Source organism: Enhydra lutris, unplaced genomic scaffold (assembly GCF_002288905.1).
Source record: "Enhydra lutris kenyoni isolate GAN:26980312 unplaced genomic scaffold, ASM228890v2 scaffoldscaffold34, whole genome shotgun sequence".
Taxonomy (NCBI): Eukaryota; Metazoa; Chordata; class Mammalia; order Carnivora; family Mustelidae; genus Enhydra; species Enhydra lutris.
In genome coordinates this window covers 5155873-5297851 of record NW_019154118.1, presented here as the reverse complement: position 1 = coordinate 5297851, position 141979 = coordinate 5155873, and the positions used below count along the sequence as shown (strand labels likewise).

Sequence of the window (141979 nt, the reverse complement as noted above, 5' to 3'; positions counted from 1 at the left end):
TGACCTGAGTTGAAGGCAGGGGCTTAACCCACTGAGCCACCCAGGTGTCCCTCAAATAAAATCTTTAAAAAATTCACTTTAGGGAGTGCCTGGGTGGCTCAGTGGGTTAAGCCCCTGCCTTCATCTCAGGTCATGATCTCAGGGTCCTGGGATCGAGCCCTGCATCGGGCTCTCTGCTCAGCAGGGAGCCTGCTTCCCTCTTTCACTCTGCCTACCTCTCTGCCTACTTGTGATCTCTGTCTGTCAAATAAGTAAATAAAGTCTTTAAAAAAAAAATTCACTTCGATGAACATATAGTGTATTATTAGTTTCAGAGGTAGAATTTAGTGATTCATCAATTCATATAACCCCCAGGGCTCATTACATCAAGTGCCCTCCTTAATGCCCACCCCTCCCCTGTGACCCCATCCCCCGACCCGAGTGAAATTTATATTGTGTTGGATAGTCTCCTCCAAAGTTCATATCTGGAACCTGTGACAGAGATCTTATTTTGGAAATAGGGTCTTTGCAGATATAATTAGTTAAGATAATGTCACACTCTATAGGTCAGGCCCTAACATAATGATGGGTGTTCTTATAAGAAGAGAAAATAGAGGCACATTGCACAGGGAAAGATACATACAGAGGCAGAGGAGCACCTGGCTGATTCAGTCAGTAGAGCATGTGGCTCTTGATCATTGGGTTGTAAGTTTAAGCCCCACCTTGTGTACAGGGATTACTTAAAAATAAAAAATTAAAAAAAAAAAAAGGCAAAGATGGACTATGATGTATCTTTAGGCCAAAGAAAATCGAAGACTTCCAGCAACCGCCAACAGTTTAAAGAAGGATTATTCCCTAAAGTCTTCAGAGAGAGAGCATTGCCCTGCCCACACCTTTATTTTGGACATCAAGGCTTCAGAACTGTGAGATAATAAACTTCTATTGTTTTAAGCACCTATCTAGTTGGTGGTACTCTGTTATGTCAGCCATGGGAAACTGAGTATAAAGCGAGTGGGAAGCTGGGTGGGTACAAGACTGTGTGTTGGGGTGAGGTACATATTGGAATGTGGATGGCAGGGATTATAAGCATTTATGAAATAGCAGCAGTATTGGGTTTACTTTTGTTTGTTTATTTGTCAGATTTGAAAGGGAAAGTCTAAAACCATAAGTGACTCTTAATCTCACAAAACAAACTGAGGGTTGCTGGGGGGAGGGGGGTTGGGAGAAGGGGAGTGGGGTTGTGGACATTGGGGAGGGTATGTGCTATGGTGAGTGCTGTGAAGTGTGTAAACCTGGCGATTCACAGACCTGTACCCCTGGGGATAAAAATATATTATATGTTTATATGGGGGCACCTGGTGGCTCAGTGGGTTGAGCCTTTGCCTTCGGCTCAGGTCATGATCTCAGGGTCCTGGGATCGAGCCCCGTATCAGGCTCTCTGCTCAGTAGGCAGCCTGCTTCCCCCTCTCTCTCTGCCTGCCTCTCTGTCTACTTGTGATTTCTCTCTCTGTTAAATAAATAAATAAAAATCTTTAAAATATATATATATATATTATATGTTTATAAAAAAAGAAAAAGAAAGGAAAAGTCTAAGGAATTGAACAAGAAAATATTTTTTAATGTTATTTTATATAAAATTAAATATACTTATTATGGAGTAGAAAATAAAAGAAAAAAAAAATAGGGGCTGGGGCACCTAGGTGGTTCAGTGGGTTAAGCATCCAACTCCTGATTTTGGTTCAAGTCATGATCCCAGGGTCTTGGGATCAAGCTCCTGTGGTGGAGAGTCTGCTTGAGGATTTCTCTCCCTCTTCCCTTGCTCCTCCCTACCCCAAATAAATAAATAAATGTTGAAAAAAAAAAAAAAAGGCACCCCTGGCTAGCTTAGTTGGTGGAGCATGCAAATCTTGATCTCAGGGTCATGAGTTCAAGCCCCATATATGGTTTAGAGATTATTTAAATTAAAAAAAAATAATGACTCTAAAAGAAGTTGCTATTATGGAGTATCTGCTTTTGTTTGTGGCCCAGACTCCTAGAGACTTTTTTTTTTAAGTTTTATTAATTTAAGTAATCTCTACACCCAATGTGGGGCTCAAACTTACAACCCCAAGATTAAGAGTTGTATGCCTTTCTGATGGAGCCAGTCAGGTGCCCAGACACCAGAGATCTTGTCACGAAACTGGATTTTGTCTTCAGTTCAAACAGCCAGAGTCATGGATGTTGAGAGAGAACTGGAAGGGAGGTGATGTACAGAAGAAGCTTCTGGGAAGTTTAATAAGCAGGGAGAGAAGCATTATGAAGACTTTAAGTCGAGTAGCATCTTTTCCCCTGACACATAGTCACAGTAAAAAGCAGGAAATGTATGAAAATGGAAACGTACTTTCCATCAAACATTGTTATTTCAAGAAAACACCTTTATGAATGTGACTTAGCCTGAAAATTTGGGGCCATAACTTAAATTTTGATATGAGGGAAGCTGTGTAAGCAAGAATTATTATAAATATGATGAGGATGCTATGGTTCAACTTAGTCGTAATAATCTCATTTAAGATCACTCAATAGTAATCTCATGTATGTAATCATTGTACGAAAAGTCTTCTCTCAGGAATATAATGTCAACAGATACCTGAGAATAATCCAAAAGAGAAACTACAGCATGTAAGGGATATCGGAAAGCCTCCAGCCAACGCAAATCTCCTTACACATTAAAAAAAAAAAAAAAAAATCATATTGGAGAAAAAATTCCCGAATATAATGAATATGGAAACCCTTTAGCCCGAAGCAATGACTCAGAGATCGTGAGAAGATACACACTGGAGATGGTGCGTATGCTGAATGTAGTCAAGTATTCTCCCTTTTTTTTCCCAAGTGTTTTCTCGAATCGCATCCCTCACTTTACATTTAAGAATCTATAGAGGGAGGAAATCCCATAAAAGCGATAAATGCGGAAAATCCTTCAGCTGTAATAGAAAAACTTCATACCCATCATTCTAAGGAGAAAGCTTATGAATGTAGAAACGCTTTTCTTCAAAGGCTAAGTAAGACTCGTTAGAGACCAAAGAAGGCGTACTGGAGAGAAACCCTATGGCTATAAAGAAAGTGGGAAAGCCTCCAGTAGTGAAAAAAATCTCACAGAGCCCGAGAAGATTTGTACTGGAAAGAAATCCCTGAATGTAATCAATGTGGAAGTGTCTTTAGCTAGAAGCAATACTGCAATAAGATCAAAACATTCATACTGGAAACAAACTCTACAATTGTAATAAATGTGGAAAATCTTCATCCAAAAGGAGAGACATCATTATTTATCAAATAATCTGTACAAAAGAAATCTTATGTATGTAGTAGGTATGAGAATGCTTTTATTCAGAAGTCAAGCCTCATTAGACAATAGAGAAGTCATACTTGCAGATAAACCCTATTCACGTAAGGAAGGTGAGAAAACATTCAATAGCAAATGAGAATTCATTTTTGAGAGACACCTAAATACAGTGCACATGCAAAAATCTTCAGTAGAAGCTGTCCCTCATGAAATGTTACAACATTCATATAGGAGAGAGACCCTAGGAACGTGCTATGGGTCGAAAACCCTTCTCTCAAATCACACTGTTTACTGTATTTGCAAGAACAGATATAGATAATAAATACAAATGTAAAATGTGTAGAAAAGCCTACTCTCAACTTTCAAACAATGCTCTGCATATGAGAAACAACACTGAATAGAATTTCTGTTAACAGGGGTGCCTGGGTGGCTCAGTCATTAAGTGTCTGCCTTTGATCCCAGTGTCATGATCCCAGTGTCCTCGGATCGAGCCCTGCATCAAGTTCCACATCGGGGTCCTTGCTCAGTGGGGAGCCTGCTTCTCCCTCTCCCACTCCCTCTGCTTGTGTTCTCTCTCTCACTGTATCTCTCTCTGTCAAATAAATAAATAAAAATCTTTAAAAAAAAAATGACTTTCGGTTAAAAGATGAATGGGTAAAAATATTGTGGTATGTCCATACAATGGAGTGCTATTCAGCAAGAAAAAGAAATAAACTATTGATACATGCAAAAGCATAAATTAAGGGACACCTGGGTGCCTCAGTTAGTTAAGTGTCTGCCTTTGGCTCAGGTTATGGTCTCATAGTCCTGGAATCGAGTCCTGCATCAGGCTCCCTGCTCAGCAGGGAGTCTGCTTCTCCCTCTAGCCTTCGCCCCTGTTCATAATCTCTCTCTCTCTCACTCCCTCTCTCTCAAATAAATCAATAAAATCTTTTTTAAAAGCATAAATTAATATCAAAGTAATTGTGCTGAGTAAAATAAGCCAAACCTAGAAAGAGAGAGAGAGAGTACATATTTCATGATTCCACTTGTATAAAATTGTAGAAAACACAAATTAATTAGTAGTGATAGGAAGCAGATCAGTGATTGCCTGGCGGGGGGTAGTGGTGGGAGGCAGGAAGGCTGGGAGGCTTGGGGAGCGATTGCAAAGGTTCAAAAGGAAACTTTGGAAAATGATGAGTGTGTTCACTTTGATTGCAGTGATGGATTCATGAATGTGTACATGTTGCAAAGCTTATTAAGTTGCCCACTTTAAACATGTGCACTTTATTTTATTTTTATTTGTGTGTGTGTGCATTTTATTTTAATTTAATTTTATTTTTTAAGTTTTATCTATTTAAGTAATCTCCACACCCACCATGGGGCTTGAACTCAAAACCAGAGACTAAAAGCTGCACACACTTCTGACAGAGACAGCCAGGTATATCTTATTTTACTTTTTTTTTTTTTTTAAGATTTTATTTATCTGACAGACAGAGATCTCAAGTAGGCAAAGAGGCAGGCAGAGAGAGAGGGGAAGGCAGGCTCCCTGCTGAGCAGAGAGACCGATGCAGGACTCGATCCCAGGGCTCGATCCCAGGACTCTGGGATCATGACCTGAGCCAAAGGCAGAGGCTTAACCCTTTGAGCCACCCAGGTGCCCCTTATTGCTCTATGTGGAGTTCAAATTCGCAACCCCAGGATCAAGAATCACATGCTCTGCTGCCTAAGCCAGCCAGGTGTCCCTAAACATATGCATTTTAATGTATGTCATTTACACCTCAATAAAGTTTTTAAGATTGTTTTTGGAGTTTCTAATAATTATAATCAAGAAAAATTTTTAATTGGGTAAGAATTTGCTAAGAACAAATTAGTCTTCATTTGTTTATGATTAGGATTTGCCAGTCTCTTGGGTTTTTTATGTAAACACGATATAAAAAAATATTAAGAGACCTAAATATAAAAATAAAAATCTTGGGGCACCTGGGTGGCTCAGTCGTTAAGCCTCTGCCTTCGGCTCAGGTCATGATCCCAGAGTCCTGAGATCCAGCCCCACATCGGGCTCCCTCCTCGGCAGGAAGACTGCCTCTTCCTCTCCCACTTCTCCTGCTTGTATTCCCTCTCTTGCTGTGTTTCTCTCTGTCAAATAAATAAAATCTTTTTTTAAAAAAATCTAAGATAATCTAGGATACTATCTACCATCTCTTCTAGGAACACTGGTGATTTTTTTTTTTTTAAGATTTTATTTATTTATTTGACAGAGAGATCACAAGTAGGCAGAGAGGCAGGCAGAGAGAGAGGGGGGAAACAGGCTCCCTGCTGAGCAGAGAGCCCAATGCAGGGCTCGATCCCAGGACCCTGAGATCAAAGGCAGAGGCTTAACCCACTGAGACACCCAGGCACCCCAAACATTGGTGAATTTCTTTTTTTTTTTTTTTTTTAATTTATTTGTCAGAGAGAGAGGGAGAGAGAGCAAGCACAGGCAGACAGAATGGCAGGCAGAGGCAGAGGGAGAAGCAGGCTCCTGCTGAGCAAGGAGCCCGATGTGGGACTCGATCCCAGGACGCTGGGATCATGACCTGAGCCGAAGGCAGCTGCTTAACCAACTGAGCCACCCAGGAGTCCCAGATTGGTGAATTTCTTAATGAAGATTTGAAACCAAGAAGCTGCAATGGGGCGGGGGGGGGGGAGAAAAGCTAAAATGAAGACAACAGCTATATTTTAATTACTTGTAAATAAAAACTTTGGCGCTATATATACCATAACAAGTCAATAAACAATACATCACATTTTTGCTATACAGAAAACAAAGAGGTAAACAACTAATGGTAAAATAGACAAAGGCTAATAAGAAAATATCAGAGGCACATGGATGGCTCAGTGGGTTAAAGCCTCTGCCTTCGGCTCAGGTCATGATCCCAAGGTCCTGAGATCGAGCCCGCATCAGGCTCTCTGCTCAGCAGCGAGCCTGCTTCCCTTCCTCTCTCTCTGCCTGCCTCTGCCTGCTTGTGATCTCTGTCTGTCAAACAAAATAAATAAAATCTTTAAAAAAAAAATAAAGAAAATATCAGGGAAGAGCAAATCCAAATGCCCCGAATCATATTAACCTATTAAAAGATGCTCAAACTTTGATGCGCCTGGGTATCTTAGTGGGTTGAGCATCCTGCTGCATTCCCACTCAGGTCATGATCTCAGGGTTGTGGGTTCAAGTGCTGCATCGAGCTCAGCGCAGACTCGGCTTGAGAGATTCTCCTCCCCCGCACATCCCCCTTCATGTTTGTGCTCTTTCTCTCTCAAATCAATAAAATCTTTAAAGAAAACAATGAAAAAAATTGTAAAAAGATACTCAAACTCGAAGCATCAGGGAAATGAAAATTAAAGTAATGATTAGGCATTATTTTTTGTAAAACAATTTCCTATGCCCCACATGGGGCTTGAATTCATGCCTCCAAGATCAAGAGTTGCATGTTCTAGTGAGCTAGCCAGCACGGGAGCATCGATTGTAAGAGTGCTTTTATATCATGTCAGCAGCATGAGGAATTGTTCCAGTCTTTTTGGAAGGGAAAGTAGTAACATTAATTAAAATTAAGTTTGTCTATATGTGTATACATATTATAGGAGATCTTACATAATTGTATTACTCAGAAGTCCCCATTCTGGAATTCTATCTAGAACAAAGAGAGTCACCCATATAAGGTGTTTAATGCAGCATTTTTCAGAATCACATAAAACTGGAAACGGTCAAAGCGTAGTGGTACATCCACCTCATAGGACAGGATGCGGGCATTAAACAGAAGAAAGTGGAGCCATATCAGTGGGCCTGGAGTGATTGCCCGTCCTGCTGAATTATAAAGGCAAAATGAAAAAGGTATGTTGCATCAGTCAGCTCTCAACTAGAGAAACAAAACCAGTAGGGACATATGTGAAGGGATTTATTGGAGGGCTTGTTGGGTCTCGCTAGCCCAGTCCAAACTCTGTGGTGCAGGCCATTAGGAAGGGGAGGCTGGAACTCTCTGGTTCGGGTTGAAGCCTTCATCCACAGGTGGAATTTCTTCTCTTTCCTGGAAGTCCCAGTTTGCTCTTCAGGCCTTTCAGGCAATGAAATGAGGCACTCCCAGAGTACCTAGGATATTGCTTAATGTGACGGACTCTGGATTTTAATCACACCTACAAAATACTTTTATAGCAACACTTAGGTTAGCATTTATTGAAGTAACCAAATAGACATATATAACTGACCATCACATATAACTCACCACCACATGTGTAATATTTCCTTTTTTTAAGGTTTTATTTATTTATTTGTCACAGAGAGAGGGAGTGAGTTCAAGCAAGGGGAGCAGCAGGCAGAGGGAGAAGCAGGTTCCCCACTGAGCAAGGAGCCCAATGGGGGACTTGATCCCAGGACCCTGGGATCATGACCTGAGCCGAATGCAGATGCTTAACCCACTGAGCCACCTAGGCGTCCCAGTATTTCATTGTTTAAAAGCAAATAATGAGGATCGTAGTCCAGTCCCAAATGTCAGAGGGGTAGGAGACCTTAATTTCATCTGGTCCCAGGAATTCAGCTAGACAGCAATGGAATGATTCTGAACACCTGCGAACTCAACCAGGGATCTAAGAAAAGAGTAGCTGCAACTCTACAAATAGGAAAGCAATCAGGGCACCTGGGTGGCCTCAGTGGGTGAGCTTGCTTCTCTCACTCCCTCTCCCTCTGGGGCCTGCCACTCCCCCCCCCCCCCCTGCCCCCCCCCCCCCCCCCCCCCCCCCCGTCAAATAAATAAATAAAATCTTGGGGAGGAAAAAAGACTTTCTGAAAGAAAGAAAGAGAGAAAGAGAAAGATAGAAAGAAAGAAAGAGAGGGAAAGAAAGAAGAAAGAAGGAAAAGAAAAGAAAGAAAGGCAACCGCTTTCTGCAAGAATGTTGAGACAGAAAAACTCACGTCAAAAAAGAGAACAAGAGGCAGTACTGACTACCAGGGACGTAATCAGTATGGATATAAGTAAGGTGTCAGAACTAGAGTTCAGAATAATGATTAGAAAGATACCTGCTGGGCTTCACGGCCTGCCCAAGATTCTCTTTCTCACTCTCCCTCTGCCCCCTCCTCTTGCCCTTCCTGTTGCCACAGAGCACCCCACACACACCGAAAAAAAAATTAAATACAAATTAGTAGTTTTCCTAAACAGTAGCAATAGTCATAGTAGACACCATAGAAAAATGTGTAGGGATGGAGAGCATTCTACACAGAAATGAGATGCCATGAAATGTGTCAATTATTAAGAAGGACTTTCTGGAGTCCCAGGGGTTGAGGTTTCTGCTCCAGGCACACTTGACCTGCTTTACCATGTTGCCTGTGGTCTGCTCACTTGCCAAGGTTACTTATGATCCTCACTGCACAGCTCACTGACCGCAGGAAACACAACTAGAGATCTGTGTTGCTCTTTTCTCTGAGCACACCTTTGGTTCCAAAGTGGTGTGTAAGTAACAGCCCAGGGGCCCTGGGGTATGCTTTCACTTGTGGCTAAACTACCTATTACAGTAGCTGGGGGTGTCTGGATGGCTCAGTGGGTTAAGCCTCTGCCTTTAGCTCAGGTCATGATCTCAGGGTCCTGGGATCCAGCCCCGCATCAGGCTCTCTGCTCAGCAGGAAGCATGCTTCCCCCCTCCTCTCTCTCTGCCTACTTCTCTGCTTACTTGTGATCTCTGTCAAATAAATAAATAAAATCTTAAAAAAAAAAAAAAAGAAAATACTTTCTAAAAATTTTCAGTGATGAAACATTCAAAGCACCTTTTTTTGTTCACTTAACATAATTTAAAAAAATCAATACAGGCCAATTTCTATTTTCTTTTTTTTAAGATTTTATTTATTTGACAGAGGGAGGGAGAGATCACAAGTAGGCAGAGAAGCAGGCAGAGAGAGAGGGGGAAGCAGGCTCCCCGCCAAGCAGAGAGCCTGATGTGGAGCTCAGTCCCGGGACCCCGAGATCATGACCTGAGCCAAAGGCAAAGGCTTAACCCACTGAGCCACGCAGGTGCCCCCAGGGCAATTTCTATTTTGAGTTAAACCCCTGTTTTTGTATAAGTGCTCTTACAGCTTGCCAAAACTTTCATGTGTCCCCATTGGATCTGAGTGAGATTGCAAATACATTGGCTGGCCAAATAGTAAACTGGGGTAAGTCTTATGCTGAACTGGAGAAAGAAAATGGAAATTTTTTTTAGAAAACAAAACCCTATGCCAAATATAGCACAGATTAAGAGCCACAGAAACATTGTTCGGAATATTTATGGGTAATCCACGAATAATCCTCAGAAATAGATATTGCTGATGCAAATCAGCTTTAAAAAATGGGATGTAGGGGCACCTGGGTGGCTCAGTGGGTTAAGCCTCTGCCTTCGGCTCAGGTCGTGATCCCGGGGATTTCCTCTCTCTCTGCCTGCCTCTCTGCCTGCTTGTGATCTCTCTCTGTCAAATAAATAAATAAAACTCTTTAATTTAAAAAAATGGGAAGTATTTTTCTAGTATATATGGCAATAAAGAAGCGTAAAACACAGGGATATTGTGCCAGGGCTATAGATGCAGTTTTAAAGACTGAGAGGAAACCAAGTGCCACCAGCTAGAGAAATAATCCTCTGGTAGTAAGGACCACATTTCTCTGATTGTTAAAAATAGGACATAGTAAAAAGTAAGGGGGAAAGTCCATTGTGCTTTATGGCTATCATGATACTTCATGTTCGGATTTAAAGTTGCTTGAGCTTTTGTTCCTTCTCAACAAACATTAACAAGAGACAGGTTATGCATAGATTTAAATCTGAGTGAGAACTTTTCTCCTCCTTAATGGTGTTTTTTATTTACTCTATGCCTGTGGTCATGGAATGTAAATATTCTCTTAAATTCTCTTTCTTATCCTATTAAAGTAACCAGCAGAGAGCTTGAGAATTAAGCAGGATTCTTTTCTCTCAAGGTCCCTTCTCAAATTCTAGTGTGGCATCTAATCTCTTCATTTTATTCAAGACAAAATCGAGTTCTTTTAGGTTTAAATTTATTTCCTCACCAGGAAGAAACATTAATCACCAATATCTACAAATGCGATCATTGTTGGTAACTACTTTTCTAGAAAAAATACTTTTGAGGTTCTTTTGTTTCTTCATACAAAAGTCACAGGCTCACACAAACATTTCAACTATTCAGGTCGTGTTCAGGCCCTAGTCTTTCAGTCCATTCATATGCAAATTATTGAAAAGTTTTCCCCCAGGTTAGAGAAGAAAAATAAGACCCTAGCTTTTAACCTTGACACTCCTGAATCCATCTAAAAATTTTATGCTAAATATCATGTCCAGTTCATATGTACCGTTTTTCTAAGGGAGGATGTCATAATTTCCAGCACATTCCAAGGAGTCCAAAACCCTATAAAGACTAAGAATCACTGCCTTCTAATAATTACTAAAATCCAGGGGACTTTTAAAGTCGAATTTCATTTTCCTAATTGGCTACATCAGTGCTTTCCAAATTTTAATTTGCATATGAGTCCTGTGGGCAGCCTGTATTAAATACAGATTATAATTCAGAAGGGCTGAGGTGGGATCTGAGATTCTGCCTCTCTAACAATTTCTAAGGTGACGCTGTTGCTACTGGTCCATGGACCACACTTTGAGCAAGAGCAAAAATGACACACCCAAGGGAAGACCCTATGTAGCGTTTAGAAAATTTCACCAATTAGGAAGATTCAAGGGGCACCTGGGTGGCTCAGTCCCAGGATCAAGTCCCACATTGGGCTCCCTGCTCAGCACGGAGTTCCGCTTCTCCCCCTGACCTTCCCCCTCTCATGCTCTCCCTCAAATAAATAAACAAAATCTTAAAAAAGAAGAAGAAGAAGAAGAAGAAGATTCAAATACTTATTTGCCAATATACCCTAATGTCTGACAAAGACAGGAAAGTAAATACTTACCAGCATTGACTTTTGCCACAGTTAGAATAAGGAGTATATTCATGGGATGAAAAGTGACACCATTCTGCACTATTTAGATGTCTGAAGTTGGTTTTTGAAGATGTCGTATATCATAGAAGCTCTCTAATTGAATTTTCAATTTTTGTATTTCTTTTGCCACTCCTCCCATCCATAGAACTGTTTCCTTAGAGTTTAGTAAGATGCTGTCTGGTCCCCAAGTGCAGATGATGCAAATTGATGGTGTTCCTGACAATATTAAATTAAAAATTGCCATTGTTTCATTATCTTCAAGACTGTGAAATACTGCCCTCTCTTTCTCAAGTCATATTAAGCCTTGTTACAAACAGGTTTAGAAATAGGTAAAACAGGGGCCCCTGGGTGGCTCAGTGGGTTAAGTGTCCAACTCAGGATTTCAGCTCAGGGTGGGGGGATGGAGCCCAGCACCAGGCTCAATGCCCGGCATAGAGGTGTCTTGAGATTCTTTGTCTCTCTCTCTGCCCCTCCCCTCAAAAATAAGTAAATAAAATAGGGGGAGGAGTCAAGATGGCGGAGAAGTAGCAGGCTGAGACTACTTCCGGTAGCGGGAGATCAGCTAGATAGCTTATCTAAAGATTGCAAACACCTACAAATCCAACAGGAGATCGAAGAGAAGAAGAACAGCAAATCTAGAAACAGAAAATCAATCACTTTCTGAAAGTTTATCTAATATATATATATATATATATTTTTTTTTTTCCTTTTTATATTTTTTCTTTATTGGTTTTCTTTTTTTAATTGTTTCTTTTCTTTTCTTTCTTTTTTTTTTTCTTTCTGAGCCTCTTTTTATCCCCTTTCTCCCCCCTCACGATTTGGGATCTCTTCTGATTTGGCTAAAGCATATTTTCCTGGGGTTGTTGCCACCCTTTTAGTATTTTACTTGCTCCTTCATATACTCTTATCTGGACAAAATGACAAGGCAGAAAAATTCACCACAAAAAAAAGAACAAGAGGCACTACCAAAGGCTAGGGACCTAATCAATACAGACATTGGTAATACGTCAGATCTAGAGTTCAGAATGACGATTCTCAAGGTTCTAGCCGGGCTCGAAAAAGGCATGGAAGATATTAGAGAAACCCTCTCCGGAGATATAAAAGCCCTTTCTGGAGAAATAAAAGAACTAAAATCTAACCAAGTTGAAATCAAAAAAGCTATTAATGAGCTGCAATCAAAAATGGAGGCTCTCACTGCTAGGATAAATGAGGCAGAAGAAAGAATTAGCGATATAGAAGACCAAATGACAGAGAATAAAGAAGCTGAGCAAAAGAGGGACAAACAGCTACTGGACCACGAGGGGAGAATTCGAGAGATAAGTGACACCATAAGACGAAACAACATTAGAATAATTGGGATTCCAGAAGAAGAGGAAACAGAGAGGGGAGCAGAAGGTATATTGGAGAGAATTATTGGAGAGAATTTCCCCAATATGGCAAAGGGAACAAGCATCAAAATCCAGGAGGTTCAGAGAACCCCCCTCAAAATCAGTAAGAATAGGTCCACACCCCGTCACCTAATAGTAAAATTTACAAGTCTTAGTGACAAAGAGAAGATCCTGAAAGCAGCCCGGGAAAAGAAGTCTGTAACGTACAATGGTAAAAATATTAGATTGGCAGCAGACTTATCCACAGAGACCTGGCAGGCCAGAAAGAGCTGGCATGATATATTCAGAGTACTAAACGAGAAAAACATGCAGCCAAGAATACTATATCCAGCTAGGCTATCATTGAAAATAGAAGGAGAGATTAAAAGCTTCCAGGACAAACAAAAACTGAAAGAATTTGCAAATACCAAACCAGCTCTACAGGAAATATTGAAAGGGGTCCTCTAAGCAAAGAGAGACCCTAAAAGTAGTAGATCAGAAAGAAACAGAGACAATATACAATAACAGTCACCTTACAGGCAATACAATGGCACTAAATTCATATCTCTCAATACTTACCCTGAATGTGAATGGGCTAAATGCCCCAATCAAAAGACACAGGGTATCAGAATGGATAAAAAAACAAAACCCATCTATATGTTGCCTACAAGAAACTCATCTTAAACCTGAAGACACCTCCAGATTTAAAGTGAGGGGGTGGAAAAGAATTTACCATGCTAATGGACATCAGAAGAAAGCAGGAGTGGCAATCCTTATATCAGATCAATTAGATTTTAAGCCAAAGACTATAATAAGAGATGAGGAAGGACACTATATCATACTCAAAGGATCTGTCCAACAAGAAGATCTAACAATTTTAAATATCTATGCCCCTAACGTGGGAGCAGCCAACTATATAAACCAATTAATAACAAAATCAAAGAAACACATCAACAATAATACAATAATAGTAGGGGACTTTAACACTCCCCTCACTGAAATGGACAGATCATCCAAGCAAAAGATCAACAAGGAAATCAAGGCCTTAAATGACACACTGGACCAGATGGACATCACAGATATATTCAGAACATTTCATCCCAAAGCAACAGAATACACATTCTTCTCTAGTGCACATGGAACATTCTCCAGAATAGATCACATTCTTGGTCCTAAATCAGGTCTCAACCATTATCAAAAGATTGGAATCATTCCCTGCATATTTTCAGACCACAATGCTCTGAAGCTAGAACTCAATCACAAGAGGAAATTTGGAAAGAACCCAAATGCATGGAGACTAAACAGCATCCTTCTAAAGAATGAATGGGTCAACCAGGAAATTAAAGAAGAATTGAAAAAATTCATGAAAACAAATGATAATGAAAACACAACTGTTCAAAATCTGTGGGACACAACAAAGGCAGTCCTGAGAGGAAAATATATAGCAGTACAAGCCTTTCTCAAGAAACAAGAAAGGTCTCAGTTACACAACCTAACCTTATACCTAAAAGAGCTGGAGAAAGAACAAGAAAGAAAGCCTAAACCCAGCAGGAGAAGAGAAATCATAAAGATCAGAGCAGAAATCAATGAAATAGAAACCAAAAAAACAATAGAACAAATCAATGAAACTAGGAGCTGGTTCTTTGAAAGAATTAATAAGATCGATAAACCCCTGGCCAGACTTATCAAAAAGAAAAGAGAAAGGATCCAAATAAATAAAATCATGAATGAAAGAGGAGAGATCACAACGAACACCAAAGAAATACAGACAATTATAAGAACATACTATGAGCAACTCTACGCCAACAAATTTGACAATCTGGAAGAAATGGATGCATTCCTAGAGAAATATAACCTACCACAACTGAACCAGGAAGAAATAGAAAGCCTGAACAGACCCATAACCAGTAAGGAGATTGAAACAGTCATCAAAAATCTCCAAACAAACAAAAGCCCAGGGCCAGATGGCTTCCCGGGGGAATTCTACCAAACATTTAAAGAAGAACTAATTCCTATTCTCCTGAAACTGTTCCAAAAAATAGAAATGGAAGGAAAACTTCCAAACTCATTTTATGAGGCCAGCATCACCTTGATCCCAAAACCAGACAAGGATCCCATCAAAAAAGAGAACTACAGACCAATATCCTTGATGAACACAGATGCAAAAATTCTCGCCAAAATACTAGCCAATAGGATTCAACAGTACATTAAAAGGATTATTCACCACGACCAAGTGGGATTTATTCCAGGGCTGCAAGGTTGGTTCAACATCCGCAAATCAATCAATGTGATACAACACATTAATAAAAGAAAGAACAAGAACCATATGATACTCTCCATAGATGCTGAAAAAGCATTTGACAAAGTAAAGCATCCCTTCCTGATCAAAACTCTTCAAAGTGTAGGGATAGAGGGCACATACCTCAATATTATCAAAGCCATCTATGAAAAACCCACCGCAAATATCATTCTCAATGGAGAAAAACTGAAAGCTTTTCCGCTAAGGTCAGGAACACAGCAGGGATGTCCATTATCACCATTGCTATTCAACATAGTACTAGAAGTCCTAGCCTCAGCAATCAGACAACAAAAGGAAATTAAAGGCATCCAAATTGGCAAAGAAGAAGTCAAACTATCACTCTTCGCAGATGATATGATACTATATGTGGAAAACCCAAAGGACTCCACTCCAAAACTGCTAGAACTTGTACAGGAATTCAGTAAAGTGTCAGGATATAAAATCAATGCACAGAAATCAGTTGCATTTCTCTACGCCAACAACAAGACAGAAGAAAGAGAAATTAAGGAGTCCATCCCATTTACAATTGCACCCAAAACTATAAGATACCTAGGAATAAACCTAACCAAAGAGACTAAGAATCTATACACAGAAAACTATAAAGTACTCATGAAAGAAATTGAGGAAGACACAAAGAAATGGAAAAATGTTCCATGCTCCTGGATTGGAAGAATAAATATTGTGAAAAGGTCTATGCTACCTAAAGCAATCTACACATTTAATGCAATTCCTATCAAAGTACCATCCATTTTTTTCAAAGAAATGGAACAAATAATCCTAAAATTTATATGGAACCAGAAAAGACCTCGAATAGCCAAAGCAATATTGAAAAAGAAAGCCAAAGTTGGTGGCATCACAATTCCGGACTTCAAGCTCTATTACAAAGCTGTCATCATCAAGACAGCATGGTACTGGCACAAAAACAGACACATAGATCAATGGAACAGAATAGAGAGCCCAGAAATAGACCCTCAACTCTATGGTCAACTAATCTTCGACAAAGCAGGAAAGAATGTCCAATGGAACAAAGACAGCCTCTTCAACAAATGGTGTTGGGAAAATTGGACAGCCACATGCAGAAAAATGAAATTGGATCATTTCCTTACACCATACACGAAAATAGACTCAAAATGGATGAAGGATCTCAATGTGAGAAAGGAATCCATCAAAATCCTTGAGGAGAACACAGGCAGCAACCTCTTCGACCTCAGCCGCAGCAACATCTTCCTAGGAACATCGCCAAAGGCAAGGGAAGCAAGGGCAAAAATGAACTATTGGGATTTTATCAAGATCAAAAGCTTTTGCACAGCAAAGGAAACAGTTAACAAAACCAAAAGACAACTGACAGAATGGGAGAAGATATTTGCAAATGACATATCAGATAAAGGGCTAGTGTCCAAAATCTATAAAGAACTTAGCAAACTCAACACCCAAAGAACAAATAATCCAATCAAGAAATGGGCAGAGGACATGAACAGACATTTGTGCAAAGAAGACATCCAAATGGCCAACAGACACACGAAAAAGTGCTCCACATCACTCGGCATCAGGAAAATACAAACCAAAACCACATTGAGATATCACCTCACACCAGTCAGAATGGCTAAAATTAACAAGTCAGGAAATGACAGATGCTGGCGAGGATGCGGAGAAAGGGGAACCCTCCTACACTGTTGGTGGGAATGCAAGCTGGTGCAACCACTCTGGAAAACAGCATGGAGGTTCCTCAAAATGTTGAAAATAGAACTACCCTATGACCCAGCAATTGCACTGCTGGGTATTTACCCTAAAGATACAAACGTAGTAATCCAAAGGGGCACGTGCACCCGAATGTTTATAGCAGCAATGTCTACAATAGCCAAACTATGGAAAGAACCTAGATGTCCATCAACAGACGAATGGATAAAGAAGATGTGGTATATATACACAATGGAATACTATGCAGCCATCAAAAAAAATGAAATCTTGCCATTTGCGATGATGTGAATGGAACTCGAGGGTATCATGCTTAGCGAAATAAGTCAATCGGAGAAAGACAACTATCACATGATCTCCCTGATATGAGGGAGAGGAGATGCAACATGGGGGGTTAAGGGGGTAGGAGAAGAGTAAATGAAACAAGATGGGATTGGGAGGGAGACAAACCATAAGTGACTCTTAATCTCACAAAACAAACTGAGGGTTGATGGGGGGAGGGGTGTTGGAGGGGGTGGGATTATGGACAGTGGGGAGGGTATGTGCTATGGTGAGTGCCATGAAATGTGTAAACCTGGCGATTCACATACTTGTACCCCTGGGGATAAAAATATATTATATGTTTATAAAAAATAAAATTAAAAAAAAAAAGAATACAGTGAACTCCCAAAAATAAATAAATAAATAAATAAATAAAATAAGTAAATAAAATATTTTGTTAAATTTATCTCTGAGAGAAAGAGCGCATGCATATGCATGACCAGGGGGGAGGGGCAGAGGGAGAAGCAGTGTTCCTGCTGACCAGGGAGCCTGATGTGAGACTTGATCCCAGAACCCAGGATCATGACCTGAGATAAAGGCAGACACTTAAGCAACTGAGCCACCCAGGTGCTCGGTAAATGAAATCCTTAAAAAGAAAAGAAAAGAAAAGCAAAGAAAAGAAAAGAAAAGAAAAGAAAAGAAAAGAAAAGAAATAGGCAAAAAAATTACATTTTATTATTTTAGTACAGAAAAGATCATCTCTTTCTTTTATATTCACTTTGTCTTTCTTCTCATCTGCTTATTAAAATTGACTTACCAAGATTATCAATACATATATGGAAGTTTTGTCAACATCTGAAACTTAGCACAAAAGAACTAACAATTCCCCTCTTACTAACACTCATCTTCCATGACCCAGACAAATAACTGTGTGATGAAATCCTCAAGACTTTGACTCTATGTCAAGACCCATACTTAATCTCTTACCAAGTCCTATCAAATCATCCCTCTAGTGTTTCCTAAAGTCATCCAGAATTTCACATGGAAGGAAAAAAGAGAACTATACCAGTTTTCTTCCCTCCAGCCCTTCCCCCCAAAACTGCAGCCTCCCTGGTGAGATCTGAGGGAAGAAACTATTCAGTCCACACATTGCTTTATGCTTTTACTACATTATGTATGTATCCCTCACTAAGTAGTTTTATTTGCATATTTCAAACGTTACATAGTTAGTATCATACAGTACGTATTCTACAACTTGCTTTGTCTTCTCAATATTATGTGTATGGGAGTCACTCATGCCGATTTGTATGTGCTCTGTCTTATTCATCAACTGAATATACAGTAATTTCTCTTGTGTTCTCCTACTGTTGGAATATTTAGGTGGTTTGCAGCCATATAAATAATGCAGGGTTTTTTTGTTTATTTGTTTGTTTGTTTTTTAAAACCAGAACATTTATTGTGTGACTAATCATTGAAATCTAGATGAACTGGACGGTGCAACAGCGGCCCTCTTGGGCTGAGGTGTTGTTCGGTCACAGAATCCAGGCCTGAATCTGCGGTGTACAATTTTTAGGTGCCTCAGGCTATGGCCCCAGTGGTATTTCCTTTTCTGGCCTTGGCACTCTGGTTATAGCCACATTTGCCACAGGTGGACTTTTTTTTTTTTTTTTTTTTTTTTTTTTAAGATTTTATTTATTTATTTGACAAAGAGAGAGAGACCGTGAGAGAGGGAACACAAGCAGGGAAAGTAGGAGAGGGAGAAGCAGGCTTCCCACCAAGCAGGGAGCCCGATGTGGGGTTCGATCCCAGGAACCTGGGATCATGACCCAAGCCAAAGGCAGACATTTAACGACTGAGCCATCCAGGTACCCTCACAGGTGGACTTCTGATGGTGGCAGGTGTTCAAGCCACTGAGGGGCACAAGGTGTGTGTCTTACTGTGACACTTTCCAAACAATGAGGTCCTCCTTATTATCTTGTTTTCTGCGACAGACCCCAAAGAGCTCGCTATAATGTTTGGACAAATATCTTTCTGCGTATTATATTCCTTTTTTCCTCATGTAGGTTTATTCCCTTAGTATAGATCCCGGAAGTGAAATTACCAAAAATAGCACAAACACTTTCAAGATCCTTGACGTGATTGCCAAACAGCATTACAAAATGGTTGTACCAATTTTATATTGCCACCAGAAATATATATATATTAAATATTTTATTTATTTACTTGAGAGAAAAAGAGCGAGCACACGAGTGGAGTGAGGGGAAGAGGGAGAGGGAGAAGCAGATTCCCTGCTGAGCATGTAGCCCTGAAGCAAGGCTCAATCCGGATCCCAGGACTCAAATCATGACCTGATCAGAAGGCAGACGGTTAACCACAGCTAAGCCACCCAGGCGCCCCACCACCAGAAATATATTAGTTCCTTGTTTTATCACATACTCATGAGGCATGGATGATAAACTAATTTTTCTTTAACTTCAGCTAGTTTGCTCAGTAAGAGGTGGAAATTGATTTCTGGTGAAGTTGGAACTGAGTGAGTCATAGTATCTTTCCATCATATTACTTCCTTGGTGATCTGTCTTTCAAGCTGTTTGCCCATCAGCATTGTTGGATACAGAGTTCTGTTTCATCTTAATAGCTTTTTATATATCAACCTGTTATTATATGACATTGTCAAATTTGCTACGATTTTTTTCCAGGTTTTGTTTTGTTTATTTTTTGCACATGGTTTAGGGTTTTTTTTTGTTTGTTTATATATATGTGTGTCTGTATACATATATATTTCTTAAAGAGTTTATTTATTTACTTGACAGAGATCACAAGTAGGCAGAGAGACAGGCGGGGGGTTGGGTGGGGGGTGGGGACAGGCTCCCTGCTGAGCAGAGAGCCTGATGTGGGGATCAATCCCAGGACCCCAGGTCCATGACCTGAGCCAAAGGCAGAGGCTTTAACCCACGTTTTCATATATATATATTTTTAAGTTTTATTTATTTAAGGCATCTCTACACCAAACCTGGGGCTTGAACTCATGACCCTGAGATCAAGAGTCCCATACTCCACTGACTGAGCCAGCTATGCGCCCCCAGTAAGTGGTCCTTTTAGAAAGAGCAGAGAGGGGAAGAGAACAGTGAGAAATCAAGCTGTGTGGGGTGCTAAGCCAGGTTACAAATGATCTTTTATAACCTGCTAAAGAATATGGATTTTTTTCACCACAGCAATGGATGGCCTTAAAAATATCTTTTTTTTTTTTCTTTTGGCTGCACCATAAATCAGAGGGCATCTTTAATGCACAGACATGTGTGGCATTACCTTTGCCATTTGCAGCACCATAAATCTAATTAAATAATAAAATGTCCTCATTTCTCTTTGAGTAAAAAATGTGTTTTAGAGAGATAACTCAGGAGACAGTGTGGCAAATGGGCTGCATAATGGAGATGCAGGTGGAGGGTGACCACTGGGAGACTGAGTGCCACAGTCCAGGTGAGATACGATGAAGGTCTGATGTCACAAGACATCATGCTAAGCACTGCAGGGAACACAAAGCTGAACAAGACACGGTCCCTGCTGTGCAGGATGCATGAAGGGAAATGCCAGATTCCATGCTTGTTTACCTTAACATGATGCTCCTGGGGAGGGTGATGTAGGAAGATGTGAATAAGAGAAGATAGGTTTTTATTAAAATCCTGCTGAAGGTAAAGATTACAGAAAGTAAGCACTCTTGCTTGATCTTTTCTTTTCTAAAGATTTACTTTATATATTTGAGAGAGAGAGAGAGCAGAGGGGAGAGGCAGAGGAGCAGACTCTGCATTGAGCAAGGAGCCTGATGCGGGGCTCGATCCCACAACCCCAAGATCAAGATCAAGATTCGGATGCTTCAATGACTGAGCCATCCAGGCACCCCTTGCTTGATCTTTTCAATTTGACTATGTTGTCTCCCGTGTGTTTATGTAATCAAATTTGTGTTTTGACCAACCATACCCAACAAGGCAGGAAGCAATGCAGTTGGAGTTGCCTGGGCTCGTTAGTGAATGTGATTTAAGTAACCAACTACTTGCTGACTCAGAGACAAGATGACAGCAAAACTCTCCTCTCCTTAATCTGTGGCCAGCCAAGCGATTACCAGACTGTTAAAGTCCACAGGAACAGGAAACTGCTTCTCTTCAGCTTGTTCACCTGCTGTGTCACCCATTAAGTAGGACTGAAGTCTCATTCTAAATTTGAAGAAATAAGTGAGTCGTGTGAACCATTTCCGGGGCGTGGCATGGGGAAAGGTAGAAACAGAAGTCCTTGTTCCCTGGTGTGAGGTTCCATTACTCACCTGATCTCTTGTGTGGCTTCTTAGAATGAATGAGCAAAGCTCCCTCCCCCCCACCCCCAACCCTCGTCTCTGCTAAAGGAACCAAGCATCCAACACAGAGCCCAGCCCCAGAGTAGAAAAAGGATGGCTTTGGAATCAGACATGGTTGAATACTGGCTTTGTCAAGGCTGCAAGTCAGTTAATCTCTTTCAGTCTCAAGTTTTCCTCCTATACAGTAGAGGTTATGATATGACCACAAATATCTATGGAAAATAATATATGTACAACTCCAGGTACTCTCATCCTTTGCTGGTAGGAAAGGAAAATGATGCCATCTCTTTGGAAAATAGTTTGGCAGTTTCTTAAAAAGTTAAACATACATTTACCGTACAACCCAGCATTTCTACTGTGAGGCATTTATCCAAGAGAAATGAAAACCTATGTCTACACAAAGACTTGTGTGTGAACGCTCATAGCAGCATTATTCATGAGTGAACCACAAAAACACTCTGCCAGTGAAAGAAGCCAGACAAAAAAGATCACACATTCTCTATGCCTGATTAGATGAAGCAAGGCAAATCCAGAAAGGACAAATCTATAGAGACTTAAAGTCACTTCGAGTTGCCTGGAGCTGGGCAGAGGGGAGGGAGGGTCACTAAATGGGCAGGAGGGATCTTTGGGCAGTGATGGAAATGTTCTAAAATTGGACTGTGGTGGTGGGTGCACAACTCCATAGATTTACTAACAGTCATAGGATATACACCTAAAATGTGGAATTTTATGGTGTAAAAACCCACCAGGAGGGGCGCCCGGGTAGTTCATTCAGTTGAACATCTGATTTCAGCTCAGGTCATGATCTCACTTGTGCTATCAAGCCACTTGTCGGGCTGGGTGCTCAGCCCAGAGTCTGTTTGAGATTTTTCTCTCTCCCTCTGCACCTCCCCCTGCTTGCTCTAAATAAATAAATAAATAAAATCCAAAATAACCCTACCAGGCATGGCATGTGATATTCAGTACTGTAGTGAATCCTTAACATTTAATAAACATCTATTGATAAACTACTTTTTTTTAATTGGCAAACTACTTTTTTAAAAGACTTTTTAAAAGTAATCTCTAGACCCAATAAGGGGTTTGAACTCACAACCCTGAGATCAAGAGAGGCATGCTCTATGGACTGAGTCAGCTGGGCACCTGGTAAGCTACTTTATTTTTATTTATTTCTTTTAAAAGATTTACTTATGTATTTGACAGAGAGGGACACAGCAAGAGAGAGAACACAAGCAGGGGAGTGGGAGAGGGAGAAGCAGGCTTTCCGCTGAGAGTGGGGAGCCCAAGGCGGGGCTCGATCCCATGACCCTGGGATTATGACCTGAACGGGAGGCAGATACTTAACAACTTAGCTACGCAGGTGCCCCTGCTAAGCTACTTTAAACACATTATATGCCTCAGCTCATTTAACTCATATTTCTAAGGCCTATTTATAAGTTTCACAAACTTTCAATGTTTCAAATAGCGCTTTCACTTTTTTCCCTGTCCACTTGCCATCTGTACAATTCCAAATATTTTTCTTTAAACAAAATTACTTTTTAAAAACCTCATGTAAGGTCATCTAAAAATAAAACATTCTCTCACTATGGTAAATGGAAAAATCCATATCATTTGTCATAAATAAAATATTCTGTGAAAATAAACACAAGAAAAGCCAAATGGCCTTAGTTTGCAGATGTTGCCTCAAGAAGCCTTGCTCTCTTTGCTTGAAAAAGGAGACTGAAATGTTGGAGGTGACTTCACACACCAGCAGCAACAATCAGCAGAGAATTTCTCTTTGATGTAATCAGAAGTGGCAACCCGGGATCCCAGGCTGAGAACAAAGGCATTTTTTTATGCCTCAACTGCCCACACACAGTTGAAAACAACAGAGGCCAGATACCTTCTCAGGGCTTTATCTGGAGGGAGCTGAGCCTGCTCTTGCTACTTTGTCATTTTGCGCCTGTAAGTCCATAAAAGCAGTGGTCTGGAGAGAGAAGCTGGGGAGACGGTAGGGGAAATCCATCCTGACTTCTCAGGCTTGGTCAGGTGTGAAGTAGGATGACATGGCAGTTCTGGAATGCTACCTCCCTGAGGCAGGGAGGCTCCTGAGAGACTCATTGGCAGAAACCATGGAATAGTGAGAAAGAAGGTGGCATCTCCCCTCCTCCCTGAGGCTGGAATTAGTCTCCCTGGCCTGGAGCAGCTACCCCAGGTAGGGTGTGAAGACGGAGGCCTCGGAGGAGCCTGGGTGTGCCCTCCTAGATGTGTACATGAACCTAGCTGAGACCCCTGGGAATGGGAGAGGAGGGACGGTTGACGTGGATAAGCCCGAGTCAGCCCCCAAAGTCAAGGAACGACACAGACCCCATGGAAGTGCTCACCCTAACACTAATGTGATGACAAGAACTTGGATGCTTGGAACAAGGGACCATCAACACCCAAGAGGTTTTAGACTCAGAGGCAACACAGCCAAGAGAAGATCAGACGTCACTGGGGCGCCTGGGTGGCACAGTGGGAGTCCTGGGATTGAGCCCCACATTGGGCTCTCTGCTCGGCAGGGAGCCTGCCTCACCCTCTTTCTCTGCCTGCCTCTCTGCCTACTTGTGATTTCTGTCTGTCAAATAAATAAAACCCTTAAAAAAAAATCATTTAGGGAAGAGACATTTTTCCCCTCTCCTTTCTTTTGGGAAATCGTGGGGAAGAGAGATTCGCCTGAGCATGGCAGAAGGCGGAAAAGAAAACATGTCATGTTTGTTCTCCACTTGATTCAGACTGTAGAATAAACTGAATAGAGAGGGACTCAAACAACTTAAAAAGACCTCACTTCAGGAGTGCCTGGGTGGCTCAGTCAGTTGGGCAATTGACTTTGATTTCAGCCTAGGATATCAACTCAGGCTTGATCTCAGGGTTGTGAGTTTGAGCCCCACATTGGGCTCCCCCCTGGGTGTGGAGGCTACTTGGGGATAAAAAAAAAGACCTCACTTTCACTTTCTGCCATTCAAGTAATGCCCATACTGTAACATCTAGAATGGTCTTTGGTCTCTCCTCTATCTGGGGAAACACTGCTCTAGGAAAGTGTGCCATTGCCTTCAGTCCTACCCTATAGCCCTAGGGTTGCCCACTGGGGCTCTGAAAATGTGGAAGAATATCTGGGCTACTTTTCTCAGTCTTCATAAACCGTGGCCTTATTTTCCAAGCTATAGACTTGGGGGCAAAAATCTGGGAACACAACATACCTAACCAAAATGATTCTTCTTCTCTCCATCCTCCTCCCCCATTTCTATTTTTCTCAATTGCTCTAATTTTCTTCCTTATTACTGATTTCTCAGTTCTGGCCTTTCCTTAATCAGCAAGGGAGAATTCTGCCCAGCATTTTTTTACTCTGACTAGGGCTAACTGAAAACCCAGGATTCTAGCTTCCCAAGAAACCATGGCAGGCAAATTGTTGTACAAAATTCCTACCTGCAAAGGCCAGAGAGTGAATGCAGTTTCTACTTTTTGTGAACTATTTAGCCTTGGACAAGTCCCTGAACTTGAATTATGTTGCCTTATCTGTTAAATGGAATTAATAGGGGCACCTGGGTGGCTCAGTGGGTTAAGCCTCTGCCTTCGGCTCAGGTCATGATCCCAGTGTCCTGGGATCGAGCTCCACATCGGGCTCTCTGCTCAGCAGGGAGTCTGCTCCCCCCCACCCCCCTACCTGCCTCTCTGCCTACTTGTGCTCTCTGTCAAATAAAATAAATAAAATCTTTTTAAAAAATGCAATTAATAGTAATATATACTTCCCAGCTTGCTTTGAAACTCAAATGAGGTAACATCCAGCTTACACCTTATGGATTGCACAAGAATGTTACTTTTTATTATTGTGATGGTAGTTTTTAATGCACCACTTTTAAGAAATAATTTGTCCAATTAAGATATGCAGGGATTTACAACATCTCTCAGAAACAAAATTGAATGAAAAGAGTAATTTGTAGAAACATATGCAATGTAATTCATTGTGAATTTTATTTTTCCAGCTTTATGGAGATATAAAGGACTTGTAACGTGTAAGTGTAAGGCGGACAACATTAGGATCTGATACACTTATATGTTGTGAAATGATTACCACAGTTGTGTTAGTTACACTTCCTTCACTTCATAATCACTATTTCTTTTTTGTGATGAAGTGCATTTAAGATCTACTCTCTTAGCATGTTTCAAGTATACAATGAAGTATTATTAACTATAGTTACCATGCTGTGCAGAAGATCCCCAGAAATTATTAATCTTATAACCAGAAGCTTGTGCCATTTGACCAATATTTCTTCATTTCTCATTTCTTCATTTCTCCTACTCCCACAGAGTTTTGGCAATCACCAAAACTATCAATTACAAAAACTCTGTTTTTGTAAGTACAGGTTTTTCAGATTCCTTATTCATTCATTCATTTATTTTAAAAGATTTTATTTATTTGACAGAGAGAGCCCAAGTAGGCAGAGCAGCAGGCAGAGGGAGAGGGGGAAGCAGGCCCTCTGCTGAGCAGGGAGCCCTATGCGGGGTTCAATCTCGGGATGCTGAGATCATGACCTTGGTGGAAGGCAGCCACTTAACCATTGAGTCACTGGTACCCCCAGATTCCATATTTAAGTAAAACTATACGGTATTTGTCTTTCTCTGACTCATTTTACTTAACATAATGTCCTCAAGGTCCATATTGTCACAAAAGGTAAGATTTCCTTCCTTTATTTTTTTTTAAAGATTTTATTCATTTATTTGACAGAGATCATAAGTAGGCAGAGAGGCAGGCAGAGAGAGAGGAGGAAGCAGGCTCCCCGCTGAGCAGAGAGCCGGATGTGGGGCTCTATCCTAGGACCCGGAGATCATGACCCGAGCCAAAGGCAGAGGCTTCAACCCACTAAGCCACCCAGGCACCCCTCAGTTTATGGTTTCTTTTGGAGTGAAAGAAGACAATGGGGCTAGGGAAAGGAACACAGAGGGCTTCAGCTGTAGCTATCATATTTTATTTTATTTTTCTAAAAGGAAAGAAATACTCAGGGCACCTGGATGGCTCGCTCAATTAGTTAAGCAGCTGCCTTGGGCTCAGGGCGTGGTCCCCGAGGTCCTGGGATTTAATCCCTCCTGGCTCCTTGCTCAGCGGGGAGTCGGCTTCTCTCTCTGCCCTTGCCCCTGCTCATGCTCTCTCTAGCACACACTCTCTCTCTCTCAAACAAGTATATAAATAAAATCTTTTTAAAAAAAGAAAGATCCAAATCAAATAGAACAAATTGTGAACAACGGTTCAACAATGGTGGTAGGCACATGACTGCTAACCATGTTATTCTCTGTGCTTTTTCTCTTTTGAAAAAAACTTTTTTTCCTTAAAAAAAAAATGCTTCAGTTCAATGCTGAAAATCTGGAGAAAACAAAAGGATAAAGGCAATAACAACAGCAAACACCTAACTCAAATAACCAGTGTCAACATGTGTTGGTTTATATAGCTCCCGTGTTTTTACTTATTATACATACAAATGCACTTTAAAGCCAATTGGATCATTTTATTTTGTGACACCCAAATCACCTGCTGACAGCTGGGTTGGACTGCCTTTGGCCTCGGTGTCAAACAGCAGGTCTTACACAAACAAAACCCTCCCTACCACCCCTTTATTACTGAAACTTTTGGTTTATAAAATTGCCCTTTACAAAAGATCTGTTGTGTAGAGTGTAAATATTTAATGTAACCCACATCCACTTAGCCGGCCTGGTGCGTTTCATTTATATTTCACTGGGTTACATAATGTCAAACTCATCTGCCGATTCACTCCATTCAGTTTAGAGGGGGAAAAAGGCAAAATGGTTTTTTGGTGTTCTATAGGAACCACACATTCAAGTGATCAACTACATTTTTCTTTTTTATCTACTTGGTTTAGGATTGTATTGGGTCCTCTCCTTGTACCTCAATACCAGAAAAGGGCTTTTAATTTTTTTTTTCCTCTCTACCCTTTCATTTTCAACCACTTACTTCTTTTTGTTTAGATTTAAACTCAGCAGTTGGTGAAGATTTCAATATTCAACCGGTCAAGAAATCTGGACTTGGTGACTAATATCTGGAAAAGCCACATGGAAGCCTAGAGCAGCACGGTCTTTCTCAGAAAGAACACTGTACAGAGCTGGTCTGGAGTTATGTGGCAGAGGCTGGTGTGGTTTCCTGCACTGTCCGATTTCCTACTTTCTTCTTCCTGGCTTCAAAACCATGCTGCAGGTGCAACTCTGGATGAGGAAGCTGTGGGTCTGACACGAATGAATGACGGAGACAAAGCTGGCTAATGAGAGCTCTTGCAACCTTCCCTAGAGACTGCAATTTCTGGGACAGGCTTCTTTCCCTACATCTTTGAGCTGATGTCACATTTTCTTTTCTTTTCTTTTTTTTTTTAAGATTTTATTTATCTATTTGACAGATAGAGATCACAAGTAGGCAGAGAGGCAGGCAGAGAGAGAGGAGGAAGCAGGCTCCCCACTGAGCAGAGAGCCCGATGCGGGGCTCGATCCCAGGACCCTGGGATCATGACCTGAGCCAAAGGCAGAGGCATAACCCACTGAGCCACCCAGGCGCCCCTGATGTCACATTTTCAAATAAAGATCTTACCAAGGGGACACTTGGGTGCCTCAGTCGGTTAAGCGACTGCCTAAGCCACTGCCTTTGGCTCAGGTCATGATCTCAGGGTACTGGGATCGAGTTTCCTGTTGGGCTCCCTGCTCAGCAGGGAACCTGCTTCCTGCCTTGCCTGTGCTTGCGCTCTCTCTATGACAAATAAATAAATAAAATCTTAAAAAAAAAAAAAAGATCTTACCAAGGACCAGAAGGACATCCTTCCACCCATCTGAGCGACCTCTTTATGTTTATTTGTGGAAGAGAGTTTAAGGACTTGAGACCAATGTAATGCGTGATCCAGCTTCGTTCTTAGACAAAACTCTAGTCACTGTATCTATCTATTCATTTCTTGGAAAGCAGACTAATGATCAACTAATAAGGAAGACTATGGAGAGCAGGAAATTGGCCAATATGTTTTCAGTGACTCCAAAAGGCTGGTAAGTGGTAACGACTGAGATGATGCTTATTTTTATAGAGGACATGCCCTCCTGACAGGGCAGTGAGAGAAGTTAGCGCCTGCTAGTCTTTGATCCCAGAAAAAGAGTTGGCAAATGAAATTCCTGGTGAACGTGTCTTTTGAAAACTTACGAGGAGAAGATTTTTCTTATAAAAATCTTTCCATTGTTTCTGTGATCTTACCCAGTGCCCCACTGTTTAACTTTTTAATTGGGTTTATTCTCCCCTTGTCTTTTTCCATTTAACTTTCACAGAAGTGTGCTCTATGGCTATTCTTGAATGACTCAACATGCCATCTAAACTTTGTCACCACATTTTATTAGAACACCTATAAAGTATTTATTATTTCAATTAATAAAATATATGTCCTTTGCAATAATTGCCTTGGGGCATGAGTACAGAGTTAAAAACACTCAAAAAGTTATGTAAAACTGTAAAAGCCTCCAGCTGATGATAAATGTGCACTTCAGGCATTAAACCACTTTAAATTATTTTAAAGTGGTTTTCAGAAAGTACTCTCCTATGGAGGAGCCTGCTGAAGAAAGGTTAAGTGTTGGTCTCAACCCTGAAGGAAGCCCAGTGAGGGGCTTCACTGGGATCGGAGTGGGGAGGAAATTATAGAAACAAGGGTCCTCTGGGAGGAGGCCTCTGTGGTTTTCTGTTCTCTCTTTTCTGGAAGGAATCTGGGACCTGTACGTTCATGTGCCCTACCGGGTCTCCAACGGCAGCAGCATTGCAGAGGGAGAGACACAGTCACTAGGGTAACCGACTCTCAAACCACTGAGGCCTTCAATAGACACGATCAATGCTTAAAATTTTAGAAGCAAATAGACAGCTTGTTCAGACCCTCCAAGACGAGTTCAATTTCATACTTTCAGAGTTTGAGAGGTCAAGGAAATAAATCTGATGAGTTTTAATTTAATTCTGTGACTCTTCCCTGGAATGCTAGGCAAATATTATCACCTTGTGTTGGCACCATTGACTTCTCCTTCAACTCACTAGAGGCTAATCATCACTCCCAGCTCCTGCCTTTGCCTCTTCACAGTAAGGGTAATGAGCTTGGAAAGAGGATTTGAGAAGCCTTTTTAATTTTAATCAGCCACACAGAGTTGTTACTTACAAATAATTGCACTTCTTGTTGAATATATAATTTAGGTCAATGCTCAGACCACCTGGAGGAGTGTAGCCACGTGTTTATTAAAAAAGCATATTCCTGGGGCACCTGGGTGGCTCAGTCGTTGGGTGTCTGCCTTCCGCTCAGCTCATGATCCCAGAGTTCTGGGATTGAGCCTCGCATCGGGCTCCCTGCTCGGTGGGCAGCCTGCTTCTCCCTCTCCCACTCCCCCTGCTTGTGTTCCTTCTCTTGCTGTGTATCTCTCTGTTAAATAAATTAATAAAATCTTTTTGAAAAAGAAGCATATTCCTATGCTCCACCTAATATCCAGTGATTCTGAATCTTTGGGGAGAGGTGCCAGGAATCTGCATTCGAATAAGCTCTCTTCCATGACTCTTACATTCAAACACAAGATTGATTGGATGGAAGACAAAAAGGTCCTCTATGCCTTTTATTATGAAGAAACAACATGACTCAGAAATTCAGCTAAAGAGCTAAACCAGAAAAAAGAAAAATTAATAATTGAGAAATAATTCTAGGCAAAAACCCGAGTTAGAAGAATTTCTAAGCTGTGAGTACATCTCCAGAGTCCAGTGACTTGGCAATACCTTGGGGATCATAGGTCCCTCATTTTTCAAGCTAGTTCCAGTCTCATGTATCCTGTTCTATTGGTTGAGACCACTCGCAAGTGTCTGTCTTCCCTTCATTTCCATTTCTCAATTTGCAAAATGAGAAACAGTAATTTCTGTCTTATATACCACATAACGTTATGGTAAAGATGTATCAAACAAGATAATAAATGTGAAAGCAGTTTGCAAACTATAAAGTGCTTTACAAACATTATTAGGTTGAGGGAATAGTGAACCGTATTATTCTTTTATTGACTAATCCCTTGTCATTTTGGAAAAATCAGTTACTAATTCAATCTTCTCTTCTGCAAACTAGGGCCGTGTCTTTGAATCATGAGTGAGCTGTATTACGGCACAATCAATTCATTCATTGCAGCTGAATTAACCATGTGGTCATTTACACTGATCACGGAGATACTCAGATGAGAGGTGTTACTTGGGCTCTTCACAAATGTAGACACGATTTAAACCTTCATCCCCCTTGCCATTCTTCATATTGTTTCTTTTCTGCTGTCCACTTAAATAATCTATTTGGTTTTTAAATAAGTGCCATATTTGCAAAAATAAAACCCCAAAAGTATAAAAAGCTATAATGGGAAAAGTCTCTTTACCCCTACATCTGCCATCCATCTAATTCCCACCTACCTTTTTTTTTTTTTTTTAAAGATTTTATTTATTTGTTGGACAGAGAGAGAGAGATCACAAGTAGGCAGAGAGGCAGGCAGAGAGAGGAGGAAGCAGGCTCCCCGCCAAGCAGAGAGCCTGATGTGGGGCTCGAGCGCAGGACCCTGGGATCATGATCTGAGCCGAAGGCAGAGGCTTAACCAACTGAGCCACCCAGGCGCCCCTCCCACCTACCTTTTATGAGTCGTCATTATCACTGAGTTCTTGTGTCTACTCGCAGAGATTGTGTTTACACATACAGAGATATAAATATACCTGTCATATATATGATATAAATATATCATTCCTTCTTTTCCTTTTTAAAAAAGATTTTATTTATTTATTTGAGAGAAAGAGACAGCAGAAACAGTGGGACAGGCACAGAGAGAGGGAGAAGAAGGTTCCTGCTGAGCAGGGAGCCCAATATGGGACTCAATCCCAGGACCCTGAGTTCATGACCTGAGCCAAAGGCAGGCTGTTGACCTACTGACCAACTGAGCTACCCAGGTGCCCCTCGTCTTTTTTTTTTTTTTTCCAAGATTTTGTTTTTAAGTGATCTCTGCCCCCAACGGGGCTCAAACTCACAACCCCGAGATCAAGAGTCACATGTTCCACCAACTAAGCCAGCCAAGCTCCGCATCTCCTTTCACTCTTTACTATGATTGCTTGCTTCACTTAATAGTATGTCTTAGAGCTCTTTCCACAACACAATACAAAGAGTTTCCTTGATCTTTTTTTACAGCTACAGTAAATACCACCATATAGTTGCACTATAATTCATCTAACCAGTCTCATATTGATGAACTTTTAGGTGGATTTCAACCTTTTGTCATCATAAACAATGCTGTCATGAATAGACTTGAACATTCACTATTTCATATTTGTGTGAGTGTATCTGGATGACAAATTCCATATGGCTTATTTTCTAGCCTATGAATGTTTTACTTGATTTTTTTGGGACTATTCCCAAGTTGTTGCACATCTTTCTTCAATTAGGGAAAACAAAATTGTACACAATACTCTAAGAATAATCTTCCCAATGCGGAATATAGCAGGATTGCTCTTCTTTCTTTTGTTTTTGCAAATCAGATCTAGCAGAATTGTAAACCCATTTTATTCTAAAGATTTTATTTATTTGTTTTAGAGAGACAGTGAGCATGAGGAGGGGCAGGGGGAAGAAGGAGAGGGGGAGAGAGAATCTCAAGCAGACTCCACACTGAATGGGGAGCCAGACCCAGGGCTCTATCTCTCGACCCTGAGACCATGACCCAAGCTAGAATAAAGTCAGATGCTTAACTGACTGAGCCAGTCAGGTGCCCCTGCAATTTTTTCTTTTTTAAGATTTTATTTATTTGACAGAGAGAGACACAGTGAGAGGGAACACAGCAGGGGGAGTGGGAGAAGGAGAAGCAGGCTCCCCACCGAGCAGGGAGCCCGATGCGGGCCTCGATCCCATGACTCTGGGACCATGACATGAGCCAAAGCCAGCAGCTTAACCAACTGAGCCACCCAGGTGTCCCTAGCCTGTCTGTGTTTAAAATGCCAGCAATTGCTTGAGAACTTCCAGTCTTCCTTAATGTTGTTGTTGTTGTTGTTTTTAAGATTTTATTTATTTATTTGACAGAGAAAGACACAGCGAGAGGGAACACATGCAGGGCGGGTGGGAGAGGGAGAAGCAGGCTTTCCACTGAGAGTGGGGAGCCCTATGCGGGGGCTCAATTCTAGGACCCTGGGATTATGACCTGAGCTGAAGACAGACGCTTAATGACTGAGCCACCCAGGCGCCCATCCTTAATGTTGATTAATGCTCAATGATTCAAAGTGACTTAGTGGCAGACAAAAATAACTACTAACTCAGGAAATTCTGAGGTATCTATGAAGCGTGCAGCAGACAAGTGGCACTGCCTTAGTTTTTTATTAGAAATGAAGTTTAAATAATGGAAAGCTGCAAACAATCCCCAACTTTCACTTTTCTTTTTCTTTTCTTTTCATTCACTAATTCTCACCTTGATTTTTTCTATCTTACCTGTGCCTTTTCCCTCTCACTCCCAAATCTCCTTTTGTCAGGTTTTCTCAAGCAGGGGTAGCCTTGATGTTAAAAAAAGGAACTGGGGGATGCCTGGGTGGCTCAGTGGGTTAAAGCCTCTGCCTTCAGCTCAGGTCATGATCCCAGGGTCCTAGGATCAAGCCCCGCATCAGGCTCTCTGCTCAGCTGGGGGCCTGCTTCCCCCCCGCCCCGCCTCTCTGCCTGCCTCTCTGCCTCCTTGTGATTTCTGTCAAATAAATAAATAAAATCTTTAAAAAAAAAAAAAAAGGACCTGGGATCAAGACCTGCAGAAGGCAGAGGCTTAACCGACTGAGCCGCCTGGGCACCCCTAGCATGAGACTCTTGATCACAGGTTTGCAAGCCCCACATTGGGTGTAGAGATTACTTAAAGATAAAATTAAAAAAAAAATCAATCAATCTGTCTATCCAACCATCTATCCATTCATCCATCCATCCATCCATCTATTCTTGGGGTGCCCGGCTGGCTCAGTTAGTAGAGCATGTGACTGTCGATCTGGAGGCTGTGTATTCAAGCTCCACATTGTGCTTAGAGCTTACTTAAAATAAATAGCTAGCTAGCTAGATAGATAGATAAATCCTTGCATTTCCTCAAGGGAATGGCTAAAAAGAGAGTGAACAGTGAGGAACTATGAGGTCATGAATAACACATAAAGTAGATGGAGGTTGAGAACTGACTTAGACTTCCATCAGACACCTCTGAACTCAAATGAGAATTCACTTATAACAGCTGAATGAAAGAAAACAACAGAATTCAGGATTAGAAATCCAAGAAATTTTTAGAAATAACTAGCAAGGGGCACCTGGGTGGCTCAGTCATTAAGCGTCTGCCTTCGGCTCAGGTCATGATCCCAGGGTCCTGAGATTGAGCCCTGCCTGCATTGGGCTCTCTGATCTGAGGGAGGCCTGCTTCTCCCTCTCTCTCTGCTTGTGTTCCCTCTCTCGCTGTGTCTCTCTCTGTCAAATAAATAAATAAAGTCTTAAAGAAAAAAAAAAAAAAGAAAGAACGAGTAGATGACATGATGGAGAATTAGATAGAAAGCTATTCTTCACCTCTTCTCGAAGGCAAGAATCCTTAGTCCTATTTGCACCTTTTGTTGCTCTAAATTCAACCTCATAGATCCTGAAAAACTTCAACCATAATCTGTCCAGGGCAGCAGCCAAGAGCCAAAGATTAAAAACAACCAGTACAAGAATAACTTCGCTTGCAAGGATAGGTTATTGCCCCATACATCAGTCTTTACAACTTGAAACAGTAACAATCTTTTTATTTGGTGATGTTAACTTGATCTTGTGGTATCCAAGTATCACTTAAACTCACCAGTTATGTCAGTTGATACATTTGCTTTATACTTTATTTCTCTATGCACTTCAGTCTAAATAATTTCTATCTGAAAGATTGCATACCTCGTCAAATCTCAGTGTTTCAAGTAACAGTTAAGCATTTTTAAGTTATTTGTATCAAATATTCAATCTTGTCTGCTTCTCATTTAGGGGCAAACTCTTACTCTTCCGTTTCACCGCTAGGCACTCTTTAGTATGTGTAACAAAGGGAAAACATATTTTTCTCACAAAACCACAATACTATTCTTACATCTAACAAATTGAACAAAACTTCTCAAGCTGAATTTTATTTCTTTTTTTTTTTTTAAGATTTTATTTATTTATTTGACAGAGAGAGAGATCACAAGTAGGCAGAGAGGCAGGCAGAGAGAAAGAGAGACGGAAGCAGGCTCCCCACTAAGCAGAGAGCCCGATGCGGGACTCGATCCCAGGACCCTGAGATCATGACCTGAGCCGAAGGCAGAGGCCCTAACCCACTGAGCCACCCAGGCGCCCTGAATTTTATTTCATAATAATTTATCATTGTTGTGTAATTTAATGTGTGGATACCAACAAAGTACAGGTGGGAACAACCTTCCTTTTCTGAAAAGATCGGGAGGAAATCTGGTCATTCCAAGATTAGCAGCATCTGAAGGCATGACGGTAGTTTTATTTATTTATTTATTTTTAAAAAAATTTTTAAAGATTTTATTTATTTATTTGACAGATAGAGGTCACAAATAGGCAGAGATGCAGGCAGAGAGAGAAGGGGAAGCAGGCTCCCCGCTGAGCAGAGTGCCCAATGCGGGGCTCAATCCCAGGACCCTGGGAACATGACCTGAGCCAAAGGCAGAGACTTTAACTCACTGAGCCACCCAGACGCCCCCATGACGGTAGTTTTAGTCACTCCATGGTGATTAGTTCCTTGTCTGGTCTGCAACCCATCCCCAAAAGGAGTGAAACCCAGTTTACTATGGCATACCTGGAAACAACTCAAGTCCTCAGCAGTCTTCCCCATGTAAAACAAGGAGGGATTTAAAAGCTGATTTAGAATGTGTTTCTGGGTTGCTGGATGTAGAACCCTTTTTATCTCAAAATAGTACACACATCATCAAAAGTCCCTGTAGGGCAGGCATCCAGGAGCTGCTTTGAATGCTGCTGACTGTGCTTTTAAGGAGGTGTGCCAGAAAATGTGATCAGGAACAACTTCTCACAAAAAGTCAGTAGTGAGAGAGCCACATCAAGGCGCCTCCAGAATTTGAATACCACAGTGCCTTTTGCGAGTAAAGCTACTGAAATTCAACATACACTGATTAAGTAGCCATCTGCTTAGAATAGTGTTGTGGGTGAAATTATGGGACACATTTATTTCCAGCAAATGGACAGTAAAATATTTGGTGGTGTTTAAGCAATGTGTGTGTAGTCTAGTACTTAAGAGAGATGGTTCTGGAAAGAGGTAGACCTGGGTGCAAATCCTGTTGTTTCTACCTATTTTCTACATAACTTGGAATAATTTTTCTAGTCTCTGTAAGCCACAGAGAGTTGCGTTAAATTAAAGATTAAATAAAGTAATTTTCAATTTCTCCTATCTTGATGTTGGAAAGGATTTTCCCAAATAATACTGACTATTCTAGTCTCCTGAACTTTGTTGTTGTTGTTTTTAAAGATTTTATTTATTTATTTGAATGAGAGAGACAGCATGAGAAGGGGGAGGGTCAGAGGGAGAAGCAGACTCCCCACTGAGCAGGGAGCCCTTTGTGGGACTAGATCCCCGACTCCAGGTTCATGACCTCAGCCGCAGGCAATCGCTTAATCAACTGAGCCACCCAGGCACCTGTCTCCTGAACTTTGAACTGCATTGTCGATTAATGTATTATCCTTATTTTTTAATTTTTAAAAGATTTTATTTATTTAAGATATCATTTATTTATTAGTAAGATAGTTATTTATTTATTTAATTACATATATTGACAGAGAGAGACAGTGAGAAAGGGATCATAAGCCCGGGAGTGGCAGAAGTAGGCTTCCTGCCAAGCAGGGAGCCTGATGCAGGGCTCAGTTCTGGAACCCGGGGCTCATGACCTTAGCCAAAGACAGATGCTTAACCAACTGAGCCACCCGGGTACCCTGACCACGTATTTTTTTTTTTTTTTAAGACCAAGTATTAGGGTACCTGGGTGGCTCAGTCAGTTAAGCGTCTGCCATTAGCTGGGGTCATGATCCTGGGGTCCTAGGATCCAAGCTCCACATTGGGCTCCCTGCTTAGCTTCTCCCTCTGTCTCTTCTCCTCTCCCCACTTGTGCTCTCTCTTTCTCTCTCTCACTTCACTCTCTCTCTCTTTCTCAAATAAATAAATAAAATCTTTAAAGAAAAATAAAATAAAGTAAGGACTAGGTATTTTAAGATTCCATATAGATGAAATGTCTAGAAAAAGCAAATCTATAGATATGGAAAGTAGATTAATGGTTGTTAATGACGGGGGGAGGGGAGCTGGGGGAAATGGAGGGACAATTTATGGGTTCAGTGTTTCTTTTTGGCGGAATAAAAGTGTTCTAACATTGATTGTGGTAATACTGAACAAATCTGTGAATATACTAAAAACACATTAAAGTGTGCACACTTTAAATGGGTGAATTGTACAGTAGGTGAGTTACATCTCAGTAAAGCTATTATGTAAAAAACAGACCAAAACAACAGACAAACAAACAAAAACAAGACTAGACTTTGGAGTCTGCTTCTTGACCCTCTCTGTTGAGGCTGCCCGAGAAGCTAGCTGGATTCTCTCTCTCTCTCTCTCTCTCTCTCTGAATTCTCTCTCTCTCTGTCTGATATTTTCTTTCTTTTTTTTCCTTTCTCTCCTTTTCTTTTTATTTATTTATTTATTTATTTATTTATTTTTTGGACATCTCTCTCTCTCTTTTTTTAAAGATTTTTATTTATTATTTTCAGAGAGAGACACAGCGAGAGAGCGAACACAAGTGGGGGCAGGGATGGGAAGAAGCAGTCTCTCCGCTGAGCGGGGAGCCTTGATGCGGGGCTTGATCGCAAGACCCTGGGATCATGACCTAAGTCGAAGGCAGATGCTCAACAACTGAGCAACCCAGGCGCCCCTTTTTTGGACATCTCTTAATTGAAACAACAAACAAACAATATAAGCCAAGGAAGAATATGTCCTATTGGCTTGTTCTACATCTTATCTTCAGCTCAGAGGTTTTCAAGTAATTTTTTTTAATTTTTAATTTTTTATTAACATATAATGTATTATTAGCCCCAGGGGGTTTTCAAGTAATTTTATTTTATTTTATTTTTTTTTAAGATTTTATTTATTTATTTGACAGAGAGAGATCACAAGTAGACGGAGAGGCAGGCAGAGAGAGAGAGAGGGAAGCAGGCTTCTTGCTGAGCAGAGAGCCCGATGTGGGACTCGATCCCAGGACCCTGAGATCATGACCCGAGCCGAAGGCAGTGGCTTAACCCACTGAGCCACCCAGGCGCCCCGGTTTTCAAGTAATTTTAAAGATGAGGAGTGTAGGGACTCCTGGGTGGCTCAGTTGGCTAAGGGGCTCCCTTTGGCTCAGGTCACAATCCCAGGGTTTGTCCCTGCTCAGGCTCACTTTCTCTTTCTCTGATAAAAAAAAAAAAAAAAAAAAAAGATGAGGGGTTTCATAGACACTTAATCAACATGTATTCAATGATGCACAGAATAACAAATAGAGAAACAAAATAAGCCTCCCAGGAAGGTCATTTGAGAAAGAGGAAAGATGAAATTTGTGGTTTAGCTATCAGTAAGATCCAAGCTAAATTGTTGAGAAATATGATAATTGACATTGTTTATTTCCTACCTAGTATCATTTTCCCAATTCTCCCTTCGTATTTGATTTTCATTTGGTTATCACCCTTCTTCCATATTGCCCTCACATCCAAATACTGGAGGTCCTGGTTGATTCGAGACATTTAGCACATTATTTTTGCCTGTACTCCCACCCCATCCCCTGGTTACTGATTCAGGAGAGGGCACATGACCTAAGTTGTTCAGCCGGAGAATCTCAGGGCTCTTGTTTAGAAGGCTCAGACAGAAGCTGTCTTTCGTTCTGGACAATTTCTTGGGCTGGTATAACATAGGACCTGAAATGTTTGCAAATGACTCATTCTTGGCCTGTGGATAAAGCTGCCTCCTGAGGAGGACCAGGAGAATCATGGAGATGTGAGCTGAAGTCCTGGTTGGAACCATGTCTGATCTCTACCCCTTTAGCTCTAGATTTTTCCAGTCATGTAAGCCACAAATATTAGTTTTGTTTAAGCCAGTTTGAATAGATATTTCTGTTATTTATAGCCCCAAACATAAAAATGTTACAACTCTAATAAATTCTAAATTCACATCTGAACTTAGTATCTGTAAGATTCTTAAGACAGTGTCTGGCATGTAGTAAGGGCCATATGTGTTAGTTATGGTTGTTATCAATAGAATAATACTTCTATTATAATTATAAAGCACAGATAATAATGGCAAACTGATCTTCTTAACAGAACTTTCTTTTTTTTTTTAAGATTTTATTTATTTATTTGACAGAGAGAGCACAAGTAGGCAGAGCAGCAGGCAGAGGGAGAGGGAGAAGCAGGCTCTCCACTGAACAGGGAGTCCAGTTCGGAACTCCATCCCAGGACCCTGGGATCATTACCTGAGCTGAAGGTAACCGCTTAACCAACGGAGCCACCAAGGCACCTCTAGACCATCGTTGATAAGACAAAGAAAAACAAGGGAGAAGTGAATCATTTCTTCCTCCATTACCAAAGTAATGCATATGCATTATAAAAAGTTTGAAAAATGCAGAAATACATTAAGAATAGAACAATCCTTTACAATGCCACTATCCCAAAAAAACCCCCAAAATCCAATATGTTGGTTTGTTTTCTTCCAGTCTACTTTAAATGTGTAATTGTAATTATTCTATACACATAATTTTGCATTTTGCTTTTTAAAAATTTACCATCTCTCACAAGCATTTTTCTATGATTTATTCTCATTTTGGATGATTTTCCTAGGATGGAGTCCTAGAAATGAAATAAGTAAGCCTTACAGGGTTCTTTTGAAGATGAAATGAGATAATGGATAGAAAAGAAACTTGAAAATTGAAAAGCACTATACAAATATGAGCTACTGTCTTAATATCATTATCTCTTCCCCAAATTTGCTCTTCCCCCTGCATTTTCTGTTTCACTGAATTACACCAGCATGATCAGTACCAGCAGAAACAACCGACTACAATTCCCTGCTGTCCTGTATGAAGCACTTACATGATATGCACTAGGCAAAACACATAACTACTTTATCCATTATTCCATTGAGTCTCATAGGATCTCTGCTAAAAAGGTGATATTATCCTATTTTGCAAAGAGAATACTGAGCTTTGATGAAATTAAGTCATTTAAGGTCACACACTCAGAAATTATAGAGCAAGGATTCAGGCCTTGGAATTCATCTCAATCTAAAGTCCCTGCTTTAACCACTGCGTTATTTGCTACAATGCCCTGCCTTTTCCCCAGGGTGCATTTCTTCTGTGTATCTCAAGGCATCAGGTGGTGCAGTTTCTAATCCCTATATTAAACCTCCTCTGCATTTCTACCTTACTAGCTTGGGTTCAGGCTCCCACTGCACCTTCCTGGATTATTTCAATAGACTCCTGTCCTGGCCTATCCCCAGTCTGTCCTCCTGCTGGCAGGGTGATTTTCCTAGAATGCAAATCTGACCACCGTTTTGTTTTCCCCAGTGGCTATCAAGACAGAATTCAAAATCTTTGGTTGAGCATTTTTGTTCTTCATGACCTCTCTTTTCTCTGTCGTTCCCCTATGATGCCACACCACTTCTTGCTGCCGTGTCCGTACCTAGACCGATGCCTCAGCTTGGCTCACACTTGCTTGACTGACACCTCCCAGCCAGAACCGGTGTACATGGCATACCGTAGGTGCTCAATAAATGCCTGTTAAATGAATTATTACATGACTTTGGTATTGATGTCTCATCAGGAAATGTTAGGCTATATTAATAAAATGGACACTGTCTAGGAAAAGACCACTGTACTCCACATGGCATGTGAAGTACTGTCTCCAGTTTTCGAGATCACGTTTTAAGAGGCTGATTGGCAATTTGCAATGTGTATAGCAGTATATAATACATGGAAACAGTTGTAAGTATAATGGTTACAGAAATGAGCCTGTTTCCATTAAAGTCTTGAGAATGGTGAGGGCAGAATGGGATATGACGATATCCTATTCAATAAAAATGGCAATAAAAAGACAGGCTTTCTAATCATAGAGCTGTGAGTTTCTCCACCCTTCCATTACGGATCTTGGAGAAAGGACTTCTGCTCAGCGTAGAAAGATCACCCAAAAAGCTTCAAATTATTTGATTGGCAGCTTCTCAAGCTCAGTAATTTCACATCAGTTTTTCTGAAAAGCAAGTGCCATGTAGAAATCCCCAACAATAAGAACTTTCAGTGCCAGCAGTACTCAGCACTGAGGGTTTTATCATTATTTTATATTTTCTGCACTGAAGGCAGAAGAAATAATTCAAAGAAGCCCCAAGCAAGAGCCCTAAAAGATGTGGCATCATTATAGGCAGCTGAGAAAATAGCCATAACATAGAGGCAGAACAGATCAGGTACAAGAAATAGGATGACTTCTTTCATTCTTTTTTTTTTTTCTTTTTAAAGATTTTATTTATTTATTTGACAGAGAGAAAGAGAGAGAGAATAAGCAGGGGGAGTGGCGGGCAGAGGGAGAAGGAGAAGCCAACTCCCCGCTGAGTGGGGAGCCCAACTTAAGGCTTGATCCCAGGACCCTGGGATTGTGACCTGAGCCCAAGGCAGACATCCAACCCACTGAGCCTTCCAGGAGCCCTGGGATGGCTTCTTTCAAATGAATACTCAGAACAACAACAAATGAAGAATGGTAAACAAGGCAGGACCACATGTGGTAACATTGTCTCCAAAAGGGGTCTGCTATCAGAGGCAGCTTTTCTGCATAGCTAATATGGAGTAAGCATTGGGGACACCCTTTTGCCTTGGGTATCCTTCAAGGTCCTGGCAGGAACCCTAACGATCTGACATTGTTTGTCTTTACTAGGGTATCCAGGATTGTCTACATTTGGGGCCTTACACAACTTGTTTGCCTCAAGTTTGTAAACCAGTTCACCAGCAAAACAAAACATAGTATATGTGTAGTGTGTCTACAGTTGTTTTTCCGGCATTTCATTTCAGACACACCTACATACCCAGATTGTGATCAGTTGAATCAATATTACCTTTGAAAACAAAAGACACTGACGTGTGTACTCTAGGGCTGGATTCCTTTCCAAGCCTAGACCCTGCTCCGGCATTCCCGAATGTGGGGGTTCTGTATTGATTTAATGTAGTTTGTTGTTTTGTCTACTTGAATTGTTTGGAAACCAGATTCTTCTTTCAGTCTAGACCCGGAGGTAGGAGAAAGGCTTTATAAATTAAAATATTTAAATCTTAGTTACCTGGTTGTGCAGTGAAGGTGTAACTCAGAAACGGTTAAACCTGTTCTGCTTCAAGCCGAATGTCCCTTTGAGAAATGATTGCACCTGTTTAACCTCAGTGGCTGAGGGAACACGGAAGTCTTCTGAGCAGGAGAGGAATATGGTTCAGCTGGCTTACTTTCTAACTCCTCTGGAGTCACATTTTTATAGACTGACTTCTCAGCTTAGTAACAGAAGTGTGGTTTTAGAAAATATCACAAAGCTACATTAAGAATGGCTAGCCGTTGATATATTTTCCATGTATCCACTGAGATATATTTTTTTTAAAGATTTTATTTGACAGAGAGAGACACACAGAGAGAGGGATCACAGCGGGGGGAGTGAGAGAGGGAGAAGCAAGCTTTCCGCCGAGCAGGGAGCCCAATGTAGGGCTCAAGCCCAAGACCCTGGGATCATGACCTGAGCCGAAAGCAGATGCTTAATGACTGAGCCACCCAGGCACCCCTCCATTGAGAGATTTATTAAACTAATATTTTTTTTTAATCCTGTATTTATTTGACAGAGAGATACATAAGGAAAGAGAGAGCACAAGCAGGAGGAGTAGGAGAGGAAGAAGCAGGCTCTCCGCTGAGCAGGGAGCCTGACGCAGGGCTCGATCGATCGTAAGACGCTGGGATCATGACCTGAGCTGAAGGCAGACACTTAATGACTGAGCCACCCAGGTGGCCCTAAAATAATACTTTCTGATATCTGGTAGGGAGTTGGTTAGTATGATATGATCAGAAGACCTTAAATCCTTGTTTTAAAAGTAATCTCAGGGTGCCTGGGTAGCTCAGTATATTAAGCATCTGCTTTCGGCTGGGTTCATCTGACCCAGGGTCCTGGGATTGAGTCCCACACTGGGCTCCCCACTCAGTGCAGAGTCTGCTTCTCCTTCTGTTCCCCTCTCAGCTCATGCTCTCTCTTCCACATAAATAAATAAAATCTTTAAAAAAATAAAATGTCAGTGGATGCCTGCTGACTCCTGGGGCTAATGACTTATCTTCTGCACCTGTCTCCTTTCCAATCCTGCTGCATTTCTTGTAGTTCTGCCTCTATTTACTCTTTCCCCAATAGCACAATAGGCACCAAGTTGGCCTCCTTGCCTTTAGGCTCTAGCTTATTCCTTCTATGACCATCCTACTCAATTTGCCTGAGAGCCAACTCTACTTGTATATTAATCCAAAGGTTTCTGTGGTTTCTCTTTTAGGTAAACCCATCTTACCTCTGCTGTTTATTATAAACTCTGCTCTCTGATTAGTGAAATACTCACACATCCTCTTCATGTCTCAGGTTTTTCCCGTGCTGTGCCTTTGTTCACATGGTTCCTTCTATACTCTTGTTCTCTCCTGGCCCTGTATGTGCACATCCTGTGTCCATTCCCAGGAAATCTCAGATATAACCTCCTCTGTAAGCCTTGTCTGATGTTCCTAGTCAGATCTAACCAACTTCTTCCTTCTCTTCATTCCATAAGAAAGACACGTTTTTCTCCTGTAGGTCATTTATTTATTTTTTTAATATTTTATTTATTTATTTATTTGAGAGAGAGAGAGAGAGACAGTGAGAGAGAGCATGAGCGAGGAGAAGGTCTGAGGGAGAAGCAGACTCCCCGTGGAGCTGGGAGCCCGATGCGGGACTCGATCCTGGGACTCCAGAATCATGACCTGAGCTGAAGGCAGTCGCTTAACCAACTGAGCCACCCAGGCGCCCCTCTCCTGTAGGTCATTTATGAGTTTCTATCTATCGCTATATGCATGCACATGTTTTATTGTCTCTGCTAGATTGTAAAGCTCATTTAGTTCTGCATTCATTCAGCAAATATTTTTTGAATGCCTATTAATAGAAGTTCAAGTACTATGTTAGATGGTGGAGGTACAGAAATGAGGAGAACATAGTTCCTTCCCTCTAAGGACTCGTGATGTAATTAAGATGACAGTAAAGAAAATAAATGATGAATATTGGGTTTACCAATTGTATGTCAGAGATGTGTACAGAATGTTCTGGGGAGCATAAAGGAGGTGCACAAACTGAGAAGAAGGGGAAGACCAGAAAACTTTCATAAGCCAAGTCGTAAATACTGAGTCAGTTATGGATGGGGTGGGGGATTGTGTGTGTGTGCGGGGGGATGCATTCTGGATGTGACATATTTAAAGGCTATCAGTTATAGGTCAAGGACAAGACATATAACTGGTTCATATTTATTTTCAGTACTGCAACATCCCATCCTGTGTTAGACCAGGACTGCTCCATTATGAAATGTTCACCATTTTGATTGTAATGAGAAAAACAAAGGCAATGTAGTGAGTTGTCTAAAAGTTCATTGTATCCAACTTCAAAATTTTTAATGTGACCATTCTTAGTTTTTTGTTATTAAATGTTCTCTTCTTGGGGTGCTTGAGTGTCTTGGTTTAGTGCCTGACTCTTGATTTCAGCTCGGATCATGATCTTGGGGTCATGGAATCCAGCCAGCGCTTCACATTTTTTCTCTCTCTCCCTCTCCTTCCTTCTCTGCCCCTCCCTGCTTATGTGTTCTCTCTCTCGCTTGCTCGCTAATAAATAAATAAATAAATAATCCTTTTAAAGAAGTTTTTTTTCTTAATGAAACAGTGGTGATAATACAGAGTTGTATCTGGGGCTAGAACTCACAACCCCAAGATCAAGAGTCACATGCTTTACCAACTGAGCCAACCAGGCGCCCCATATCTTTTTTTTTTTTTTACATTTATTTATTTATTTATTATTCCAGTATGATTGACATAGATTAGATTAGTTTCAGGTGTACAATATAGTGATTCAACAATTCTGTACATTACTTGGTGTTCACCATGATAAGGGTACTCTTTTTAAAAAAGATTTTATTTATTTTAGTTTTTTTTTTTAAAGACTTTTTTTTATTTATTTGAGAGAGAGGGAGAGAGAATGAGAAAGAGAGAGCATGAGAGAGGAGAGGGCTGAGGGAGAAGCAAACTCCCTGCTGAGCAGGAAGCTGGATGTGGGACTTGAGCCTGGGATTCCAGGATCATGACCTGAGCCAAAGGCAGTTGCTTAACCAACTGAGCCACCCAGGTGCCCCAAGATTTTACTTATTTGTTTGAGAGAAAGAATGAGAGCACAAGCTGGGGGGAGAGGCATAAGGAGAGTGAGAAGCAGACTTCCCACTGAGCAGGGATCCTGATGTGGGGCTCCATACCAGGACCCTGGGATCACAACCTGAGTAGAAGGCTGACAGTTCACCAGCTGAACCACCCAGGCACCCCAGGGGTTCTCTTAATCCCCTTTACCTATTTTACCCATCTCTCTACCCACCTCTTCTCTGGTAACCATCAGTTTATTCTCTATATTTAAGAGTCTGTTTTTTGATTGTCTCTTTTTTCCTTGTTTTGTTTCTTAAATTCTGCATATGAGGGAAATCATATAATATTTGTCTTTCTCTGACTTATGTCACTTAGCATAGATCCACCCACGTTGTTGCAAATGGCAAGATTTCACATTTTATGGCTAAAATTCCACTGCGTGTGTATATGTGTGTGTGCATGCATATATACCATATCTTCATTCCTTCATCTATAGATGGACATTTGGGCTGCTTCCACATTTTGGCTATTATAAATAATGCTGCAATAAACTTAGGGATGCATATATCTTTTTGAGTTAGTGTTTATTGGTATTACGTAGTGTATCTTAATTTAATGTTTTATTTGGAAAACACTGGCAATTTTAAATTAGCTACTACACATAATTAAAAAAAATTTTTTTTACTAGTTCCAGTGATATTCAAGAGTCAAGCTCTCAAAAATACTAGTGGATTACAATTCCCTGGAAAGCTTTAAGAAAAAAAAAAAGACTGATTTCCTTATGTCACTTAGGCTTAGTGATTCAGAATTTCTGAAGTAGGAGCTTAGGACTTCGCCTTTTTATAAATCTTCTTAGATGATTTGGAAAGCATCCTGATTTGGGAGCAACTGTTCTAGCCTGGCTTACCTCACCCTGAACAGGTGTGGGATAAATAAGTGTCAGATAAATGCACTCATGCTACTCATGGAAGTATATACACTTAGGACGTGAACTTTACTTTTTTCCCCAGCAGTGAAATGCACACATCTTAAGGGTACATGGAAGATACTTCTTTAAGCAAACATCTTTTTTTTTTTAAAGATTTTACTTTATCTCTACACCCAATGTGGGGCTTGAACTCAAAACACCAAGATTCAGAGTCACAAGCTCCACCAACTGAGCCAGCCAGGCACCCCCAAGAATGTCTGATTCTTAAGAAGAGAGACACAAGAGGAGGTGGTTTTAGAGACTTTTCCTTTTGTGCACTAAGGATAATAAAATGAAAACATAGCATTCCTCAAACAACTTGTCACTGACATGAGCTGGTTTAGGATGGAAAATTATTGCTTAAGAATTGTAGGACTAGGTATGTACCTAATAAAAAGAGGGTAGCGTTTTAAAGTCAAAACCATTGATGAATGGGGCAATACACTCTTTTTAATGATCCTTTGGTGACCTGAAAATGTAAACAAACTTTTTCCAGGACTTAATTTTGGATTGAAACTCCCTAAATCATTTTTCTTTATTTCCTGGTCCCATCCCATGCTATGAGAGCTCAATCTTGAATATACAGACAGTCCCAAGAGCGTGAAGATCAAGCCCACTGTTCTGCATTCAGGTAATCTCATTTGCTTTTCTCTCAACATTTAAATTCATAGAAGTTTAGGGATCCTTTTGTGGGCAAGGAAACATACCCCAGAAGGACTAACTGACTCCAGAAGCCTGTTCCACAGAACTGGAATTTGCACAGTCACTTGATACTGTTTCCACACATACTTTCACAGAAACTTGCTCTTGGTAACATGTTGCTTCACACTGCTCTCACCTTTTAGGTGTAAGTCTCTTCCTACTTGTCCCTCTTGTACATTCACTTTTCACTGAGTCACATAAATTGGTGAAGTGAGACAGGTTTGTAATATCCACACATGACAGAGAAGAAAAGGGAGTCACTGGGTGGCTGAAATAACAGATGTTTATTTTTGAGAGGCTGGGAAGTCTAAGATCATGGTGCCTGCTGATTTGGTTCCTGGTGGAGGGCTCTCTCCTCTCCTCCTACTGTGGTATTACATGGGTGTCTCTCTGGCCCCTTCTTCTAAGGGCATTTATCCCATCATGAGGGCCCCACCCTCAGAACCCCATCTAACCCTAATTACCTCCCAAAGGCCCCACCTCCTACTGCCATCACACTGGGGGTTAGGGCTTCAACAAGTAGAAACTTTGTGGGAAGGACACAAATTGTTATAGCAACTGTTCCAGAACTGAGACCAGAGCCCAGCATCATTGGTTTCAGTGTGGCTGCACAAACATGTGTGGAGGTCTCTACTGCAGGAGGTCCCACACCTCAGTTTTTATCAGTGCCATAACTTGCTCCCCACAGGAGCAAGTGCCCTAATGGAAAACAGCATTCAGAAGGTGACGGTGTTACATCCAGTGGAAGGAGGAAGAATGACAATGTTTTCAACAGGTAGGTATGGACAGAGGGCATTGCAGGCATACAAAGGGCTCTAAAATGAAAGGGTGTGGGTTGTTTTTGGGAAATAGGGACAGAGTCTGTTTAACCACCAAGAACTGGGCAGTCAGTCAATAAGGCTGGAAAATCAGGGTACTTCTCGCCCCTCCACTGTTTATTCTGTGGACACTGTCTCTTTCTTTTTACTGTCTGTTTCCTAGGGTAGGGACCCTCTTCTCTATTTATTTGGTTGAACCTGAAGGGACTAGCAAGGGCTCTACAAAGGGTGGTGTATAAATCACAGGGCTATTGAAAGGAAACAAAGCCAGCAGAGCCCTCGCAGTGGAGAGACAGTGCCAGTTGTGAAATGGGGCAGCAGAACGTTTTCCCAATTGAAGTGGAAATGCCGTGGAGCGAGAGAGCGGAGAAGCAGGTCTTCTGCCAGTGATCTTAAACTGAGCAAGAAAGACAAACGATCTTTCCCTAAAACACAGGAGGAAAGACATCTAGGTTTTACGGTCAACGTGGTCCTTGCCCCACTGGGCTCCAGAGAGGCAGCTATCCCCGGCTCTAGTGGCTGCTGGGAAGGAAGGGTAAGGATGAGGCCTAAGGAACAGAGGTCAAAAGCGTGCAAACACCGCCCATCACAGTCTCGGGGAAAGGGTAAACCCGGCTCTGGGCGAGCAGAGCGCTGACCCTCGCACGCCTAGCGCAGGAGTCGGGAGAGGAGGAAAGCTCCCTCATTTAGCCGGTCGCCAGCCTCGGGGATGGCCTTCGGTTAACCTGCCTGGCCTCGGAACAACAACAAAATGTTTTAATTCTGTTTTTAATAAAACCATTTTCAGAACCTCAAAGAGGGCGGTACCCAAAGGAATCTGAAACATACCCCGCAGGGCTAGGGGAGCGGGGCGTGCCCCGAATCAGGAGGCTGCAGGCGGACACACCAGCGCAGCGCGGCCAGATAATCTCTCACGGTACGGGAGGCCAGAGCTATTCCCCAACCTCCGCCGAGCCGCTGCCCCCAACGCGCCCTGCGCACACCCCCTCGCTAAGCGGACGCAGGGTCCCAGGCGGGGGCGGGGTCGTCAGAGGCCGGAGGCGGGGCCTGGTGGGGCTCGCGGTTGGGGCGGGCGGGAGGTACAGGCTCTTCTGTTCCCTGACTGGGCCTGGGTTGGACAAGGGGCGGTGCCTTGGAGAGGCTCTATGGCCCGGCATTGGGCCCCGAAAAAAGAGGGCGTGGTCTTGTGAAGTCAGTTCCGGTTGGTGTAAAACCCCCGGGGCGGCGGCGAACAGGCTTCAGATGCTTCTGGGTTGCGGTGGGGAAGCTTTTCGAGTTCTCGTGTGTGAGCTTGAGAGTCGAGCGCTAGAGCGACCCGGCGAGGGATGGCGGCCACCAGGACCGCGGCCGCCACGGCCACCGGCAAGCTCCTGGTCCTGCTGCTGCTCGGGCTCACGGCGCCTGCTGCGGCACTAGCCGGCTACATCGAGGTGGGGACCCGGCGAGCGCCGAAGCGCAGTCTCCTTCGCCCTCTGTGCGAGCGCGGCCTGCGAGCGGACGGACTGGCGGGCGGCGGGGTCCGGCCGGGCCGGGGGCGCGGCGTGGAGAGGGGGGAGTGGGGGTGGTCCGGCGCTGCGGCGGGTCTGTCAGCGCCTCCCCCGCCTGCCCCTGCTTGGCGCAGTGCTTAGCGCTGGAGGTTGAGCTGCCTCCGCCGCCGCAGAGGCCAAATGAAAGGCATCGGGGCTGCGGGGCGCCGGGGGCGGCGGGCAGCCTTGGCCGCCCCAGCCCCCATCCCGCCCGTGGCGCCGCCACCTCCTCTGGGGACCCTGCGCGGCTCAGACGCCCAGCCCGCCCTCCCCCGAGATACTGCGAGCCTCTGCGCCCTGCGGCCCCAGCGGCGGTCCTCAGCTCCGGACCTCGGTGCGGCGCGGCTCCCTCCGGGGGCGGCTCCGCGCAGACCCTGAGCTCCCCGGCTGCGGCGGGCAGCACACTCCCCGCCCCCGACGGCGGGGTTTCCCACCTGGAAGCAGCAGATGCAGCCTTTGTTGGCAGCGCGGGCTGGGCTGTGGGGATGCAGGCTTCCCGGGTTGGCGCTTGGAAAGTGCCGAGGTGCTGGGGCGAGCGCCGCTCTGGCTGCACCGGGAGAATGAATGCTCCTGCACCAAACAGCGGGTGTGCCTTCTGCTTCCTGTGTGCCTTCCTCTCAAGAGATCCACCGCTCTGGCATCAGGCCTTCGGGAGGAATTGTTAAATATAGCTGTTTGCCTAAGTCTAATAAACAAGGGGAAACCCCTCTCTGGTGTTCGTGTTGCTCCCCTTTTCTTGTGGGTTCTAGCGAGGAGGAAGCGTACCGATGAATATGGTGTAGAAACTCTTGTTAAATCATACTTTTTTTCGGTGTTAGAATTTAAGTAGCTGTTACGCATCTGACAGACCCATAAACATCTTTTTGCTTCGAGGTGGTTAAGTAGCCTGGATTCGCGGCTGGTTCGCTGGAGCTAAGGCCGCTGGAAGGGGCAGAGTGGCCGGGGTCGGGGAGGGTTCTACGGCGCGGTCTGGACCCTGCCGCTCCATGAAAACCTTTTAATGTTCCTGAGGGAGACGTGGGACTTTATTTTTACTTGCCTTCTCGAAATAGTGCTTGAACTGTTGGACTGGAATGCGTAGTTTCGGGTGTATTTATTTCTTTTTCCTCTTCACTATTTTTAAAATTACAATGGATTTCTGCGGATTTAGCTAATTTCAGAGACAAGTGAGACTGGATTTGATTACATAGGCATTGAGCGAGAAGTTTCTAGCAAAAACCCTGAGTTAGAATGTGTTCTACAGAATGTCCAAACATTTCCAGGGTCAAATAAATCTAATTAAGAACACACCTCCCCGATAGAACGGCTTAAAATGTTTGTATTCATCCTGCTTAAAGCTTTGTGATTCTTTGGAGGAAGGGTGGGGGAGGGAAGGAAGTTGTATTTTAAGTAGAGTTAATGTATATATATACATGTTTTTAGATGACCATTATTTTAGTTTCCACACAATGGTTAAATTTGTGTCTGTGATTCCTGATACGATGTTGCAAGCTAGATCAGCAGGATGGGAAAAGAAGGGGAAAAAAAGGATTTTGTATGGAACATAGAACTTCTAGGTCAGGGTGTCAAAAACCATTTTGCACACTCTTTTACCTCACTCCCCAGGGGGATTCGTAATTTCAGGCACTAGTAGATTCACAATAAAGGATTCATCGGTTTTAAAGACTATCTTCCTTTCAAGTTTAAGCAGAACATTAACACCTGTATGTATGTCTGCAGAGAAAGAAAAACTAGCAATATCAGAATTAGTTGTGGATTGAATTCAGTTGTTACCCACAATGTTGTTCAATTGGAAAGTCCGGTTAGAAGGTAGGAATTAGACATTTCCCGAAAATGGTTTCTAAATGCTGTTTTATGATTACTGTCTTTTGGAACTATATTTTTGACCACACTAAATTACCTTTCAGATCATTTTCCTTTTGTCAAGTAGGCAAAATTTTATTTGTGTGTATAGCATTTCATTTATTTGCTGTCAGGCAAAGGACTGCCTAAACCTTAATTTAGATGAGAACGGCCTAAATCAGGATGTCTTTGGGAAGGTCTTTATTGAGATTAGCCAAAGGGATTCTAGCCAAATCCCTGATCAAGTTGCTTGGCGCAGAATTATTGATTGGCGAATCTTTATTGTTGCTTGGTGTTGACTGAATCAATCTCTTACACCTGTTTAAAAAGAAAAACCCACCTCTGCTGAGGTCATTTCTTTTAAATCCAGGATATGTTCTGTTGTGTGCGTGCTCCCATTTGGGATTCTCAGACAGTATTTGTGCTGAAACTCTGCACTCTGTAACAATGGACGTTGATGCTTCTGAGAGCCAGAACTCAGGTTCGTTCTGCTACATTTAAAAGGGGGCCATTTGACAGACAATTTTCAGAAACGACTATAGAGTATGACAATTGACTTAGAAGATAAAAAAGGCTTGGTTTGGTATTTCTGAGGGGTGGTATAGGGAATGTCTAATTATGACTTGGGGAGATGACAGGATTATCAGTCATTATTTTATCATACTGTTAAGAATCTTTTTTTTTTAATATTTTATTTATTTATTTGACAGACAGAGATCACAAACAGGCAGAGAGGCAGGCAGTGAGAGAGAGGAGGAAGCAGGCTCCCCACTGAGCAGAGGGCCCTATGTGGGGCTCGATCCCAGGACCGTGAGATCACGACCCGAGCTGAAGGCAGAGGCTTAACCCACTGAGCCCCCCAGGTGCCCCCAAGAATCTTTTGATAAATATGAAAAACTAAGTCTTAGCAATCAGGTCCTTCTGTCATAGAGGGAATTTGTTTTGTCATCTAAAGCTGAACCGTCTTACAGTGTAACCACATGTGGCTACTGACCTTGCAGTGTGGCTAGTATGATTGAGGAAGGAGTTTTCCACTTTATTTAATTTTAATTTAAGTTGACATTTAAAACTGAAAGTTCAGGGATTGGAAAACTTTTAACTGTAAGTTGAAACAACTTGGTTATGTGGATCTACTCATTTAATGAAGTCTAAACGCAGATCAAGTATTTCCTATGCAAATTTAACATCTAAATTGCGTTTTGCTCTAAGTGTAACATGCACACCAGATTGTAAAGACTTCAAATGAAAGAAATTGAGCAATGTCGTGTAAAAGTTTTCATATTGATTACATCAAAATGATATTTTAAAACCTTGGCTAAGTAAAATATGTTAAATTAATTTTACCTGTTTCTTTAAAAATTTTCTTTTAAATATTTATTTGACAGAAAGAGAGATCACAAGTAGGCAGAGAGGCAGGCATAGAGAGAGGTGGGAAGCTCCCTGCCGAGCAGGGAGCCCGATTTGGGGCTTGATCCTAGGACCCTGAGATTATGACCTGAGCTGAAGGCAGAAGCCCAACCCACTGAGCCACCCAGGCGCCCCCTTTTAATTTTTTAAAAAAAGATTTTATTTATTAGTAAATGGTGTGAGGTGGGGGAGGGAGGGGCTGAGGGAGAAGGAGAAGCAGGCTACTTGCTTGGGGGCTCCATCCCAGGACTCTGGGATTATGAATTGAGCCGAAGGCAGGCACTTAACTGACTGAGCCACCCAGGTGCCCCTGTTTCTTTTAACTTTAATGCGGCCACCTGAAAATACAACATATATAGCTCATACTATATTTCTTCTGGACAGTGTTAATGTCTTTTTTTTTTTTTTAAAGATTTTATTTATTTATTTGACAGAGAGAGATCACAGTTGGCAGGCAGAGAGGGGTGGGGAGCAGGCTCCCTGCTGAGGAGAGAGCCTGATGTGGGGATGTGGGGCTCAATCCCAGGACCCTGGGATCATGACCTGAGCTGAAGGCAGAGGCTTTAACCCACTGAGACATCCAAGCACCCCTAATTTAATGTTTTGCTTGAAGTTGGTCCAGCATGCTCTTAAGTGTTTTTTAGGACAGCTTTGACTGTTGTTGTTACTTTTTTCAATTAAAAAATGTTATTTAGAAATAAGTTCAAGCTTACAAAGGTAGCAAAAATCATACGAATGAGTCTCATACCCAGATTTACCAGTTGTTAATGTTTTTCCTGTTCAGCATTTGCTTTATCTTTCATTCTATTATTACGTATTTTTTTCTGAAGTATTTGAGTGAGTTGCATATATCCCGTCCCTTGATCCCTTCACTGTGTATTTCCTGAGAACCAAGGACATTGTCTTACACATACCTTAGTACAGCTATCAATTTAAGGAAATTTAACATTGATACAATACTTTGATCAAATCTCCTGTCTGTATTCCAGTTGTCAGTTGACCCACTAATGTTTTTTTATAGCATTCAACAACATAGTTATTTTTAAAGCTGAAAAGCTTTAGAAGTCTTGGCAGTAAAATAAGAAGGGTTATTAATGTTTTCCAAATATAAAAAACAGATTTTTGAAAAGGCTTTATTTATTATTTTAGAGGGGTATGGCATGGAGGGGAGAGGGAGAAACAGATACCCTGCTGAGCTGGGAGCCCGTTGTGGGGTTCATTCTCACCACCTGCAGATCATGACCTGAGCCAAAATCAAGACTCAAAATTTGGTGGCTTAACCCATTGAGCCACCCAGGCACCCCTAAAAATCAGATTTTTAACTTACATTGTTTTGACTTTGGGAAAATCAAAACTTTTCAAGATTCTTTAATTATGTTATTCAACATTACTGAATTCTTGGGCTTCTGCACTTTTCTTCCTTAAAGGTTTTATTTTTAAGTAATGTCTACCCCCGCCGTGGGGCTCAAATTTACAGCCCTGCGATCAAGAGTCACATGCTGTTCTGACTGAGCCAGCCAGGCACCCCATTCTGAATTTTCTTTTTAAAATAACAGAAAAAAAAATATATATAGATGGTACACATTCATTATAAAAATTAAAAAATACAGATAAAAATGAAAATAATCTCAAAACCTATTTTCCAGGGCAATCTCACTGTAAACATTTTGGTGGTATATATCTTAGCAGATGTATCAAGTACCTATGTTTTATGAAACTGACGTATATTGAATATTGGAGGTGCTACCTAACAGTTACTATTTTGAATTGTCCTAAAATGAACTACTGAAAGAAAATGGAAGTTTTTTTTGTGACAAAATGTAGGAATAAATCTTTGTACAGTAATTGTAGCTTCTATGGGAGGTTGTCATTTGAGAGAGAATTTGAAATTGTCTGTGATCCAATTTTCAAGAGTTTTTTAGTGAGATAAAGATTACCTTGATGCTAAATTAAATTTAGTATCATGTACCTTGATCTGTGGCTGTAGATGGAAAGTGAACCATATAGCCCCATTCAGATAGAAATAGGTTCCAGTCCCTCCAACTACTAGTTGTAGTCCCACCTACAACTAATCATTATTTTTTTTAAGATATATTTATTTGATAGAGAGAGAAATTTCAAGTAGCCAGAAAGTCAGGCAGAGAGAGAGGGTGAACCAGGCTCCTCGCTGAGCAGAGAGCCCGATGCGGGGCTCCATCCCAGGACCCTGAGATCATGACTTGAGCCCAAGGCAGAGGCTTAACCCACTGAGCCACCCAGGTGCCCCCAACTAATTATTTTTGCTAAGGGAATTTTTCTTACATAGGCCATCATGAAGCTTCTAAAAATTTTTTAAATTTTTATTATTTTTTTAAGATTTTATTTATTTATTTGACAGAGAGATAGCACAAGCAGGCAGAGCGGCAGGCAGAGGCAGAGGGAGAAGCAGACTCTCTGTGGAGCAGGGAACACAATGTGGGGCTTGATCCCAGGACCCTGGGATCATGACCTGAGCCGAAGGCAGAGGCTTTAATCCACTGAGCCACCCAGGCGCCCCTATAATCTTTTTTTTTTTTTTTAAAGATTTTATTTATTTATCTGACAGAGAGAGATCACAAGTAGATGGAGAGGCAGGCAGAGAGAGAGAGAGAGGGAAGCAGGCACCTTACTGAGCAGAGAGCCCGATGCGGGACTCGGTCCCAGGACCCTGAGATCATGACCTGAGCCGAAGGCAGCGGCTTAATCCACTGAGCCACCCAGGTGCCCCTATAATCTTTTTTTAAAATAAGACTTTTCATTTGTTATTTATCCTACTAGTGTTTGTTGAATCACTGTTGTGAGGTTGTTTTAGATGCTAAATGCCACAGTAAAAACAAATATGCATAGTGCTTTTTACTCTACCAAATGCACTTGCCTGTGATTTCTAGGCCGAACCCTCAGAGGATATCATTGAATACATCTGGGATTTTCAGTTTAAAATGCTCCCCAGGTAATGCTTGTGTGCAGGTACAGAAAAACAAAACAACAGCAAGCGAAAAACCCTAACAGAGCTCATTTGGGCACATTATCTTCAAAGTCTACACAAACAGCCTACTGAGGTAGGTATTATTATCCTCGCCTAAAAAAGGCCCTGCAGCAGGCCAGGGTACGAATCCATCTGTCCTCTCCTTAGTCTGTTGCTCTTTCTTTCCTCTATGTCAGGGTGTTTCATAATGTTTCTCTTGTGGTTACAGATTTCCTTTTTTAATCTTCCCCACTACCAAAAAATCTGATAAAAGTATTTGCTTTAAAAGAAATTAATTTCATAGAAGTTACAATGAATCATGAATCAGTATATACCAGTCTATTAACAGTGGTTATCTTTGGAGGATGTAATTGCAGGGGACTTTGCCTTTCGGATTTTTAAAAAGTTCTAATGCTTTTTCATAGAATGTGCCAGTTCTCTCTCTCTCAAAATAGTAAATTTGTTTCATCTTTGTATTTTGCAAAATTTAAGGAAAGAAAATTTGAAAGGCCCCTGTGTGTGTGTTGTGGATGGTGGGGGTGGGGTGGGGGGAGTCTTACGAGAATCAGGGTATGGGGATTATTTGGAAGAGAAAAGCCTGCCTTCACCAGATTTATAATCACTAGCCTAGTTGATAGACAAACCATAGGACGAGGTTAACACTAATCACCATGACGGGGATAAGATTGTGGTCCAGAAAAAAGTTAATCGGCATTTATAGTGGGGCACCTGGGAGGCTGGTTAGTTGAGCAGCTCAGTGCAGCCTTTCCACTGCTCCTTTCTCAGCTGAACACCTCTTGGGGTTGCAGATTGGATGGAGTTCCAGAGGGCATGCTCCTATATGATGTCCAGGGGAGAAAAGAGGCTGTTTCTTCTTGTATATCTCTGGAGCCTTAAGGTTGAAGAAATCTTTCTCAAAGCCCACCAGCACAATACCTCTCAAATCTCACTGGACAGAATTGTATCAGCTGCTTCTAGCCAGTCCAGATGTCTGCAGGGGAATGGTGCTGTGGGTTGGGTTCTGTTGGAAAAAAGTCCTGTGGTAGTTGGGTAGGTAACACAGGCAAGGGCATTCTCTATTTGGGAGCTTATAGAATAGGTGGGCTGGCTGGAAGGAAAAAGAACTAATTCATTCTTATCTAATTATCTGCAAGTTAAATGTTTGTTGGCAAAATTGAGAAATCGAAGGAGCCTCACACAGGCCGTTGATTAGGATCTTGGCCCTTCATTTTGAGGGACATTGCTGTCTAGAACAGAATGGCTGGAATGGTGAAGAATATGAAGAGTTTGACATGAAACATGAACGAGCTGTAAGGGAGATACCTAGCCTGGAGAAGAAGAAAAGGTGGCATTTAGTGGTGGTGGCGGCGAAGAACATAAATATGTTCGCATATTTGATCGTTTGTTTCTGGAAGGCTAAGTAGAAGACTGAAGCAGAGTTTCTCCGTGGAGAAATGAGGTAAATAAGAGTATAGGATGTTCTTTTATTTTACTTCCTTTAATTATGAATATTTCCGGGGCGCCTGGGTGGCTCAGTGGGTTAAAGCCTCGGCCTTCGGCTCAGGTCATGATCCCAGGGTCTTGGGATCGAGCCCCGCATCTGACTCTCTGCTCGGAGGAGAGCCTGCTTCCTCCTCTCTCTCTCCCTGCCTCTCTGCCAACTTGTGATCTTTCTCTGTCAAATAAAATCTTTAAAAAAGAATTATGACTATTTCCAACATAGTATAGTAAAAATACAGATACTCCTCTATATACCACCCAGTTCTGTTAAGTTTTAAGTTTTAACCCTTCCCATATTTGCTTTATCCTTTTTATTTTTTTTGAGTACTAAAGCATAGATATAGAAATAAAACATTACAGTAGAAAAGCCTCCTTTGAATGTTTTCCAGTCCCATTAACCTTCCTTTTCCAGAAGTAACTCTTATCTTGAGTTGGGATTTTAGCATTCCCATTCGTGTTTTCATGTTGAGAGAGACCCCTTTCTTCTTTCTGGATTCCAAAGAAGTTTGTTCAGGCTCTTAGAGTGGTAATAAATAATTTATCGATGCAGAGCATTAATTGCGTGAACATATTATGATTTAAAAGCTAAGATACTTAAAGTGGAAGTAGAGGTAGCCAGATATTCATGAAGGTGCCAAGCAGGCATGGCACCATTGCACCCCTCTGTACATCAAAAGCCCTTGAGTATTTTTGAGCTTTTAGAAATTTGTAGCTCAGTGTGTTTCATAAAGCACGTACCTATGTAACTATTGCCAGGGTTAAAAAAAAAAAAAAAAAAAAAAGAACATTCCTACCCTAACCATCCCCTCTAGCAATTATTAAACTGACCTTCGTGGTAATTATTTATTCTTTATAGTTTTACCATCCAACCATTTGTCCTTAACCACTGTAGTTTATCCTGTTTTTTAGATTGATATCAGTGGAATCCTTCAGTATGTATTCTTAAGTATCTGGGCTCTTTCACTAATCATGGTGTTTTGTTTTGTTTTTTTTTTTTGTAATCTCTACACCCCGTGTGGGGCTCAAACTCGTGACCCTGAGATCAAGAGCTGCTTGCTCTAACATCTGAGTCAGTTAGGCACCTTTCTTTCACTAAATGTGTTTTTGAGAGTCATTGGTATTGTTGAGTGTGGCTGTGTAGCATATTCCTATGTTGGAAGAAACTGATTTGTTTTGCTGACGGGCATTTGGGTTGTTTCCAGGTTGAGGTTATTGGGATACTGTTGTTCTCTCTGGCTTGCCTTTTTACTCTCTTAATGATGTCTCTGGAAGAAGTTTTTAATTTTAGGGTCTAACTTACCTCTTTCATGATGATGATGATGATGATGATGATAGATGCCTTTTGTGTGCTCTTTCAGAAGTCTTTTCTTACCCTGAGGACATAAAATTACTTTCCTAGATTGTCTGTTAGAAACTTCTTATTTTGCTTGGCACATTTAGAGCTGCAGTTTACCTGGAACTGATTTTTGTGTAATAAGAAGCATGGTCTTTTTATTTTTATCTTTTCCATATGGGTATGTGGCCCATACCATATGGCTATCCGCTTGCACCATTTATTGTCAAGGTCATCCTTTCCCTTCTGTTCTCCCATGGCACCTTTGTTGTTAATTAATATCTCTGTATGGGTGAGTCTGTTTCTCAGCTCTCTTAATCATTGATGTTGGTGTGTATCCTTACACCAAGTCTATACTTTTTTTTTTTTTTTTTTTTAAGATTTTATTTATTTGACAGAGACATCACAAGTAGGCAGGAGGCGGGAGAAGCGGGCTCCCCGCTGAGCAGAGAGCCTGACATGGGGCTCCACTCCAGGATCCTGAGACCATGATCTGAGCTGAAGGCAGAGGCCCAACCCACTGAGCCACCCAGGTGCCCCAAGTCTACACTCTCTTAATAACTGTACTTTATAATAAGGTTTTATATCTACTAGAGTATGCCCTTCTACTTTGGTTGTCTTTAATAGGGTTTGACTTTTTGTAATTATTTTCTTCCAAATACTTTTGCTGCATTTCACCGAAAACAGCCACTTGTTGGAATTTTGATTGGGATTGCATTTAGTCTGTAGTTAATTGGGGAAAATTTTTTTTTTTTTTTTTTTAATATTGAGTCTTTCAGGGGCGCCTGCGTGAGTGTCCAACTCTGATCTCAGGGTTGTGAGTTTGGGATCCGAGTTGGACTTGGTGCTGGGTGTGAAGCCTACTTAAAATAAATAGTCTTCTAATCTAGAGACAGGGTGCATGCCTTTATTTAGGTCTTTCTTCATTGCCCTCGGTCATTTTATAGCTTTCTGCCTAGAGATCTTGTACTCTCTTGTCTTATATTTATTCATAGGTATTTGGTTATTTCTAATGCTGTTGTAAATTTATCGTTCTTTTGTGCTTGTGGAAATGTAGTTCCACAAGTTCCAAATTGTGTATCCAGAAGACATGCTAAACTTGTGCACTAATTATAATTTATCAGTAATTTTGAAAATTTCTGAATATATTCTACGGATTATGATAGTTTTGTTTTTTCCCTTCCAATTCTTACAGCTTTTCTTTTTCTTGCTTTACTGCACTGGCTAAGACTCTCGGAGAATGTCCAAGAGACGTGGTAATAGCTGGTATCTCTGTTAACTCCTGATTTCAAGGGGAAACTACATTTCCCTGTTTATATGAGACTTGTAGGTTTCTTTGTAGATGCCCTGTCCTTTATTAGAATAAGGAAGAGCTCTTTTATTCTGTCTGCTAAAGATTCTTTTCGTGACTGATTGTTGAATAGTCTTCACTTTTTCCCCCAACTAATTAGATGGTCATATGATTTTTCTTTTTGATAATATGAAATATTAATTGATTTTTTAAATATGTAAGCAACTTTTGCATTCCTGAAATGAGCCAAACTTACTTATTTTCTGGATTTGGTTTGCTTAAATTTTGTTCAGGTTTTTTGCCTCTGTGCTCAAAAGTGGGTTTGGGGTGCCCAGGTGCCTCAGTTGATTGGACTGACTCTTGATTTTGGCTCGGGTCATACATGATCTCAGGGTTGTGAGATGAAGCCCAGCGTTGGGCTCCGTGCTCAGTGTAGTCTGCTTGAGATTTTCTCCTCCCTCTACCCTCCTCTCCCTGCTTGCACTCTCTTTCTTGCTCTCCAAAATAAATGAAATCTTAAAAAAAAAATTATTAAAAATCATTTAAAAAGTCAGTTTGACTTGTAATGCTTCTCTCTCTTTTTAAAAAAATATTTGTCAGGTTTTGGTTTCACAGTTTTAGGGCCTCAAAAGGACTTGGAGAGAGGAGATATGGCCTCTTTTTCTGTTCTCTGAAATATTTTACTTATGGCATTATTTTTCTTTTAATGTTTGGAAAACAGTTTACCGGTAAAGCCATCTGGATTTTTCTCTGTGGTAAGATTTCTAATTATGCACTCAATTTATTTACTGATTGTAGGATTAGTCCTATCTTGTGTGAGTTTGGTTAAGTTTCCCTAGTAATCTATTTCATTGGATTTCTTAAATTGATATAGTTTGATCAAAGTTGTTTTTAATATACTCTTAATGGTCTTTGTAATATGAGTAGAATCTGCAGTGATGTTACCTTTTTTCATTACTAACTTGGTTATTTTTGTGTATTTTTGTTTTGTTGTAGTGGGTCTAACCAGTTGTTAAGTCTTTTTATCAACTTTGGGTTTTGTTGATCCTCTTTCTTTCTTTCTTTCTTTCTTTTTTTTTTTTTTTTTTTTAAAGATTTTATGTTTAAGTTCTCTCTACACCCAGCATGGGGCTCAGACTCAACAACCCTGGGCTCAAGAGTCTGTGTTCCCTGCAGACTGAGCCAGCCTCCCATTTTATTTCTGCTCATTATGATTTTCTTCTTTATACTTTCCAGAGGTTTAATTTATTCTAACAGTTTAATTTATTCTTTTTCTGATCACTTAAAACTTTTTTTGGTGTTTCTGCTTTTATATTAATTTAAAGCTATAAATTTTCCTTCAAACAGGGCTTTAGCTGCAGTGCACAAGGGATTTTTTTTTTTTAGCTTTCTATTTAATTTAATTTTATTTTTAATTTTTAAGATTTTATTTATTTATTTGACAGAGAAACAACAAGAGAGGGAACCCAAGCAGGGGGAGTTGGGGAGGGAGAAGCAGACTCCCCACTGAGCAGGCATCCCAGTGCAGGGCTTGATCCCATGGCCCTAAGATCATGACCTGAGGCGAACGCAGACATTTAAGGACTAAGCCACCCAAGCCACCTCTGTTTTTGTTTTTTAAAAGATTTTATTTATTTATTTATTTGAAAGAGAGAGAGAGAGCATGAGCAGGGGGAGGGATGAGGGAAAGGAAGAAGCAGGCTCCCTGCTGAGCAGGGGGCACAACTCAGGGCTTGATTCCAGGACCCTGTGATCATGACCTGAGCCTAAGTCAGACACTTAACAATGACTGAGCCACCTGGTGCCCCAGCATATAAGTTTTGATATGTTATGTTTTCATTATCATTCACTAGAAAAATTGGTTTTCCATTGTAATTCTGTTTTTTTCTCCCTGGGCTATTTAGAAGTACATTTGCTGGGGCACCTGGGTGGCTCAGTTGGTTAAGTGCCTGACTCTTAGCCTCAGCTCAGGTCTTGATCTCAGGGTTCAGAGTTCCAGCCTTGCATTGGGCTCCTTGGTGGGTTCCTCAGTGGGTATGGAGCCTACTTAAAAAAAAATAGTACATTTGTTAATTTTTTTCTTTTTAGACTTTATTTCAGCTTGAGAGAGCTCACAGATCTCTCTCTAAGCCTGAGAGAGAGAGATCACAAGCAGGGGGAGGGGTAGAGGGAAAAGTAGGCTCCCAGCTGAGCAGGGAGCCCCATGTGGGACTCCACCCCAACACCCTGGGATCATGACGCAAGTGCTTAACTGAGCCACCCAGGTGCCCCCGTTTGTTAATTTCTAAATATAAGGATTTTTTTCTGGTTGTCTTTTTGTTATTTCCAGTTTAACAGCATTGTGGTGAGAAAAATAGTCTGTATGGTTTAAGTCCGTTGAAATTTGTTGAGACTTGTTCTATGACTGGTCTGTGGTAAAATACTCATTGTGTGAATGAAGAGAATGTATATTCTTCAGTTTTTACTTCCGATGTTTTATGTATGTGCTGATCCTGTTGTTTTTGTGTTCAGATTTTTATCCTTAAAGATTTTTATGATCTTTTTTTCCCAGTTATTGAGAAAAGTGTGTTAAAAATCTCCCAACTGGGATTTTTTTTTTTTTTAAAGACTTTATTTGACAGAGAGAAGAGAGCAAGCACAAGCAGGGGAGCCGAAGGGGGGAGAAGGAGAAGCAGACTCCCTGCTGAGTAGGCAATCAGAAAAATTCCCTATATTTAGAAATTAACAAACAGGGGCACCTGGGTGGCTCAGTTAAGTGCTCGGGTCATGGTCAGGCTTGATCCCAGGACCCTGCAGTCATGACCTGAGCTGAAGGCAAACACTTAACCGACTGAGCCACCTAGGCACCCTCTCCAGCTGTGATTTTGGATAATTTTTTTTTTCTCCTTGTAGTTTTGACAGTTTTTTGCTTTATTTTGAGGCTGTTCTTAGGTGCATACAGATTTAGTATTATTATCTTTTTCCTGAAGAATTGTATCTCACAGTTTCCCTTTTTATCTCCAGTAATTTTTTTGCCTTTACTAATATTTTGTTTAATATTTCTATGTTTTAGATGTGCTATGGTTTTTTCTTTTATTAACCTAGTACCTGTGTTTTCCTGGAGTGTTTAGTACATTTACATTTAATGTGGCTGTTGATATGCTTGAGTTCTCATCTACCTTCTTATTTAGTGCTTTTTGTTTGTTCTGCCAGTTCTGGTTTTTTTTTCCCCCCTTAGTTAATTCCTTTGGAATTTGTTACTTTGGGACATACTTATGTAGTCTTTGATTATTGCTTTAGTGGTTACTTTAGAAATTTCAGTATCTTTCACTTACTGGTGCCTTATGTTAATTGGTATTTTTATCCTCTTCCTGCACAATAGAAGACTTCAGAACACTTTTTAACTCCATTTAACCCCATCTCATCTTTTTTTGCCATTGTTGTTATATATGTTAATTTCATTTTAAACCCCAGAAGATGTTATACAGACCATGTTCTATATTGTCAAATGAATTTAGGGCAGTGGCTGTTAACTCTGGAGGCGCACTGGTATTGTCTGGGGAACTTTGCAGAACCCAGATGACTGGCTGCAGTTCAGACCGATGACATCTGGACCTCTGAATAGAGGGGGTCAAGCATCAGTATTTTCTAAAAACTCCTTAGGTAATTCAAGTTTGTGGTAAGATTGAGAGCCTCTAATTTAGTTTTCCATATTTATTGTTTTCATGATTTTTTATGCCTCTTGCATCTCTGACCTTTCTTGGATAATTTTTTGCCTTCCAAAACATGTTAGAATTTTTTTAAGGGTAGGTTGGCTGTTGTCATATTCTTTTACCAAATACCTTTTTCACTATCTTTCTGGCAAGATAGATTCATTGGAAGTAGAATTTCTTTCATCATCTTTAAGCACTTACTCCATTCCTGATACTTTGTTACCAATATCCCATTATTGAATGTTATCAATAACTGGAATTTGTTGCCAGTATAATTATCCTCCTTTGAAAGTAATGTATTCCTAAGTCTCTACTTTTAAGCTTTTCTCTTTGAATCTGATTTTCAGCAATTGTGCTATTCTGTACTTAGGAGGAGTTTTTAAAAAAATGTGTTCTCCTTGGGGCTCCTGGGTAGTTCAAATACCTGACTCTTGATTACAGCCCAGGTCATGGTCTCCGGGTTGTGAGATTGAAACCTGCATCAGGCTCTGTTCTGGGTATGGACTCTACTTAATATTCTCTCTTGTCCCCTCCCCACTTGAGTGCTCTCTGTCTCTCCAAAAAAAAAAAAAAAAAAAAGCTTCTTGAGTCTGTGGTTTGATGCCTTTCATCAGTTTTAGAAAATTCCCAGCCATTTTCTTTTTAAGTGTTTGAATATTGTTTCTGCCTGATTGTCTCCTTTCCTGTGGGACTCCAAAAACAAATACCTTAGACGTTGTCACTGTGTCCACTGTGTCTCTCCAGGCCTCATTTGATAGATTTTCTTCTGGCTCATTTTTCTGCTTACTAATATTTTTTTCAGCTGTATCTGATCTTCCTTGAAGTCCACCCATCAAGTTCTTAACTTCAGTTACTGTAGTTTCAGTTTTATAATTTAAAAAAACTTTTTAAAAAGATTTTATTTATTTGCCAGAGAGAGAGTGAGAACACAAGCAGGGAGAGTGTCAGGCAGAGGGAGAAAACCCCGCTGAGCACGGAGCCTAATGGGGGACTCAGTCCTAGGACCCTGAGATCATGACCTGAGCTGAATGGAGGCGTGTAACCAACTGAGTCACCCAGGGCTGCATAATTAAAAAAATTTTTAATTGTTTCTAGGTCATAGCTGAAATTCTCAATTTTTGTCTTTTGTGTCTTGACCATGGAAAATAGTTGTCTGTGTCTGATACTTCCAGTATCTTGGGGTCCCTGTGGTTTTTTTTTTTTTTTTTAAACTATGATCTGTTTATTTTGGTTTTCATTCATGTCTCCTTTTTTGTCAAATTATTTTTGATTATGTTCCAGACACTTTATTTACACACATGCCTTATAGGCTAATTTGAGGCCTAAGCTAATGTTATACTGCAAGGAGCATTCCATTTGCTTCTACCTGAAGCTTGGGGATAGTAGCAATCCAGGATCTCCTTTTCATTTCTTGGATTTAGATTATTAGAAGCTGAGCTGCAGTCTCTGGGAAGGCCTGTCACCATTCTTGGTTTAGTCTGCTTTGTAGTATCAACTTCTAATTTTAGGCTCTCCAAGTACACTTCCCTTCCCCTGTTCCTCCAGCCCTGGACTCCAGTCCCTTTCCCTTTAGTCCTTCTATGCATCAAAAGCACTACTTAGATACTCTCCTCAGAATCTTTCTGTTTCCCCAAAGAAAACTCTGCAAGCTGTGCCTGTCTCCCTGAGCCTTTATCCTCTCCTCAGTATTGACCCATTAATTCTTTACTGTCTTTTTAGATCTCTGCTGCCTTTGAGCAGGTGATTTTCTGTTTTGTATTGCTCTTCTGGTTGTCCTCATTAGGGTGGTTGGTCTGAATTACCTAGTTGAGCATAACTGGAAGTTAATTCCCTTGAAATTAGATATTTACTGGGAATTTACAGAGAGAACCTAAGTGAATTTGTGTAGTTAGGGAAGAACAGACAACCAGGAATAGAGTAGTAGATTCTAGTGATTGTTAGAGTAATAATAATGATAGATCTATTTATGGTGCAATTACTATGTATAGTGTTCTAAATTTTTTTTTTTAAGATTTTATTTATTTATTTGACAGAGATCACAAGCAGGCAGAGAGGCAGGCAGAGAGAGAGAGAGAGAGGAGGAAGCAGGCTCCCCACAGAGCAGAGAGCCCGATGTGGGGCTCGATCCCAGGACCCTGGGATCATGACCTAAGCCAAAGGCAGAGGCTTTAACTAAACCATTGAGCCACCCAGGTGCCCCTAAAAATTTTTTTTATTTGACAGAGAAACAGTGAGAGAGGAACACAAGCAGGGCGAGTGGAAGAGGGAGAAGCAGGCTTCCCGTTGAGCAAGGAGCTGGATGTGGGGCTGGGTCCCTGGACCCTGAGATCATGACCTTAGCCAAAGGCAGACACTTAACCAACTGAGCCACCCAGGCGTCCCTGTGTATAGTGTTTTTCGTATATTCATTGAAACCTTGAAATGATCCTGAGAAAGGGAACTGTGGTTATCCTTGTCTTACAGATGTAGGAACTGGGGAATGTCCAGGTAAAGTTACTTGACTAAGGTCATGAATCAGGAATTGATGAACTGGTTCTCAAGTTTGTGCTGGCTGGTGGGACAGATGGCCTGGATCAGATCCCTGGGGAAGGGAAAGCCCAGGTTGGCATGGGAGTACTAAATGTCTCCAGAGAAGGTTATCAGACAGTCAACATTCATTTTTTAAAATTTATTTATTTTTGTAAGGCTTTATTGTTATTCCCATTATCACACAGTGTAATATTAGTTTCAGTGAAAATACGGAACAGTTCACAAATTTGTGTCATCCTCGTGCAGAGGCCATGCTAATCTTCTCTATATTGTCCCAACTTCAGTGCATGTGCTGCTGAAGCAAGCTCCTGACAGCCAACATTTAGGTAAAACATTATAGGAGGTGATTCTTAGTAATCAGAAAGTCAAGGGAAACTGTCCTTAGGCCCGTAGTTTCTCCACCATCAAACCATTATCAGTAATTGTCCCAATATTAGGCCTTGAACGTGTATGATCTGTTTCAGAAACCTATTTGTCAATTCTTAAAATCTTTAAAAATGTTTGAGATTCTGGGTTACCTGCTTGGCTCATTTGGAAGAACATGTGACTCTTGATCTTGGGGTCATGAGTTAAAGGCCCATGTTGGGTGTAGAGGTTCCAAAAAATAAACTATTTAGAAAAAAATGACTGAGGTTCTCAATTGACTCTTTACAAATGATTATTAAAAGTGACCCTTAGTGTGTATGTGCTAAAGAAAAAATATATAGTCATTGTGACAAATTTAGAAAAGACCGGTAAGGCAAAACAAATAAAAATAAAGAAACCAATTAAAGAATTAAAGAATTTACCAATTAGATAAATAACTTATTTTTCCCACTCTTATTTTTTAAACATCTTAATTTTTAAAAAAGTAGATTTCCCTTTATATGTTTATAACCTGTTTCCCCCCCATTTCGCGTATTGAGTAACTTGCCAGGGCATTAAGTATTTTACGTCACTTTTAGTTGAATCCCCCTTCATGGTTTGGGGCTTTTGAACTCCCTGCATTTTAAAAAATTTTATTATTATTTTTAGCTGATGTTACTAAAAAGTAACTCGATTTAAGATAGAGCAGAACATGCATACTACATATTGGTGCATTTGGAAGGCAATTAAAGGAAAGGAGTTATAGTCACTTAGTATTCAGTAAATGCCCCAGAACCCTCTCTGCTTGTGTCCTGGGGCCAGTACACTGAAGGGGACATCGCCTGGGCAGGGCCACCCTTCCAAGGCTTAGGAACTCTACAAGGGGGGAGTGGAGTAGGAGAAGGGTGCCGAGCAGACCAGCCTGTCACAGGGTCCTCTGTGCATTCTGGCAGCTGGACTTCACCACGGAGGTCCTGCCCAACGGGGAACAGTGTATACCTGGAAACAGCAGAGGTCTTAGAGTGCTTGCTTTCTCTCTTTCTCTCTCTTTTCTTTCTTTCTTTTTAAATATTTTATTTATTTATTAGAATCATTTGGGGGAGAGACAGAGAGAGAGGGAGAAGCAGGCTCCCCACTGAGCAGGGACCCTGATGGGGGGACTCCCATTCCAGGATCCTGGGATCATGACTTGAGCTGAAGGCAGACGTTTAACCGAAGAAGCCACCTGGACGCCCCCAGAGCATTTTCTTCATTGGGTGTGGCTCGTCATGAAAGGGATGGCTGTCCACGTTGGGCTGGGACTTGGTACATCTGGTTTGGCCAGTCTTCACATCTGAGAAGTTGTTCATCCCAGCCATAGCTTGCTTTCTCGGGCGAGCTCCACCTGGAGTGCGCAGCAGTGGTACACACCCTTGCTCACCTTGTTGAACTTGGCGAGGGTGAAGTTCAGCGCCTGCTGTACATCCTCCTCGTTGATGGGGTCAGCGTCCCATGGGGCTTCCACCATTGGAAACAGGCTCCTGCTCATACCAGGGCCAGAGTCAGGGCCAGGGTAGCCAGCAGGGTGCTCAGGGGCCCGGCCATGGTGTGCTTGGAGGTGGGTGAAGCTTAGAGGGGATTGATCCTGCAGCCACCCTCCCTGCATTTTTAAATGGACAATATTTCATCCGCCCCCACAAGTTGCCTTCCATACCCTGAATACATAGTACTTACGCTGATACTGCAGAAGAATACTGTTTACCAGTGGTTGGGTATTTGCAGTATTGGCATTACAACTTGAATATATGATTGCGTTTTGCCCTTATTTTATAAGAATGAGTGAAAAAAATGGGAAGCACAGTGCTTACTGTGTTGATAAAAAGCGCATGGTAGGGACGCCTGGGTGGCTCAGTTGGTTGAGCAGCTGCCTTCGGCTCAGGTCATGATCCCAGCGTCCCCCTGGGATCAAGTCCCACATCGGGCTCCTTGCTCAGCAGGGATCCTGCTTCTCCTCTCCCTGCCACTCTGTCTGCCTGTGCTCACTCTCTCTGACAAATAAATAAATAAAATAAAAAAAAAAAACAACAAAAACGCATGGTATAATGTATTGCTACTTACTTGGTGCTTTCTGGAGAGTCTTTGAAGTTAGGTGAATACTCAGTGAGCTCAATTATGTTGGAAAAGTGAGGGAGTGTTTTTATGTATTTTATTATTCCTATTTTTAAAAAAAACATGTATTAGAGAGAGAGTGCATGTGCGAGAGAGTGACTAAGCACAGGGTCAGGCGGGGGGGGGTGGGTGCAGAGGAGAGATAGAGAGGGAGAAGCAGACTCTTCACAGAGCAGGGATGGGAGGCAGGGCTTGATCCCAGAACTCTGGGATCATGACCTGAGCAGAAGGAGATGCTAAACCAACTGAGCCACCCAAGCACCCTTATTACTACTATTTTTTTTTTTTTTTTAATTTTAAGTAGCCTCCAGGCCCAGCCTGGGGCTTGAACTCATGACCCTGAGACCAAGAGTCGCATGCTTTTATGACTGAGCCAGCTAGGCACCCCTATGATGGAATGTTTTTAGATTCTGGAATCAAGTTTTCAAGGATATTTTTTGTCCTGAAAGACTGGGAGTAATTGAGATTTGAATAAATCATTACCTTTCTAGTAGCAGAACCCCCAAATAATGTTCATATCTTTGAACTTGCCCACTTTTCCAAGAATTATATATAAAAGCAAGGATCTTCCTATTCTTTAATTTAGCTATAATTTATTGAATTCTTTCCTTTATAATTGGATATTCATATTTCTGGTTTTTTTTCTACTATGCCGTGGATGTTGCCTTTTTTTTTTTTAACCATTTTAGCTATATCTTAAGTTGACATTTAAAAGAACCTTTGTAATAACTTGTTCTAAATTTGAAGACTCTCCATGGGAATTGGTTCATTTGAAGTTCTTCGTAGTCTTCATTAGCCCATATTTATTAAATTGCTATATGCAGGCACTGTGACATGACAGATAACACTGTAGTTGAAAGCAGCATATAGTTACCAAAATGATAAACTAAAGAAGCCTTTTATGTTTTTGGAAAAATGATAATGCTTCTCCAGTCTTTTAAAATAGATGATTTTAGTCTAGTTTATCTTTTTTTTTTTTTTAAGATTTTATTTATTTATTTGACAGGTAGAGATCACAAGTAGGCAGAGAGGCAGGCAGAGAGAGAGAGAGGAGGAAGCAGGCTCCCTGCTAAGCAGAGAGCCTGATGTAGGGCGCGATCCCAGGACCCTGGGATCTGACCTGAGCCGAAGGCAGAGGCTTTAACCCACTGAGCCACCCAGGTGCCCCCTTATACATGGTCTTAGAAACATTATACTGTTTTCAAAGTAAATGTATCAGAATGGCATTCCTTTTTAAAGCTGAATAATACTCCATTGTGTGTATATATACCACATTCTGCTTATTCATTCATCTGTTGATGGTCATTTGGGATGTTTTTACTCTGGCTGTTGTGAATACTGTTGCTGTGAACATGGGTGTACTTGTATCTGAGTTCCTGTTTCAGTTCTTTTGGATATGTACTGAAAAGTGGAATTGCTGGCTCATATGGAAATTCTCTGTGGAGCTTTTTGGAAACTGAACTGTTTTCCATAGTGGTTGCTCCATTTTACATTCTCATCATCAACGTGTAAGGGTTCTAATTCCTCCACATTCTTGACACTGGTTGTTTCTGTTTTTTGGGTAATAGCTATCCTAATGGGTTTGAGATGGTATCTCATGGTGATTTTAATTTCCCTAAAGCTTAGTGATGTGGAGCATCTTTTCATGTTGGCCATTTTGTGTATCTTTGGAGAAGTGTGTATTCAACTTTTATGCATTTTTGAATTGGCTTTTGTTGTTGAGTTGTAGGAGTTCTTTATATGTTCTAAATACTCATCCCTTATCAGATATGTGACTTGCGAATATTTTCTCCCATTCTTTGGGTTGTCTTCACTCTCTTGATAGTGTCCTTTGTACAGAAGTTTTTTATTTTGATAAAGTCCAGTTCAGCCTTTGTGTGTGTGTGTGTCTCTGTGTGTGTGTGTGTGTCTGTGTGTGTGTCTTTGTTTTTGGTGTCATTATCTAAGGGATCATTGCCAAATAAAATGTGAAGATTGCCCTTATGTTTTCTTTCTTTTTTTTTTTTTTTTTTAAGAGTTTATTTATTTGACAGAGATCACAAGTAGGCAGAGAGGCAGGCAGAGAGATGGGGGGGGGCAGGCCCCCTGCTGAGCAGAGAGCTTAATGCTGGGATCATGACCTGAGCCGAAGGCAGAGGCTTTAACCCGCTGAGCCACCCAGGCGCCCCGCCCTTATGTTTTCTTCTAAGATTTTTATCTTTTGGGGCGCCTGGGTGGCTCAGTTGGCTAAGTGTCTTACTTTGACTCAGCTCATAATTTCAGGTTCTGCGATCGAGCCCCATGTCAAGCTCTACCCTCAGTTTTGTTTTTTTAGCTCTTGTGTTTAGGTCTTTTACCCATTTTGAGTTCATTCCTGTTTGTGGTTTAAAGTAAGGATCCAGCTTCATTCTTTTGCAGGTGACTGTCCAGTTTTCCCAGCAATATTTGTCAAAAAGCTTGCCCTTTCCCTATTGAATGGTCTTGGCACCCTTGTTAAAAATCATTTGGTTATATATGCAGGCGTTTGTTTCTGAGTTCTCCATTCTGTATGTCCTTTTTTAATGCTAGTACCACACTGTTTTTATTACTATAGGTAGCTTTGTGGTAGGTTTTGAAGTCAGGAAGTTTAAGTCTTTTAACTTTGGTCTTTTTTGAGAGAGTGAGGTTCCATATGAATTTTAAGATTTCTAAAAAAATTTCTGCAGAAAACACTTGAGATTCTGATAGGGATTGCACTGAACTGGTAGATTACTTTGAGTAGTATTGTCATCTTAATATTAAGTCTTTAGGTCTCTAACATAAATTTCTGTAATCAGATTTTTTATAACCGACATGGGATTAATTTTAGTTTGTGCTATAACTTCTGGGTGTTAGGTGTTTGATGACTTCTAGGCTTCTGAAATTAACTGTCATCTCTACTAGCTGTGATTCCAGGTATCTAAGCACCAAATAGAGATGCAAAACCTGTGGTCAGCAGACAGCATGTGGCCTGGACTTCTGTTTTATTTGGCTGTCACCATGTTGGACTTCATTGTATTTTAAATTCAAATTGAACATCACCATTTCCAGGGCGCCTGGCTGGTTCAGCCAATGGAGTATGTGACTTGATCTCAGGGTTGTGAGTTTGAGTCCCACATTGGGTGTAAAGAGCACTTGAAAATAAAATCACCAAAAAAACCTAAAAAACAAAAAACATTACTTCCAAATAACATGAATTTATATGTTAAAATTCCTTTCAGTTTTTTAGAAATTGGAAGATCTGGCAGCAGTGCTCAAGTAGCACCAGGCTTCCTTCAGATGGGAAGGAGACTGTGGTTTTCTTCAGGGGGATTTAACGTTGGTTGCCATTTTTGTCTTACGTTCTTGTCTGCCGCTATCACCTCTCTGTTCGTCCATAGGCAGAGAGTTTTCAACCCTTTTGAAAAGAGGAGAAGAGAAAGTTGGATTGAAATTATCTCTTGCAATAAGTATTTATTGCTCATGGCAGATTTCAAGTGACCTGAAAACTGCCTTTCATAACAGAATCTTTGATGGTCTGGTTGGACCTTGCCCTTTCGCCACTCTCTTTGGAAGATGATTTATGCTTAATGCTGTATAAATGTTTTTCCTTATAGCAGCTCCTTTTTTTTTTTTTTTTCTTTAAAGTAATGTCTGTACACAGTGTGGGGATCAAAGTCACGACTGAGATCAAGAGTTACATGCTGTACTGACTGGGCGAGTCAGGCACCTCTTCTTATAGCAACTCTGAAGAAAAATGAGGCTTGGTTAGATTCCTGAGAATCTACATTAATAAAATATCCTGCTGAGCTATCATTATGAAAGATTAATTTTGTGAATTGATAAAAGTCATTGAGATTGAAGATTGGTTAGTGTTGTTTTTAAAAAATGTAAATAGTAATCAGGAGAGATAAAAATCAGATTAAAATGTTTTAAGTATTGATTTTAAAAGATGCGAAACCTGATAAGCTCCTAGCCAAGTTAAGCCATTACATGTGGTTTTATGTATGTATATGTAATGAGTGAAGAAGTTGAACTTGTCACAGAATAATGGAAGTGAAAGCATATTGTAGCTCTAGTGGCCGAATGGATTTCATTAAAATATCCCTATGGTAATCTGATATTATGAGAGCAGCATTTATGTCTCCAAGAAGCTATAGGAAATGGAATATAAACTTCAAGTCCCATTTGAGGTAATGATGGTTGCTTCATATACATCATTATTTTTACTTTTATTAGAGATTTTATTTATTTATTTGAGAGAGAGAACAAGCGAGGAAGCAGGGAAACGGGCAGAGGGAGAGGGAAAGAATCACAAGCAGACTGCACACTGAACACGGAGCCTGATGCAGGCTTGATCTTAAAACTCCCAAGATCATGACTTGGGCCAAAACCAAGTCAGATGCTTAACCAACTGAACCACCCAGGTGCCCCTTATTAAGAAGATAATATTATACCTATAGTATTTTTAGCATTCTTTTTACTCGGTAATTTGTGAGGATATATTTCATTGGATATCACATCAGTGCCATATCCAGTATTTGGGACAGGGTTTAATGGGAGCAAATGTTTGGAAGAAAGCAAAGAGACAAGTGATCAGAAGGTCAATAAGGTTGCATTATTTTATACCATCATAGGTCGAGTTCATTGTTGGCCAAGTAGATTATTATGTTAAATATTACTGAGATTAACACAGGGCTTCTGTGATGTTGTATAGACAACTAGTAGCCTTACATACTTTTGGAAATGTTTGAATCCAGTTTTTTTCATAGGGCCAAAGAAGTTACTTTAACCTAATAGGAACACTTGTTTACATCCTGGCATTAAGTATTAGAGATGAGTTGGGCAAAAATTCTTTCATTGAGCTACTTAATAGCTGTTCCCAAGAGACAAGGAGAGTGAAAGGAGAGTCATTCTGATACACGCCAACCTGGATTGCTCAGATTTGGCTGAGGTACTAAGATACCAGAAATTACTATACATAAATAGTGGCTTGACCTGCCAGTCTTTGAAGGGTTTAAGGTGAACTAGTTCTGATGACTTTGTAAGACTGTTTAGGAGAAAAATGAGAGATTTTTGTAGACAAAGTATGTGTGCTACACAAGTTCTCATATGTGCTGAAAATTACGTCTGTGCGTAAATGCAGAGGAGCCATTGTGTGGGGGTGGGTGTGTTAGGGTGTGGGCACTGCGTTCGTAGGAATAATTTTCTTATAGTGTTTGGGTTGACATCATTTGGAGGCCATTCTACTAAGGACATATAAACACTTGTAGTAGAACTAGTGTTTCATACAGTGGTGTGTCGTGGTTGCTCTCAAACTATATTCAGTTTTCATTGGGTAAACTTTGAAGAACTGTTGAATTTGTGTATACGTACATCTATATGTTTGTGTATACATAACATACGTACACATATAAGATTGTGGCTTGTAGTGATACATTAAAGAATAAAGGCTTTTTACTATTTGGTGTGACTTTTTAACTAGTTGGAAATATGTAAAATCAGTTTAGCAAGATGGTTGTCAATTTTTCATCCAAAATACAATAGTTTGGAATTTGCTGATGGTTGCCAAGCTGTCATCTTCCTTTTATTGATTTGCTTTTATGATGTGTTTGAATTAAAATTAAAATGGCATGTTATTATAAAGAGCAAGTAATTACGCTTGGTCTAGGCAATGTCTGTAAATCATCAAAGGGAAGAGGTTTTTAGCCCAAGGAAAGGATGGTTTGATTGCTACAGGGAAAAAAAAATGATTAGGTGGATTTTTAAGAAAATCAGCACTGAGGGGAAGGCTACAAGGGGTATGGAAATGCCAGAGTTTTCCAGAAAAGTTAGCTGAATTTAGAAGGAAGGAATAAATACACTGGGAATAAGGAAGGACTAGGTACACTAAATACATATCTTTGGAAAAATGCCTGACTCCTTCCCTGTATTGACTGACGCATTCATGTGTAATGAATCATCCAGGTGTGTAAACTTGAAGGAAATACCCAAGCTTTTAGAGCCACAAAGGGTACTGTAGTTTGTTCCAGGGAAGTTTTCCAGGAAAAGATGTCATCTCTCTGTACTTCCTTAGATTTAAATATTTTAAGAAGTCTCAGTCACTCTTGCCCATGAAGGAAACACTCCAAAAGAACTTTTATGATCGAGATATTTAAGTTTATAATAGCACTTGTGTCTGCTCGTTTTTCTCTTATTTTCATAATTGTTCAGAAATAGACTCCCAGTTTACAATATTACACACCTGTAGAAACCAGGGGTACCATCACTGCCCCTTTTATTTTGGCTTTTTTTTTTTTTTGAGGTTTTATTTATTTATTTGACAGAGAGAGAGAGATCACAAGTAGGCCGAGAGGCAGGCATAGAGAGAGAGAGAGAGAGAGGAAGGGAAGCAGGCTCCCTGCTGAGCAGAGAGCCCCATGCGGGGCTCTATCCCAGGACCCTGAGACCATGACCTGAGCTGAAGGCAGAGGCTTAACCCACTGAGCCACCCAGGCACCCAGGCTTAACTTTTAACTGTCATTTAGAAACCAGTCAGAAGTTGGGGACCTCCTGTATGACATGACAGAGTTGAAGAAGCTTTCCTTCTTTATTAGGATTATTTTGTTTACAGATTGTCTGCCCTACCAAGTGAAGCCTCCATGCATATGAGGACTTGAGACTTGTTCATTTTATTGTCTTTAGAGCCTGCTCCCTTGAAATGTTTACTGAGTTAAAACAAAAATAACTGAATCAGCGATTCCTGTGGGATGTGAACATCGTATCATATATGCTCTGTTCTGGTTATTTTTATAGTCTTTGGATGGCCCTTGGGTTTTGTTCTGTGGTTGTCAGAAGCCTGGAAGAAGAGGGATTTGTTTGTTGCTGTCTCAGTGACGGTTCCTTTCATAATTGTGGATCTAAGAAGCTTGGGGGATGAAGGAGAGTGTCCACTCTCTCCCCACTGCCCCCCACCCCTGCCCAGTTGGTTAAAATAAGAACATTGACTCTTGGCACTTAACCCACTTACATATCTTATACTGAATCCTCCACACACACACATACCCTCGGCTTTTAATATTGAATCTCTTATAAGGAGAAATGTCTCAAGAAATGACTTCTTCCTATCTAATTCCTCTTCATTATTTTACTTGTAACCCTTGTCTCTTTTGAACTAGTCTAGCCTTTTCAGGGAAGCTTTGTGGCTCTTAACCTGTTTAAGTCTTGGCAACTTGTAGATTTCTGAAGGAACTCTCTGAGTACCTTTCCCATTCTTCTGATCACTGGAAACTCTTGCTAGCCTTAGACTTCATGATGAAAGAAAGGAAAATGCATTTATATGGAATGAAAAAGGTCATTTGGGTCATACCTTCTAGCACAATGCTAACTGAACATTGAACATAGAACTGTCTCACAGAAATAAATGCAAGCCATGTATATGTAGTTAAAATTTTTCTAGTTGACATTTTTTTAAAAATCAAAAATTAGGTAGGGGAACCAGGCTGGCTTGTTCATAGAACATGTGACTCTTGATCTCAGGGTTGTGAATTCAAGCCCCATGTTGAATGTGGAGCCTACTTTAAAAAAAAAAAAAAAAGGCAAAACTAGATGAAATTAGTTTGACCATTATATTTTATTTAACCCAATATATCTGAGATACAATCATGTCAGTGTGTATAATCATGTTATAAAATCAACATGTAATAAAATTGAGTTATTTTGCATTTTAAAAATTTACACACTAAGTCTTTGAAGTTCTGCCTATATTTTATATTTATAGCCACATCTCAACTTGGATGGTACTCTTCATTGGAAATACTCAATTTTTATTTAGATTTCATGAAATTTACAGTTGGCAAAGTAGGCATTCTCAAGTTGTTCCAGACATACACGTTTTCTAATAACTGGAGTTTAAAAAAAAATCCTGTTCCTTTGGTATTTGTGTCTTTGTTGTCAAAACTGGTTCATGTTCTTTATTTCTTTTGAAAAATATTTATTTGAGCCTTAGTTGGTTAAGTATTCATTTTCCGCTCAGGTCATGGTCCGGGAGTCCCAGGAATGAGTACCGTGTAGGGCTCCTTGCTCAGCATGGAGTCTGCTTCTACCTCTGCCTGCCCCTCCCCCTTCTGGTGCACGTGTGCGTGTGTGCTCTCTCTCTCTCATTCTTTCTCTCTCAAATAAATAAATAAAATCTTTAGAAAAATGTTTGAGAAAAAGAGTGTGTGAATGGCAGAGGTTGGGGGGAGGAGCAGAGGGAGAGAGGGACAAGTGGACTCCATGCTGAGTGTGGAGCTCAACTCTGGGCTTGATCCCATGAGGTCAATGACCGGAGTTGAAATCAAGAGTTGGGTGCTTAACTGATTGAGCAACCCAGGCGCCCTTAGAATCAGTTTCACCTTGAAACAGAAGTATGTAAATTCAGAACTATTATTTAAATAAATTCACTAATTCTTGTATCAGCTCAGTACTATTAATATCAACGCAAAGGAACATTGCAAATACTGAAAAGCCTAAATTTAATCCATATCAAACATCATTCTACAGATTTTTCTTGTAGCTTTTGTAGCCGGTTCACATCACACTATGCTTTTAATTAAAGTCTTCTGCATATTCGTGTTACAAAGTGAGTAAATTATTAATTTGTATTGTAAAATGTTTTTGTTTCAGTATAAAATTTTTTTTGTACTTACGTAGCCAAGGCACAAACTTTCCTTTGAACACTCTATTCATATACAGTGTGATAGTGATATGATTGTTTTAGATTTGCTAGGGCCACCATCACAAAATACCACAGACTGGGTGGTTTACATGAAGAAATTTATTTTCTTGCATTTCTGGATGCTAGAAGTCCAAGATCAGGGTTCCAGCAGGGTTGGTTTCTGCTTTTTCTCTGTGTCCTCACTTGGGCTTTCTTCTGTGTGCAGGAGGGAGAGATTGATTGATTTCTGGTGTATCTTCCTCTTCTTTTTCAAAAGATTTTATTTGACAGAGAACGCACACATGAGCAGGAGGGAGATGGACAAGCAGACACCTCGTTGAGCAGGAAGCCTGATGTGGGGCTCGATCCCAGGACCCTGAGATCATGACCTGAGCTTAACCAACTGAGCCACCTGGTGCCTCCTCCTCGTTTTTAAATACAGTTGCCCCAGATGATCCTACCTATTCTCTGGGCTTAAAATTCTTTCAGCCTGTTATTAAATTGCAAATTCATGATTCCAGCCCACATTACCCTCTGGAGGTCCTGACCTGTATTTTTGTCTGGTTAAGTATCTCCACTTTGGCCACTGTGGTGACGCTGGTGCATTTCGAATACAGTGCCTCCAGGTCTGAAGTCCACCCATCTCCACCCCCTCTTTCCATCCCTTTTCAGTTCCTTTGGTTACTAGTTGCACTGCTCCCTAGTTGCCGGAATTAGAAAGTTGGCATCATTTTGATGCTTCTTTCATCTCTCTTATCCAAATCCTCTAGACATTTCTCCAGCCCCTTTCCTGCGCACTGCCCTGGTGTGTGTTCATCAGCCTTTCTCCTGGGGGAATGCAGTGGCATCCTCGCTGACCTTCTTATCTCTACCTAATCTTCCACATCACACCCTTCCACCTTCAAAAATATGCCTATCAAGTCCTCCTCGAGTTGGAAGAGAGCCGGCGCCTGGTTTTTCTGGAGGAAAGGTTCTGAAGACTTGGCCCTTCCCCTCCCCCCAGAGCTGTTCTCTCCTGTGCCCTGCCCTGTACCTGTGTCTGCTGTAGCTCTTCTCAGATTACACTGCACTCAGTTTCCACTTCCTCACCTCTCATTCATAATGCATGTGTTAGACTGTAGTTCTGGGTTTCTCTGTGCCTGGATCCTGTCTCTAAGACTGTTAGCTCCCCAGATGCGGATCTGGAGTCTTACTAGTTTGCCCAGTGTACTCATTTGCTAGGGCTGCTGTAACAAGTCTGACAAACTGAGCGGCTGAAGGAAGAGCAATGTATTGACTGTTCTGGAGGTTAGATGTCCGAGACCAAGTTGTTGGGAGGGTCGGATGGCGCTCCCTCTGAAAGTGCTATTGGAAGGGTCTGTTCGGGCCTCTCTCCTAGCTTCTGGAGGTTCCGTGGCTTTTGGCAGCATGGCTCCAGTCTTTACATGGCTTTCTCCCTGTGTGTGTGTGTGTGTGCGTGTGTGTGTTTCATTTCCGTTTTTATAAGGGCATCAGTCATATTGGATTAGGGGCCCACCATTCTCCAGTATGACCTCATCTTAATTACATCTGCACTGACCTGATTTCCAGATAACATCATATGTGGGGGTAGTGGGAGTTAAGACTTCAAATAAGAGTTTGGTGGGGATATACTTCAACCAGTAGTATGTTGAGTATAACATAATTGTAAAGTGATCCAGTGGAGTCATTTTTTTTTAAAGATATTATTTGTTTGTCAGAGAGAGGAAGGCACACACAGGGTGAGCTGCAGGCAGAGGGAGAAGCAGGCTTCCTGCTGAGCAGGAAGCCCGTTGTGGTACTCAATGCCAGGACCCTGGGATCATGACCTGAGCAGAAGGCAGAGGCTTAACCCACTGTGCCGCCCAGGCGCCCCCAGTGAAATAATCTTTGAGTAAAAGCTCAGACTTTTATTTACTTAATGGGCATTATGTTTAAATGATCAAAGCTTATGATTTCGTCGCTCGTACTTTCCTATCTCGTTTTCCGGTCCCTCCATATTTGGCGGCTTTTGAATTGTTGCCCCTCAAAAGATGCAAGTGGATGATTCTAGTTGTTCTGACTGTCCTGATGAGAGAGAGAATGTGGCTTTGCTTTCGATACATTTAATGTACGAATAAGCCAACACGGACAAAGGACTGGAAAGAAATTTCGAAGATGGAAAGCAGATGGACCCTGAGTAGCAGAGTTATTAGCAGACCAGAAGGAACTGAAATGTAAACGCAGGGGGAGAGGCCAACTGAAAGCAAACGGATTTGCAGAGCAGGACTTGACTGAGGAACAGGAAGCGTCAGGGCTTCTGAGTGGGTGAGGGAAGGGGTTGAAACTAAGGGTGAGGAATCAGCCCAGGAATACCCCTCTCACTGTGTCATTCTCCTTCCCACCCCCGCACGGGGAGAGGACTTTTCCTGGTTTACCTGGGGACAGCAGACCCAGCAGAAGATGAGGGGCTGAGAAGTGGCAGTCTCCTTAACTGGGCCACCAGTCTGCTGACAGCCAGGCTGGTGGGCGCCAGGCAGCGAACTTGCTGCCTTCCTCTCTGGATAGGTAACTCATTGATTGGTCCTAACCACGTACAGAAAACTTCTAGCCAGGAGCATCTGGGTGGTTCAGTCAGTTAGTTCAGTCAGAGCTAAAGCATCTGCCTGTAGTTCGTGTCATGGTCCCAGGGTCCTGGGATCAAGCTCCCAGGTTGGGCTCCCCACTCAGCAGGAAGTCTGCTGTCCCTCTCCTTCTGTCCCCCCCCCCCACTTGTGTGCTCACTTGCTCTCACGCTCTCTCCTATAAATAATCTCTTTAAAAAAATCCCAAACTTTCTAACCAGCATTTTAGTGCCTCTTCTTAAATATTGAATCAGATGGCTTAGGAACACCAAGGAGTGCAGGAACGCCATGAACATGATCAAGAACAAAACAGATGAAGGGGGATAAAGCAGACTGAAGACAAGGCAGGGACAAATAACTTCCGATAAGTTCTTGATACTTACTTCAAGGAGGGGAGGGTATTCTATCTGTGACATAATTTGTAGTAAAAGTAGGCAGAGAACGAGTAAGAGTTCTTGAAGATGAGAAACGTGACACCAGAAATTTGAAAATATAGTAGGAATCTTTCAGAGAGAACAATAAGAACCTAGAAAGGAAAATTAAGAAAAGCAGGCTCTGAGAAGCACAGAATCGGAATTTCAGGAAGAGAACAGAGACGAAATGTAGGACTGAGTGTGTCCAGGTTGACTTGGTTCGCAGAGAGCTCAGGTCCGGGACAGAACTCCACTCACCAAAGGCACATTATCTTGAAATGTCAGAATAGCAGAGATTGGGAAGAATCTTAGAACTTACTTTCATACAGAAAGAAACAGCTGCACAGAAGATTCCGAATCAGATTTCCATTAGATTTATCAGCACCAGTGCTGGAAGCTGGAAGATAGTAGCTTCATGCCTTAAATGTTGAGGGAAAATTGTGTCTGGCTTACAATTTAGTTCTCATCCAAATTAGTGCTAAAGTGTGTGTATAAAATAAAAACTTTATTTGAGACCCGTCATGTTTGAAACTTCCTGCCATGCTTCTTGGGCAGCTGTCAGAGGTGCAAGCCTCTAAGCTAGGCAGTAAGTCAAGACAGAGGAAAGGACGGAGTCAGGAACGGGAGGAAGGGGGAGGGAGTTTGTGATCCAAGCCCCAGGAATGGCAGCTGTGCACAGGTCTAGAGAATAATCAGTGTCTCTGAAATAGGAAAATGACAGGGCCTAGGGGAGGCCCGTCTTTAAGAAAAACGGAATAGAAACCACTGGATCACCTCTTGCATCAGACTGCCCTGAGGGAGTTTTGCAGACCTTTCTCACAGCCTCAGAGCCAGAGTGATCAGCACCTGTGAAACCAGCAAGTGAAAGAAAGGTGCAGTTGCTGTCTCTAAGGGGGAAATAGAGGCCCAAGAAAGGAACTGTAATCAAAGGACTTTTCTTTCCTATCATAGTTTAAATAGGAGTATTGATTTGACCACCAGGGCAGGGGGATATGAGTGCGTCAACATAGGGTATGATGGTTTCTGAGTGAAGCCCCCCGACCTTTTCTTTTTTTTTTTGAGAGAAAGAGAGGAGTGGGGAGGGGCAGAGGGAGGGGAGGCTCTCAGCCAGGCTCTGCACTGAGCCTAGAGCCAGACCAGGGCTTGATCCCACCGCCCTGAGATCCTGACCAAAATCAAAATCAAGAATCTCATGATTAACGGACTGAGCCACCCAGGCGCTCCTGAGTGACACCCCTTTTTCCTAGGGAGTTACTAGGTAATATCTGGACTGAAAAGGGTACAGGAATAAAGTGTGCTAGTCAGCATGTGGAGGTCAGTGGAGGAAAGGCTGGAAGTGCAGCCTCTCAGGAGTATGGGCCCGTTGAAGTGGGGGGCTGCTCTTCTAGTACATGCCTTTGTTATGTGGCCTTTCAGCTTGTGTATGTGGATGTACTTAGCAAATTTTTTTTGTTGTTTACAAATTGAAACTTTTTGGGGCATCTGGCTGGCTCAGATCAGGAGTATGTGACTCCTGATCTCAGGGTCATGAGTTCAAGTCCCCACGTTGGGCACAGAGCTTACTTAAAAAAAAAAAAAAGGAAGCTTGTTATACTGCATAAGTTTTTTCTTTTCATTTAATTTATCATTATAGATCTTCTTCATTGGAACTTGTATATTGTTAATCATTTAGAAATGGCTGAGAGGTGGGCTGCCTGGGTGCCTTAGTTGGTTAAGCATCCGACTCTTGGTTTCGGCTCAGGTCATAACTCCGCTCAGGGTCATGAGAGCGAGCCCTGCATTTGGCTCCTCTGTTGATCAAGGAGTGTGCTTGAGATTCTTAACCCCTGCCCCATTTCCCTCTCCTTCTGCCCCTCCGCCACTCGAATGTGCTCTCTTTCTCTAAAATAAATCTTAAAAAAAAAAAAAATGCCGAGTGATAATCTGCTAATTAATACTAGTTTAAATGTCTTGGAAAAAAACCAAAAGTGTGCGCTTTCAAGTCAGTGCCTTATTTGGCTCTAGATGACTACTTAACTGTATCCTCGGTCCAGTTTCCAGATGTTTCCACATACCATGGGAAGAAAACCGTAGGAGGCCTCTCCCCTTGAGGACCTCACATTCTAGCAGAAGGGACCTGCCGGCAGGTGGCTTGGCAAGGGAGTTTAGATTGCTTGAGGGGAAGGGAAAGCAACCAGTGGGGTGAGGACTGTCCTCAGGAAGGGCCTGCAGAGGGTGCACTTTTGAGAGGAGTCTTGACGGTTGAGAATGTGCCTGCTGGGGGAAGCACAGGGGACGGGAGTGCTCTAGGTGGAGAGCCCTGAGGCAGAAAAGGCCCTGCCTGGACCAGAAGGGTGGTGCTAGCCTGGGGCTGGGTGATGGAGCGGTTGAATCTCTCCCGTCACAGAAGAGTGATTGATGTGTTCTGACTTGTGCTGATTCAGAATGTTGGGGGGGATGGATCAGGCAGGGCAAGAGTGGATGCAGCTCCCCAGAGGCCCACCTGACAGGTGGCACAAAGTGGGGTCGTACTCCCATGGTGGGGGTGCCTTCATGTTCGTGTGTGTTCACACCCACGCTTACTACGTCCTTTTTATTCATTCTTTTTACTTGCATGGAGTGTTTCCCTTTCTCCTTGATGCATTTATTTAGTAGTTCCAGTGCTTGAACCCAGGAAGGTTAATTAATGGTCGAGGCAGTGAGCAGTAAACATACCGACCAGCAGCTCATACTAGCTTTATTACTTTATTTTTTTAAATTGCTGATAATTACAATAATGCACATGGGCACGGGTCCCAGACAGGAAGAATCATTGTCTGCAAGTAGATCTGGTGTGAGCTGATAATCAGTCTGTATTTACTTTTAAATTTAAATGCTACATAAATCATAGGAAAGATGCCTTTTTGACTTGCTTTGAACTTGGGGGGAGTGTAGAGCTCTTTCGTATTTTTGTTATTTTCACATTTGTTTTAATGGACATTAGAAGTTAAAGTAATTTGCTTCATCGTGGTTGGTATCTGAATATGGCTTGCACTTAGTAAATGTAGTAAAGTGGTTAGCAGAACAGCACATAGCCAGTGCCATTCGTAATTTAAAATGTAAAGTCCTCCCCCTCTGCTCTGTAGAAGTCATTTTGGCAAAATGTCTTATTTTCTGGTCGTAAACAGATAAGTGTTACTCATCTAAGGATTTCTGCCCTTTATTGACTTTCAACATTACAGAACCTCAGAAATAAAGCACCAAGCCTTTGGTTTTCATGAAAAAGTAAAAAATTAAGAAATTTTTAGATAAGGCCATTAATTCTTAATAATACTGTCAGCTTACTGTTGCTATCATTTTATAAAGAATTTTAAAACAAAAGATAAAAATAATCGTAGAATTCAGAGCACTCTTTCCTCAAGAGAAGACAGCAGTTCCATATCCTTATACATTCAGATGCATGCACACACGCGTGCACACCAGACCCTTATTTTTCTCATTTTTCAGGCCATTGAACACTTGTCCTGAATCCTATTAGCCCTCTAATGAGTGTTAGGGAACCCCACTTTAAAAGGCAAATAAAAGCCATCTTACATATTAAGACGTGAATGTTTTCAGTTGCATGGATTTGTTTTTGTTTTTGTTTTTAAGGATTTTAATTTATTTGAGAGCCAGCGAGAACACGAGCCAGGGGGAGGGGCAGAGGGACAAGTAGACTCCCTGCTGAGCTGGCAGCCCATGGCGGGGCTCCATCCCAGGACTCGGAGATCTTGACCTGAGCTCTTATCTTTCCTCAATATAGTAAAGGAAAGGAGACCTAGTGGAATCAATTTCAGATCTCTGACATTAGCTATTCATGTTTGCGGTGGAAACTTCTGGAAGTCAACGTTTTAGCCAAAGCTGACATGTGCATTGTTTCCCAACTTAGCTTTGGTAAAATCACTAGGTTGAGTATCTATTTTAGTGAAATAGAAATAGAATATTTTAAAGGAGACGCAACTTACTACATTAGGTACATGAGATAATTGAAAAATGCTAAAATAGTGCCTAATTTTTAATGGTTATGACTTAATGCACTTGAAATAAACAATATTATAAAAGCATTTGATTAGCCAGAGGAAGCATGTTTATAATTTCTGAGAATATTGCCAGCTCTGTGCTTGGATAGCCCACAGAACACTCCCCTACCCTGCAATCATTTGTATTATTTCTTCTGTTGGTTTGGTTCTTTTCTGGTATTATTTCTATCATCCGAATTAGTAGGAATGATTTAGAATGGATGTTACACTCTTTTTTTTTTTTTTTAAAGGATTTTATTTATTTATTTGACAGACAGAGATCACAAGTAGGCAGAGAGGCAGGCAGAGAGAGAGGAGGAAGCAGGCTCCCTGCTGAGCAGAGAGCCCGATGGAGGGCTCGATCCCAGGACCCTGAGATCATGACCTGAGCTGAAGGCAGAGGCTTAAACCCACTGAGCCACCCAGGCGCCCCTAGAATGGATGCTAATTATTAATATTTAATCAGTAATACTTCTGGATGTTTGTTACTTAAAATCATTTCCCTCTTTTAAGATTTAAGAAGCATATCCCTTACACATTCCCCTGACCCTGCACACGCTATTTATTTAGCACCCTCAGTAAAGAACCAAGTAATGCTGGCCAGCGAGTTCAGAGGTTAAGCCCAAGTTCACACCCATTTAGATCATCTTATATTAATACTCAAGCCTCCTGGCTTTCTGGCCTCTGCAGTTAGCATGACTTCAACATAGGACCGGAATACGGCCTGGCTTTGGAATTCTGCAGATTCCTATTGGTGAGGAAGCCGCCGTCTTCGTTTCCAAGCCACGGTCCTTAGGCATCGGGAGTGTCAGGAAAGTAGAGTTTTGTCTGTGGTAGTGTTAACTGTGAACCAAAGTTCAAATACCACGGGTGTCGTTTATTATAATACCCAAAATTTGGGTAGCACTGTATTTATGTTGCACAGAAGCGAAAACTAACACTGAGAGAGGTTATTCCATGGGGTTGAGACGCTAGTAAGTTGAGGGGGAATATGCTCTCAAGAATACAAATCCGGAGAAATAACTTTTACATAGTGCTCTTTTGATCACAGCAGTGTCTTAGTAGTAACTGCAGATTCATCTCGACCTGGCTTCCGTGCCAGCCGGAAGCTGGACCAGGGCCAGGAAGCCAGCAACTCCCGGTGATTTTCTTCTAAATGGTGGGGCGGTATTAAATTGTTCGTGTCAACCTGAATTCCCACAGAAGAAAATGTGGTGCATTACTGCAGCCTACTTGAAGTATGTCCAGATTTAATAGGCAAAGAAGGCCTGTGCAGTCTTTGAAGCCCATTTCATGCTATCCTGGATTTGGGGAGGATGCCTAGTGCCAGGGGGACTTCAGGGGTTCTTCCCCGCACACTCGGAATTTCAGCCCCAGTGCTGCAGTCGTAGCTGGAGAGAACTGTTGAGGAGCCACCGATGATAATGAGGTTAACCTCTGAGTGCTTGCTCTGTGGCGGGTATCAGGCTTCCTTGCTTCTGGGCAGTGTCTTCATTTAATCCCCAAACCAGCCTGAGAGGTGTAGGTATGTTAGGAGTCCTGTTTTACAAATATAGAAATTTAAAGCCTGATAACAATGGCCACCAACATTTGAACTCTTTTCTGTAGAACAAGCACTCTTTCCAGCACTTTGCATATCTTAACTCATTTACACATCAAGACAAGACTATGGTGAGCAGTTCTGTTGTCAGCTTCTTAGAGATGAAGAAACTGAGGGCCAGAGAGGTTAGGGGACCTGCCAAAGGTGGCACAGCTTGTCAGTGATGGGGCTGAAACGCAGTCATTGTCTGCCACCTTGCCCTTGGGCACACCTCAGGCACTTCCCTCGGAGGTCAGGGGTGGAATGGGCCGAGGATGGATGGTTGGTCCAGGCATGTCTTCATACCTTCTGAAATCAGTTTCTTACAGTTCCTATTATGGGCAGTTAGAAAGAAACACAGGAGCCCGTGCAGAACCCGTACACTTGAGAATTTTAGATCCATAAATGCTATTCGTTTTTTTTTTTAACGTAAAATATTTTGTGTGTTTATGTATTTTTCGGTAACTTCCTTTATAGAAGACTCTTTGTTCTCATCTCGGGGACACATAACAGACCTCTCTTAAATCTTGGGACTTGGATCCTTACCAACCAGTGTAATTCAGATGAACAGATCACTGTGTTCCTATAAAAAGCCTTGGAGACAGTCTAAACCATTTTAATCTTAGAAATGATACCTCATTTATACTTTAATATTAAAGCTCTAATAAAGCAGAGATTATTTGTATAAATTACTGTCTATGAAAATAATACCTAACAGCTGGCATATGTCAGTGGAAGAATAATGGCTTTTTGCATTCACTTTTTTGCCCTAAACCTAATTCACCAGTTTCTAATTAGAATTAAGTCCAAATGTTTAAAAAAACACAAAAAACCACAGCTAAGGATTTTCAGTTGGTGTAACACAAACTGTCACTTTTAAGGATAGGTTTTCTCATTTTGCTGCTAAAATTGGAAAATGCTTAACATGAATCCTGCTATTTTATTAAATAATGGATTGAAATGTTTGAAGCTTGTTTTACATTGAAAGCTTCACTTCTTTACCTCTGATGAAGATACGCTAAAGGCTCCAAACTCCAGTCATCCTTTTGACAGTAACGAAAGTGGACTTTCATATATATTAGGCTCTCTTCTCCCACTAGAGAGATTTTATTATGTGTACACCTGGATTTTACTCTATTAGGATGTATGCTCGTGAGTTCAGAATAGTTTGTTTTTCAGGTATTGGCCACTCAGATCATAGCTTGCTAGTGGCCTGGCCTAGAAGTGTATCTTCTCTTTGTGACAGATTGGAACCATGTAGCCATAGTCAAAATTCAGGCAGGTGATGAACAAGATTTTTTTTTAACAAGATTTTTTTAATTTATTTATTTGACAGACTGAGCTCACAAATAGGCAGAGAGGCAGGCAGAGAGAGAGGAGGGAGCAGGCTCCCTGCTGAGCAGAGCGCTCCAATCCCAGAATCATGGGGGATCATGGCCTGAGCGGAAGGCAGAGGCTTTAACCCTCTGAGCCACCCAGGCACCTCATGAACAAGATTTTTAAAAACGCAAACCACTTTATTTTGAACTAACTTTAGAGTTTTCTTAAAGTGGCAGAAATTCTACAGAGTTCCCCTGTATGTATGCTTTCTGGACTTCCCCTAATCTTCACATCTGACACAATCGTGGTGCAATTGTTAAAACTGGGAAATTAACACTATTACACAATTACTAACTGACTCAGACCTTATCCATATAATTACTCCAGTTTTCTCACTAATGTCGTTTTCTTGCCCCAGGATCCTGTCTTGGTTCCAGTGTTGAATTTACTTGTCATTCCTCCTTCGTCTTCTGAAATGGGAGAGCCCCGCCATCTTTCTCATCGGCTCTCTTACGCAGCTAGTTTACTGCTGGTGAGGGAAGTGTCCCTGTGTCCACTGGGCAGTAATTTTTCTTCCCTTTTGTGGTCATAACAATGTTTCAGGGATACCTTGAAACGATAACTTTTTAAAAACTTTGCTCAATTAAGTAAATCTTACGTGGAAGTTGGTGGACACAGATTTAAGTCACTTTAACTTAGGAATCATGAAATGCCAGGCAGAACTTGAACAAACAGGAATGAATGTGTAGGATCATGGCACCCTTTAAGTGACTATCCTTTTGCTGACTTTTTCTTTACAAATGGAAGGTCTTTGATTACGAGTGCTGTCGCCGCTGCGCAGGTGCTAACTAGATGTTACAAAGGCAAGCTTCAGTCAGTATCGATTCATCCTGGGACTGCGTTAACAGGCTTTCCCAGGGCCGAGCTGGAGCGCTTGCCTGCTTGTAATGGGGCAACTTCCTGTCCGAGGAAACATGATTCACTCAGTAAGGGGGATAAAACCGTCCTCTTCAGAAGATGCTCCCTCCACAGCAGGCACTTCCCCAACCCCAGAGCCAGATGAGATTCTGAGATGATTGCTTCAGTGAGGAAGGAAATAACGGGGCTTGCATTTTGCTTTGGACTAGGAATGCTGCTGCGCGGGTCCTGAGCCCCTTCGTGAAAGGCCTTGGGGCTGAGGTGGGCCCAGGAGCTGCGTCTCTTGAGATGATGATTAAAGGCCCTCATTTAAGTTAGGCTCAGATTTAGATTTACTTACATTTATTTATGGCTTTAAGCCACACCAGGTTTTCAACCAAGTTACTAGAAGTACTTTTTACCAAGTTGAGTTTCTGTCCTTGTAAAGCTGAACTCTTTCCCTGAGCCAAATTAATAAAATGGAATTTCTTATTAAGAATGAATTATTAAGTTAAATGGAAGCACTGGGCTGGGAAGCAATTGATGCAATTTGTTTTCAAAGCCGTAAAAGTGCTGCAGTGTGCATAGATCACAAGGACTGGCTTAAGTGCCAAACGGGGCATTAATTTTCTTTCGTAGAGGATTCCAGGTTCACAGGATATCAGAAGTGCTGACTTGGCAGTGCAGTCCCATTTGTAACATGTTAGATCAGGAAACAGATTGATTTATACATTGATGTAGTGGATCCACGCCCCGTGTGTGCTTCAGAAAATGGAGGCACATTGAGTAAGAGCGTTTTCAGAGGAAAGAAGTGCAAACATCAGGGAACAAAACCGGTCTGCCGTAGTCTAGGTAAGGTTGGCATCTGTTTGATCGGTTGGTTCCTAGACATGGTCCACAGAGGCTTTTTATATTTCAGATGATACCTTCCTGAGAGTCTCTTACGACCACAAGGATTAATCTTTCTGAACTCAAAAGTGAATCACGGCCGTGTATTAGCTGTCTGGAGTGATGCCAGTTACTCTCCTTTCTTGGTGGTAACCGACGTGAGGGGCTGCTGCCGCTTCGCTGCCTCTTCCTGTTGCTTTAACCTCTGGCAGTTTCGACTCTTTAGGGAAAGCGATGCTGACCGTCTCAGCACAGAGATCAAATGCACTCATCACTGATGTATTGACCTTCGTGGTTGACCCATAAACTGAACATTTATACAGTTGGAACTCTTGCGGTCTTTTAGCCAACAGCCATAGTGAGTAACATGTGGAACATAATCTTTGGTGTTGGTAAGTGGCTGCCTGCACACTTTGGACCACGCCACGTCTGTGGCTTGGGTGAGCTCACGTAACTAATCGACACTGTTCCTTACGTGATTTCGTGTTTAGAATTTAAGAGGTTAGCCCTCCCTCCCCCAAGTAGTTCTGCCACACCCGAAATCCCATTTGTGTAATAGCTGCTTTTAATGTTAAAATATACAAGGCCAGGGGCTCCTGACTGGCTCAGTCAGTGGAGTGTGCGACTCTTGATCTCAGGGTTGTAGGTTCAAGCCTCATGCTGCGGGTAGAGATTACTTAAAATCTTAAAGGGATGCCTGGGTGGCTCAGTCATTTGAGTATCAGACTTTTGATTTCAACTCAGGTCATGATCTCAGGGTCATGAGATCGAGCCCTGTGTTAGCCTCTGCTCCGAGTATGGAGCCTGCTTAAGACTCTCTCCCTCTGCCCCTTTAAAAAAGTCTTTTTAAAAATAAAATATACAAAGCCATAGAGAGCCTTTAGGAATTATTTTTCCACATCTTTTAGATTTAACTGTGATGGTTTAATTATAGCAGATTTAGGAAACACTTTCCTTTTGACCTATTGCTTTGGCTTTCTTGCTTATATTTTATCATCTCTTTCTCGATTTTCTTTATTTCTGTCTGGGCTTTTGAAGTAGGAAGGAAAGAACTTAGGGAAACACTGGTTTTGGTTGATAAAAGTTTTCCTGGGGTTTCCTTGCCTTTTTCTCGGTATTAACACATTTATATATATCCATTTTCCTCTATATTGTAATCTAGCATTCTAGCCATAATCCTTCGATACGGCTCTCAAAAGCAGAATGGCCAATAGAAGAGGCATTTTGGTACACGTAATTGAACTCAGTGTGAGAATTAAACATATCTGTCTTGTGTGTCCTTACCCCTCTTAATGATTGGTTTGAATTAATATACCATTAGAGTATTGCTTATAAATAAATGTGTGTTCCTTTCCACAGGTATCCTTGAATGTTCTTTTTCTTTTTTCTAAAGATTTTACTTCTAAGTAATCTCTACACCCAGCGTGGGGTCTGAACTCACAACCCTGAGATCAGGAGTTGCTCGATTCTGCTGAGGTGCCAGCCAGGCGCCCCTCTTCTCTTTTTCTTATCAGCCTGTAGCTTTATATGCAGTTATCTGGAATCCTAAGATCTGCCTTCTCCTTTAATAAATGATTAATCGTCACAGTATGGCTACAATCAATTCCAGTTGATAAAGTTGCTAATTGTTCTCTTCTTTGGATTTAATTGAGGTGTTTTTTTCAACCCTGATTGATGTTGGCAATATTTTCAACCCACATTAGCTTTCTCCCAGTTATCCAACAAGTGTCTGTGCTTTCTTCTCTTGTCCTGGTCAAAAGTGGGCTTATTTTAATAAGCTCCTACGCTAAATGTGTGGAGGCTGGCGAATTTTTCCTGGAGGAAAGGTCATAAAGTATTCCAAAATCAGTCTCCTGATTGGAAGGACCATTAATGTCCATATCATCCATCAGCACAAATAAATGAGAGTTGCTTAGAAAGCGCATATTTTCCATATATTATAAAAGTCAAAGCTACCCTTTCTGTTAATTGAAAAACCATTTTATGTTAATTGCTCTTTTTAAAAAGAGCAACACAACAGACCATACAATCTTTAACCCTATACACCAAGTTTTTAACATTTTATTTTCTTATGTTTTAAAGATTTCATTTATTAATTTGACAGAGACATCAGAGAGGGAACACAAGCAGGGGGAGCAGGAGAGGGAGAGCAGGCTTCCCGCTGAGCAGGGAGCCCAGTGTGAGCCTCGATCCCAGAACCCTGGGATCATGACCCAAGCAGAAGGCAGCTGCCTAACGACTGAGCCTCCCAGGTGCCCAGTTTTTAACATTTTAAAAAACTGTTTAATTTTTATTTTGAAAGAACATTTACATTAGGGGAGACTGCAAAACTCCATTGTGGATGTAGCCATCAGTATTGGCATAATTCTAGGTGCTGGGATGCCTGTTTTCTCTAGAACAGGAGACTTTGTTAGGACCCTTACCTGTTATAATGCCTGAATGTTATTTCTCACCTGTAATTTGTGATCTGTTAGTGGCTATGATCTTCTCACAAAGAAGAGGGTACTAACCAAAGAAACAATGGAATCATTGATTATTTTTATCTAATACAAGATAAAATTGTTCATGAAATCTCTTTCAGTGTTCCGCTTCCATGAATGATACCACCCCTCACTGAGGGATGCAAGCCATACTTGACATCTTCCTCACCACCCCCCCCATCTGTCCCCAAGTCTTGCCCCTTGTGCTGTCTCACCTCTCATATCTGTTTCTCTGCTGTACTGCCTTTAGTCCAAGGTACCATCTTCCCTCTCCCCCTCCTCCCTCTCCCCCTGCTCTCCCGAGTCCGCAGCTCCAGCTTCCTGAGCGGTCCCCTGCACATGCTTGTTCCCCTTCAATCTCTTTGCCATCCTGCAACCAGGAAAAAGTATCGCAGCTGCATTTTAACTTTGTGCGTAAAACCTCCCAGCACCTTAGTGATAAAGACAGAAGTCCTTTCTTGGTCCACACACTGTGTAGGCTTGTCCCTCCGTGCCTCTCCATCCTTCTGCTTGCTCTCTGCCTCTGCTTTCTCTCCACATGGGAACCTCACAAGCACTGCTCTTCAGGAGGCTTCCCTGACCACCTCTGTATCCCACCCTAAGTTCAGTTGCCTTCCGATCTGCGGCTTTAGCATTGGGCTCTTTTCCTTTGTAGGATATCTAGGAATGTGATCACACTTTTCTTATGTGTGAGTATGGATTCTTGGGCTAGACTGTAAGCCCCATGAGAGCAGAGACCACAACTTTTTGCTCACTCTTGTGACCTAGGCATTTAGCATGTTGCTTTGCAGACTGGTAGCTGTTCAACAGAATTTTGTTGAGTGGGTGAATTACTGGAACTTTAGCCATTCTGCACTTTTGTGGCTTCCTAATTAAGGAATGGGAAGTAGATGAGCTCATATTAGTGCAGATTTCAGCTGGGTTATAGGCTCCCAAGTTAGAAGTATCCAGGTGGGGAGTGGGGGTTAGATTTTCCATCAACCTTTTGCTTTGGTCGTTTAAGTCCAACAGTTGTTTTTTCTGGCCTAACTCCTAGGAAAATGATTTGTTTATGAAGATAAAAATAATAAATAATGAAATTTTAAAAGATAAGTTCTTGTTACACAAGCCTTGGATGACTGTGCCTTCGTGCCAGCTTTTTTGGAGTAAACATGGGTATATTTCCCCCTCTTCGGTAGGCTCTTGCAGCCAATGCCGGAACAGGATTTGCTGTCGCCGAGCCTCAAATTGCAATGTTTTGTGGGAAGTTAAATATGCATGTGAACATTCAGACTGGAAAATGGGAACCGGACCCAACAGGCACTAAGAGCTGCTTTGGAACAAAAGAAGAAGTTCTTCAGTACTGTCAGGAGGTAAGAGTGTTTCTAGAAAGGGAAAACGGCTTTTTCTTCTGGGTCAAGCTTGAAATTCTTTACCTTAGAAGACCAACTTGCTAATGACAGAGCCCCGGGCCTTTTATTTCTAAATATATATGACGGGACAGACTTGTCTCGTGTGCGCAGTGAGCTCTTGGTTCTTTTGGGAGGGAATAGTACAGAGGCTGGGCGGGACCCATACAAGTAAAGCCTGCTTCTCTCCGCTTCCCACTTACTCTGGGAGGATGTGAGGCTAGACATGTCAACATGTCATGTGTATGCTAGTAGAGCCTGGTTCTCTTGGCTTTCCACTTGCTGATAGAAAGCCCCAGTATTGGAAATAATAATCTCAGATCCAACTCAACTTACCTTTTGGGTCGAACCTTGACCTAGGAAGGGATGTGGGATGTTTTAGCTTCTTACCAAGATTAGCATGGAGGGCCAGAGTTAAAATATTATTCTCTAATTTCATCAGCAGACATTTCCATGGACTTGCCTTTTAATAGGTTTTTCTTCTCAACTATTTACATGCATCCTACAAGTGGACTTGATACCTAATAGATTTATTTTGGGTTGAGAGCTTGCTGCTTTTACAAAAATAAATAAATATTTAATCCTTATTTAAACCTTAAGTAAAGATTCCTTTTTATTTTTTTTAGAGAACACATTAGAAGTGGTCAAAAATCAACCTGTCAAAAGGAAACTAATACTTACAGTATTCTTTTATTGGGTGAGTTCAGTTAGAACCAGAGGTAGGAGAGTGGAAGTTGAGATTTATAGAGCTTAATGATGACATGACATCGGGTATCCTTACTTGCAAACGAATGTCCATTTATTATGGATCAAGTACATTTATTTTGCGTGTGTTTTCTTTTCTTTGCAGATGTATCCAGAGCTACAGATCACAAACGTGATGGAAGCAAATGAGCCTGTCAGTGTTGACAATTGGTGCCGGAGGGACAAAAAACAGTGCAAGACGCACATGGTGATCCCTTTCAAGTGTCTTGGTGAGTGTCCCTTCGGTGCTTTTGGTTACAGGAACCTCCAGAAAGGGGACGTTGCTCATTTTTACATGTAATGTTCTCTGGCCCCACAGTGAAATTTCTACACTAGTTAAGAAGCCAAGGGATGCAGGAGTATATTGTGGGCCTCCTTTTTTGAATATTTACTGCTTTCTAGGGTAGATGGTTGATTGATCTTTGATGGTCATGACCTCTCCCATCGTGGGCATCCTCTGTGTTTTAAGGCTGGGCTTTTTGCATGGTGTGAGTCAGGGTGCTGTCCTGAGAGCAGCCCAGCTTTGCCTCACGCTGATGTTTGAAATTCCCGTTTTCCAGTCGTAGTAGTGAATTGTACTGAGTAACCCAAGGAATGGAGGCTTCTCTTCCTCTTACTTCGTCCTACACACATTTGGCAAGGTACTGAGAGCCTGTATTGCTGGCGAGGCCAGACTTGTGGGAGTTTTCAGAAGTGACTCAGTTCCCCGTGCACACGATCAGGGAGGCCTGGGCTAGGCCCTGTGCCGCCTGCTATTCTGAAGGGCCCACAACCGCTGTGGGGGTGTCTGACCCTGTGGTTAATAGAGCTAACTTGACTAAAACTGAGCAAGAAATTTTTATTCCCCAGAAACAGTAGTTTCCAATGCTTACCTAGTTACTGCCTTCCTAGTCCCAACCACGCATCACTGAGGCACCCACGTGTACTCACGTGTGTGTCGTCTGGGTGATTCAGGAGCAGACGTGGTCATAGAAGCTTAAAAGGTCAAAGTAATTGATTTTTGATGATGCATGATAGGATTAGTGTAGATACAGCATGAACGGGCATTCTGGGTAGTTCGTAGATGTATTTAATTTTAGCCATTAATTTAACTTGCTCTACTTCCTCCCTTCATTAAAGCCTTTCCTAAAATGGAATAAGTTGCTTTTCTCATTCTCACATGTATCAAAATAACAGGAAGAGCCCGTGCCTAACTAACAGTGTGCCTAACTAACAGTGTGCCTAAGTAACAGTGTGCCTAAGTAACAGTGTGCCTAAATAACAGTGTTTAAAATTTGTAGCAGTTACTGTTTTAAAGTATTCAGGAGAGGGGGAAAGAGGGACAGTGCTGGTGCTTACCACTGTTCACTTTAAAATGGAGGATTATGCAGTCCGGAGTGTGAGACCTAGAAACCTTTTGTGTGGTTTTAAGGATGTTCTCCCATTCCATTTGGCTCTCAGAACTCTCCGGGAATGAGGTTTCATTCACTCTCTATAAAATTCATGAACTAATTGAAACAGGAGTGTATTTTTGAGTATTTGTAGACAAGAGATAGAGAGTACTTGCAGTCGTTCCCTTTGCATTGGTCCCCCCCCCCACCCCCGGGAATTGGCCCCTGGTTGCCCCTCCTGCATGCTCTTTGTCGTGGCTCCACTCCTCACCCAGAGCTTTTGTCTGGAGATCTGGGAGCCCTCTCTCTCCCCACATCCAGTCAGTTTTGAAGCCTGATGCATACCTCTTCAATACGGCTTCTCTGCCTGGTTCCCAGACTGCACACTGAGGCACCAAGGGCATTGGTATAAACTCAGGGTGTGAGCATTGTGGGGTATTTTTGATTTCCAAGGGAGACACCTCTCCAGCATACCATGAACTACCAGCTGGAGGTATTCACAGTTGCAGCATCCTATGGCTCCATTCCTTCAGTGACCTCTTATCTTTCTGGACTGGTATCTTAGTGGTTCCTGAGTTGAAGAGCCAGGCTCACGCTAACGTAACTGGAGGGGGAGGAGAAGGAAGTGTGCTGGGATTCAGGCAGTTGCAATGCTGGAGGAGTTTTGTGGTGCCCAGCAAGCACTAAGGACACGAGGACTTACTAAGTAGTTGGACCTAACTACCTAGCTTTTGGGTGTTCTTTTGGCCTGGAAGTGCTATGAAAACATTACCGAGACACCCAGGGTGCTGTGGCTTGAAAGTTGGGAATGTCTGGCTTATATCCTTTTCCTCCCATCGGATTCCTGCTGCTCTGGTCCCTGCCCGTTCGTCCTTTCCTGCCTGGATGGTGACAGCGGCCTCCTTGGGTGCTTCTCTGTTCTGTTGCCTAGTCTGTTGCCCTCTGACCTCAAATGAAGATTGAGTTGTTTTTCTTGCACCTAAAAGCCTTTAGTAGCCTTTCTTCACCTAAAAGATAGGTTGGTTTAAGCTCCCTAGCTTAGTTAAAAACTCCATGATGTGGCCTTTGCTCAGGCCTTCTAGGTTGTCTGCCACCCCTGCTCTGCATGCCACTCCTCGTCGCTGTGGCATTCACGCACCATCCAACTTTCATTGCTGGAATGCCTTTCCTCTACTTCCTTTGCTTGGGAAGTTCTCCCTTCAAGGCTTACTTCAGGGGCTGCCTCCCTCATATTTATTTTATTTTTAAATATTTATTAGAGAGAGAAAGAGAGACACGCACACACATGCGCCAGTATAGGGGTGGAGGGAGGGGCAGAGGAAGAGGGAGAATCTTAAGCAGATACTCCCCTGAGCACAGAACCCATGGGGCGTTGGGGGTTGGGGTTGGTGCTTGATCTCATGATGCCATGATCATGACCTGAGCAGAAATCAAGAGTCAGACACTCAGCTGACTGAGCCACCCAGGTGAGGGGCTTCCTCCTTTAAAGAAAACTTTTCATCCTGGTTATATTTTCTATCCAGATGCGCGGATTTCTGAAATTCTCCTATTGTTGCCATTGCATCTGTCACCCTGTACAGTGATGATCTGTTTCTGGATCTTTCTCCAACTTTGCTGTAAACACTGTGAAACTAGGGATCCTGCTTTCATCCTCTTTGTCCTCTAGTACAGTGACCATGTCTAGAACAGAGGATACACTTTTTTAAATGATAATTAGAAGACAAGACTGCTTACCATATTGGTACACGACAGAAATCTTATTTTAATGCTTTATTTTCCAATATGCTGTATGTAGTTTGAATTTTTCAGTGTTAAGAACCAAACAGTGAGGGGCGTCTGGGTGGCTCAGTGGGTTAAAGCCTCTGCCTTCGGCTTGGGTCGTGGTCCCAGGGTGCTGGGATCGAGCCCCGCATTGGGCTCTCTGCTCAGGGGAGAGCCCGTTTCCTCCTCTCTCTCTGCTTGCTTGTGATCTCTGTCTGTCAAATAATAAATAAATAAATAAATCTTATTTAAAAAAAAAAAAAAAAAAAAGAACCAAACAGTGAAATGATATTGTTGCTAATTAAATGTATAAAGGACAGTTTGACCATCACCTATTCAGTACTTTCTTTGTATGTGGACACTGAGTAAAGTATTGTATGGTCTTTGATGTTTAATTAAGATAATTTTTTGTGTTTATACCTGTATCCATTTGGACAGCTTCTTAAACACATACAGTTGCCTGAGGCTAAGCTAATAAGGGACCAGGTGACTAGAGTTCAAGGGAGGTAGCAGGACAGAAATACTGCCAATTCTTCCTTGTCATCATTTAAGAAGTAGATTTCCTTTATTTATTTTTTAAGATTTTATTTATTTATTAGAGAGAGAGCACGAGCAGTGGTGGGGGGAGAAGCAGACTCTCCACTGAGCAGGAATCCCAGGACCCTGGAATCATGACCTGAGTAGAAGGCAGACGCTTAACAGACTGAGCCACCCAGGTGCCCCTTAAGAAGTAGATTTTAATGTCTTTCTCCTGTCTCCTCCCCATCTCCCCATAGAGCACCTAGGTAGAACTGAGCTTGATTCATAATTAGCACCACTTTCTCTTTTCCATATTCTTAGAAAGCATTCCGGTGATAGTCTTTTAGAGTTGCTTTTGCCTTTAAAATTAAGAATAATTTGGGGCGCCTGGGTGGGTTAAAGCCTCTGCCTTCGGCTCAGGTCGTGATCCCAGGGTCTGGGAATCAAGCCCTGCATTGGGCTCTCTGCTCAGCCGGGAGCCTGCTTCCTCCTCTCTCTCTCTCTCTCTCTGCCTAATTGTGATCTCTGTCTGTCAAATAAATAAATAAAATCTTAAAAAATAAAAAGGAATAATTTAAAAATAATTTCAAGTTTACAGAATGCTTAGAAAATTGTACAAAGAGTTCCTGTATACTCTTTCCTCAGATTTTCCAACTATTACCATTGACTGATATGGTAAAATTAACTGTATTTACTCCCCCAACACCCTCAGCCCTCACCCTCCGTTGCTGGGTTTTTGCATTTGAGTCATTTAAGTGATGTCTTTTTATTCCTTAGTACCTCAGTGTAGATTTTCTAGAAACAAGGACATTCTCCTATGTTACCACATCATCAAAATCAGGAAATTATCATTGATCTAAATCTAATCTACAGACCTTATTCAAGTTTCACCTTTTATCCAGTAATGTCAGGATCTAATTCAAGATCACACATTGCATTTAGTCTCTCCTTGTCTTTCATAACCTTGGCATTTTTGGAGAGTACAAATTACTTTGTGGAAATGCCTTGCAATTTGGGTTTGTCTTATGATCCTTTTATTTATTTATTTATTTATTTATTTATTTTTTAAAGTAGGCTCCATGCCCAACACGGGTTGAACTCATGACCCTGAGATCGAGAGTCAGACACTTAACCAACTGAGCCAGGCAGGCGCCTCTTAGGATTCTTTTGATTTCTGTATTTTTGAGGAGGCTACACCAGATGCGTCATTCTTGCTGCATGATACTAGGAGTTACAGGTTGTCCATGGTAACTTTATCACCTGGTTCAGATGTTGTCTGCATTCACTGATTTCCTTATGAACTCATTGTCCAGATTTGACTAAAAGATGATCCAGGCTGATCCTATGCTTTCCTGCTTCTACCCCTGGAGCCTGCCTTTTCTCCAGGAAGCCCTGGTTTCTTTCAGTGGAGAATGGTATTTAGAAACCAGGTCTGGGCATTATGTGTACTAGGATATTGTTGCTTCTAGGCCCACTCAGCAGACAGAGTCAAGAAATACATGTATATATACATATACACGTACACATAAATCCATATATAAATCCATAAATCTATAGCTACATGCGTATATTAGAAATATTAGCTCATATTGATGCCTCTAGTTCCGTTATCCTCAGTATATCTATGTACTCAGCACCTCCTATAAATAATCAGTCTTTGCTTTTTTTGTTAGAAAGAGAGGGAGAGGCAGGGAGGGGTGGAGGCAGAGGCAAAGGGAGAGAGAATCCTGGGGATCGGGCTCCACACCCAGTGCAGAGCTTGATGTGGGGCTCGTTCTCACGACCCCGAGATCATGACCTGAGCTGAAATCAGGAGTCAGACGTTCAACAAGCTGAGCCACCCAGGCTCCCCAGTCAGTCTCTGCTTTAAAAAAATACCAAGTTTGAAAAAAAAAAAAAAAACAAAAAACCAAGTTTGTTGAACTGTATTCACATTCTATATAATTCACCCATTTTAAAGTCTATAGTTTAATGATTTATAGTATTTTCAGGGAGTTACACAACCATACAGAATTCTTTTAACATACAGGCTATACTAAATATGGATGTAGTAGAAAGTAAGAGTCCTGTACATTTTATTCACTAGAAGAACCACAGTAACTCTTCCTGTGCATAGTAAGATGAATACCACATGTTGGAACAAAGTGATGGTAGAAGTATGGTTAGCTTCAGCCCTGAGACCCCCTTGAAGATATTACTAGCTAATGGGGCGCATGGCTGGCTCAGTCACTAGAGCATGCAGCTCTTGATCTCGGGGTTGTGAGTTTGATCCCCATGTTAGGTGTAGAGCTTCCTTTAAAAAATAACAATAAAAAAGATAATTACTGCCTGGCAAACCTCAAGTGTTCATGTCACTCAGCTCTGCCCTCTTTTGATGCCTAAGGACCCATCACTGTGACCTGTTTCAGTTCAGTCTCTCCCTTCTCAAAATGACCTTGTATCTTAGGTTACTACTACTCATTGACTCCTGTTCGTCTCTAAAAATGTACATAAATGATAGGTAGGTAGGTACGTAGGTAGATAAGATGACCCAAGTAGGGCAGAGTTTGTGATGTGTGAAGAAGCAAAACTGCTGGGTATTTTGGGGGAAGGAGTTAGTCATCCCTGACATTTCTATGTAGGCTGGCTCCTGTACCAAAAGAAGAGAGCTTTGTGAGCCCGTGACTGTTTTTGTTTTGGGTTATTTATGGATGGCGATCTGGACAGAGAGTGTGACTGTGATGACTGCCAAAGACAGTTCTCATTGTCAGAGGCTTTGGGGTCCTACCTTTGGCAGCTGCACCTCGAGGTCTCACTGGCCGTCACAGGCTCCTGTTAGCTGCTCATTTTCTACCTTTGAATTCACGACAGCCCATCCACAGTTCACCCCGTCCCCACCGTGGGCCCTGGAGTGTTTCTGCTCATGAGAATTATCCTGGGTCTCTCTCTCTCTCTTTTTTTAAAAGCTTTTATTTATTTGACAGAGACAGACACAGCGAGAGAGGGAACACAAGCAGGGGAGGTGGGAGACGGAGAAGCAGGCTTCCCGCTGAGCAGGGAGCCCGATTCGGGGCTTGATCCCAGGACCCTGGGATCATGACCTGAGCAGAAGGCAGATGCTTAACAACTGAGCCATGCAGGCATCCCTTATCCTGGGTCTTTAACCTCAGAGCCCTGTTTACTTCTGAGACATCTGCTAGTCTAGGTGGCCACTAGACCTCACAGAAATTTGCATTCAATGGTCAGGTCAGTTCTCTTGGCTCCATCTCATGACAGAAGGCTTCCCCCGCCGCCTGGTTCGAGCTTCCCGGGCCCCATAACAGACATGGTCTTCCTATCTGCAGCTGGAGAGTACTTTTGCAGTAAGTTTTCAAAAAAAGAAAAAAAAAAGGCGTGAGTGTTGGTGTTGAGGGCTTTCCCAAGTGGGTACACGACCTTTGTTCTTTTTAAAAGGAATTTAAGCAACTCTGGAAAAGCTCTAAAACCTGATGGCTGTCATGGCCCTGCTTACGGGGGAGACGGTCTGAGAGACAGAATCATAGGATCATAGGGCGTGGGTGGAGGTTGGAGCTAGATCATGAGTGCAGCTTAAAGGAAATCGTAAGTTCATTAGGTTTTGTTAAATTGCCATTTTCATTGATCAGCTTCTTAAATAATGAAAACAATACAACTTTCTGTGTCCAGTGATTTGGGAAATTGTGGCCATTGTCTATAGCAGCCTGATTAAATTGAGGATTGTTATAAACGGTAAATTTCTAAACTGAGACCAAACCATTTTCAGTGTTCTTCTATAAAACAGAGTAATCCGATCTGCCCAAGTCTGGTTTTGTTTTTGTTTTTTTGTTTTTTTTCTTAGAAGCTTCTGATGAATGTAGCAAATGCCAAAAAGTACCAGGGAAGTAGCAGAACTGATGTTGGGGTTGAAATGGGTTCCTTTTTAGTTTTTTTGTTTAAAAAGCTTATTTTCATTCTTTTTTTCTTTCTTTCTTTTTTAAAAAAGATTTTATTTATTTATTTGAGAGAGAGAGAATGAGAGAGAGCATAAGTGGAGGGGAGGGGCAGGGGGAGAAGCAGACTCCCCGCTGAGCAGTGAGCCTGATGCGGACTCAATCCTGGCACCCCAGGATCATGACTTGAGCCGAAGGCAGACGCTTAACTGACTGAGCCACCCACCCAGCCCCCAAGAGCTTATTTTCAATAGAAGAAGGTAGAGGAAGCAAAAATACTAATTTCCATTTTTTGCACCATGATTAACAGTTTGGTGTGTATATAAGACTTTTCTTGGGGCGCCTGGGTGGCTCAGTGGGTTAGGCCTCTGCCTTTGGCTCAGTTCATGATCTCAGGGTCCTGGGATTGAGCCCCACATCCGGAATCTCTGCTCAGTGGGGAGCCTCCTGCCTACTTGTGATCTCTCTCTCTCTCTTTCTATCAAATAAATAAATAAAATCTTTAAAAGAAAAAAAGACTTTTCTTTTTGGACACAAACGGAAATATGTGTGCTTTTAAATGCATTTTTTTTCCTTAAATGGGGTCATACTACATGTGATCTTTTGTTATTGCTTCTTTTTAAGGTTGACATTTGAACATCTATTATGTACTGCTCTTAGGGGAGTTATATATCTTTGAATAAAAGACAAAATTGACCTTAAGGAGTTAACCAGGCTGAAGGAAGAGTGGTAGAGATATGGGGTGTGTTTCCTGCTTTATTTGTTTAATGATTTTTTTTTTTAAAAGATTTTATTTATTTGTTAGAGCGTGAGCACAGGCAGACAGAGTGGTAGGCAGAGGCAGAGGGAGAAGCAGGCTCCCTGCCGAGCAGGGAGCCCGATGTGGGACTCGATCCCAGGATGCTGGGATCATGACCTGAGCCGAAGGCAGCTGCTTAACCAACTGAGCCACCCAGGCATCCCTTGTTTAATGATTTTTATTTTTATTTATTTTTTTCTTTTTAAGTAGGTTCCATGCCCAGTGTGGAGCCCAACACAGGGCTTGAACTCACTACCCTGAGATCGAAACTTGAGCTGAGATCAAGAGTCTGATTCTTTTTCCTCCCCCACCACCCTGCCCCAAGAGTCTGAGTCTTAACCCACTGAGCCACTCAGGCACCCCTATTTCTTTAATGATTTTTAAAATTACTTAATCACCACCATGGAAGTTTTTCCATGTTACATATAGACACAAACCTGTGACCTTATGGTATGCCATTGTATATAGCTACCATCATTGAACTAATTCCCTACTGATGGGCATTTAAGTTGGTTCCAATTTTTGATATTAACAACACCGCAGTAAATATCTTTGTTGACTTGCTTAATTATTTCCTTAGAGTATGTTAGAATTGTATTTGTTGACTCAAAGAGTATTCTTTTTTTTTTTTAATTTTTATTGTTACATTTTAGTTTCTTGTCAGATTCAGTGATGTTCTCTTCTGGTTTTCAGAGGTCAGCCGGATAGATTCAGTCATGGAATAGCTAAGGATTGGTGGCATTTAATTTTACAGTATAGCATGGAGTTAATTATTAAGTCACTGGCATTTTAAAAGTTTTCATTTTAAACTTAATTCTGAAATATAGTATTTGAAGCACGCAGAAAAGATAACACAATATGATGGTCACTCAGTTCTCATCATCCTGATTCAAGTTCTTCAACATTGTGCCAGGTTTGCTTGAAATGGTCCAAGGCCCCATCCTTCCTTCCCTTTCCTCCCTTCTTCCCTCCCTTGCTCTCGAGGTAACCACTGCCCCCTTGTTAGCATGTTATTCTCACATGTTTTTGAGGGGTGGGGAAGAACCTAAGTTCAAGTAGCTTCTTTATTTTATTTATTTATGTTTTTACTAGTTTAAAAATTTTAAATCCAGTGTAGTTAACGTACATTATTGTTAGTTACAGATATATAATATTAGTGATTCAGCAATTCTCTGCATTCTTAGCACTTATCATGATAGCTATATTCTTTAATCCCCATCACCTGTTTTTCCCACCCACCCCCCACCTTCCATCTGTCTCGCATGTTTTTATACAGACCATTTGTTTTTGTGTTTGCAAACTTACATGAGTGGTATAATTCTCTACTTGACCTCTTACAGCTTTTACTTTACATCATTTTGGGGTGTGTCTAAGGTGTGATATAAATAGATTTCATTCATTTTTAACCTGATATATAGTATTCCGTTGTATTCTTTAAACTCGGTTTATTGTTTTTAATAGACTGCATATCTAATAATAAAATTGCTGTTTTAAATTTTTTTCTGATGTCGCATCTGTACACAAAATTGTGGTTTTACAAATTACAGATTTGTGTATGATAACTATAGGTATATGTATAGTTTGCTTTGTGTGAAGCTACTCAGGTCAAGGCTGTAGCAACATTAGCATCGGTAATCAGAGCTAGCACACTCACTGCTGCTCTGTGGGCGCCGTGCACTGGGTTCTGCTCCAAGCTTTCTCTGTGCTCTGCATATGATACTATTTCATCCTCACAACTCAGTAAGGAAATCGAGGCACAGAAAGGTTAAGTAAGTTGCCTAAGACCACTCTGCTAGTAACAGTAGTGCTGAAATTGAACCCCAGCATTTAACCCTGTGCACACTGCCTTCTAATATACTCTTTTGTTGCCTTTTTCATAAATTAAATATAAAAATTGCCTCATCAATACAGGGTGATCACATTAAAACAATATGAGTTGGTGGTTGGATGTCATAGTTTAAGTGATTTCTGACTTGGTCGAGTGTTACGATTGTTTCTCCTAGTAGAGGCAGATCCTCATTTACCCATGGGGATTTTGCCTTTTTTTTTTTTTTTTTTTTTTTTTTTTAAAGATTTTATTTATTTATTTGACAGGGACAGATCACAAGTAGGCAGAGAGGCAGGCAGAGAGAGAGAGAGGGAAGCAGGCTCCCTGCTGAGCAGAGAGCCTGATGCGGGACTTGATCCCAGGACCCTGAGATCATGACCTGAGCCGAAGGCAGCGGCTTAACCCACTGAGCCACCCAGGTGCCCCGGATTTTGCTTTTTTAAAGCATTGATTGTGCCTGGTTGATTGAAAAAATTTATGTACATGTTCTACCACCTTAGAGCCTTTAGGGCGTCAAGGCAACACTGTATCTAACTTACTATTTTGTGTTCCTGCATTAGTGTCAGGTGGAGTTATCGGGCCCCCCAGTTCCCTTGTGCTAATAATAGTGTGAAATGTCATTACCCTGTGAAAGGCTGTTTTATGTGGGGAGGCACATTTACTGCTTCCAGCTTGTAATGTCAGAGCACACCTCCCCCCTTAAAGTAGATCAAGGACTCCTTTCATTTGCCACTTGGGTCATGGAAGGATCAACTTCTGTAGTGTCCAGAGTTTGAGGCCTGGGGGGGCAGTCCTGGAGGACCAGGCTACAGTGACAAAGCTAGTGGGTCTGCATAGACTTTCCACTAGTTCAAAGCCCTGAGACCTTCTCAGGCCAGATTACTTTCCTGTACACTTCCTCTTTCAGGAAAAAAAAAAAAAGAAAAGGAGACCTCAGAGGTTAGCTGCCTGCTTCCTTTCTCCTGCCCCTACTTACTGCATCTCTTCCTGCGCTGAGCACACACCTCTCTCCCTCTCTTTGTTTTCCTCCACTGAGAACTGGTGTGGAGCATATTGGTGATGGATCAGAAGCTCTCTGATGTTTGTTCAGTGAAAATCACGGAGTCCCATTTAGGCTTAATGAATCAGAATCTCTGGGTGATGATCCAGTGATACATGAATATTTTTTTTAAAGTAAGTTCTACACACCACGTGGGCACATAGACCCCAAAATCAAGAGTCATCACATGCTCTACTGACGGAGCCAGCCAGGTGCCCCCGTGATAGATGTATTTTTAGCCTTTTCTTATGGAAATTACAAACATGTCCAAACATAGAGAAAAATAATACTGTTAACCCTTACGTACCCATGATCCAGCTGTGTAACGATCATCATTTTGCGAGTCACTCTCCCATTGTCTGTGGACCCACTCCTACCTACCCTTGCTAATTTGGAAACATATCACAGATAGTACTTTTTTTCCTGTAAATATGTCAGTGTGTATTTCTGAAAGATCGCGTTCTGTTTTTTGAACAGCTTTGTGTATTTTCCTTCCAGCTTTGTATTTAAAAAAAAAAATTATTTTATTTATTTATGTGAGACAGAGTGAGCTCACGAGCAGCGGGAGCGGCGTAAGGAGAGGGAGAAGCAGGCTCCCCGCTGATCAGGAAGCCTGCCTTGGGGCTTGATCCCAGGACGCTGGTATCATGACCTGAGCCAAAGGCAGACACTTTACCAACTGAGGCAACCAGGCGTTTGTTCCCCAGCTTTAATATTTTTGAAAAGTTTCAGACCTATAGGAAAAAATGTAACAGTGCATACCTTTATATCCTTCACCAAGGTTTTCCGATTTTGCTTTATCTGTCCACTCTGTGTGCGTGTGCGTGTGTGTGTGTGTGTGTGCGTGTGTGTGTGTGTGTGTGTGTGTGTACACATGTGCACATGCACATCTTATCTAACTTTTGTTTGTTGTTATTATACCCTTTGAAAGTAAGTTGGGACATAATGACAGTTCACTTCTAAATATTCAGTTCTTTTCTCCTAAGAGCAGGGACTTTGTCCTGTATAACTACAATATAAAAATCATACCTTGGACATTTTCTCTCTAAATGTCCAAATAATGTCCTTTATAGCGTTCCTTTAAAAAGGATGAAACATTACGTTTGATCAACAGTTCCCCAATTCCTTCTTTTTAAAAAATCTTTCATGACTTGATATTTTTTCAGTTTAGGTCATTTGTTTAACTATGTCTCTGAATTTGAATTTGTCTTACTGTTTTTCATGATTAGACTCATGACATACTTTTGGCAGAAAGACTGTATAGTGATTTTTCTTCTTCGCACATCACATTGGTCATCTTGTCATTGTCAGTGACAAACCGCGTGTTAGGCTGGTCACCTGGTGAAGAAAAGTAGCATCTGCCAGAGTTTTCCATCTCAGAAGCACCCATTCCCTTCCATCGAGCAGTTGTTCCTGATTCACTTATGACAATGCGTTGTTAGAGTTCACTTACTACAGTGCTTTGTCTTAGAGCCGTGTGTCTTTAGGTACACAAAGGGCTAAAGTAAGAGTCATCCATACTTCCGAAGAACACCCTGAGTTTCTTGGCATTTTGTTATTTTGTTATTAGAACTGGGGCGCCTGGGTGGCACAGTCAGTTAAGCATCCAGCTCTTGGTTTCGACTCAGGTCATAATCTCAGGGCGGTGGGATTGGGCTGTGTGCTCAGCGCAGAGTCTGCTTGAGAGTCTATCTCTCTCCCTTGGCCCCTCCCACCATCCTCTGTAAAATAAATGAACAAATCTTACCAAAACAAAACAAAAAAAAAACACAAAACCTAATGTGAGCAGAATTAGGGAATACGAGACTAGGAATATGAATGCATGTGAACTCAGAGGACTATCTGTGTGTGTCTGAGGTCATGGAATGGTGGGCATGGGGCTCCTATTCCTGTTCTACCTATCATGTGTTGCGTTAGCCCTACAGCTGGACTGTAAGGGATTTTAGAGTTTGGAAAGACTGAGGAAAGTCCCAAGGACCATCACTGTAACAGAATGTTGAGCTGTTGTGGCTGCTTGCCTGGATGTATAATATCCAGTTGACCTTGGAAGATGAGAGAGGCCCATCAGCTTTTTATACATTTGAGATTGCTCCTGCCCCGCTACAGAACTGTCCTAGTCTTCAGTGAGGGTCCTTGCTACCTCGAATCATCAGATTGCCTGTAACAAAGCTTTCTCTCTTCTAGTGGGTGAATTCGTAAGTGATGTTCTACTAGTTCCAGAAAAGTGCCAGTTTTTCCACAAAGAGCGGATGGAGGTGTGCGAGAATCACCAGCATTGGCACACTGTAGTCAAAGAGGTAAAAGAATGGATCGTGTATTGCTTTTCTGGTTGAGGGAGAAAGTAGCATTTTCTTCCAAACCTCATGATTTCAAGTTGATTTTATTTTCCCTTTATCTCTTCAAAATGTAAGATTACGTGTATCTTCTAAATTAAACATATTTGGGAGGGTATTTTCATGGGAAAATACGGTGTTGACTGCCCAGCCCCTCAAGTTAAGGATGTTAAAAAGCAAGGATGCTGTCAGTCAGATTCCCAAGGAGGCCATCCCAACCCTAGGAATTTAGAGTAGAAATAGCCAGTTATAGAAGACCCTGTCTCAACATATATACCGATAGGATTAGATGCCATTTCATTCTTCTGGGAGGAGAAATAGCCTTTCTTATACTTGCCTTCTGTAGTTAAGAGGAATCACTAGTCAGTTTCTTTGGTCACATTCTGACACCATGCCCTCACGGCAAGGAATGTAAATTATTGCTGACTACCTTCAGCCAGCATTGATAATTACTAGAAGAATTCCCTTTTCCTTATTTTTTTTTAACTTTGGTCTTTCATTGTTCCTGGCTCAGATGATGATTCCCATTGCCCGTTAAGCAAAATTTGTAAATCTTCTTAAAATAATGGCATCACAACTTGTTGACAGAAAATTGATATGTCCATGAGAGAAAGCATTACATAGTGATTTTTTAAAAAGATTTTATTTATTTATTTGACACAGAGCACAAGTAGGCAGAGAAGCAGGCAGAGGAAGAGAGAGAAGCAGGCAGAGGAAGAGGGAGAAGCAGGCTCCCTGCTCAGCAGAGAGCCTGATGTGGGACTCTATTTCAGGACCCTGAGATCATGACCTGAGCCAAAGGCAGCCTTTTAACCGACTGAGCTACCCAGACGCCCTGCATAGTGATTTGACTGGCATTTCTTTTGGATAAAGCTAATGACTGGGGACTACTTGACCAAATGTATTAATGTTCTCTTGTGGACCTGTGGGTTTCCTTTAGGCCTGTCTGACTCAGGGAATGACCTTATATCGCTACGGCATGTTGCTGCCTTGTGGGGTAGACCAGTTTCACGGCACTGAGTATGTGTGCTGCCCTCAGACAAAGATGATTGAATCTACTGTGTCAAAGGAAGAGGAGGAAGAGGAGGAGGAGGAAGAAGAGGAGGAGGAGGAAGAGGAAGACTATGATATTTACAAGAGGTAAACTCTTGTCTTGCACCGGTGAAATGGCTTTTCTGGTGGCCGGGGCCTGCCAGTGCCCGCCTCTGGATGAAGTGGGCAGCCCCTTGCTCCGCGGGAGTTGAGCCAGCCGGCATGTCGTTCTAGCCGTAGGACTTGCTGCAGGTTAATGCAGTCCCTGCTCACCAGGTCCGCCCTTTGCTGGTGAAGCTGGGCCGAGGGTTGTAGCGGCCCAGTGAGCTGTGAGTTGAGCTAATTTCCTGCCTCTGTTTTTGTGTTTCAGAATAGGGAGGAGAATCATTGTTGGGCTGTGCATATAGGAATTGGTATTAACCTTCCTTTTCTGTTGTGACCTTTAGTGAATTTCCTACCGAAGCAGATTTGGAGGACTTCACAGAAGCAGCTGTGGATGAGGACGATGAGGATGAGGAGGAAGGGGAGGAAGTGGTGGAAGACCGTGATTACTACTACGACACCTTTAAAGGAGATGACTACAATGAGGAGAGCCCAACTGAACCCAGCAGCGATGGGACAATTTCAGAAAAGGAAATTACTCATGACGTTCAAGGTAACCTGATGTAAAGTTGTGGCATTAAAACCCATTTGGTAATACTTGCTTACAATTTTGGACTGCATTCATCACCGGTAAGTCACAGGAGAGGTGGTGCTCCTGGGTGCTGATGTCAGATCGGCTCGCCAGCACACTGGTGGCGCCATATTACCGCTGGGGGGCCAGGCCCCTGCGAGGTCTGGCAGTTGACACACCCAGGGAGGGACCTGAGATTGAATCAGAAACTCTCATTTGTGTTGTAAGGACCTAACTAGAGAAGAAGGACCAGACCAGAGAATCAGGGAGATAAGGTGGTTTATGCTTGGGCAGGGTTCTTCCACATGCAGCCCGAGATGTTCTCTCCCCGAGGGAGGCCCCCTCTTCAGTGTTCTAAAGCCCTGACCTTCTAGAATGGAAGTGACTTCTTGGTTCTTGTGTTGCCATCTGTAGGCTGCCAAATTTGTCCACTAGAAGATGTCTGTGACGGGGAGGGTGGAGTTTAACGACCTACTGGTGAAGGATTTTCATCTTGCCAGTTCCCAAAAAAGAGAAAAAAAGGCTGTGTCCATTCTAGAGCTGTTGACACGCAGTCTCCTACTGAGTGTATATTTGAAGCCATTAGACTCTGAAGAATTATCTAGGACTCAGTGTGGGGGAAATATTGAAAAAGTCTAAAAGTTTATGATTTACCTTGGAAAACATAAAAATGCCCACGCATGCTTCCTGGGTGCCTGAGTAGCGTTTCCTGTGGTCATCACCACTAAAGCAGCCTTTCTCCCTGCACTGGGCTCCTTTGGTCCTTGACCCCAGCATGGTGGACAAGTCAGGCAGACGGCTCCACTTGCCGGATAGAACTGTGAAGCTCCCAGGCAGTGAGACCCAGAATCCCCCCGTGTTGGTCTAGACTCCAGACAGTGGGAGAAATGTTTTCAGTTCCTGCTTGCCTGCACTCCATCAGAACGGGAGGATGACCGCATCCCCCTGAACGACGGGCCGGAGTTGGGGAGCTGGCTGGCCAGGGCAGTGAGGTCCCGGCGGGGCTCGGCATCCGTGGAGGCTCGGCATCCGTGGAGGCTCCGCATCCGTGGGGGCTCGGCGCGGCCGTCACCGGCCTGTAGCAGTTGGGTAGCGCGCGAAGCCGCTGCCTCTGTCCCGCTGACCTTCTGACCGTTTCCACACAGCTGTCTGCTCGCAGGAGGCGATGACGGGGCCCTGCCGGGCCGTGATGCCCCGTTGGTACTTCGACCTCTCCAAGGGAAAGTGCGTGCGCTTTATATATGGCGGCTGCGGAGGCAACAGGAACAATTTTGAGTCTGAGGATTATTGTATGGCTGTGTGTAAAGCGATGAGTAAGTCTCGGTGCGCGGGCTCCGTGCCGTGGCCCTGTCTGTCCGGCGTTCTGTCTCTCTCCCGGCCGTCCTCGTGACTACGTCTGTGTCGTGCTCCCGCCGACACAGGTGTTTGCTGTCGTCGTTCCTCCCCTCCTCTTTGTGCTTTCTAGATCTAGGCTTTGCTCTCCTGTTGGCAGCCGTGAGCCCAGTTCTGTGTGTCCCATGCTCACCGTGGGTCTGGTGGCTGGTGGTGTGTCCCCTCCCCGGCCCAGCGGGAAAGCCCGGGGGCTTGTTTTCTCATCCTGCCTTGTCGTCTGTGGGCTCCCGGTGCACGTCTGTGTTGGTTGGGGATGGCAGCCTTGACCGTGGCTGGCTGCGGTGGAGAGGCACAGAATGGTCAGCACAGCGGCCCTGAGTTCTGCCCGTTCTTGTTCCTGGGCTTCTCATTCTTACGCTTGTCTTGGGGCTACCCTGTCGCCCACCCCCATGGTGCTGGCTGAGGGGGTGCCCGCTGTTTAGAGAAGTTGACCCTAGGGTTACCTTTTTTTGAGAGTCCAGAATATCAAGATGTCTTGCTAATTTATGCACTCTAGGAGCGAGCTCTGCAGTTGCACTGTAGCCTCTGTTTCTCCAGGGTTTTGGCAACACTGGATCACGCAGACCGTTAGGAAGTGAAAGAATTTTAGTTCATGTGTCCTTTGGTCACAGAGGACATTCAGTGGTTTGTTCAGCTGGGCTGGGTTCACTTAGATACGGGTAGGAGAACTTACGCTTTTCTCTGTGGTGACTCCCTTCCCTTTCTCAGGCCCCTGTTGTCTTACCTCGCAGTGCTAGCTAGTCCATGTGTTTGGAAAATCCTCACTCAGGCTAAACACTCATTTCTTGGTTCTGATCCTGGAACTCGTTAGAGTAAGGAGTTGCTGGTCCTTTCTGGTTTTTGCTTTAAAGATGTTGGGCTGTAGCTTCTGATGGATTTTCGTTCAGATACCTTCATGTTCCTCTTTCCTCCCCCACCAAAAGCTGTTTTAAATCTTAACATGATATGGTATGCTTTCAGCACCTCCACTCCAGCTGCTGCTCTGTGGAAAAGCTGTTTTTATTAGAAATAATTGAAAGTGTGGAAACAGTATGAGTCCTTAGGGAACTTTGGTGGCAGGAACTTCTTTGTTCAGGAAAGACAGACAGAAATTATTGTGATACTTCCTGCTTTGTAAAATTACTTAAACTAAGGTGAAACAACACATTATTTGGGGGTGAAGCCCGAGGAATTGGGTCGTTAAAGATCTCGCTGAATGCAGAGAGACCGTCGTTCCCAGAGGATCACGTAGGCATTGCTGGCAGCTGTGATGGAATGGCTGTCCTCTACAGCATTCCTGGCTCTGCAGTCCACAGAATTGTAGTTTCCCCAGCGCTTACGGTAGGGAAGACTTGCCACAGAGAAGCTTGGTGTTCATAGATCTGTGGGGTCCCCGGTTGAGTGCTTTGAGAGCCTAGAAGCATCACTGAGCCGCTGGTCAAGTGTGTGCCCCTCCCCGGAGGGGTCAGAGGTGGGCAAATGTGCTGATTTCTTAAGCTGGTTGTTTTCACATGGACAGAAGGACATGGTTGTAGGTCTGGGTCCCAGCAGAGCTCTGGGGCTGCTCTGCCTTTACCTTTTTGTTCCAGGGGTTGGAGGCAGCTTGAGTTTTGTATTATCTTTATCCAGCCCAGTGATAGGAACCGAAGACTGTCTCCAGCACGTAAGCCTTTAAGCTGCAGATGTGCGTTGCTGATGGCAGCTTGCTCATTGGCACCGATGGACTTCAGGGCTTTGAAATTCTCCCGGCTGAACTTCGTAGTATCACGGGGAAGGCGGCTTGTGAAGCTGTGTATCCTAATTTGGTTAGTCTGAAAATTGGCTGTGGAGATCGTCTTCAAACTTTATGTAGGAGCCAGACATTCTTGACAAAATTTTAGTCGCAGCTTTTAGGTTTAAAGCTAAGGGAAAGATGCTTTGGCGGCAGAACTTTGGAGTGGCTGACTAATTTGTAGTTGCATTTGTCAGTTACACAGTTATTTCAGTGTTGTGTTACAGCTACACAGTTCTGGAAGTAAGGTGACTTTATTTCTGAATTGAAATTCACTGGGTTTGCTATTGGCTTTCCACTTAGCTCTCATATTATACAGCAAGTTGTACCAGCAAGTTCTTTGTCCTTCTGCCCTGGCTTGGGAAATTGGGAGTGAACTGGGCTAGTCCCAGTGTTCGTAAGTATTTCTTCAGGGGTCAGGCAGGTAAACTTGTCATCTCAAACCTTTCCTTTATAAGTTTCCGCTTCATTGTGCCGCTAGCTCTTCACTTGCCTGGGGCCAGTGAGCCCTTAATGCTTGACCAGCAGGGAGGAGTGTGTTTTCTAACGGTTTGCTCTTGGGCAGTGACCTGGTAAGGCCCATGAGTGCCATGGGTTGAAACGCCCAAAGTATCTTCACACTCTGTGGTGCGTCCTTGTCAAATACAGCAACTTAGTGTCGTCCCTCTTATCCCTGGTGTTGGGGATGGGGCTAAGACTTCTTCAGTCCTATTTGTAACTAAAACATTAGAGCTAAGCCGCTTGGACTTCCTCTACGCAGGCTCTGTGCAAACACCATTTGGCACCAAAGTTCCTTTCAGAATGGAGAATTTGGGGGAGGTGCCTTTGCAGGTCTGATACCTGCCCTTGTCTCTGGCTAGAAGCCATCAGTGACAGCAGTAAATGATTAGAGTTTAGCTTTTATGATTTCAGGAACTGTGGGAAGGTATAGAGGATTTCTTTTTCTTCCCCTGAAGTCCTCTAAGTAGGACTTAAGATAGCAGGGGGCCCGGACTGGCCTCGTGGTCGAATGTCCCGTGAGGAAGATGGAGCACTGTGATCTGACCAAGTGGAGTCTTGGCAGACAGGAGCACCGTGTCCTGGGAGCACGGTGCAAGGCCAGCTAGTTCGTCGTGCAGGTGCTCTGCTCAGCCTTCTTCTAGAGCCCAACGTGCTTTCTGTGTTGGGCCTGACCCCCAAAGGGAACCCCTCTTGTTATTTCGTTTCAGTTCCCCCAACTCCTCTGCCAACCAATGATGTCGATGTGTATTTCGAGACCTCTGCGGATGACAATGAGCATGCCCGCTTCCAGAAGGCTAAGGAGCAGCTGGAAGTACGGCACCGCAACCGGATGGACAGGGTAAAGCTTGGCACTTCCCTTATGCTCCTGGTGTTTGGCGTTGGGTAGTAGGGTTTTCATCATTGAAGAAAAGGGACACCATCCCCCCAGATTGTCATGCTGTGTTAGGATAGGTACGGTGTGAGAGGTTAGCAGGGCCCTCTTCTGGGCAAGCCCAGCACCCCCCTGCCCCCCAATAATATAATTAACTCTCTGTGTGCATATCGTGTTCAGACTCTTTGGAGCACTTCCTATAACCATTACGTCCTTGTTATTTTTCTTTGCTATGAACTAGCTTTTAAAAATTTTTTTATTTTAAGGAGGGAAACTATTTAACTGTTGTAAATAGAAAGCTAGTGTCTTTTGCCATTAGAACAGGTAGCTGTAAAAATAGATGAGAGCAACCTGAATTAACACACTCTAGCTAGATGCTGTTGCCTGCTGAAGGTTCTGAGTCTCAGGATGCTTTTTTCTTTTTTTTAAGATTTTATCTATTTATTTGGCAGCAAGAGAGGAGAGAGGGAGAGAGAGCATGTGCGCGCTCACAAGTAGGGGGAGCAGCAGAGGGAGAGGGAGAAGCGGGTTCCCCACTGAGCAAGAAGCCTGACTAGGGCTCGATCCCAGGACCCTGTGGCAGGCGCTTAACCGACTGAGGCACTCAGGTGCCCCTCAGGATGCTTTCTTAAAAGGGCTGTAAGTGTTCGAGCAACATGGTGCACCATAGTGCAGATCTCTCCTGGAGTTACTTAGGAAGACTGAAAGAAAATGGAAAAGAATTTCTTGTTAGGTTTGAATACTGCCTAAAAGCTCACACATCACCTGTGCTGGGCTTATGCTTCGGGAAATGTTTGTCGTTTTCTTTTATCCACAACTGTTCTGAGAAGTAGGTATAAAACATGGCGCTCACCCCCATTATTTTACATTTGTGAGGAGGCTAATGCACAAAGACTTTTAAATAACTTGCCTGGGGTTATCTAGAACAGGGAGGTCATGGAGTTGAGGCTCTGTTTGGGGACGGTCATGGTCTGGGAGCTTCTGAGACAGTAATTCTGTGAACAAGCTTGAATAGCCCTGAGCTCGTGAGGGGTCATATGGTGCAGTTTCCTATATTAGATTTCAGGGCCTGGTGGTGGCGTTAGAAAACGGGGGGATTGTTTCAGAGATGATTCTCTGGTGATAGTGGCTTTGACCTTTGTTCTAGGTAAAGAAGGAATGGGAAGAGGCTGAGCTTCAGGCCAAGAACCTCCCGAAAGCAGAGAGGCAGACTCTCATTCAGGTAGGATGCGTTCTCTAGGGACAGAGCCTGCAGCCGGCCCTCTGAAACCCAGTCAGAGCCAGACGCCCAGGAAATTAGAGTTTGACACTGTCTCTCAGTCGAGAGCTTATGTTACAGGGATGTTTTAAGTGGCCTTTTTTTTTTTTTTTTCTTCTCACCTCCAAACTGGCATTCTCTAGAACTGATCACCTATAGTAGAAGCAAAGCAAACCAACCAGAACGCACCTAATTCATGCCAGCTAGCAACCTTAGTCTCTGTTTGTTAATTCTGCTCTCTTGGCAAAAATCCTCGGTCATTTTCATTCTTAGGCTGTGACTTGTTTTTCAGCAGTACTGAATTCTTTTTTTTTTTTCCCTCTCTCTCTCAAAGATTTATTTATTTGAAAGAGAGTGCGTGTGTGTGCATGAGCATGAGTGTGTGTGAGTTGGGGGAGGGGCGGAGGGAATTTTCCTCCTTCCAGAGCCCAAGCGGGGTGTGTGGGTAGGGGCTCGATCTCAAGACCCGTGAGATTGTGACCTGAGCCAAGACCAAGAGTCTGACACTGAGCTGGGTGAGCCACTCAGGCGCCCTCTGAATTCTGTTTTTGCAGAGTTCTTCAAAATTCAAAAGGCAGACAATAAGACACTCTGAGGTACCAGTCTATCTTCTAACTTTGTAAGAATGTAACATTAGAGTCTTAGCAGCAGCTGGGTGCCCCTTGAATAGAAGAGAGTGTTGCTAGGAATAGGGATAGCAATTTATAAGACTGATCTGGGTTTCATAAAGCAGGTTGCATTTTAAATCCGTTTGTGTTTATGATTCACTGAAGTCTAGCTTCTCACGATGTTAAGACTTTATTGGGACACTTTTTTCTTTTTTATCAATCACTCTGAAAATCTGAGAGTGTTAATTTCTACATAGTCAATGAATCCTATGCAGAGAAATTTAGTTCCACGGCCTTCAAACTTTACCTTCAAGCCTGGCCAGGTACTTCACAGATAACTTGCCCTTCATTCAGGACTTCGATGTGAATGACTCAGCATAACCTATCATGCTGTTGGGATATGTTTCAAACTTTAGCTCCCGTTGGTTTGTGTCTCCGGATTGGGAAGTTGGGGTGCCTTGGCCGTAGTGTGGAAAGGACAGCTTTCCTCCTTTAGCAGGGCACATTGAGAAAGCCCACACTGGGCTTGCAACACTGGTGATTTCAGCGACAGAAGTGCTAATTTGGACTCTGATGCTCAGATCGAACATGCTCTCATGTGATTTTTCTGACAGCAGTCAGAGTGTTCTTGGATCTTACCCTTGCCCCACTCCTCTGACCCTGTTACCGACTTGCACAGGCTCTGGGTGAGGAGAGGAGCAACGGGGGCTCAGGCTGTTTGCTTAGACTTCCTCCAGGCGTCGTGAATTACATGCCATTCCTGCTTTCTCGGTTTAGCACTTCCAAGCTATGGTGAAAGCCTTGGAGAAAGAGGCGGCCAGTGAGAAGCAGCAGCTGGTGGAAACCCACCTGGCTCGAGTGGAAGCCATGCTGAATGACCGCCGCCGAATGGCTCTGGAGAATTACCTCGCCGCCTTGCAGTCCGACCCGCCGCGGGTGAGTGGTGTGCAGAGCCCGGTCACTGACGAGTGCTGTCCTCGGGGTTGCCGGCTCTAGTGTCGGCCACATGTAGAACTGACGGATGATGATCACGGGTCAGCAAAATGATCACATTTCTATGATGAGTTCCGGCAAGGCTGGAGGAGGTACGGAAAGCGGAGCAGGGAGAAAGAGGTATCACGTTCTAGTATGTGCTTAGGTCACCGGAGCACCACACTTTCTGCTTGCGTGTGCTGCTTGTGATACGGAAGTGTCTGACCTCATGATTCTGGTTGGTAGTTACTCAGTTACTGAATTTTGTAGTAGCTTTACTTTCAAAGAATAAAAACCTGCCTTTCAAAGCTTTGGCACTCACTCTGTTCTGAATAAGATAATGAGCAAAGGGGTGAAGGAACTTTTGTCAAAGCCCTTTGTGCTAGTGGCCTCATGCTTCTTTATCTCTTAACTCTAATGTTAACTTATCTCTTAAGTTAATGTTAACTTAATCTCTTAACTCCCCTTGCTTTGGGGGGATGGAAAGTAGGATATTGGTATCCTTCATCCTTTTTTTTTTTTTTTTTTAATTGGTATCCTTCTTAAGTGAGCAAGTAGAGTCTTTCTGGGTGACACAGGGGCTGCCAACCTTGTAATTAAGGTGTCAGACGCTTAACCCAGGAAAGAGGAGAGATTGAGTGGGAGAGTGGGCTAGAGATTCTGGAAAACACTATTGGTTAAGGAGCCAGTGTAACTTTGGAACTTAGTTTTTGGTACTTTCCGTGGAAAGGTAGTTTCTTGCTACTGGGTAAGCTAAAAGCTTTAAAAAGCACAGCTTTCATCCTTATGCCTGACTGGACTTTACATTCTTAGGTGAGTGTTTTTAAGCTTTGCTTTCCAGTCTGTTTTCCTTCTGTAGTGTCTGGGTGGTTAAACTGCTGTTCTTTTGCAGCCTCATCGCATTCTCCAGGCCTTGCGGCGTTACGTCCGCGCTGAGAACAAGGATCGCCTGCATACCATCCGTCATTACCAGCATGTGTTGGCTGTTGACCCAGGAAAGGCAGCCCAGATGAAATCCCAGGTACAACTAGACAGAGTGGAAATTGCGGTGGGAGCATCTCTAGTGGGGAGACTGCTTTGATCAGTGTTCGGGCGGTGCTGATAGTAAAAATACCTTTTCCGTACTTTCTTCTTTTAGGTTATTTCTACTTAAAAGAGTTTCTGGAAGTTTAGGAACGCATGATTATATTGAAGGGCTAAGTCAGTTTTTCGGTCTTTTTTAGACCTGTTTATTTCTGATTTTGGGTACCACCAAAATGAATATTTGAATACATATAGATATAGACATATCTGAATGATACATAATTTGCATATATCCGTTCATTATCCATTCATCCGAATGAATGGATATATGCAACTATATCAAGTAATTCTAAGAAATTGTTTTGTTTGTTTTGTGCATGAGTTTTAGTTGAGACAGACAGTGGTACATTCCTGGGTTTTGTCCCATGTGGGGTCCAGCTTTCCTTTACAGTGATCTGGAGAGATTTGTTTCTGGATCCTCTTAATTTCAGTATCATCCGTTAACTTGCGTTTTACTCTTCTTGTGTTTGTAGAAAAGAAGCCTGGCCTGCAAGCCTGCTGGCTTCCCTGTAAACCAGCAAGTCTAATAGCTTAGCCTATTGGTTTTCCTAGAGGGCCTTGTCATGACACAACTGATCTTATTTAATTTCCTCCCGTATTTTAAATCGAGTGCTGTGCTGACTGCCCAGTGTCCATGGGATGCACTTAGCTGCGGGGACTTGCCCATCTCCCCAGAGACTCGCCTCCCAGCCTCTTGCCGAGTGTGTATTACGGTTGCAAGGCAGTCAGCCCAGAAGTCTTGCAACCGCGGTGGCTGCCCCCTTGGTTCAGATATTGGAGAGCCTGCTGTCCACATGCCAGACCCTGTGCTAGCATCTGACCTTGTAGAATGGAATCCCGCTTGTACCTTTGAGCAACTCACCATCAATGTAGTATTAATTACAGTAGCCGTGAAGATGAAGAACTACCCTTACATATACAGAGTTAACTCCAGAAGCCGATGTTTGGGGGATCAAGAAGAGTGGGAGAATGTGGACACGGATGGCTCTGGGGACCCCGGGAGGCATCTGGCATGGACCTGGAGCTCAAGGCTTTGCTTTGAGCTGGTTGGAGTAAGAGAGAAGGCAGAAGGCCAAGTCCTAGAGTAGCTTCCAGGAAGTGTAGGTGGAACAATGCATCCACCTTGACAGGGGCTAGATTTCAGGTCTGCTTGGTTTTTTTGAAAACAAACAAGAAAATAAAACAGAAACAAAAAACATGACTTTTTTTTTTTCTTCAAATTTTTTTTGTGGGGAAACTAGATTATCATGTAGTATATGGCGTGAGAATAGAAGGAAAGGAGAGACCTTGATCATCATATTAACAACTAGGGAAGGAGTTGTCTGCCGGCAGGCTCACAGTGCCACAGCAGATGGTGTGCGGAGTAGAACGCCCTCCCTTCTTAGCAGATCCCGGGGAGAACCCGGCTCTTTCTCTGTGGTATTTGCTCTGTGCTGTAAGCCCTTAGTTCTAGTAGAACTTGGCTGCTGAACTACACAAACTTTTGCATGTTCCCTGTTCTCTACACTTTAGAAAATGCTGAATCCGTGCAGCCAGTTATGGCGTGCGTGTTCGGTCTGCGCTGAACGGTCTGGTGCTCCTACCCCACATACTGTAGCTCAGGGCTCACTGGGAAGTAAGCCCTTCTCACTGGGAAGACATGGGTATCCTGTATTCCACGCTGTCGCTCTTGTTTCTCCTGGGGGCAAAGAGCCGTCCTCGATCAAATGGCTCTATAATTCATGGGAAGTATAACAGCATCCACACGCTTGCAAAGACTGTGGTGGTGTATTTTCACTTTCCATTTGCATTTTCTAAGGCACTTACTCTTGTGCTTTCCCATCAGTTTACTTGATTGAAAGAATGGCAAATATAAAATTAAATTGCTTTCATCCCTGCTTTTAAAGGTCAGAGAGACATCAATCTACAATAAAAGCATCTTTCCATTTAATTTTTTTTCCATGTTGACCATACTAATGGCTTCAAGCCCACTAATTAAGCCATAGGCTTAGAGCGCCCTCTTTAGGACGAGCATGGTAACTGCAAGTGTATCCATCCTGAATTAGCTTGCTCGTGCTATGGCAACATAAAGCCTCACTGTGGCCTTCGGGTGGATGTTAGCCCACGTTACCTTTCATTTTCCCCCGAAGAAAAGCTTTAAGAGTAAATGACCATTTTTGATGGCTTTTTCCTTTTTTTAAAAAACATGAACAACCTAGAACTGTTGTAAGTAAGTCTTTATCACCCCCTAAAATCAGGTTTACTTGTACCTTGGCGTAAATTTTGGAAGGACTAACTAATTCAGTTAAATGTGAATAAACTTGTTCTATTATTCACCATGATAATCATTTCAAGCAATTACTTCACTAAGCAAATCCATGAATGGCCCTCTCTCCATGGAGATCTACTTTCCAGCTCATGATTTCATTCTCTTTTTACCCCATCCAGTCTGACCAGTGGTAAAAATGGACTCCCTCCGTCTGTCACTCAGCAAAACCTTACTGAGTATCCGGCATTGTATAATTTAGGGTGCTTTTTACTCTCGATTAGTACAGTTACTAAGTGCCTTGTATAAAAATCAAATCAATAACTGTCTAGTGGAAATTTTAAAATATATTTTCGTTTAACTCCAGGCATTCTCTGGATAAATTCTCAGATCGCCAAGGGGTATTACATACATACATACATTCTACAGAAGTGTGCCGCCCCCAGTTTGAGGCTTCACTGTCTGTAGTCTTAGCTACCTACAGTCAGCTGCAGCCCAGAAGCGAATTATCCGCTCCCCGCCCCCACCTGCCCCTTATCCTCAGGAGGTCAGTAGGAGCCTAACTTTATGTCACAGGGCCTCTGTCATTCCCCTCACGTCACGTCACATAGCATTTTCTCACATCATCACAAGAAGAAGGGTAACAGTGCAAGAAGGTATTTTGAGAGAGAGACCACATTAAGTCCCTTTTATTATAGTATGATTGTTCTTTTTTATTGTTGGTTATTCTTATTGTGCCTAGTTTATAAATTGAGTTTTGTTCTAGGTATGTATGCGTTGGAAGAAAACCCAGTGTACGTGGGGGTCGGTAATGTCTGCAGTTTCAGGCGTCCAGTGGAGGTCTTGGAACATAGGCCCCGCAGATAAGGGGGGGGGACTCTTGTACTGTAGGGGTCAGTAAATCAGGGTGGGGTTGGATGCATTTCCTCCGGCCAGCTGCTTTGCTGGGCTTTGTAGAGAATATACGTTTTCAGCTGATGTTTGAGGAAGTGAGTGTCTGCCAAGTTTCCCCTGGGCCTGGCTCTGTTGGTAACAAGGCCTCTCTGCCATTCTGTCCCTCCAGGTGATGACACATCTCCATGTGATTGAAGAAAGAAGGAACCAGAGCCTCTCCCTGCTCTACAAAGTACCTTACGTAGCCCAAGAAATCCAAGAGGAAATTGGTGGGTGTTGGGTTTGTCTCGAGGTCCAGTAGGACTTCCGGCCGAGGCTCAGGGGTGTCAGCAGTGCAAGATGAGAGAAATTGGGGCAGCCAGGCCGGGAAGCCAGGCGTTAGCACACCAGGGTTTAAGTCTCGAATTCACTAGAGCTTATGTGGCAAGGTCAGGGAGTAACCCGGGACAGATGCACTGGCTGGGAGCCACAGAGCCTTTGAGTTTCTTGACCTTGACTCTGTGACCGGAAGAAAAACTCCAAGGTGTGAAATTGCAGGGGACCTGGGGAGCTTCCTGTTGCCCTTTTCCTCCTTAATTGCTGATGCAGTTAAGGCACCTGCTTTACACACGTTCTCACTTCCCTCCCTCTTCTGCTCTTCATCGTCTTCATTTATTTGGCAAACACCTTGTCTGCTGTGTGTCACAGACAGCAGTCGGTCTGTCCTGGAGGTCACGTTACAGTAGGGGAGTCAGGAAAACAAGACAAGGAGTGCCACGTGGTGGGTAGAACAGAGTGGCGCGGCGGAGAGTAGCTGGGTCGTCAGGGAGGCTGTGTCAGCACAGTAGCCTGGGATCCACGTGATGAGAAGGAGCCTCCCGCGCAAAGATCACGAGGGGGAGGACATGGTGAGCGGAGGAGTGGCTCCTGCAGCTGCCTGAAGCTTTAGTCAGGCGGACGCGTTTGAGTAGATCGGTGTGGCTGGAACACTGAGGGAGGAAGGGGGCCAAAGAAGTTGCAGAGGCCAATTTGCAGAGATTCTAGCAAAATCAAGGAGTTTGGGTTTTATTCTAGGATAACAGCCTTTAGAGGGTTTTTAACTAGGGAGTGACGAGATCCGTATTATGCTTTAAAAAAGAACAGGAATTAAAAAAACAATCCGTCGGCTGCCGCGTGGTATTAAATGACAAACCTGGCGGGAAGCCGTCGTAAACATCCAGGCGACAAATGCAGGTAGTGGGCACCGTGGCAGTCATGGAGGAGATAAAGAGATGGGTCTGTAGGGCACGTGGCAGAGGAGGGGTGAGCCTGGTGTGCTGCTGGCTCGGGTGCTGGGCAGAGGGACAGGAAACACTGAGGGCAGGGCCCAGGCTTCCACTGTCAGCGGCAGCGTGGACGGTGGCGCCCCTTTACTGAGGAGAAGCGTTCTCTTTCTGCAGGAGAAAATAGAATTCGCTGCTGGACATAAGTGCGGGTGTAAGGGAGGCTGGCCGATGAGCCAGAGGACAGGGCAGTAAATTGGAGGTACAGATTTGGGGGTCATGGCCTATGGATGCATCAGCTCTCTGCTGTGGGAAGAAACCATTGAGCCCCAGAGTGAGTTCCTAGAGGAGAGGGGCGTGCCAGGGACGGGGGCACTGGGCTCCTGGTGCTGGGGTTCTGCAGTGGTACGGAATCGGGGTTGTAGGTAGGAGGGAGTCGTCTGTTGCCTTGTGAGCTGGCGAGATGCTCCCTTCAGCAGAACGACCCAACTTAGCCTCGTTCACACTGGCGGTGTTTCTGAAAGCCACTCGCTGCCGTGTCTGTCTTTGTCAGACGAGCTGCTTCAGGAGCAGCGTGCCGACATGGACCAGTTCACTGCCTCCATCTCCGAGACCCCTGTGGACGTCCGGGTGAGCTCCGAAGAGAGTGAGGAGATCCCGCCGTTCCATCCCTTCCATCCCTTCCCATCCTTACCTGAGAATGAAGGTGCGTATGATCGCACGATTGGTGGCCAGCTTGGCGGGGCTGGCCTGGGCAGGGTGTGGCACCCAGTTAGAAAGTTGAAGGGAGTGTTTTGGAACCTGGTGGGACAGCTGGGCAGGAAAAAGGAAACCAGATTCCCTGAGCGTCTGCTGTGTGCGGGTACCGTGCTGGGGGCCTTTAGGTGGTTGGCTTCAGGATCCCCGTGAGGTTAGTAGTCGTTCTCCCACTTCATAGATGGTTTGTGTGAAACCCTCTCTTTCTCCTGGTCCTGTCAGCTGCCACCAGAGTGTGTGACTCCTTGCACGTGGGCCTCACTCTGCTGCTGAAATAGCACTTCCGTGTTATGTGAGGTCATCAGCTTTTCATAACAAGTGCGGGGGGGGCAGGCTGTGGAGAGGCCACAGAGGAGGCTTGACTTGTTCAAGGTGTCACCTCTGGTATTTGGGGGGGGTGTTGGGCGGGATCAGAAGTCCTGTCGCTGTGACTCCCGGTCTGGCATGCTTCCTTCTATTCCCTTGCTAGTTCTCAGTGTCTGAAAGGATCTTTAAAAGCTGTGGGTCTGCACCAGAAATAAATAAGCTGCTGAGCCAGGTGCCCTGAGACCAGGGTGTGGAATCAGTTTCTATTTATTTGTCTGCTGCGCTAACTGCTAATGGGGGTGACAGGGAAAATCGTGGCCACAACCCTGGAGTCCTTATCATACCCCTGGTGCCCGGCTGCTCTCTTTGAGTCCTCAAGAAAGCCGCCGGACGTAGGTCCTCGGGACTGTCTTCATTTGGGCATTCCAGGATGTAAAGAAGTTAAGTGTCTGCCCAGGGTCATGTAGCTTGTAGGGGGAGAGTAAGGATCTGAGCCCCTGCAGTCTTGGGTATGGTTAGCTGCCCCTGGTCAGATAGAGCGGTGCGCTCCAGAGGCCTGCTGAACAGGGACCATGGGGAGCATCCAGCTTGGCCTTCAGACCTTAATCGAATGCCTTCTGAACCAGTGACCCCAGAAGCCGCAACCAGTTCAGTGTGAGTGACCTTGAGGTACTTAGACAGAATCTGAGAAAGGAGCCAGGTAACATAAAGAGATACCACTTCGTTCCCAAACCCTGCCCTTCCCAACGCCAGACTTCCGTGGGCCTGTAGGTTGGCCGTGCTCACACACCTTGTTCCGGGCCGGGGCATCTCGCACACGTCTGAACCAGGAACTTATCCCCTTGTCAGAAAACCACGGTTGATACTGACTTTATCATTTCCTAAGAAAAATAACTGTGTGGGCTCAGCTGAAGAATTTGGGACTCTCCCAGAAAATGTCCCCCCAAAGACCCAAGGCAGACCTGTTCGTTCCCTCCTGCGTTCCAGTCCATATGCGGCGGCTCTTACCTGCTGGTTTGTTTGCTGGTTTGGTATTTCGGGCATATCTTTAAGGAAGCTTACTTTCTGTTCACGTTACAGAGAAATTCTCAGATAGGAATTTTGAAAGAAGCCATTTTCTTTCTTAATCTCCTTTTTGTGCTATTTTTTTTTTTTTTTATTGTTTTCCTTTCTGCTAGACACTCAGCCGGAGTTGTACCACCCAATGAAAAAAGGTTGGTCTGTCAAAGATGTTACCTTTAAAGACCTCATTCCTCTTCACTTCCCCCATGTGTCGGGAGTTTCATTTTCTGTGTCATCCCATCACCTGAGATCTTCCCACCTCATTTCTTCAGGCGTGGCTGGGAGTGGAGCCAGATAGCCCTGCGTCCCCCACATAGAATCCAGTGTCAGTGGTGTTGGTGATAAGGTGCCATCCTAAACTTTCCTTCTGGATGCCCAGAGAATACAGATGTTTCTGTGAAACATTTTCATCTGGGTAGATTTTTAAATGCATATACAATTTAAACAGGTTGGCTGGAATTGCTCCTATATTTGAAAATAACGCTGGGTGCACCTGGCTGGCTCAGTCAGTAGAGCCCGTAACTCTCGATCTTCAGGTTGGGAGTTTGAGCCCCACATTGGGTGTAGAGTTTACTTAAAAAAAGAATGGATTTAAACAATTAAAATGTGCTTGATTTAGGGGCAGGTAGACAGTCGTTTTCTTTGACCTCTTCCCCCCCCCCCCCCCCCCCCCCCAGTCTGCTGCTCCCACTACATCTTTCCCTTTCCTTTTCACTGTACCTGGCCCTTTGTTGATGCCCACTACATCTTTCCCTTTCCTTTTCACTGTACCTGGCCCTTTGTTGATGCCCACTTGTCTCCTGTCTGGAGTTGTAGCCATCCTCAAAAGCTTAGAAGCTGGTGGACATAACAGGTTGTGACAAGTGAATTCTTGCTGCACAGTAGTGAGCATCCAAACTTCAGAACGTGCTAGGACTCCGTAGACACCACTCTGAGGGCCTCACGTGCTTGCTCTCATTTAATGCACTGAGCATACCTTATGGTCGGGTTTTAGCTCTCTCTGGCAGGATGGGTGGTTGAAGAAGCCTCAGGCTGCAGGATTTGCTCAGACTCATGACTTTGAGAAATGGAGGAATTCAGATTTGAACCCAGCTCCTTTGTCTTCAAAGCCCATGCGTCTCTGTTCCATAAAGTGTTGCCGAATTTCCCCAGGTTGTTGGGTAGTCTGCCGTTCTAGGGTGTGTTCTTAGGGTGTTTTATGAGCCCTGTCTGCTGGCTCTGGCAGACTGTGGTTGGACTAAGCAGTGTTCTCGAGGAATTTGATGTTGTGCTTTTTGCCACAGCTTTTCCTCAGAACATGAGAGTGCAGTTCAAATCTTGTAAAAATCACTTATATGTAAATACCTGATTTGGTTCTACTTGAATATGCCTCTCCTTGGAGATGACTGTGTTTGTTCCCTTTCTTCTGAACAGTACATCCTAGATATTTGTAGCTAGAGATGAATTTCCTAGTTTACCTGGCTTTCGTCCTCATACCTCAGTTGTTATTAGCTGGAATAATTTAAACATGAGTTTTTGTTCTCTTAATGTCACTTATTTATCCCTTCTAGAAAATCAAAGTGGTTTTGGTCAGTGTTTAAGAAAACCTGTGGGTTATGCCACCAGAGGAGTTTGAGAATGGTCTAGACTAGTTGTAGGACTTGAAATTAGTTGGTTCAGTGCCATGTTACTTTTCAAATAGGATCTTGCCCTGTGACCTTTAAAATCTGGTGGCGGAGAGAAGAGGGAGTGACAGAAGGATTAGAGTTTACTAGGCTTACTCGTCCGCATCCTTGCTGAGACAGCACCTCTCCAGATTCCTCTTTCTCAAGTAGTAGGCAGGCAGTAATACCGTTCCGGTGGCATTTTGAGACTACAAAAGCCAGCCCTGACTTAACAAACCCTAGAATCGAGTTGTGAAATTCCTCTTTGAAGTGAAAGCTTTAGGAAAAACCGGCATTATTTTTGGCTGCCTTCTCATGAGTGAACACGGTAGCGAGCCCGCGTGATCGGCGCCCGGGGTAGCTATTACTCATGACCCCGCAGCAAGAGCGAGTGCAGTTGTGAGCTGGAAGGCTTGGCTGTGGCTGGGCCCAGTGTCACTGTCAACAAGCCCAGGGACAGCAGTGCTTGGCACATCCTCTGGTGTGAGTCGTCTTCACATGCACGTTGCCCCCTTAGAATGCTGGTGTGCTGGCAGGGGGATCTCTCTGTAGAAGGCTCAGGTCACAGACATTTATATACACTGGTGGATCTTACTATTCACGAAAAACTGGGAGGATGACTAGGAGTCACGTGCTTTTTAGAGCTGGAAATAAGGAGAGTGCTCATCCATTCTTCTGTGCCTGGGTTTGTGCTGGCTTGTCACGCCACATCTTCACATACTGTCATTTGGGGTGCCATGCACAGGTGACATTGGCTCAGGCATGTCTGACCTTGACAAGAGGAGTGTGGCCAGTCTTGCTCCATATACAGAAAGGTACCTTCCACCCTCGTGTTTAGAATTCTCCCTGTCTGTGGAATGCTTCCTTCCTGTTCCTTCTCTGATCCCCACTGAAGATGTGACATCTGTGACCTAAACCCTCAGAAGGCGACAGGCTAGTGGGAGACACAGAGGAGGACGAATGAGGATAAACAAGGATTTTAAGTGCCGCAAGCTGGGAATGTCTCCCAAGGGGAGCTGCGGCTCGGAGGACAAACAGGAAGTATTTGAGGTCAGGCAAGGAGGGTATCTCAGGCGGAAAGAATTGCCTGTGGAATAAAATAGGACGCTCGAGGCAGATGTGTAGATTCATTGCTGGTACGATGGTGCCTCCGTGCAGAGGGAGCCCAGAGTGTGGAAGTACCGGGTAGTGGGATAACAGGCGCTTGGTAATATCATGTGAGGGTTAGAATGCCTTCACTCCACTTCTGTTTTCCTTACAATAAACATTCTCTTCTGAAGGCTGGCATTCCACTTTTTCCAAGCTGGATATAAGTAAGCACTCTCCTCCTCCATTATACCCATCGGTCCTCTGAAAAATGCCTGTACCATTCATCCTTGCAGAGCACAGTGCATCCCCACAGCTGGGAATAAAGTAGCATATCATGTAGCCGGGGTGGGCAGTGGGGGTGGGGAGGTGATAGCGAGGGCTCCCTGGCCCTCAGGAGGGGGTCTGCTGCTACTGTGAGGTTGGCACGAGGCCAGCCCAGCCTGGGAAACACTCTGCTGTGATCTCTCTCCAACACAGGATCTGGAGTGGGAGAGCAGGATGGAGGACTGATCGGTGCTGAGGAGAAACTGATTAACAGTAAGAATAAAGTGGATGAAAATATGGTGAGCCATTTCTCCCTTCTGCCCTGCCCTGTTGTAATTTTGAGACTAATCAGCGTGAGTGGCGTTGTTCTCGGCGCTTTCCAGATGAACCTCCATGTGTTCCTTTTCCGTGTGGTAGAAGATGGGTCGGCTCCAGCTGCTCCCACAAATCGGTTGTGGTGTTGAGCATCTGGGTATGAGAAGGGTATGAGAATCACTTTTCAGCAGTAGCTCATCTGTTGCTATAGACTCGCACCTACAGATAGGGCTAAAATACGAGAGGCCGTTTTCAAGTGAGTATAGAGATTTAGTAACTTGAAATTGGAATATAGTCGACTTTTACTCTTCTGTTGCTTTAGGTTTGTGTCTACTATTACTATTCTATGAGCACTTTTTGGATGATCCTCAACCGAGTTCGATATTTAAACATGCTTTCTTGGTAGTCTGTCCTGAAATGTCTCTCCTTGGTGGTCACCTACAGGGAAATGCAGGGGAAGGTCCCCGAGGAGGTGGCTGTGACGCAGTAACCTGTGTCCGCACTTGCTTCCTCCTTGAGGGGTTTGGGGAGTGGGTTTAGAATGTGACGAACTGCTTGGTTAGTGGGCGTCCTCAGGACTCTGCTTCCCTCCACCAGATAATACATGGAGTGGAAAAGAAGCGGTTCCATTTGTATTAAATGTCCATGTGCACCCGGTTGCTGACCTCTTCATACCGTTTCAGGTCATTGATGAGACTCTGGACGTTAAGGAAATGATCTTCAATGCCGAGAGGGTTGGTGGCCTGGAGGCAGAGCCGGTACGTGTTCAGCTGCAGACCCCAACGGCCAGGGGTTCGCTCTTTCCATTTCAAGTGAAAAATGGAGAGATGCCTGGCATCTCAAGCTATCAAAGGCCCCCGTCCCCATTTTTACATACTTTGGGATAAGAAAGCTAAAATTAGGATCTCCATGGGGATTGGGAAAAGTGAGAGTTCTCCTTATGGGGATGGTTACTTGAAAGACAGGATCTTGGTGCTCCCTTAGTTTTTGGAGTCACGACTCTCCAGGAGCTTGGCCCTCTTGGAGTACGTGTCTCCCGCTGTGCAGAGTCACCGAGACCTTATTGCACGTCTGCTCTGTTGCTTTAGGAATCTGTGGGGCCCCTGCGGGAGGACTTCAGTCTGAGCAGCAGCGCCCTCATTGGGCTGTTGGTCATCGCGGTGGCCATTGCCACGGTCATTGTGATCAGCCTGGTGATGCTGAGGAAGAGACAGTATGGCACCATCAGCCATGGGATCGTGGAGGTGAGCAGCAGGTCTTTCTGTGCCCCAAGCTGGTGATGGTTGGCTCTGTGCTGTCAGGGAGGTTTATGGAATTCAAACATCTCAACTTCATGGGTTAAATTAGTCACTTGGTTATCAGGTCAAGTCTTGGAAGTCCGCCCCAACTGAATTATGTTGTCCCTGTCACATTTTAACATAAATTTGGGCCTTTGACTGTGAACGTGAGGAAACCATAAAAGAGTGTTTTCTGGTGCAGAGGGTGAAAACTTTTTTCAGATGATTTCCTTAGTGTTTCATTCTTTCTGATATATTTAGGTATTTGAGCATGAAGACTGTTGATACCCGTCTTTAATTTTTTTTGTTGTTGACTTGGGTTTTTTTAAGGAGCAAACCAGGTATATGACAGATAAGGCAACAGTGGCAATCGTGAGTGAGTTAAGTGTTCAGAGTATGAAATAAATAAAGAGTCTTTTTATTTTTCTTTTCTTCTTTTTTTTTTTTAAAGATTTTATTTATTTATTTGACAGAGAGAGATCACAAGCAGGCAGAGAGGCAGGTAGAGAGAGAGGAGGAAGCAGGCTCCCTGCTGAGCAGAGAGCCCGATGCGGGGCTCCATCCCAGGACCCTGAGATCATGACCTGAGCCGAAGGCAGCGGCTTAACCCACTGAGCCACCCAGGCGCCCCTTTATTTTCATTTTTTAAAAAGATTTTATTTATTTATTTATTTGACAGAGGGAGAAAGAGAGCATGGAGAGCAGTAGGCAGAGGGAGAGGGAGAAGCAGAGCCCCCCTGCAGAGCAGGGAGCCTGATGCAGGGCTGGATCCCGGGACCCTGGGATCATGACCTGGGCCAAAGGCAGCCATCTAACTGACTGAGCCACCCAGGCTCAGTCCCAATAGTCTTTTTTTTAAGTTGGGGGGAGAAAGCAACAGGAAATTCAGAGCCAGAGCAGAGTGTTTCAGTTCCGTCTTCTGGTGATTCATAATTAGAACTGCTTACAACTCATTTTGAGGTGAGTGATGGGAATGTCCAAATTTCTTGGTTCCAGAAAATGAATGCAATAAGTAAGGAATGTGATGTGCTCTGGAAGATCAGTCCAGACGTGTGTCTTAGTGACGTGGTTTCACCTCCTGCTGGATATTTGCCTAGTAGTAGAATTTCTGAGCTGGAAAAGACCCTAGAGATCATGTGGTCCCAGTCCTTATTGTACAGGGATCGCTCCCCGAGGTTGTCCCGAACAGTTAGCGGCACAGCTGAGACTTGGTTGGCGCTGTGCCGCTAGGAAATTCAGTTCACTCTTTTCTTTAGCTCAGACTCGGCGTTTAGGACAGGTTTCAGCAGCCTCTTTGACCCCCTTCTTTTCCTCCTCCTCCTCCTCCTGTGTCCTTGCCACCAGCTCTGGTTCGCTGTGCCCATTGGCAGTTGGACACCAGGTAGATTTTGGTTCCTGGGGGACTGCACAGCACACAGCTCCCGTCTTCCGATCGCCTGTGCGGTTCTCTTCTGGGACAGCGCGGTGATCTTCCGTCTTCGTTCTTCCAGGTTGACCCAATGCTCACCCCAGAAGAGCGTCACCTGAACAAGATGCAGAACCATGGCTACGAAAACCCCACCTACAAATACCTAGAGCAGATGCAGATCTGAGCGGGAGGCAGCGTGGCGCGGTCGGAGCGGGCGCTGCGGGTGGGCCGGGAGAGGGAGGCCCGGCGTTTGGGAGCAGCTCCTGCTCGGCAGTTGCTCCCAGAGGATTCCAGCTTCCATTCGGACCTCCTGGATCATTAAGACTATAAAATACTACTGTAGAATCACAATTTCCATTCTTTTAAATGGGTGAAAAATGTTAATATAACTATATGATATATAAACCTTAAATGAAATGAAAAAAAAAATCTATTGCAGATATTTGACTGATGTAGTTTTCTTTTTTTAAATTAATCAGAAATCCCACTTCTATTGTATTGTCTCACATATGCTCTCTGTAAATGGACAATGTTGGTTTTCAGTGATAGACTGTGCAGGCCATCCCAGTTGCATTGTATGAAACACTGTTTAAGGCTCATTCACTGTCCTGGTTTTTCTTAGGGGGAAAAAAAAAGAAGAAGAAGAAGAAGCAACTAAGGCAGTATTCCCTTTTTCAATGAGCTAGCTTCTAGAAAGTTGTCCAGAAACTAAACGTGATCGGGAACCGTCATTGACCATTCAAGCACATCATGAGACCCTCGCAAAATCGTGTCAGAGGACCAGGTTCTTGGAAGTCTGGTGTTCCCAGTGCTGGGCACCTTGGTGTCACCCAGGAGGCTGAAAGCATCTGGTTTGGAGCCTACTATATACAGATTAGGGCAGCCACTACTGCTTTCCTTCTAAATCCAGTTCTTCCACGGAAATTAGCCTGTAGTTTGTATAGGACGTTCTTCCACTGTCTGCTGTTGACTGACCGTAGCTTTTTACTACTTACTTCCCTTCCCAGTCACGTCCACACGTGCTGTCTTTTCCTCTTTAGACATTCCCTCCCCCCAAGGCACTGAGCCTCATCCCTCCCCATTGTACCCTGACTTCCCTGGCCGCCCCCTCCCAGCAGTTACCTCTCAGCTCTCAGAGAAGACCGCAGTACTGGGTGGCCCTCCTCGCTCCCCCCACCCACCCCGGGAGAGAGGTGCGGGGCTGGCTTTATCTGCAAGGAGCATATTCCACATTGTACACGAAATGCTCTGTAGACACTGTGGAAAGCTTTGGAGATTTTGTTTCCTTCACCTGAGTCTTTGTGATGCTTGTATAGTTGATGATGCTCACAGTTTTTCTTTTTTTTTCTGTTTTTTCTTTCTTCTCATTTTTTATTTTAGTCTGGAGGTTCTGATGTATTTTTTTCTATTTCCCTGTGACCGTTTTTTGTTTTTTAGGGTTTTTTTTTTCTTTCTTCCCCCCTCCTCCCTTAACCATGTGTCTTCCCACTATGCACAGATAAACTTCACCTACAAACTCCTTAATCTGATTTGTGGAGAATGTACAGTTGAAACACATCAATAAATACTTTAACTTCCACCAAGACTCCTTGTTTTCATTGGCATGGTGGTAATCCGTGGTGATTGCGGTAACCATTCTATCCTTCCTAGAAGGTTCCAAGCTCTGCCACAGGGACAGAAATCTGGCCACTCGAGCAGGTTGGCTCTTAGGCTTGAATTCCATTTTTTCATTTATAAAAACTAAGGGAGGGGCTCCTGGCAGGCTCAGTCAGTACAGCGAGTGACTCTTGATGTCAGTGTGATGAACCCCAGGTTGAGTGTAGAGATTATGAAAACTGGGACGCCTGTGTGGCTCAGTTGTATAAGTGTCTGCCTTCAGCTCATTATGATCCCAAGGTCTTGTGATCAAGTCCCACATCAGGCTCCTTGCTCAGCAGGGAGTCTGCCTCTCCCTCTGCCTGCTCTGCCTGTTCTGCCTGTAGTTCTCTGTGCTTCTGCTGACAAATAAAAATCTTTAAAAAAAATCTTTATTAAAAAAATGAAAACCAAGGGAACTATTTTTTCATTATTATTTCCTTTAATTTCCTCCACCATGTTTTGTTTTCTAAAATGCTAATTTGGTTGGACTTCTCTGATTTTTTCTTCAAAATTTCCTATGTAGTTTCAGTCTATAATCTGAGGGCTTGCTTTGCTTTTATCTTGCAGCCTTTTTGGTGAATTTTGTAAGTAAAATTTCAGAAGAGCTGCTTGCTTTAGTTTACTATTTCTCTTAACATCCCTTTTCACAAAGACAAGTCTGAGTTTACACATGACACTCTAAAGTTTTCTTTAAATTACTATTGACCAAAAAAAAAAAAAAAAATGACTATTGACTTCCTGTTACTTCCTGTAAATGTGTAGCAATCATTAATTTGATCATGGTTAGTTAAAAATGTAAGAGGGAAAGTTAGTCGAGCGTTTTGCCCAACAAAATTGAATTTGGGTTACTGATACTTATTAATATGAGACTTCTTTTTGAAACTGGAAACAATGAGTCGGGTTTGTGGCTGGATTTTCAGAGAGGGATTTCCAGCCTTGGCTTCTGTTTCTTTAACGACCTGCCACTAGGAGGTGCTGTTTTCTCACTGAAGGGGTTTTTTTTCTCTGATCTCTGCTTACAGCGCTTTGTGTCTGGGGTGGTGTTCACTGGTGTTTTAAGTATTTTTAGTGTCTGGATCCGTGTGTGAGAGCAAACTCAGGGGCTAATGTTAGAGTCCTCACCCCAGATGAGCATAATGCTGGTTTACATGCATAGTGCAGTGAAGGTAACATTGCGTGTATGTCTATAAACATTCGTGTGTTCATATATGATGCATGCATCTTGCTTAGGATGCTCGAATATAATGACCTTGTATCTTACAAACCTGGGGCCAGGAAGCACCGTGGGACACTCGTTGAACAGGCTGCTGCTTTGTAACCATCAGCACTTCCCTGTCTGCCTCTTCCTCCTCCATTGACTACTCAGATTGCTGCCAGGAAAGCCATGAAAAAACCCGAAACTTCTAATTCTTTTTTTTTTTTCCCTAAAGGTTTTATTTATTTGAGAGAGAGAGAAAGAGAGAGCAAGCATGAGAAAGGGGAAGGTCAGAGGGAGAAGCAGGCTCCCTGCTGAGTAGAGAGGCGGATGCGGGACTCAATCCCAGGACTCCAGGATCATGACCTGAGCCGAAGGCAGTTGCCCACCCAACCAACTGAGCCACCCAGGCACCCCAAAACTTTTAATTTTTTAAAAAAGATTTATTTGACAGAGATCACAAGTAGGCAGAGAGGCAGGCAGAGAGAGAGGGGGAAGCAGGCTCCCTGCTGAGCAGAGAGCCCGATGCGGGGCTCAATCCCAGGACCCTGGGATTATGACCTGAGCTGAAGGCAGAGGCTTAACCCGCTGAGCCACCCAGGCGCCCCAAAACTTTTATCTCTTAAAGCGAGCTTCTGGCAGAGTGATCTCCAAAATATTGTCACTTGACCTTCTGCAGTATCAGCTGGAAAATGTAGACAGAGCATTCCTTATCTGGTTCCAGATTGAACAGACCAGTTTCATTTATTTTTGGGCCTGCCATCTGCTAGCTGCTCTACAGGCACAGCCTCCTTTAATTGTCTTAACCTTTATAGCGCGGGTATTCTTATCTTGGAGAGAGCTGAGGTCTTTCGGCTGCTAAGGGATGGAGCAGAGATCCAAGCTCAGCGCCGTTACAGTAATTCTCTGGCTCGCTGCACATTGGTCCTGGAGGACAGTGGTCCCTGGGGTCACCCCACAGGCTGGTGCCAGTCGACTAGGACCCATCCAGCTGGTCAGCTAGTAAGACTTTGATCCATTGCCATCACTCCTGTTGACGATGGGCCCTGGGGAGTTTGGGGCAGGTGAAATTGCAGTGTTTACCTTTACACATCCATTGCCCAAACAGGGTCAGTAAAGAGGCAGGTGGGTTAAACTCAAATGTGCTGGCAATGAGCTCAAACACCTCCCTCATCTTGGACTGATACAGATCTCCAGATAGAGTAGCTAGAAAGAGTCTGTTTTTTCATTTTGAAAGGAAACGCCCATGGCAATGAGGCATGTGTCCAGCCTGCCTCACCCTCGGCCAGTTCCACTCTGCTCCCTGGTGACCCCGGCTTCTGTTTGGGGACCTAGAGAAACTTACTCATAGCCTGGTTTCTGCCTTGGTGACTCAGTTCTGCCTTCTGAGGAATCTGGCCCTGCCCACCTTGTCAGCCTCTGGTGCCAGCAGCTCCCAGCTGACTTTGGTCCTGCTATTTCCCTGTCTGCTCTGGTACAAATGGGAACCCAGCAGTCAAGTTCAGAGCCAGCGCAGGTGTCCCGGCGGCTTCCTCTGGTTTCACCTGCTGTCACACTGATACCCTTACACTGGGAGACACTGATTAGGAGGCCACGAGTCTCTCAGATTTGGGGGAAGCCCAGAGGCTCCCTCTCAAGCAACCTACTATCTCACCTCACCCATTAGAAGTGATGGACATGGAGAAAATGGACAGAAGGAACTAGAAAGGCCCTCATGGCATCTCTCATTTCACAATTGAAGCATGACCACGAGGTCACAGTGCTCTTCAGTGCAGAACCAAAGTCTGTGGTACGTGCAGCAGGTTCTTTCCTCTGGGACAAAAGGTAAAGTGGTTCTTCTACAATACGAGCATTTTGGGCACCTGGGTGGCTCGGCTGGTTGGGCGACTCCTTCAGCTCAGGTCATGATCCCGGAGTCCTGGGATCAAGTCCCTCATCGGGCTCCCTGCTCAGCAAGGAGTCTGCTTCTTCCTCTCACCTTCTCCCTTCTCATGCTCTCTCTCTGTCTCTCTGTCAAATAAATAAATAAAATCTTAAAAAAAAAAATAAAATAAGAGCATAGTGCCTTGGGGTACTCTGTCCGGAGACACTTATGTGTAGAACTCCTTAAAAATTGGAGGTTGTTAGTGGGAAACCACTGTGGAGAAGCCAAGATGTGCAGAGGATGGGACAAGAGACATAATCAATTCACAAATACTTGTTTCTGGATCCTTGAAACGGACGGGGCATGGCTTGGAGCATCTTCAGAAATTCTTTGGCTAAATTAACCCAGGTCCAAATGAACTTAAGATACTGAAGTCCGTGGCTCTGGTTAGAACACCAACATCCATCCAGAACACATTTTTGATGGGTGCCCTATATGTATAGTTATTTTAAAATTAGATATATATAAAGTCATAAACAGAAACTTGGAAAGCATTGGGGCGCCTGGGCGGCTCAGTGGGTTAAAGCCTCTGCCCTCAGCTCAGGTCATGATCCCAGGGTCCTGGGATCAAGCCCCGCATCGGGCTCTTTGCTCAGCAGGGAGCCTGCTTCCTCCTCTCTCTCTCTGCCTGATTCTCTGCCTACTTGTAATCTCTGTCTGTCAAATAAATAAATAAATAAATCTTTAAAAAAAAAAAAACTTGGAAAGCATAAAAAAAGACAGAATTATTTTTTCCAAATGTTATTTAATAGAGCCTCTTGGGTCCGGGAAATATTACAAGCTTTGGCGCAAGCGAAGTGATCACTTTCATTCTCTTGCCACCAAAGTCCACAGTTGATTCAGGTTTCCTTAGTTTTTACTGATGTCCTTTTTCTGTCTTAGGATACTACGTCCTATTTAGTTGTGTGTGTGTGTGTGTGTGTGTGTGTGTGTGTGTGTGTGTGTGTGCGTGTCTTTTTAAGCTCCTCTTGACTACGGCAGTTTTGCAGACTTTCCTTGTCTTTGACGATTTTGACCATTTTGAGGAGTGCCGGTCAGGTATTTCATAGGATGCCCCTCTACTGGGAGTTTGTCTGATGTTTCTCTCATGGTAAGACCCTGGGGTTCTGTGTTACGGGGGAGGAACACCGAAGTGCCATGCTCATCACACCATGTCAAGGGTACATACCGTCCCCATGACTTATCAATTACCACATTGCTCACCTGGCTGGGGCAGGCTCTGTCAGTATCTCTCCCAGGAAGATACTCTCACCAACCCCCATTCCCTTGTTGGAAGGATGTCACTATGTGCCACCCACAGTTAAGGAGGGGAGAGTTATGCTCCTCCATATTTATTTTTAAATTGTGTTTTAACACTTAGAAGTAGAGCAATTACAAGTCTGGCTCAAGGTCTATTTGTTGCATCATTTAATAGCTATCAAAGCTGAAAGAGTTCTTTTCTTCTTTAAAGATTTTATTTATTTTTGAGAGAGAGCCTGAGCGGAGGGGCAGAGGGAGAGGAAAAAGCAGGCTCAGGGGGCCTGATGGGAGGCTGGATCCCAGGACCCAGAGATCAGGACCTAGGACCTGAGCTGAAGGCAGACACCTGACCGATGGAGCCACCCAGGCACCCCAAGAGTTCTTGATCAGTTGTGATGGTTTTATGGGTATATAAGTTGGACATATGCACAAGCGTGAACACTTTTAATGGGTGAAGTTGATTGTCAATTAACCTCAATAAAGCTGTTTAAAAAAGCAAAAAGCCAAGAGAGACACCTCATACAGTCTGGAATGAGAAGTGCGCCCTTTGGCTCTGCCTCTTATAGCACTGTTGATCTGTCAATTCTGTTTCCAAGTTTAGGTATACAAATAAGTCTTTAAGAGGAGACATCACTGTCCACAACAAAATAACCTAGTGATGGAAATTTCTCTAGATTTTTGTTCTCAAATTTCTCCATAGCATGAGCTTCTTTAGAAAAAGCAAATCAGGGGGTGCCTAGCTGGCTCAGTCAAACGGCATGTGATGCTTGGTCTCAGGGTCGTGGGTTCGAGCCCCACGATGGGCCAAGAGCTTACTTAAAAAGAAAGAAAGAGAGAAAGAAAGTTGGAACAGGTGTTTTTAGCTTAAGAAACTTACCAACAAACTGCAACATCTTTAAGTTCAACAACTTTTTAAATACTTTGTTGCAAGACGAATCTCTGCGTGGGACAAAATGTTTTCTTGGTCACTTCTAATCCTATTTTAAAAGATTGCAAAGATGCTTCCATATTTTAAATGTTCCTGATTTTTATCAAAATAACTACATTGAAGACATTTCGTAACATACTGTGCATTTAAGGTTTTTACGTGGGCTAGCACCAGAACTTTATCTGGATATATTTCTTTATTCTAACCAAAGCAGCCAATCCAATAGCATTATATTTTCTGAGATTTTTCATAATCCATTTTTCCCATAAAACACAGATAGAATTTAAGAGGCAACTATAATGCTACATGTGAGAATTCTGAAGTCCAAACTGCCTGGTTCTTCTCCTAATTTGGCCACCTGCTAGCTAGGGGACTTTGAGAAAGTTATCTAACTGCTCCGTGCCTTGAAAAATCAGAAAAAAATTGGGATGGTGATGGTGCTTACCGCTTTGGGTTAGGAGTGAGTATAAAGCTTCAGGTAAAGCTCTGAAACATGGACCAGATCCCAGGGCAGAGCAAGTGCTCAGTGAATGTTAGGTATTTATTAAAGTATAAAAGCTATCTTTTTTTTTTTCCTTTTTTTAGAGAGAGGGATTGAGGGGATGGGGACAGAGAGAGAGAGAATCTTAAGCAGACTCCACGTCCAGCTAGGAGCCCAATGCAGGGCTCAGCCTCACAACCCTGAGATCATGACCTAAGTCAAAATCAAGAGTTGGACACTTAACCGACTGAGCCACCCAGGTTCTCCGAGAGCTATCTTTCTAAATTTATTTTTTTCTCTATACCCAACATAGGGCTTAAACTCACAGCCCTGAGATCAAGAGTAGTGTGCTCTTCTCTTTGAGGTAGACAGGCTCCCCAGGTATTATTATGTTATTGAAACCTAAAACACACCTTGAAAATATATCTTCTCCGGGACATAGGGCCCGCTCAAGAGACAGTACTTGTGTACTTCATGATTAAAACAACTGGCAAGGGATGTCTGGGCGGCTCAGTCATTTGGCATCTGCCTTCAGCTCCATCACAGTCCCAGGGTCCTGGGATCAAGTCCCGCTTCAGGTTCCTTGCTCAGCAGGGAGCCTGCTTCTCCCTCTGTCCCCTCTCCCCCTGCTTGTGCGCGCTCTCTCTCTCTCTCTCTCTCTGGCAAATAAATAAAACCTTTTAAAAAAATAAAATAAAACAACTGGTAAACACTATGCCATAAACTGGGCTGTGATAGAAACATCCGTACTTCCATCCAAAGCTTCCATACGCTAACATTGTTTTTTTGCTTGTTTCTTCAAGCCTGTGAATCTTCCAACAGCATTTACTGACAGAAGAATGGATTATAGTGTTGCCTGCTGTTTTCTTTGTATTATTTCAGCCATTCTGAAAAAGTGATTCTATAGTGTCTTTGCTGTAATTAAGAACCTCAGGCTGTACATTTATCATTCCTTAATGAAATTTTATAAATTACTAAATTGAGTATTGCATGACTTTAAGCACTAAAAAGAATGCAGTGGCTTGTTTTCATGTAGTGGATATTGACTGATTGATTGATTGATTGATTGCAGGGCCTGAGCCCATGACCCTGAGATCAAGACCTGAGCTGAGAGGGGTGCCTGGGTGGCTCAGTGGGTTAAAGCCTTTGCCTTCGGCTCAGGTCGTAATCCCAGGGTCCTGCGTTCTCTGCTCAGCAGGGAGCCTGCTTCCGCTTCTCTCTCTCTGCCTGTCTCTCTGCCTACTTGTAATCTGTCTGTCAAATAAATAAATAAAATCTTAAAAAAAAAAAAAAAGAGCTGAGGTCAAGAGTTAGCGCCCAACGAACTGAGCCACCCAGGACATTTAATTTTTAAGTCTCATTGATCACATTGGCCTCACAATATTTGTTAATACCTCAAGGCCCAACACACTTAGAGTGAGGAATACCGTTATTAGTAGATGTAGATCCATGATCTCGATGATTTAGAACCTTTCAACCAACTTCTTAATTGATGAAAACTGTTGTAACCATCAGGCCATTGTGGCCATTGAAGAGTTTGTCTTGGGAGTAGAAATGTCAATGTGGATATTTTCTTGTTCTGTACCTGAAGTACTGGTATTTTACTTAATTGCAGTGAAGATAATATTTTGCAAGAATCTCTAAAGCCACATGCACATATGCTTACATCAGTTGATTAAAACTTGAGTTTCTTTAAGTAAACCCATGAGCACTGAACTCAGAATGTAAGCAAATGAGTCAGGGTTCTTTGATTTTTTGAAAAAGCCTGTGGAGGCCCCATGCAGTGGTGTGGGTCAGGGAGTAGTAGACTGGGGCATAGCTCCACACACCAGATGGAAGAAGGGGTGAACTTGGATGTGTGGGTGATAAGGATGGGGCAGGGGAAGTCAGAGAGAAGAAAGTGCTCAATGATGCTGTCTAGACAGAGCATCAACTAAGCGGTAGCCTGGGGTGAATAAAATGCCTTTCAGGAAGGCTCAGAGGGCACATTCCAGACGACCAGCTCAGAACACCTGTAACTGCCTCGTTTATAGAGGCCTGGGTACCTTTCGAGCAGCCCTCCTTTATTTGGAGGATTTCCACTTTAAAAGTCCTGCCTACCCAAGACAGGAAACAGAACTCGACTTTTCAGCTGGTTTGTCGGTAGGGCACAGATCTAACTTGGGACTGCCAATGAGATGCACTCACAGGAGACTTATTCAAGAAGGAACAAAGAAAGGACACAGGTCACTCTCTAGCTCGAGTAACAGCAGAGGCAGGCAGCTCTGGGGCACCAGGGGGTGGTGGGGGGTACTGGCCTGCAGGGCGAGTCTCACTGGGACAGAGCTGTAGCTCTATCTCCCTGGACCCAGTGGGAGTTGGGGGGCTTCCTTGTGTGGTGACTGGCCTAGTTCCTGGCTGTCTCCTTTCCTCTTGCCTCTCTGGCCCTCCCAGAGATTCTATGAACTTCCTAAGAATCTTTTAATAATTGCCTCTTTTTATTTTCTCTCAAATTAGCTAGGGTATAATGTTCTTCGTAAATTGGCAAGTTGACAAAAACTCCATTAAAAACAAAGTCACTGAACTCTAATGAGAAAATTGTACTTGTGACCTTCATTTAACAACGAAGATTGGGCAAAAGAAAAAAAGTGACATGGGAACGAGGACTAAGGACTAAGGGGGGAAAAAATACAGATACAAGAATAAGTTCCGTCGATACCTGGTGGTCCTAAATTTGCATCGGAAATATCCAGATGAATTTGTTGAGCATTTTATCTCTTTATTTATTTATTTATTAAAGATTTATTTATTTATTTGACAGACAGAGATCACAAGTAAGCAGAGAGGCAGGCAGAGAGGGAGGAGGAAGCAGGCTCCCCACCGAGCAGAGAGCTGGATGTGGGGCTCGATCCCAGGACTCTGGGATCATGACCTGAGCCGACGGCAGAGGCTTTCACCCAGGTGCCCCTTATCTCTTTTTTTAAATTTAATTTTATTTTTTGGGTATTTTATCTCTTTAAAAAACTCCCAGCTTTGTCCATCACCAAAAGCCCCAGAAGCAGTGACCAACTTAGTAGTCATAAATATTCCTTGCGCACCGGTGATTGTCTTGAAATACCATTTCTCACTAAAAAGGACAGTAGGATGTCTTGAAGAAATGGCCGGTTGCCTGTCTGCTCAAGGAATGAATATATAAGAAGAACCTGGAACTCTTACCAGAAAGCAAATAAATGATCAAAGATGAGTAGAATTGAGTCAGAAGTCCCAGCCAATTAGAGAAGCTCCCACTTGGGGCACCTGGGTGGCTCAGTCGGTTAAGTGTCTGACTCTCAGTCTCAGCTAAGTCTTGATCTCAGGGTCATGAATTCCGGCCCCATGGTGGGCTCATGCTGGGCATGGAGATGACTTAAAAAAAAAAAAGAGTCTCCAGCTCCTCAAAGAGAGGACAATGTGAACATCACTAAGCATAAAAATGACAGTGAACCAAAACATAATACATATGTTTAAACATCCAAGAATTCACAATACCACAAAAACAAGCCAACAAACACCAATTGGTCCTTTTGGAAGATGTTAGGGAATTAACTATTTTGAAAACTGCCAAATAAAGGGAAAGACTCGGGCCTTTATCCTTCCTTTCCAATACAAATGTTACCCCCGGGTCACCGCGTAGATGGGAGATTTTGTCCTACAGAGGTACTTCAGTCAGTAAATAAACAAGGCATGATAACCTGAAACGTTACTCTCCACGTTTCCTGAATTTAGAATCTAAGCATGAAGCTGGAAATACAAGACACCGGGCAGATGGAAACATACAACCATGTATGAAGTAATCTTCCCTTCAAAAAAGAAAAAATTCATACTTGGGAAAGGGGTGCCTGGGTGGCTCAGTCACTAGAGTATGTAACTCTTTGTCTCAGGGTCGTGAGTTCAAGTCCCACACTGGGCCTAGAGCTTGCCTAAAATAAATAAATAAATAAAAATAAAACCTGCTGTTCTGCTAGGAAAGGAGTGTCTCATGTTGCTTCCTGGCTTCCTAGAACATCACCACTTATCTGATGGAGCCCATAAACGCCCTGACACAGGAAGCATTGGGTGCTATCATTAGAATGCAATTTGCATGCAGTGCCTTTAATGCCGCTCCAGATTAAGAGGAAGAGATGCAGGCTGAGACGCTTCTCTACAATCACTGTGTCAGGTCGACTTCCTGAGAGCGTGCTGTATGTGACAGAGTGACGAATGTAACCCCATGTTGTTACAGTAAACCCATTAGGTCTAATTCTCATTAAATCATGATATGTGAGGTAAATACTCTTATTCTTAAACTGTACATGAAGAAACCCAAGAACAGAAGCTGGAGCAAGGGCTCGATACCCTGAAATTCCCATCAGCTTCATGGATGGTCCTTGCTCATTCCGTCTTGCAACGACATTTAAAGAGCCCTTCTGGGGACCGGGACAACCAAATGGCCCCTAATGCAAGCTCTGGTGTTGGTGTACAGATTTCTGGGAGAACTGAGGAAGAAAAGATTAATACACCTGGAGAAAGTTCCACAGAGTGATAATTCAGCTGAATTTGGATTTCTGCAGGAGAAGGAGAAAAAGTGGGGTGCGGTGAAGTGGTCGTGTGGGGAGAAGGCAGAGTCACCCGTTGGCTACTAAAAACTCGTATTTAGAAAGTGCGTTTCCACCTTCCACAGGGAATGGCTAGAGCCGCAGCAGCACAAAACCCAAGGTGGCAGTAGGTGCCAATCAACCCCATTGTTCCAGAAGATGGGGCTACATTCACAGATGATGGCTCCGTAGCTGGTTCACCCCGCTCTACCCTGTTCATGCCAAACCTCCCCCATGCCCACACTCCTTGTCTGCAAACTTCTCCTGGCAGGGTGGGATTGGCCTGCAGGCCTGGTACAATCTGCTTCAGTGGCGCTTGCCCCCCTGTGCTCGCCATCTTGGACCGGAACAGTGCTCTGTGGTTTTAAACTGGGGCTGGGCTGGGTCTACCAGATGTGGCCCCACTGTCTTCCACAGTATCACCAGCTGAAACGTTTTCTGGCCTGTGGTCAGGTCCACACTTGTACAAGCTCTAAGTGGCTCTGGCCCCAAGGACAGTGGGGTAATTGGAAAGGTGGCGGTGGGTGGGGGGCTGTCCCAGGGCCATGGAGCTGACTTCCCCAGCAGACAGGGTCCTGGGGTCAGTATGAGAAAGACTGACCCATGACATGGCTGGCAGCTTTGGAGTGGGAGTGTCTGGGGCGAGCTGGGAGATGATGGAGTCTGTGTGAGTTGGTCATTGAGGCCGACGAATGACCCTGGTCTCTGACTGAGTTTGAGTCTGGATTTACCCCTTCAGAGTGTGAGAACCTGGCTACATCCTCTACGCTGCCTGCTCTTGGCTTTCTTTGCTTATAATTTGGGAATAAAAACACTTATCTCACTTAGTATAATTTTATGAGGATTGGTTTAATGTAAATGGACATGACAGTGACCACAGAGAAGCGTCTCAGTCTGCATGGCCTCCTCGTAATCTGGAATCAGAGTCAATGCCTTGCACGTGTATTGCATTCAGTGGTACCTCCTCCGTGGGCCTTCCGTGGACGAGGCACTTCTTAGCTCCAGGAGCTAAGAG

At 42.9% G+C, this 141979-nt stretch overlaps 1 protein-coding gene across 4 annotated transcripts; it reads left to right on the top strand.

Moving 5' to 3' along the window:
• The first annotated feature begins 48434 nt into the window (after window positions 1-48434).
• Window positions 48435-130336, top strand: LOC111153713 (amyloid beta precursor like protein 2). 4 transcript variants are annotated; one of them, XM_022512888.1, is made up of 18 exons: window positions 48435-48608; window positions 91799-91972; window positions 92859-92982; window positions 106179-106291; window positions 107268-107467; window positions 107806-108014; window positions 109178-109345; window positions 112383-112513; window positions 113694-113768; window positions 115190-115348; window positions 116277-116405; window positions 119776-119875; window positions 121401-121553; window positions 123088-123123; window positions 126181-126266; window positions 126966-127040; window positions 127371-127526; window positions 129050-130336. In XM_022512888.1, the coding sequence occupies exons 1-18, from the start codon at window positions 48504-48506 to the stop codon at window positions 129149-129151; spliced, it is 2295 nt and encodes a 764-aa protein (XP_022368596.1). In that variant the 5' UTR covers window positions 48435-48503; the 3' UTR covers window positions 129152-130336. The 4 variants fall into 4 exon arrangements, with proteins under 4 accessions (XP_022368596.1, XP_022368598.1, XP_022368597.1 ...); XM_022512890.1 differs by lacking the exon at window positions 109178-109345; XM_022512889.1 differs by lacking the exon at window positions 123088-123123 and having other exon boundaries at window positions 129050-130189.
• The last annotated feature ends 11643 nt before the right edge of the window (window positions 130337-141979 follow it).

Bases quoted from the DNA above. Each gene is read 5' to 3' on its own strand.
- LOC111153713 (XM_022512888.1), top strand. From the start codon at position 48,504: ATGGCGGCCACCAGGACCGCGGCCGCCACGGCCACCGGCAAGCTCCTG. The intron at 48,609-91,798 runs GTGGGGACCCGG...CCTCTTCGGTAG, and splicing joins CACTAGCCGGCTACATCGAG to GCTCTTGCAGCCAATGCCGG. The intron at 127,527-129,049 runs GTGAGCAGCAGG...TCGTTCTTCCAG, and splicing joins TCAGCCATGGGATCGTGGAG to GTTGACCCAATGCTCACCCC.